We start from the raw sequence: 144179 nt of genomic DNA, 5'->3' as shown, positions 1-144179 counted from the left end.
ATATGTTTTTAGGTCCTTCAGGATATGTTCGATGAAATTGGGTGCATTGACATTGGGAGCATATAGGTTGATAATTGTTAACTCTTTTTGGTCTATTTCCCCTTTTATTAGTGTTGAATGTCCTTCTTTATTTTGTTTGATCAATGTAGGTTTGAAGTTTACTTTGGTTGAGATAAGTATTGCTACTCCTGCCTGTTTTCAGGGGCCATTGACTTAGCAAATCTTCTTCCAGCTTTTCATCCTAAGCCTATCCTTATTTCTGTGGGTGATATTGGTCTCCTGTAAGCAACAAATTGTTGGATCTTCCTTTTTAATCCAGTTTGTCAAATGGTGCCTTTTGATGGGGGAATTAAGTCCATTAATGTTAAGTGTTAGTATGATAGGTATGTGGTGATTCCTGTTATTTAGTTGTTTGAAGGTTTGATTGTGTGTAGCTAAATCGATGTTACTCTCTACTTTCTTGCTTTTTCTTTTCCTGTAATTTGGTACTGCCTGCCCTTGAAGAATCTTTTGTAGTGGTGGCTTTGTGGTCATATATTGCTTCAGTTTCTGCTTATCATGGAAGACTTTTATTGCTCTGTCTATTTTGAATGATAGTTTTGCTGGGTAGAGTATCCTAGGGTTGAAGTTATTTTTGTTCAGTGCCAGGAAGACCTCACCCCAAGGTCTTCTTGCTTTTAATGTTTCTGTTGAGAAGTCTGCTGTGATTTTGATGGGCTTACCTTTGTATGTTATTTGTTTTTTCTCTCTTATAGCCTTCAATATTCTTTCTCAAGTCTCTGTACTTGTTTTAATAATATGTGGTGGGGTCACTCTATTTAGGTCAGGTCTGTTTGGTGTTCTGGAGGCTTCCTATAACTGTATGGGCATAGTTTTCTCTAGATTTGGGAAATTATCTGTTATTATTTTATTGAATATATTATGAATTCCTTTTTCTTGTACCTCTTCTCCTTCTTCAATGCCCATGATTCTCAGGTTTGGTCTTTTGCTGGAGTCAGTAAGTTCTTGCATTTTCTTTTCACGGGTCTTGAGTTGTTTAACTAGTAGGCCTTCAGTTTTTCCTTCAATTATCATTTCATCTTCGAAGTCTGAGATTCTGTCTTTTGCTTGATCTAGTCTTCTGGAGTGGCCTTCCATTTGGTTTTGCATTTCTGTTTCTTTCTTTTTTCTGAGGTTTTGCATATTGAGTTTTTTCCTCTTTAATATTTTCTATATTCATCCTGAGTTCATTTGTCACTTTATTTATTTTGTTCTTTGTTTCACTTTGTTGCTTATACAGTGCTTCTATAGTTTCTTTTATTTGTTCTTGTGCTTTCTCAAATTCTCTATTTTTGTTGTCTTGGAATTTTTTGAGTGTCTCCTGTGCATTTTGGTTGATGATATCCAGTATCATCTCTATAAAATTCTCATTGATTACTTGTATGATTTCTTCTTTCTGATTGTTATTGTGGGCTTCATTGGGTTCTTTGGCATAGTTTATCTTTGTTTTGTTGGAGTCTGGATCTGGGCATCTGTTTTCTTCATTTCCCTCTGGTTCCTGTACTCATTTATTATTGGGGGGAAATGGTTTCCCTCTTTTTTCCATCTTCTCATCATTGCCCTTGCTACTGTTACTGTCCATGTACTGTGTGTAATTTGGTATTGTCTAGCTTGTAGTAGTAACAGTGGTGATCTCTAGAATGGAAGGGTGTGAGGAGAGGGAAAGCAAAGAAGGTAAAGAACAAGGGCAAAAAACAAAACAAAACAAAAAATCAGAGCCAAAGAAATAAACACAGAGAGATAGTGTACTAATCAACAGTGAGCTAAACAGGCATTAGAAAGACAAAGGGTAAGAAAGAAAAAAGAATTTCCCAAGTTCAAATGCAATAAAGTTTTAGTGTTAATAGTTTTGGTGTTAGTCCTTCAGCATCCAGTCCTGGTGTTGGTGTCTGAGTAGTAGTTCTGTCATTTTCTCATCAAAGGGGAAAAAAAAATATCCCAAGTTCAAATTTAATACCATTCAGTCTTAATTGTTTTGGTGTTTGTCCTTCAGCATCCAGTTCTGGTGTTGGTGTTTGAGTAGTAGTTCTGTCATTGTCTCATGAAAGGAAAAAGAAAAAAGAAAAAAAGAGTAGTCTGGAGACAGCTTTGTGAATGTCTATCTGAGGCTGTGGCTCACCTGCTACCTACTGTCAGCCAGCTGATGCTGCAGGCTTTATTTATTGCAGATCTCAGGTATGAACTTTACACTCACCTAGCCCCGCAGGCTTTTTCATTTAGAGTTCTTGTGGATGCTTGCCCCTTTTGTTTTCTCCAGCATACAACCCTACACACCTGTTGCAATTTCAGTCTTGTATTATTTAGAGTTTGCGTGGAGAGGTGCCCCTCCCCACTCTGCTGGGGAGCATGCCATACTGAGGAGGTAGCGCCACATCTGCCTTCTCTAGCCGACTTATTTACAGTTCGCATGAGGGAGTGCCCCTCCCCCACTCTCCAGAGCTCAGGGCACCCTGCCCTCTTTGCTATGTGCCTTTTTATTTTTCAGCTGCTTATTATTCAGTTTTTTTTCTTTTTACCCTGGGTGGGGGTCAGTCTGTCCACACGGCTATGCTGATTTGTCCCAGGGAGTACCATGTGCTGCTTCTTTGCTCACCTGGTTGTCTGTGTCTCCCAAGCACATTAGGAGCTGGTGTCTGGCAGTGCAGGAACACACCTGGTTTCTTCATTTAACGTGGCGTGGGGATGCTATGTGTGGGCTGGGGGTGTGGAGGTGTTGGAGTTTTGCCTCTTCTTGGTGGATTATCCTGCCAGGTGTATCTCCAGCGTCTCTCCAAGAGTTTACTTTAGGATGCATGCTTTCTGCTTCCTCCCACTAGTCACCATCTGGGAATCTCCCTGTTTTTTAATTCTTTGTGGAGCTCCCATACTTCCATAATGTCTCTGTACTATTTTACATTCCCAAGTGCAAGGGTTTCTTTTTCTCTATATTTTTACCAGGGCAGTACTGGTTATTTCTTTTCTTTTTCTTTTTCAAATAATTTTTTATTAGGAAATATTCATTATACAGGGGGGATTTGTGCTGACAATTCAAATTAGATTTATATTGTATGTGATTTACTTTGCCCCCATCATCTCTCCCCCTCAGCCTTCTCCCTGCCCACTTAAAACAATTGCAAGAGGTTATTTAGTTCTGTTTCATATAGGTATTTGCAGTATTGGGGATTGAACCCAGTCTTTCATCTTTTTGATAATAACCCTTCTGCCTAAAGTCTCATTATAGTTTTGATTTACAATTCTTTAATGATTAACAGTGTTGAGTATTTTTTCACATACCTGTTGCAAGTTCTAGTTTTTTGAAAAAGGTCTACCTAGATCTATTGCACATTTTTAATGGTATTATTTTGGCTTTTGTAAAATTCTTTGAGTTCCTTATATATTCTGCTGTTTTGATTATTATAGCTTTGTAGTATATTTTGAAGTCATGTAGTATAAAAATGCTTCCTGATATTTCGTTCAAGGCTCTTCAGGGTTTTCAGATTGCTACATATAAATTTTAGTATATATATTTTTTAGTTCTGTTAAGAATATCATTGGTATTTGGATATGGATTGCTTTGATCCATAGATCACTTCAGTGGTATGGAAATTTAACACTATCAATTCTTCTAATTCATAACCACAGAATTTGTGTGTGTGTTCTCTTCAACTTCTTTCATCAATACATTATATTTTTCACTGTAGAGATTTTTCACAACTTTGTATAAATTTATTTCTAGGGATTTTTTGTACCTATGGTAAATGGGATTGTTTTCTTGATTTATTTTTTAGGTAATTGCCTGTTGTGTACAGATTGTTGATTTTTTAAAATATTGATTCTGTATTCTACATCAGTACTAAATTCATTCATCAGTTCTACATTTTTGGTGGAGGCTGTGATTTTCTAATGTAAGTTCACGTTATCTGAAATAAGAGATAAGTTGACTTCTTCCTTTCCAACTTGGATTTTTTATTTCTTTCTGTTGCCCAATTGTGCTGACAAGAGCTTTCTGAACTATGCTGAATAAAAGTGGAAAGTGGGCATCCTTGTCTTGTTACAGATCTTAGAGAGAAAACTTTCAGCTTTTCCCTATCCAGTATTCTGTTAGCTCTGGACTTGTTATATATGGCCTTTATTATGTTTAGGTGCATATCTTCTATAACTAATTTATCTAGGAATTTTTTACATCATGAATGTATGTTGAATTTTATCAAATGCTTTTTCTATACCTATTGAAATGATTATGTGGATTTTTTCCTTTATTCTGTTCATATGGTGAATCATATTTGATGACTTACACATGTTGAACCATCCTGCATCTCTGGGATGAATCCTACTTAATCATGGTGAATAATGTTTTTAATGTGCTACTGGATTTAGGTTGTTAGTGTTTTGTTGAGGATACTGCATCTATGATCATCAGACGTATTGACCTACAGTTTGTTTTTTTTTTTTCTTCATGTGTCCTTGTCTGGTTTTGACATCAGGGAAATATTTACTACATAAAGAAAGGCTGGAAAAATTTACCTTGATTTTTTGGGAATAATTTCAGAAGAATTGTTATAAGTTTATTTTTTTAATCTTTGGTAAAATTTTTCAGTAAAACCACTTAGTCCTAGGCTTCTCTTTGTAGAGACTTTATTACTGATTTGGTCTATTGATGTTGTTGGTTATTACTTTCCTGCTGATGTTATTTCTTCATTATTCATTCTCAACAAGGTTTATTATTTCTCTCCTTGTACTAATTTTGGATTTAGTTTGTTCTTGTTTTTCTAGTTCCTGGAGGTGGAATGGTAAGTTTTTTTTATTGAGATCTATCTGCCTTTTTGTTGTAGGTATTATTATTTTAGTACAGATTTTTCTGGTTCTTATAGGTTTTCACATCTTGTGTTTGCATTATCATTTATTTATAAAAAAATTTTTAAACTTCCTTCTTAGTTTTTTTTAACTAATCTGTTAGTTATTTGGGAGTGTGCTGCTTAATGTCTATGTATTTGTACAGTTTCCAATGTTTTTCTTATTGTTGACATCTAATTTCATTTGATTGTGGTGAGAAAAGTACTTGCTATAGTTCCATTTCTTTTTTCAAATTTAGTGAAGTTTATTTAGCAGCCTAATGAATACGTCAGTGTGCCATAGTCACAGCAAAAATATTTAAGACAATTAACTTAGAAATGGTTTCATAGTTTTGAAGGTTCCACTTCATAATCAAGTGACTCCATTGTTTTGGGCCTCTGGTGGTGATGTGGATGGCAAAGGTGGGAAATTCATGGCAAAGCAAAACTGTTTACATTATCTGCCAGGAAGCAAAGAGAGAAAGAGAAAGAGCTGACACCACATCATCTTTTCCAAAGGTCATGCCCTCATTGACTTAATGTCTTCCCACTAGGTTTTACCTACTGAGTGTTCTACTACCTTCCAATAGAGTAATTCTTTTAACATACAGACTTTTAGGGGATATTTTTCCAAATCTCAGCACCAAAAGTGTAATTTATCATGAACAATATTCAATGTGTTGTTGAGAAGAATGTGTAGCCTGCAATTGGATGAAATTTTCTGGAAATGTCTGTTAGGTCTAGGGTGCAATCTTTTCTAATTTTCTGTCTGACCGTCTTATTGCTAAAAGACAGGTGTTAAATTCCCCTGCTGCTGGGTGTGATGGTGCATGCCTGTAATCCCAGCACTTGGGAGACAAAGGCATGGGGATGTCATCTTGAGTGCCATAGTGAGACCCTGTCTGCAAACAAAAACAAAAACAGGTCATCTACTATAAATATAATGGAGTCCATCTCTCCCTTTAGGCCTATTAATGTTTGCTTTATAAAATTAGCTGCTCTGATGCATTTATGGTAATTCCTTCCTCCCTCTGAATTGACTCTTTTATCATTATATAATGAGTTTTCTTTATTTATTTCTTTTGTTTTAAAGTCTATTTTATTTGATATAAGTATGGCTAATTTTGCTTTCTTTTGGATTCCATTTTTGTGGAATATTTTGTTCCATCTTTTAACTTTTGATCTATACATGTCCTGAGAGATAAAGTGAGTTTCTTGTAAATTGTATACAGTTGGGTCCTGTTTCTTTCATCCATTTTGTCATCTTACATCTCTTAATTGGATAATTTCATCTATCTAAACTTAAGGCAATTGTCAATAGGAAAGGTCATACTACCATTGTATTTTACTTATTTTTAATTATTTTTAATTCCTTTGTTTATCCCTCCCTACGGTTTTCATTTGTGGTTATTGGGTTTTTTTTCTAGCAGTATGTTTTGATTACTTGCTTATTATTTTGTTGTATGCTTTGTGATTACCATAGGGTTATGAAAATCTTTTGATTATAAGAAGCTATTTTGAAATGTTAGCAACTTAATGTTCACCATAATGACAACAAAAGAAACTGAAAAGACAGAAAATACTAATTAAAATCTCCACTCCTGCCCACATTATGAATTTTTGATGTTCCATTTTATGTACTTCTGTATTGCCTATCTCTTAACATATTAATGGAGTTATTATTAGTTTAATTATTTTGTTTTGTAGTCTTCATACTAAAGATATGAATGGTTTATGTACCATGTTTACAATATTAAAACATTCTGAATTAATTTGTGTACTTACTCTTATCATTGAGTTTTATATTTTCTGATGTTCACTTCTTATTCAATAGCATGCCTTTTTTTATTTTTAAAAACTCCATTTAGCATTTGTAGTTCTGGTGGTGATAAATTCCCTCCAGATTTTGTTTGAGAATGCCTTTGTCTCTCTTTCATTTTTAAAGGATATCTTTAGAGTACAATAACCTTGGTTGACTTTTTGGTTTTTAATTTCAGCACTGTCAAAATCTCATTCAAGTCCTTATTGACCTATAGCATTTCTGTTGAGAAGTTTTCTGTCAGGTGAATTGGAACAGCTTTATAAATTGCTTTTGTTGTTGTAGTTTGTTTCTCTTCCTACTTTTAGAATTCTCTTTTTGTCTTTAACCTTTTAGAACATCATTATAATATGTCTTGGGATAATAGACAAATCTGAATAGTGACCTTTGAGTTTCCTGTACGTGGATAATTGTATCCTTTTCCAGGATTGGGAAGTTTTCTATTACTATCTCTTCAAATAAGCTTTCTGCCCTTTGTGGCATTCCTAACTTCCTCTCAAACCTCAGTAACCAGAATATTTGCCTTTTAAATGTTATCTCAAGTTCTTGTATGCTGTCTTTGCTCTTTTTTATTATTATCTTTTCTCCTCTGTGTATTTTAAATAACCTATCTTCAAGCTCACCTTTTTTCTTCCATTTGCTCTATTCTACTAATTCATGCATTCTATTACATTTTTCACTTTATCTAGTATTTCTAACTTTTAAATTACTTCCATATCTCTAATAGAGTGCTGAGTTGTTTTTCTGTGTTTTTTGAGTTTCCTTAAAACAGCTATATTCAAATGTTTGAGTGTTCATATACATTAATTGCTTTTTGGTCAGTTTCTTGTGCCTTATTTTGACACTTAGGTAAAACTATGTTTTCTTGAAAATTCTTGCTGCTTGTTGGCATACAATGTTGCCTGTGTATTGAATGATTAGGCATTTATTCCAGTGTTCATAAGTTAGTTTTGTTTTTGATTGTCCTAGATTGTGATCAGGCTGCTTATTTTCTCTGAGTATAAGGTCACTGTCATTATTTCAGCACTAGATGGTGTGTCAAGTCCAGGTTTCTTAAAAATCTGTACTTGTGCTGTCTAGACGGATTGAGGGAGCATCTAAAAGGGTAACTTAGGGCTAAGGCAAGCCCAGGCATCTCATCCACAGACATCAGCATGTGATCAGACATCACAGGTTTCTGCATAGCTCTGGGTCTCGTCATGGATGAGGCACCTAAGCAACAACTTATACCTATCTCTTTCCTCTTCCTCAAATGAACAATGACTCTGTCTTGTGTGCTGTGAGGGATAAGTGGACAGTTCTGTGGCTACAAATGCCAGGGTGTAGAGCTGCACCTGAGTCATCATCCCATCAACACCACTGCAGCACTTGGCAGGACCAAGTCTACACTGCTATACTCTGTCTGCTGCTGGTCCAAGATGCTTTCCTGTTTTCCTTCCCAGCAGACAGTCTTTCCTTTGGTTGTGCTAATCAAAACTAAATTACTGGTGGTAGCCATTAGGTTAATTTGGGTCCAGTTGCTCTTCCCAGGTGAACTGGTGTGGGGGCAGAGTCTACAGAGCTTTGCTCAGTACTGGGATTTATTGTTGCAGGTCTAGTAGGGGATCTATGTCTAAGGCCTCAATTTATTTTCCTTGCTCTCACTTTCATTCTTGCCTTCTTAGTGCATCTTTTCTTTTTATTATGCTAATATCAGGTACTGTAATCTCTCCTGGACTTCTTAGCTCTTGTGAAGATAGTTTTGTGCATGAATGGCTGTTTCAATTGATGTTTCTCTTGGGGAGACAATCATTGGAGGGTCTTATTCCATCACCATCTTGCTCCATCTCTGGAATTGAGCCTAGAGATAAATCTTATGAATTACATCTAGAACCTTTTCCTTTCTGACTCATCAATACTAGGTATGAGATTTTGGGTTAAGGGGTCAAAAGAGGCCTTTGCCAGACTTGAGTCCTTTTGGTACGATATGAAAATTAGGAGTTAGGATATGACAGCAAAATTATAGTTAGGATATGCCAGCAAAAGCCTTCTTGGTGCAATGACCTATTTACTACTTAATTGGTTGTGACAATTTTGATATCAATTATACTTGGTTGTTAAGGGGAGTTAGGCCAGGCACCTGTGGCTCATGCCTGTAATCCTAGCTATTTGGGATCACAATCCTGGCTACCCTGGAGGATCACAATTCAAGGCCAGCCCACACGTTGAGACCCCATCTCCAAAATAATCAGAGCAAAATGGACTGGAGGTGTGGCTCAAATGGTAGAGCATCTGCTTTGCGAGTGTGATGTCCCAAGTTCAAACCCCAGTCCCATTAAAAAAGGGGGAGGAGTTAGGATAATTTCAGTGTCAGAAGAAGAATATTTATGGCTAGTAGGAGGTTTATATTTAAAAAATATTCTGGGGTTATTATTATTGTAGAAAATAAAGATATTATTGTGTTTACCATATCACTTACTGTCTGAACCATCCAGGTTATAAAACATTAAGTGCAAAATGATGGATTTTTAGGTCCTGGGAAAATGTATGCAAAGATGTATCTCAGGAATGCCTAGAAATTGGTTCTAGTTTTCCAATATGAGGATGGATAATATAGAATTTGGTCCTGGTTAAAAAAAAACCTGTAATCTATAAATAATATCTTAGATAAAAAGATCATATACAGAGATTATATGTGTGAACCCCTGTAAGAGGCACTGAAGACAAAAGTATATGTGCATAATGTGTGTGCATTTGTGTGTGTGTGTATGTGTGTGCAAGGTCTTCTACTGGCCCTCCTCACCTTGCTGAAAAGCTGTTTTCAAAAGCTGCCATCAACAATTTTAGTTGAATTTCTGATATTTAATGATTTCCTTTTTATTACTTTTGGTAATTGCAGTTATAGACAAAGAATATATAAAAGAGAGGAATAAGGATAGTAAAAACCTCCAACCCTGAATCTTAGCCAGTGATGGCCTTAGAATTTAAATTGTAGGCAAAATGGTGAATTAGTAAATAAATTGATGGGGAGGATGAGGGGAACAGGTGCATGGAACACCTAATGAATCATGGAGTTGAAAAGAAAAGATGAATGAAACCTGGTTACCTAGCATGAATATGAATTCTAAGGCAAAGAATGCATGATAGTTGATCTCAGAATGTCAGTTATATTCTGTTCTTTTTGAGTGTGTACTTGTACCAAGAAAAGACTTGCTTTAAGCTTAAATTTTTGAAGGCAATTATAAAATTATATATATATATATGTATATATATGCATCTATTAAATAGTTAAATAAAACTTACAGTCACTAAATTGAAAGATTGCTATACGCACACTAATGGAATGGTGCAGATCCTCATTTATGGAAGCACTTTGGAGTGCTGATCAATATAGGCTACTGTTCATTAAGCAGCACTATTTATGTGATGAGTAATTCAACTTATGATTTTAAAAACTTTGAACACACCCTGACTATTAGAAAACTGGAACTCTGGGAAGTAATGCAATGTATGATTAATTCTATGTGTTAGATTGTATGGGTTTGAATTCTAGGTCTTTCCATAACTGTGTATGTGGTATTAGGTGAGTTTTTCAATTTTTCTGTGTTTCAGTGTTCTTCTCTATACAATGAAGGTAATGATAGTCCCTAGCACAGGGCTCATATGAGGATGAAATCAGATAGCATATGTGAAATGATTATCAGGCTATGTGGCACATTACTTATTAGTATTGATATAAGTGTTTTTATTTGTCAGAAGAGAATAAGGAGGAATGTCATCTAAGGCCACAGTGGGACTGGCAGGGGTCTAATATTCTTCTATTACAGTCTCTGTCATTAACAACTGGTTGAAATGTATCCAAGTCTTCTTTTCTAGTGCTGTTGGTATAAAGTCCAAATCCTTTCATGACATGCTTATGTTTATATTCATTAACATGGCATAAACAATTCCTTCAGTCAGCTTTAACAATTTTGGTGTACTTGATAGTTCTCAAACAGTAACTTCACACCCTCCATCCTTCCATGTTGCCCATTTTCCCTCTTTGTTGGAGTGTCCTACTCTCTCCTCTATATATATCTGGGTAATTGTTATTTTTTCTTTAAGACATAGCTGTCTAAGTCAGAGATTGTTTGGATACAGTAAAAGAGATCACCTTAAGCTAGATTTAATGATAACTGTGAATTTAATGTCAGGACATACAAGGTCATCAAGCAAAACCTAAAGGCAAGAAATGTAGTCCTCAGAAGGACCTGGGTCAGATTGAAAAATAGCCTGGAACTGGAACTATTTTCCTCTCTCTCCTTCTCTCTTTTTCTCAAGCTAAATGTCCCTTTCTTCTCTTCCCTTCATTGTTTTCATTCATTCACATGTATTTCTGAAATTAGGCTTTGTTTTTCCTTGTATATGGAAGAAAATAGCTACCTCAGTTTACATATTCTTTTTATTTAATTAATAACAGTGTGATAAAGAATTTCTACTTCCAAGTTACAAATTTCTGAGAAAAAGGGTTCTATTATTTAGCTTGGGCCAATCTTTACTTTTTAAGATCAACATTAATCAGTAGAAACAAAAGTTTTTCTCAAACATATCTACAAGGCTACTCGTTAATGAAATAAAGGATGTGGGTATGGGATGAATGTGTGTATGGAAGAAAAATGATATTTATCTTTTCTATAAAGTATATTCAGATTTCTGCCAATAGGATTCAATGGTTCCTTGTGATGTCATGCAGCTTCTCATATGATAACATTGTTAATTACACACACATACATATCCTGGTTAAAGTGTGAACACCTGGAAGGCAGTGGGCTAATCTATATTTACATTTCCAGCACTTAATAGTAATATAGCTCCCATCAGCTTCTTTAAAAGGGGAAGGCAAAGAAAAATAATTTGAACACAAGGAAATATCTTATGAGAGAACTCAGCATCATAGATGTTTGAGAGAACTTGAAATCGTATTTATTGTGGATAACTGAGAAAACTTTGTGAAGGAGGTAGCATTTGATTACACCCTGCAAAATATGCAGATTTTGCTAGAGAGAGAAGTTGAGAGGAAGGCATTTCTCTCACAATGAGAAAAGTAAAGTGAAGCTGTGAATATAGGGAAACAGTAAGATATATGCACGGACATGTAAAGTATAATTGAATAAAATTTCGTGGTTGTTTGGAATCCATAGTATGATAAATAAGTTTAAAAGGCTTTTGCTTTTAAGATCTAAGTATTTAAACAACATTTTGTTATTTGGCTTTCACATTGTATTTTATAAGATGATATTTAAATAAAAATTCACATAAAATAAATGGTTGCTTGTTGGATAAGAGTGCAGAATGGGAATAAGAGGAAATAATAAATGTGTACTTAAGAGGTTAAAGTTTTATTTCTTTGTTTTCCATTTTCCCAGTACTTGATATATCTTACAACAGTTCTCTTTATTGGAGAAGCTTACTAATAAATGACATCCAATGGATTATTAGATGGATGGCTTATACTTTAGCCTTATCACTGTAGAAATAAAAAGGCTACCTAAATGAGAACAAGCAAAGAGCAATTTATTCCAAACTTGCTATAGTAATGGAGTCAGCTACCATTACTTGTGTTTTGCAAAGACTCAAATGCAGGAAAAATAGTAGGAAAGTTTTGTAGTAAAATAAAGAGAAGGATTCAGGTATGGGAGAGCTGTTGATAGGGAAATGCAAGTGGGACATTTGATGTGATTGGTTAGGAGAATGCACTTGAACTTCTCTGGTCTGGTTACTGTAGCCTATGGGCCAAATTCTATTTTTATACATTGATTGGCCATTCCATTTGCATATTAGATATCCCATCTATAAGGATTATATCAAATACTTGAAATTATAAATGGGATTTTAAAAAAACCTCTATTGGTCTATTATAAAAGACTACACTCAACTCTTATTAATTATAAATTCATTGAACAAATTAAGTATATAAATGGTTATAAATGAGAGATACAAGATAACATTATATCTTACCCCCAAATTTCTAGGCCTAAAAACTTATAGGCCTAACAATATCACATTAGCAATGACAATACTTGTATCTTGTCTTCCAACTTTTGTAAAATTTGTAGTCATTCTCCAGGTGTTTCAATATTAAATCAGTTTACCAAGGCTCCAGCTTGGTGTCAGTGTTTAGTGTCACCTCTCTTCCACATTCAAGGCATTTTTTATTGAGCCAAGCATTTCTTACCTAATTCATTCTTTCTAGTGAAAACTATATTGACTTATCAAAACCTTTATCTTTATTTAGTTGTCTATTCTCAGGTAAGTGGTATCCATGCTACATACAAGCAGAACCTGCAAGTCTTCTGTCATGCAAATATTTGCACATCTGTTCTGTACAACATTTGATGGCTTTAATGACTCTCTTTTTCTCAAAATACTTTAAGTTTGATTTCCAGAATAAGACATGCTGTGGCTGTCCTCTTATATATCTCTTTCATTTACTTGCCATGAAAGGATTTTCCATACTTTTGTCATCTATGGCTTCTGAGACCTATTTCAAAAGACTCAACTATTTTCAACTCACCCCCTCTAAGTGCCCTATTATTCAATTATGCAGCTTCAATGACCATTTACCAGTTCCCAATCACTTATCTCTTATAGGTACATACCTGTATCTCTAGCATCCCATTGGATATATTTCTTTGAAGTTGGAGTATCTAGGCAATTACCTTTTTTAAATTTCATCTTTAGTGGGGAAAATATAGAAAATAAGGCAGGCAATAGTAATTCAGCATGAATGAAATGAATTATTCTGCTAGGAGATAGAAATAAAATCTGGTTTTAGACTAAACTTTCTGATAATTTCTAGTTGGAGAATGTGGTAAGGCTCCCATTTCCTTTATTACTCTTCTGCTAATCTTACCCATTACATATACATACATAACACTTTTTGCCTTCTATTCTAATAGAAAACTATGGCTTTTCCCATATTCCACAAAACAGAAATCATATGAGAGAGAGAAAGAGATGAAAGTTACTAAATTCAATTTTTTTTACCCTACTGTTAATTTAACTTAATGGATGCTAAACCTTCCCCAACTTGGCAAACAGGTAATGAACAGATGGAGGGATGTTTGAGGGAAAAGAAGTGAGGGTACAAAAATAGAAGCCTGACACTTATCTTTCTTTCAGGAAAACATGAAGAAAAAAATTAGATTTCTACCAGAACTCTCCAGTTGAATATTCTACAGGGACTTCAAATTCAACAGAAAAATCTATAAACTTTCATTTTCCTGTCCATCCTCAATCTGCTTCTCCAGCTTGACTCATGTCTTAATGAGTACAGTCAACTTATTTAACTGGGCATAGAGAAAAGATGTAATTCTTATTTTCCTCCATGTTTCCAATAAGTATTAAAGTATTAACAATAGGGGAAAGTGTACATTCTTTTTGCAATAATATCTTGTTTATCAATTGATATTTCACTATTTCATGGTGCTAATTGAACTTTGTGGCTGACATCAATCATTTGAGAGTGGGGTAATCAAGAATTTGCATCATTATACCTAATGTCATTCTCTGTACCCTACAGTCTCATTTTTGGATATTTTTAAGAATTTCACTTTTCCTCCTGACCAATAATAACCTCTTCATATCAAATAGCTTACAATACACAGGATTTTTCAAAAGTGTGTTAAGTTCACACATTTCTTTGAACCTTGTGAAGTGGATGGTATATAGGTCTATATAAGAGAGGGAGGATTTATAAGCTTCAGTTATACTTTAAATACTAGGTTCTTAGTTGTAAATGAAATACAAAAATAATTATCCTCAAAGCTATTATGACTTCCTTACACATACAAAACCCATGTTCTTTAAGAAGTAAATTTCTTGGAATTGCAAAGAACTAAGCAAAATGTTTCACGGAAATGTGCTGGATTTTATCACTTACTTTCTTTTCATTTTAGATGAAAATGCATTTCAAAGTTTAAGCATTTTAAGTTATATGATCTCAATTTTGTATTCAGTTCAGAAGATGGCGGGCTTTTTCTGTGAAAACAATTTTTAACATTTCAAGATTAAATGTTATAAATTTAAAATTATGATATCTTCAATAAGTTGAACCCTTTCATAAGAATACTGCTAAAATCTCTATATTATAAAGTCGTTTAAAAGTACTAATGTGCATGATCCAGGAATAATGTCTTTTTCTTTTCACTGCTTTGTGCTGAATGTAAGGGATTGCTCCTCGTATCCAGTACTTAGATGTACCATCGTGGACCCAGCCTCTAGAACTGCCTAGCACCGGGTTTTTCCCACAGACTCAGCCTTCAGGCCAATAATCATGAACCTAGGCTCCAGGTCCACCTCATCACCAAGCCAGTCTGTGTAACCAGTCTCCAGCAGATCCAGAGTTCAGAACTACTCAGTAAACCTCAGTACTGGGATGGTTCCTCTATACCCAAGCTCTAAGCAGACACTCACAGTCCCAGGACTAATAGTTACTCATATAGACTCAGGATCCAGGTTCACCTCTTCACTGGCCAGGGATAAAGTTAGTCTGCCTCAGGACTCCAGCAGACCCAGCTAGATGACCCACCAGAGTCTGTGAATAGGCAAATAAGCTGAATGGTGAAAGGCTTTTCTGCAAAAGACAGTTTGTAAACACACAAAAAAGTGCCTACTTGCTTAAATGCACAGACACCAACCCAATGACCAGTGACACAATGATTAGTAAAGATCAGGGAATTGTAAAAACTTCAAAAGAACAAAAACAAAAACCCCACCAGTATCCAACCACCAGATCTATAAATTCCTCGATAAAGTATTAAAAATAATTGTACTAAAGAAGGTTATAATCTACTATAGAACAGAGACAATTAATTAAATAAGAATAACAATAGATGAATCAAATGAAAAGTTCAACAAAAAAGACAGAAATCATGCAAAAATAAATTAGAAATTCTGAAGGCAAAGAGCATAATGACTGCAAAGAATTAAAAACCCACAAAGAGCTTTATTGATAAGATATGACCAAGCAGAAGAAAGATTCATTGACTTTGCAGAGAAGTCATTTAAAATTACCAGGTCAGCAGACCAAAAAGGAAAAAGAAAGAACAAAGTCAAGAAATCTTGTGTTACCTATGGAACATCATCATCAAATGAACAATTGCACAAATCATGGGAATTTCTTAAGTGGCTGAGAAAAAAAAAGGGACCAGAAAGCTTATTTTAAAAAATGATCTCAGAAAACTTCTTAAATTCGGAGACAAAAAATGAACATACATTTCCATGAAACTCAAATTCCCCGAAATAAATTAAATATGAACAAATCTTTGCTGAGACTTATGAAAACGAAATCTCAAAAGTCAAAAAACAAAGCCAGAATTTTGAAAGCAGCTAGAGAAAAGCAACTCATCACATATAAGGGAACATTCATAAGACTGTCAGTGGATTTCGCAGAAGAAACTTGTAGACCAGGAAAGAATGAAATGATATTCAAAGTACTTAAAGAGAAAGACCAACCACCAAAAATTTTATCCCTGATAAGGTTGACAACAGAGAAATTTCCCTATAAAGTTATAGGAAATCATCGCCACTGGATCTCTGCTATTGTTTAACTATGGCTTGTCACCTATAAATCTATGCTGGAGTTTGACATTGTGTATCGGTAAGAGGCTGTAAACATAATCTAACTGTGGTATGTTCAGAGGTGGGGGATTTGGGAAGTGATTAGGTTTAGCTAGGGTTATCAGGATAGGGTTCATATAAATACTGGTGGCTATATAAAAAAAGAGAAGCACACTAGAGGGGTTTTCTCTCTCTCTCTCTCTCTCTCACACACACACACACACACACACACACACACACACATTCCTGCGTGTTTGTCTTTCACCAGAGCTTTGCCAGCAAGAAGACAATCAGCAGACATGGCATCTTGATTTTGGACCTTCAGAAACATGAGCCAAAATAATCTTCTTTTGTTAAACTTACCCATTGTGTAGTATTGTGTTATCAGCAATAGAGAACAGACTAATATGATCTATCTTATAAGAAAATGCTATGGGAATTCTTCAAGTTGAAAGAAAAAAGTTATAGTATGAAAGCATATCAGAATGCAAAATTTACTGTAAAGCAAAGAATATAGTCAAATTTAGAATACTTTAATATTGGTATATTTAGAGGTATGGCATATAAATGGTGATTTATAAATCACTTTTAATTGTAGAATAAAGTTAAAAGACAAAAATTTAAAAATAACTAAGGCTAAAATGTTAATATATAAATAATATATAAATATTTGATCTAAGACACTTAAAAAATACAGAGAGGAGAGAAGAGAAGCTAAAGTACAGAGTTTTTGCATATGGTTGAATTCAAGTTATTATTAGTTTAAAATAGACTGCTATAACTATGAGATTTTTATGTAAGCCTCATGATAACCACAAAGGAAAAAATCTCTCTGTAAGTACACAAAAGATAAAGAAAAAAGAATCACAGAGCAGATGGGAAACAATTGACAAAATATCAGTAGTAAGTCCTTATATATCAATAATAACTTTTTATATAAATATTTTAAATTATCTAAGCAAAAGAAATGACTGAATGGTTAAAAAACATGATCTTACTATATGCTTCCCATAGTAAGAGACTCAATCTACCCTTAGGGACACAAATAAGCTAAAGTGAAAAAAAGAGAAATAGATATTCCATATAAATAGTAACCAAAGATTATACCTATATTTGACCAAATGGTCTTTTAAGTTAAAATATATATAAAAGATGATCTGGGGGAATAGTTCAATGGTAAAGCACAGGCTTAGCAGGTACAAGGTCTTACATTCAATCTACAGCATCAAAACAACAACAGAAAACTGTAAAGGGACAAGGTCATCTAATAATGATAAAGGGATCAATTCATCAAATGATATAAAAATTATAAACATACATACCAAATATTAGATCATTTAAATATATAGGTGAAGTATTAACAGAATCAAAGTAAAAATAGATAGCAAAACATCAACAGAGAACTTCAATACCCCTCTTTCAACAAAGGATACATCATCTAGACAGAAAAATAAGTAAGGAAATAGCAGATTTAAATAACAACAATAAATCAGTGGACCTAACAAATATATAAAGAACATTTTACAATAAAAAACAGCATGATATTGGGACAGAAACAGACAGTAAGACCAATGGATTAGAATAAAAGACCCAAACATAAACCCACTCATCTACATCCAACTGATCTTCAACAAAGGAGCCCAAAACACATGATGGAGAAAAGACAGCTTCTTCAACAAGTGCTGCTGAGAAAACTGGATATTCACATGTAGAAGGCTATTTTTTAACCTATACCCAAATAAACTTGAAGACCTTAATATAAGGCCTGAAGCTTTAAAACAGCTCTAGGAAGTAGTAGGAAGTACACTGGAATAGATAGGTATAGGAATGACTTCCTAAATAGAACTCAGAAGGCTCAGCACCTAAGAGAAAGAATGAACAAATGAGACTGCATCAAACTAAAGAGATTCTGCACAGCAAAAGAAACAGTCACTAGACTCTTGAGACTGCCTACAGAATGGGAGAAAATCTTTGCCAGCTATTCATCCAAGAAGGAAATAACATCCAGAATCTATAGGGAACTAAAAAAACTCAACTACCAAACAATCAACATCACAATGAAGAAATGGGATAAGGAGTTAATGAGGAATTAAGTAGGAAATTCTTAGGCCAGTAAATATATGAAGAAGTGCTCAACTCCCCTGTTATAAAAGAGATGCAAATAAAAACTACACTCAGATTTCACTTTATCCCAGTTAGAATGGTCATATTCAAGGCCAGTAACAACAACAAATGCTGACGAGGATGCGGTGAAGCAGGAAATCTTATACACTGTTGGTGGAAATGTAAATTAGTACAACCACTATGGTTGTGTTAGTACAACCACTATTAGTTCAACCACTAATGCAAATTAGTACAACCACTAGCAGTATTGAGATTCTTCAAAAAAACAAAAGATAGAATTGCTATATGATCCGGTGACACCACTCCTGGGCATCTATCCTAAGGAAAGTAAATCAGGATATAATAGAGACACATGCACACCAAAGTTCATTGCAGCACTATTCATAATAGTCAAGCTATGGAAACAACCCAGATGACCTACAACTGATGAATGGACCAAGAAATTGTGGTATAGATACACAATAGAGTATTTCTCAGCCATAAGGAATAATAACATGTGGTTTGAAGGTAAAGGGATGAACTTGGAGGACATCATGTTAAGTGAAGCAAGCCAGGCTCAGAAAGACAAAGGCTGCATATTTTCTTTCATATGTGGAAGATAGATCCAAAAGATAAACATAGACACAAAAACAAACATGATCACATACAAACTCATATGTAGAACACATTTGTAGTAGTAGAACTACTCTATGAAATTCAAGAAAAAGGAAAGGAGAATGATAGAGCATCAGTAATATCCAAAACATAACATCTGTGAAGGTATTGAAAGCTGTTGAAAAAGTGGGGGGGTGGGAGGTAGTAAAGGAGTAAGGGAGAGTAGCAGGACCAAATTAAAGTATAATTTAATGGACCAACGTAAAGTACACCCACAGTGGGGATTCATAGACCATCAGCTTAAATATTAATAATGAGAGACAGGGCTGTAAAATAGGTACAGTGTGTGTCTTGGGGGTTACTAATGGGAGCAGGAAGGGTGAATGAAGAAGATTAGGATGAAGGTATATGGTTGATGGACTCCATATCTTAATATGAAATAAAACAAAGAAACTTCTTTATGTGGGGTCACGGCAGGGGGAGGGGTTTGAAGGGGAGAGAGGATGGGGGTGATCTAACCAATGTACAATATAAGCCTAATCGGAACTGTCACTTTGAATTCCTCCATGTATAATGAATATTTCCTAATAAAATTTTTTATAATTAAAAAGAACATTTCATCCAACAGCACCAAAATGCACGTTCTTCTCAAGAGCACACAGAACTTTGTCCAGGATAGAGCAATAGATTTCAAAACAAAATTGAATCATGAAGAAACAGAGAATTTGAATAGGCCAGTAACAAGTAAGGAGAATGAATTGTTAACCAATTGAACCAAAAGGCTCTCATCAGTGAAAACCCCAGGATCTGATCACTTCACTGAGGATTTCTATCAAACATTAAAAGACGAATTAATGACGATATGCCTCACATTATTCTAAAACATTGACAAGGAGGGAACATTTCCAAACTTACTTTACAAAACCAGCATTACCCTGATACTAAATCCAAACAAGGACGTGAGAAGAAAAGAAAATTACAGGCCATGAACATAGATGTAAAAGTCTTTAACAAAGTACTATCAAAGAATTAACAGTACATTAAAAGTAATGTATGTGGTGATAAGTGGGCTTTATGGCTGGGATGCAAGAATAGTTCTACATACACATATCAATGAGAGTGATAACCTCACCTTGACAGATCAAAAGATAATGATTATAATTATCTCAATTGGTAATAAGAGGAATTTGAAAAAACTCAATAGCCTTTCATGAGAAAAACTATCTACAAATTAGTTAAAGAAAGAATGTGCCTCAACATAATAAAGGCCATATATGAGAATTCCACAGCTAAACTCAAACCCAACAGTGGAAATTTCAAAGCTTTTCCTCTAAGATCAACACAAGAGCATCAGCTCTTGCCACTCTCATCCAAAGAATCTAGAAGTCCTAGTCAGACCAGAGAAAGAAATAAAACGTATCCAAAACAGAAAGGAAGAAGTAAAATTTACTGCATTTACAGACAACACATGATCTCACTTCTATGTGGACACTAAAGGAACTGAATGCATAAGAGCAGGGCATAGAGCAGGGCTGGGAGCTGCAGAATTGGGAGATGTTGGTCAAAGGGTACAAAGTGCCAGTCAGGTGAGACAAATAAGTTTGGGACAAGTGTCATACTGCATGCTGACTCTAGTTCACAAGACTGTGTAATACATGAAAGAGCCAAGGTCATGACTCAAAACAGCATGTTGATTATTATTGTCTGGCTGTACTCAGGCTTGAACTCAGGGCCTTTTGCTTGCTAAACCAGGGCTCTAATCCCTGAGCCTTCTCTCTCATTCTCCTTCCCTCTAAATTTCTTAGAACAATTTTAACAAGTTTTATTTGATTTTCACACACGAATACAAAATACATCCACCACATTTGCCTTCCTTCCCCAACAGGACTTGTTTTACTTTTCTCTTCTTCATTTTCGTAAGTTTCGCCTTGTTCAAGAGGGTTTCTCCTTGGTGTTTCACACATGTATATCATGCTTTAATCAGACCAAGCCCCACGATTGCTTTCTTCTTCTCTGTAGCCCTGCTTCCCTATTAGTCAAGAGTTTAAGGCATTACAGTATCCTGTCTTCTTACACAGAGGCATTGCGTGATTATTTCAAAGCAAAGGCATTAGTAAAACAGCAGATCGAGGAAATGCTTTCTTTCAATTTCCTAGAGAAATGCTCCTTCCTCATATCAGACAGAGGAGAACACCCTATCAAGTGAATCAGACTGAAATGATCTGTAAAACTGAACTTACTAAGATAACTTTACCTTCCATTAGTTTTACCCTTCCCTCATAAAGCTTGTCATGTTTTCTCCAGCCTAATCCCCTCTATTGTGCCATTTCTTTACAATTTTTTTGATGTTTTGTCTAAAGGGTATAGAAGCTTTCTGATTTTGTTGTTTCTTTGGGTCTCTTTCTCTTATAAAAAAGTCCCCCTGTACATGGAAAAATTAATAAAGCAGGTATTCTTTCTTAGTTTTAATGTCGTTATATCTATTTAATTCTTAGACCCAGCTGAAGATCCCAAGACAGGTAGAGGAAAAATCACTTTTCTCCTCAACATATGCTTGAAAATTGTTAATAGAGTATATTGTAATGTTCACAACACACAGACACGAGTACACACATGCACACACAACTCTGAGGTAATGGATATGTTAATAAGTTTAATTGTGATAATCATTTCACAATGTATGCATACATCAAAACATCATATAGTATAATGTAAATATATATGATTTTTATTCTTCAATTATACATCAATAAAGCTGGAAAAATAGAGTAAAAAGTAAAATGAGGCAAATAGCCTTAAAAACTAAATATTTATCATGTGACTTGTTAGAAAATATAATTTTCCTCATGATTTACTTAAATTAATTTTGAACACCCAAATCTTGTATTATATACTTATTGCAGTCATATTTAAAAGTTTTCAATCTGCTAGGATAATTTAGAACTGAAAGTCTGTTACTCATTTGCTGTTCTTTTGACTTTGTGGCATTTAGGTCTCTGGTTATATTTTCTTTCTTAAGGATACATGTGTGGTTATACTTTATAAGCTTCTACCCTCCACCCAGCACACTCTATCACCTTACTCCACTTACTTTTTCCTCAAAAATCACCATGTGACATTTATATGCAATTTACTTACTTATGTGTTCTCTGATTTTCTCAAACAGTACATGTGTTCTATGAGACAGAATCTTGGCTCACTACTATACTCCATGACACTTATCACAGTGCCTACCACTTGTCCATGTAGCATAAATATTTTGACTAAATTATGTATTGTATGTGAAGGTACATTTAATATCTTCATTGGGGAGTTGATCAAACTGTGATACAGCTAGATGGTCAAAGATAGAATATCATAGCAAGTCACTGAATATCCCACTGAAATTTGGTATATAGTCAAATTATAATCAACTCCAGTCTTCAATTTGGTATCATTTTAAATCATAGACATCAATGAAACTTCTAATTGTTGTTTTGAGGAAGTGATATATTTCTCTCTGACATGTTCTTAATCAATGAATAGAGTAGTGTTATTTTAAAAGTATTTTGTTATGCCTTTTAGTAAGCAAGATGCCCCCTGAAGGTCACTTTGTTTATTATGCTAAAAAACAAACCATTTACTTCATAATTGATTCTAGAAATTTACTGGGGGTTGCCACCAGAACTCTCATTTCCAGTAGGTATTTGTTCATTGGTTGGGAAATTGGAACATTTGCCAGTTACCAATCTGCAGTCCTACTAATAGGCTTGATTTCTTTGAATATAAGTATTCCTGAATATTTGGTATGCAAATGTTCTTTTTAATCAATTATAATATTAACCACGGCTGAGATACTTGAGCACATTTAAACTGCCTGGTCTTTATATTACACTTACCTGTAATAAACTAGTACTTTTTCCCCTTTGTTTTGCCCTTCCTGATTCTAAGCCTATTTGGATTGTTAGAAAAGACATATTTGTGCATTCTTTCTTCTCGCTCCACTTGCTTTTACATATTGATAATATTAATAGCTAAAATGTAAAAAGTTTTTACTTGTACTACATGTTTTTCATGCTTCTTATTAGATCCTCAAAATGGCCATAAGAGGGTGACATTCTGGTCACCCAGAATGAGGGAATATTTATCTTGGAGATATGTTTCAATTCATGTAGAGTATGGGACTCTGGAAATGGCTGCCAAAGAAGCAGGTAATAGAAGCAGGGGTCAGTTGAGTGGCCCCTAATTAGACAATTTGGGTTGTGATTTCTGGCCTTGTCAAAAACTCCATTGTTGCCTGCTCTGTATTCTAGTTTGGCAGTATACCTAATTTCACAAGATAAACTGTAACAAGTATATCAAGAGAGTGAAAATTTGCTCTGGTGGGAGAAAGACTCATTTGCTGTTAATTAGCTTCATTTTTAATCTAGTTAATAAAAATGTTGCAGGCCCTCTTTAGGAGGACTGGAAGACTTTGGAAAAAATAAAGTACGTCACTCCTAACATTGCCTTCTGTTGAGAAATAAAAGCTTGTCTTCTGAAGAAATCTGGTTTCATTTTTATTTACAAGGGTGAGCGTAAAAATGTCACTGCTTAAATGCAAAGTCACATTTGGTGGCATGATGAAGAAAGCTCATTAAATATGCTTTCTGTCTCAAAGTCCTTGGAGTCATTTAGCTTTTTTACTCCCATAATATGAAGCTTTCAAGGTGTATGCTTTTTTTTCCCTCTAGCCTTTCCATATCATTTGGAAGGACTGAACATTTGTTGAAAAAAAATCAGAAGAGCTTAGAAATATTTTTTATCCACTTCTTTACAATCACTTTTTAGGGATGGTAAAGTGGTTTATAGATTTTCTCATTATAAAAATGCCTGTTAACATATGCTTTCTCTAAAGTGAAAACCTGTTTCACAGAGTAGTGAGGCAAGAGTAAATATAACTGTGTTAATAATTTAGTTTCTTATTGTTAAGTAATCTTGTACCTTAAAAGGCAACACTGTAACACAAGACATAGTTCATTAGCAATTATAATTTAGCATGGACTTGTTGACCAGTTATTTCAGGGTATTTTGTCTTGTTTTGTTTTTTGCAGTACTGGGGTTTAAACTCAGGACCTGGCACTGGCTAGGCATGTGCTCTACCACTTGAGCTACACCTTCAGTCTTTTTTGCTTTTTTATTTTTCAGATAAATTCTTGCTTTTATTGACATGATCCTCCTACTTACACTTCCCATAGATCTGGGATGACAGGTATATAGCACCACACCCTGTCACTGATTGAAATGGGCTAGCTGTGGAGAGCACAATAGGAGAAGCCAATGAGGACATATGGTGAGATGCAGCTCAGGCTGCTTTTCCTAAGTTGTTTACATTCAAAGAAGAAGGAATGCAGGTTCCTCTTGTTACAATGTCACACCCCTCTGGAGAACTGCTGCTCTACCTCCTTGTTTACCACTGAGTATAAAAGACTCCTTGAATGAGGAAATAAGGCTTTTTTGGATGAAAGGAGGCTTTTGGATGAAGGGAGGCTTTTTGGATGAAGGGAGGCTTTTGGATGAAAGCAGGTTTTTTGATGGGGTTTTTGGCTGAAGGGAAATTGCTGGAGGGAGATTGCTGAAGGGGGAAAATGAATTGCTGGAGGGACATTGCTGAAGAGAAAAGAATTGCTGGAGGGTACTTGCTAAAGGGGACTTGCTAAATCTAAAGAAAGAACATGGGACAGTGCAAGTCTGAGGGCAAAGACTTTAAGAGAGATTATGCTAAAGAAAAGCTAAGCAAAAACATGGGGGACAGAGCAAGTCTAAGGAAAGAGACTTTAAAGAGCAAAAAAGAAGACTTTAGAAGTGAAGTTTTAAAGAATAGAAAGAAGACTTTTAGATGCAAGGTTTTAAAGAATTGTAAAGGAGTAAGGCCTTAAAGAAAAGAGAAAAGAAGCAGCGTAAATGAAGAGAATAAGAGATAAAAAGCAATGAAGCTGTTGTGTGTCTCCATCCAATGCCCAACATACCTGGCCCCAACTTTCTGTCTGTCTATCCTGTGTCCTTTCTGCGTCTCCCGTCACCCTCAGTTAGGTCCAGTTAGGTTCAGTAATAACCAGAAGCGAGAGAAAGCTTGCTCCTGCTGGCCTTGAACCAAGATCCTCCCCATCTTCATCTCCTGAGTAATTAGAATTACAGGGATGAATTCTTGTATCTACAGCCTCAGTTTTACAAAATACAGTATTTTAGATTAAAGGAGGACATGTTATCCAAAAAGGGTAGTTTTAAAAGGGCTGGAAATATCGAACTTCACATGGACATGCATTTCCTCACAGGGAAAAAAGTGTGCCATGCCAGTAACAAGGTGTTTATCTCACAAGGGCTCCACACTCAGGAATGAACTAATGCCCATTATAAAAGAACTGGAGCTATGAGTTCAATCACTGCCCTCTCTCATCTCTCACTATTGGGTGATGCAGCAAGAAGGTCTTCACCAGATGGCATCTTGATATTGGGCTTCCCAGCCCCAGAACTATGAGAAATAATTTTTTTCTTTATAAATTACTCAGTCTGAAGTATTTTGTCACAGCAACACAAAATGGACCAAGTCAAAGGGTGCTCAAAATTTTAAAGTTTTATTTTCTTCAACTGTCAGGTAACTTTCTCATATGACGGACTCCATGTTCTCTTGCACACATTATCAACACTCAGTAAATCAGCATTCAGTTTCTTTGCAAGTACTCTTCCATGGCCATTGGTTACTACTGACATTTAGTAAATAGAATAGAAAGTACAGGCTATTGGCTTTAGGAAAAACTTCCTAATATTTTAGGGTGGTATTTTTTTTCCTGGTTGGTAATCCACTCTGAAATGCCCCTTTAGATGTCTTAGTAGTAGTTTTTATGTTAGGCTTTAAGCCCAGCCTGGGTTAAGAGCGATTTAGTAGCATAGCATTCTGAAAGGAAAACTGCTTATCTCAATTGTCTTTTCTGAGTCTGTGTTAACTTACTTTTTGGCTGTTCTGAGGTTTGAACTCAGGCCTTCTGCTTGCTAGGCACTCTACCGCTTGAGCCAGTCTGCTAGCTTTTTTGAGTCTTGATTGCCAAATTTATTAGAGTTTATTTGATTTAGTTATCTAGCTCAAAGTAAACAAGATAAGGTTTTATAATTATGGACTTTAAAGAGACAGTAAAGGACAAATTTAGTGGGACTAAATCTACATTAATGTACAGTTAACTCGAGCATAATTATATACAACAAACTACATAATTGTTATGTGGGATCTGCTATTAATGACTAATTTCTCTTCATTTGAAATTGGTGAAACATCTTTGCCAAGGAGTGACTAAAGAAAGTATTCAACTCTGATGCACTTTTAATTTTTCTTCTACTTTTTATTTAGTATTTAAGTTCTGCCTTTTCACTTATATCTGATTTACCCTATCACCCCACTGGTAATATTAGAGATAGTTTTTTTTTTATATTATCAATCGAAATGTTATCCAGGTCTACATTGCAATTGCTCAAAACATTAAACATAATATTTTAAGCACAGAATTTCAAAAGCTGGATTTACTTTTATTTAGTATAAAAGTAACATATATCATTATAAAATGTAGCTACCTTCATAAGTTGAGTGCACTGTATATCTTTAGGTTTTTAATGCATCTCTCTCTATATATATATTCTAATATCACTCTATACCATGTGTTTACCTCTTGCTTTTCTTTTAATATGAGTCTCCCTTAATAAACATGCTCTTATAACATGTTGAGTGAGCATAAGAAAACTCATTAAATAACCGTTACTTTTAAACACTTAATTTACTTCCATTTTTTCCCATTGTAAATAATGCTGATATTTTATTTGGCAGCAAAATATTTGGGCACATACTTAATATTGCCATAGAAGTGGACTTGCTGAATTAAAAGGAATAGAAATGAATTTGCTGCATTAAAAAGAAAACATATTTTAAGGCTTTCACAAGAATTTCTCTATTGTAGACTGCCATTATTTTTTATCACTGCCTGTAGCTGCCTGTTTTTGGATATGTGAAAAATTGTAGTCAAAGCACTGTGACCACATCCATAGTGTTCTCTTGTACTATGAGGTAGTGTTAATGCTGATGGTGGGAAATGTTGGTCTTTCTGGTTGCCAAGAGTGAAATTTAGTTTTAAAATACTCTATATAGAGTATGAAGTCTGTATCACCAAATTCAATAATCCAGAGACTATGCTGTTAAAAGCTTTACAAAATCCATGTAGGAACAATTTGTAGAATTCAGAAATCAGCTCAAGATTTTTATTTCTGTAACTTTTTAAGGATATTTTTAAGTCCAAGAAGTTTATGTTCTCTTGATCATTTCTAAATCTAACTGTACCCTTTCCTAGGGCTCTCAATTTCACTCATGTTTTATTTCTAGGGTGTTCTGTTTTCTGTGTCCCATAAAAATCCAAATTTGGAATTCACCCAAATTCTTGTTAATCTCAAAAAGCCAATCACTTATGTAGTTATTCAGCAATTATTTACTGAGTAGCTAACATGTGGCCATATTTGTTCTTGGGGTCAAGAAACTCCTGCCAATTGGACTTTACTTTTTAGTTGGGAAAGATAGATAGTATAATAGAGCATCAATAAAGCATATAATGTATCAAGTATTAAGCCCTCACTGGGAAGACCGCATTCATGTAAAGACCTGAAGGGAAGAAAGAAAGCAAGTTACATAGATAAATATCTTTGCGTAAGTGTTTCTTAGGCACAAAGGCAAATACATGGAAGCTGAGTATTTCTGGAGTGATCAAAAGCAACGGGGCCTCTGTGATTGTGTCTTTTCCTAGATAGAAAATAATGATAATGACAACAATAATGACAGCAAATATGTATTTCCTCTTTTAATTTGTAATATAATTCACTCATAATACTAGTAAAAATCTATTCTGAAGATACATATTAGCATCTTCATTTGCATGTCCAAAAGAAAATCATAGACCATTTCTCTGTATTTCACCTTTTCTCTCCAACCACTATCTACAGAAAATGGAACAGTGGAAACTTTTTTTTGTTTTTGCTGATTTGAGTTATGATCTTAACCAACAAAAAATCGCTCTTAGTTTCTCCTTTACGTCTAAGTCTTCAAATACAGTCCAATTTTTGTCTGGACTTCTTTCTGCTTTCGTGTCAGCACGACTGAGTTTGTATTTTGGTTCCTCAGATGCCCTTAGTCCTAGCATTCTTAAGGATATGATTTTTTGATTCCACTTCTCTTCCAATTCCTTTGACTTATTTTGCCTACGAACCTGCATGACATCTGCCTCATCCATCACCAATATTCCTTCTTTTTCTTCCCTCTTCTTGTCCTTTCTGTTCACTTGAATCCCATTGTCACCTCATCTGTGCTTCTAGCTGCTCTCTTGGTTACAACCTTGACCTAGTCTTCTTTTAGTATGAATTTAGAAGAAAACCCTATTGTTTAGTTTGCTACCTGAAATCTCTTTAGACTCCTTCCCAAAGTCTAGAGTAGGAGACGCATACAAACAGTATGATATGACTAAGCATTGAGCACTCCACCAGCAGCTCTGACATCTTTGACTTTGGAATTCCAGAGAAGTCTTGGTTGTCCCTTTCCTATATCCCAAGTTCACTGTGACTGAGATTCAACCTCATTGCTCTGTGCTCCCACTAACAAGATTTTCTCCTATGTTATTAGTTTGCACTTCAAATGGCTTTATATTCATCTCTGCTTATCTCTGATGCCACCACTGCAGTCTCTGATAATAACTAGACAATCACCTAGAGTGATTTATGCTTATTATACATAGCCTTGATTTCTGGTCATCACCTGTCCTATTCCCATTTGACTAGATATCTTGATTTTCATATCAGTTCAGATCTCCTGCATTATTATTCCCTGGAGGCTTTTGTTCCAGATTTCTTCAGATCTTTCCCTAGGATAAGGAACAAAGCACTATCCTTGTTTGTAAGTGTAGAATGCTCTCTCTTTTCATTCTCTGACACATCTTATCAGCACTCAATCCACAATGCATCTTTTACAGCATCTATTTCAGTGCTGTGTTTAATCATCCAATTTCCTCAATATTCTTTTTTCAATATTCCTTCAGTATTTTTTCAGTAGTCCTTATTAAAATGATAGCCCCAAAGTCAATTCTTCTGACTACTAACAACCTATTTCTTTCAAAGTCATATTTTGTTTTTGTTTACTTTTGAGTAGTGAATCATGAATGTTCATACTTACTGACTAATCTAGCAAAACAATCCACTTTATTATTGTCACCAATTCTAACTGATTCTGCTGGGTAATGGTGTTTTTGACTTAAATGAATGAAATGTTATTCACTTCAAGAGCTTTTAGAAACATTTGTTTACTGTTACTTAAAAGACTGATTATAACTTTGGGCTATAAATATGCTTATTTTTCAGACATTTTTTTCTTTAGGATTGTTAATTCTGTTTTACCTCTAAATTTTCTTGGCACTGTAGTTAAATTGAAAATGGTATTCTGTAACATATGCTACATATAGATACATCTTGCATATATATATACGTATATATATGTAGTATATACATTCATGAGCTGAGATGATACCTCTCAATTCTAGCAAATACAATAAATTTTGAAAGCCACAATGTTATTTTAGTATATTTAGATTTATAGGAAAATAATTGTTGGACAAGCATATATGCACATTTTCCACATAACTTCAGTCTTTGTCAACTCACAAATGAGAAAATAGCAAAAAATACAGGACTTGATTTATCTATCTAGTTATCAAAATTCAATTAGGTTTAATAGTCTTTAATTGTAATATCATAAAAATTCCATATGAGGTATTTTATTTAGGTTTGGAAACATGTAACAGAGATCTAAACTGAAAGTGGCTCAGATGGGATAGAAATGTATATGTCTCTTACACAAAAGCCTAAATTTAGGTAATTCAAGGCTATTTTGGTAGTGTTTAGATTTTCTTCATGGTATGGCTTTAACCCTAAAGTTTCAAAGTAAAGTGAGCTTTAGGCATCCCTGTTGTAAGCAGGTAGGATAAAGAAAATTAAACCCACAAGGACACATCCTTTCCTTTCAAGCACAGAGTCCAGCCTTTTTAAACACCAATTCCATTTATAACTTAGCTATATGACCATGTCAATTTGTAAGGAAGGCTAGGAGATAAAATCTAGAATAAAGAATAAGAATAGTCATGTGCCAAAAGACAGCTATCAGCTTATGATAAAATTTAAATTTGCTTTTATTAATGCATTTTATATGAATTAGGAAAATCTTTGTAACAATTCTCTAAGAAAGTGATTCCCAAATCTTTCTTTTAACCAGTGTGAAACCCAACACATGAACTAGAGAAGGTGAGCTGTCTGAATAAAACAGTGGGTACAGGAATGTCATCTGTGTCATGTATATGCCCCAGTCCCCTATCAACCCATAATCACAAAAGAATTTGAGATTGTTAGGTATCCTGTAAACTCATGATTTCATTTGCAAACTACTGTATAGTTTTAAATGTGTTTTGTTATAAAACAAAGATCGTATTTCCACCATTGTTAAATCAATAGACATTGTCAAGAAGAATAAAATGATTTTATTGAGGGCAAAAAATACCTTTAGATAAGATTGCTTCAACTGTTTGTCTAATGATTTATTTTCCAAATGGTGTCTATGTTATGATGCTCAGGAGAGTCCAGCAATACTTTTTATAAACAAGTATTCACAATATACTTTCTAAATTATGAAGCAATTAATAATTCATATTCATCAAAATTCTAAGGATGCTTTACCTTATTTTATGCTTAAAACAAAAAGAATTTGCAATTAAAAAATAAGCTGATATTTTAAAAAGCTAAATTAGTGGCTTTTCTGTATCAGTTACTGTGTTTGACTTTGGAAGGTGTTTTCACATTTTATCTTTAAAACAAGCCTCAAGCATGACAGCTAAAATGAGCTATTGTTGAGTCTGACTTCAACCTTCAAACACAATAAAATAGCCTTGCTTTTATGATTTTCTGAGAGAAATTTTATTATAACAATGAATCTGATTCCATACTTTAGTCTAAATCAATAGATGATCATGAAATTTTAGAAACACAGTTGAAGAGAGATCTTAAGGATCAAGTTCATTCAATATTTAAATGTATTTGAATCCCTAGTATTAAGGGATCCAAGCCATTAATGAGCTGTCAGTGTGGGACAGGATTTAATTAATATATGCATTATCACTAACAAGATGATTTTTTTCAGTTTCTATGTTATATTTTTAGAAGAGCAAGATTATTTTCTTAAAAAACAGGTATAGAAATGAGTTGAAGACTCATTAAAACCTTATTATATTTGATTGTAAAAATAAGTAGTACTGCTTTATCAAATTAGTACTGCTTTATCAAATAGCCACAATCATGGTGGCTTGAAAAAACACATAGCTATTCTTTTACACTTCTAGATCAGAGCTCCAAAATCAGTGAACTAGGCTAAAGTCTAGTGTCAGCTTCACTGTACTCCCTTTGGAGTCTAGGAGAGAATTTGTTTTCAGGCATTTCCCCATTCCTTGCTTTGTAACCCCTTTTCTTCATCTTTGAAGTTAGTACCATCAGGGTATGTTCACCTCCTCCACATTACATTTACCTCCTCCTTCACCTCTGCTTTCATATATAAGGACTTCTATTTACATTGTGACCAGGTTGGATAATCTCCCTATTTTCAGGTTGTTTTATTAGCAAACTTAGTTCCATCAAAACCTTAATTCCTATTGTATTTTGGCATGTAATCTTGCATGCTAACAGGTTCTGGGGATTAGGATCAGGGAAGGCAATATTTTCAAAAACTTGCTCAAGAATATTACAAAACTATTAGTCATTGTTTTTTTTGGCAGTACTATGGTTTGAACGCAAGGCCTCACACTTACTAGATAGGCACTTTACCACTTAAGCCACTCTACCAGCTCTGTTTTGTGTTGGCCTTTTTTTTCCATATCTCTGCCTCCTGAGTAGCTAGGATTCAAGACATGAGCCACCATGCCCAGCTACAAAATTCTTAATCATATTCTATGAAGAGTTGAAACTTCGAGGAAGGAATACTATATTTTCTAATCAAAGTATTAAGGAAGACAAAGCATTAAGTTATATTCTTAATATTTCTACTTAGCCAACACCGAACACATTCTATTCACCCTTTTTCTGTACTCAATAAAAACAAAATCAACAACATGTAGCCATAAAGTCAGATTAAAATTTCATTCTGCTGGAGTTTTTCTAAAGAAATAGAAATAAAAACCTGGGTACCAGGTTTACTTGTTAGAATTTCTAAAAATACATGAACTCCCAGATTTAGTGGAAATGCTGTCAGCATCATTGAGGGCCTCAAGTCAGTTCAGAAATTTTAATTCCTCTCATTAGTAATGTTCTTGTTTCCCTGAAAAATGACGCTGTTTATGCCCTCACATTATTCATTAGCAGCTGCTTTCTATTATCCAGCCCCTAAGGGTAAGAAAATTTAGCTAAATTCTTTCTCCCTGTCTTGGAACTCATCAGTCACTGACAATGGAGGCTCTGTGCTATGCACAGTCATGCACTATGTTTTATGGCATGGAAACATTTATAAAAGAGTGACATCACATGTTTCTTACCTTGAGAAATCAGTCAAAGTGGTAGCATAATTTGGAGAAATTTAAGGGAATATATAATCCTTCACATCATCAAAATAAAATGACCTAATATCTATAAAGCAAAAGAACAAGGCTGTATATGAAATGTGGCAAAGAACAAGTATGATATAGAGTTAACTTTTTGTTTGCAAGAGTATTGTAGCATTTTCATTAAAATAGAAATTTAAGGTACAAATAACTTCAAATTCATTGATACATTTACTAACCTCTAATAGATCCCAGAAGCTAGAAGGAGAAAAGGACACAACTCATAAAACTTCAATCTGGTTTTCACCCATGTATGGACATTCAACATGCAGCCTGTCTGACAGTTTTTAGGTAAAACAAAAGTGTTTTTCTAATTAGTGGGTCCAAATCAATTTGAGTATAGCAGTGTGAATGTCACACCTTGATGGAGGGTTGTACCACTAACTCTCAAAGTTATGCTACCAGGTCTGGAATGCTCATTAGTTCTAAAGACAGCAGGCAATAAACAGTGATAACTTAGAATTGTTCAAGTTTAATGTTACTAATGTTTCATCACAGGCGAGAATCAGCATGGATAAATGGTCTGTCTTGGAGGTGGAGTCATGTAAAGCATGCACCTAACAAATAGATGCCATTTCTCCTTATAATAGACAAACTAATATGGGTGTACGTACATGCTAACACACCTCAGCACTTAATAAAGCCAACATCTCTTGTAGGGTAACACCATTAGCTAATTACAGCTGTAAGGAGAAACCAAAATAGACTCATATTTTCAAAGAAGTAATGACTTGTTTCCATGCCCTTGACTTCCATGCCCCATAAAATAATTTTTCCCCCAGAAATGATGCTTTTGATCCTGTCTGTTGGCATACTTGTTTGCCACTCATAGCAGACATGTAACAATTACATTTATAAACTTGACAAGAGGCTTTTTAGAAACTGGCTGAGAGTCTATAATTGGGAAATTTGCTTCATTTTTCTTGCTTCTCTTTCCTCTTCATAAAAAGATGTTTATTCCTTGTAAATAACTTCTTTAACTTGTTTACGCCTCAGGGAACCCATGCAATCACTCTGACCCAGCTGGCCTTGTGAGGGTGCTTGGCGTCAGGCAATATTCAAACCAGCCATGACCCCGTTGTCACCTTCTTTCACTGATGCTTGCCATGGCTGGACATAAAGGGCAGAAGTGATTACTTCTTGAAAGGTAGGCACTGGGAAGACTTTTTTTCCAGTGATACTGACAGGAAGTTAAATTAATAATGATACAACAATACAAAAACATAATGGAATTTGAAAGGCCAAGGAAAGTTTAATTGAAAAGAAATAATTCATTTACTCTCATTCTCTCTGTCTCTATCTCTGTCTCTCCCTCTCCCTCTGTCTCTCTTGCTCTCCCCACCCCACATCAGGATTTATCAGCTCTTTCTCTTTCTTTTATTTTCTTGAAGAACAAACCATATATCACTCCTTTTTATATAACGTCATACCTGCAACCAAAACCAACCACACTCAGTGAGAAATAAATGAGTGTAGGTGGACTTATGGCTACACACATAATTTCCTGTCATCTGGGGTACCATATCAAGTAGGGAACTCTATGTATATTTTGCTCTGCTATAACAGAGTGCCACAGACTAGAAACTGAGAACAAGGCCCATACTTCTGGAAGCTGGGAAATCCTGGATCCAGGGGCTGTCATTTGGTGAGGGCCTTCATGCTTGTGTCATCCCATAGCAGAAGGGCAAAGAGCAGATTTGAAAGAAAAATGAACAAAGGACTGCACTCATACTTGTATAAAGAACCCATTTTTTAGATCAATCGTGGTATTAATCCATTCATGAGAACAGAGTCTCCTTGCCTAACTACCTCTTAAAGGTACCACCTTTTACTAGTCTTACAATGGCAGTTGAATTTCAACATAAGTTTGGAGGGACAAACATTCAATCATGAACATAATCATAGGTAAGACACGCCTATGATGGAGGAAGCAACTTCCCCTAGGCCCAGGATGGCCTAGGCCAAAAGTTGTTCTACTGTGTCTAGAGATTACATCAGTTCCTGAGAATCCTGTGGAAAGCATAGGGGCTTCCTTATATGGGCTCAAGGAGCCTGGTCTCTTCCAGATCATCAGGTTGTTGAGCTCCTGGATGAAAAAATATATTGCTATGTTTTAGTCAGCTTGGGATGCCATATAAAACAAACAAATAAACATAGATTGGGAAGCTTAAACAGCAGAAATTTATTCCTATAGCTTTGGTGCTAGAAGCCCTGGCTCAAGATCTGGCATGACTGGTTTCTGGTAAGGGTTCTCTTCCTGGCTTACATATGGCTGCCTTCTTGTTGTGCTTACATCTTTCCTCAGTGTGTGCTGGTGAAGTGGTGAGCTCTCTGCTATCTCTTTTTATAAGGGTACTAATCCCATCATGTTTGAGCCTTGCTTTATAAACTAATTACTAAATGTTATCACAGTGTGGGTTAAGATGTCAATATATCAACTTGGTGAGGACACAAACATTCAGTGCATAAAATAATTTTTTCTCCAAATTATCTGCTCACAAGAAAAATTGGGAGCTTGTAAAAAGTACAGCCATAAACAAACTCCAGGATTACAAAATATTTTAAAAGTGTGTGAGAAAATTTATCTCTTAACCAAACTGACAAAATTTGGTAGCCTGATTCTTTTGCATTGAAAAGGCAAAGAATTATATTGTTTATTACCTGTAATTATAGTTAACAACATTCTCTAATGTTGCATTTTCCTCCAAAGTATTCGTAAGTACTCTGATAATATTTTCCAAATAAGGATTCCAGACAACAGTACTCTTCTGTTTGTAGAACTTTGAAAATCAGAATATAAATTAGAAAAAAAATTATAGACTTCAACAGTTCTGCAGCAAGGACACTTTATAGAAATAAATGCATTAATTTCATGTACATGGAAATGCATGTTAATTTCATAGGATGTTAAGTATTAAAATTATCTACATTTACATAGGTTTATTTTATACTTACATTTTCAATGCTTATGGTGTGTCAGGTTCGTTTCTGAGGGCTTTGGCATATGACAGGTGAAACGAAAATGTTATTAAATGTTCGTTTGATTAGTTAGAGGAGCAATTTTATATTTTCAGCTCAGGGTGCATTCAACCACCTGTGAATGGAGATTACTGCCAAGTAGCCTAGTCTTGTTTACAGACCTTGCCGATCTTTTTTTAGATCTTGTACTTCTACTGGTTTTCTTGGGATGAGCAGACACAAGTCTTTAAAAAAGCATTCTTAAGTCACACATCTTCTTGAATGCCTAGTCAACGTTATAGTTCTGTGTATATGTTGTACCTAGTTCTGTGCCCTGACCAGTGATGTTTTGTTAGTGCTGATGATACAAATGAAAAATCTGAGAGCATGTTGCCCAGTCAATACAGAATTAGTCTTCTTATACTACTGAGATACTATTGAACTATACTCTTTGTCTGTTTCTTCTTAAAGCCCACAAAATGCCTCACCACAAAGGAAATGCAAATAAAAATGACATCGAGATTTCATTTTACTCCAGTCAGAATGGATATTATTAAGAACCCAAGCAACAAATGCTGGTGAGGATGTGGAGAAAAAGGAACATTTATATGGTGTGGGTTAGAATGCAAGTTAGTGAACCATTATGGGAAGCAGTATGGAGCTTCCTCAAAAAACTAAAACTAGACTTATATATGATCCTTCAATTCCACTCCTAGGCATGTAACCAAAGATATGTAACCCAGGAAACAATAAAAGCACTTACATACCCATGTTTATTGTAGCACTATTTATAATTGCAAGGTTTTGGAAATAGCCCAGATGCCCTACAGTTGATGAATGGATTAAGAAAATATGGTGTATGTACACAATAAAATATTATTCAGCCACAAGGAAGAATGAAATCATGTTGTTTGCAGGTAAGTGAGTGGAACTAGCCATCATGATGTTAAGTGAAGTATGCCAGACTCAGAAGGACAAAGGTCACGTTTTCCCTCATTGTGGGAACTGTATCTAAAAGATAAATGCATACCTAAATACATATATGATCTTATAACACATACACACATATATACATACACATATACATACACAAACATATATATACATACATAAATATAGAGAGAGAGAGAAAGAGAAAGAGAGGAGAGAGAGCAAGGACATGATTGTAATAGTAGATTTGCTGAGGACTAGAAGGAGGCAGGAGAGGAAAAGAGAATGATGGAGAATGAATAACATTGAAATATTGCATCTGTGTATGAAGATGGTATAATGAAATGACTAAAAGCAATTGAATAATATGGGATCAGAGAGATAGAGTAAGTAATAGAGAGGATTAAACTGATTAAAGTATAATATATATATGTGTGAAATACCACAGCAAAAGACTTTGAACAATTAAAATACAGTTAAAAATGAAGGACAGGAAGGTAAAAACAGGTCCCGTCTTGAAGTGGATACTAGTGGGAGAGGGAAGGGTAAATAGAGAGGGTGAATATGGTTGATGTACTTTGTACATGTGTATGAAAACAGAACAATGAAACCCGCTTAAATTGTTTTAAGAGGGGAGGGAAAGGGACGAAGGAGAATGATGGTGGAGGTGAAACTAATCGAGTTAAATTGTAAGCACATATGAAAATGTCACAATGAATCCCCTTGTAAAACTAATATATGGTAATAAAATGTAAAAAATACTGTTTATAATAGAGGTGTTGTGGTAGGGTAGTCAGAGGAGAAACCAAGCGACACTCAGAGGAGTGGAGAACTCAGGTTTTAATTTTTTTTACACCAGCGGGCTCAGACGTGTACCTGTGTCTGAGCCCTGAACAAAGGATTCAAAAGATATTTAAAAGGTAGTGTAGGGCATCAGGTTACAAAGATGTGCTCAGGTCATGGTGGAATTGGGCTGGTAGTGAGCTAGGGACCTAGTGTTGTTTAGATAAGAACAGCAGGGGAGAGAGACCTGCTTTGGAAAGTTTATTTACAAGTGGAGACAAAGAAAGGCAGGAATGGGTGCTTATTTCTGCTTGGTGCCTCTTATTTCGGTCCTGAGCTTTTGCAGGGCTCTAATGGGCAATTCCTCACAGCTCTGTCCGAGGTTACAGCTTTTAATTGACAGTTTACCATGTTTTACAACCCTGTTCCAAGGCTATCTTCCTCTTCAGAGGTATATCCTAAGTTATAAGAGATGGTTAAGGCAGAAAGCATGGTATGCAAAGAAAGTTTGGAAATATTGGGTGAAGAACCCAGGGTTGTACAAAACAGAATGTCTGAGTTAGAAACAGAATGAAAAATACTGATGTCTGAACTTATGTAGCTACAAGGATATAGTAACCATGTGTTTGAAAATTCATTGATCGCTCATGATTTGGAGCTATATAGTTGTCCTAAAATGTACATTAATAAAAGTATAAACAAACAAAATTGAAGTGACATTTGCAGAGGTAGAAACTGAAAGCTCTTTCTGAATGTTTTTGTATAAAACATGCCATTATATACATGAATCACTTCTAATAAAACTTTCTCAATCCATATTTTTTAATTCAAAAGTTAATTTTCTTTTTGTTTCTAAGCACTTGCTCATTATGACTGTTGCTATTATCCAAAGACATTGTTGCTATTTAGCTACCTTGGATTTCACTAGGAAGTATCCTAGTTTGCGTCTGGGACTCTATGTGCTGTCTCCTGTCTTTTCTTGTGTGCCACTGTAAAGGAGGTGTGTCCCCACCATACAAATAATCATCAGAAATTGTTGTCAAAATACTTAATACATGCAAGTCACTTTGAGGAGCACTTTCATAAATCAACTCTTTTCTCCTGAACTATTGTGGTCCATCTTTTACAGATGAAGAAATGGAAATGGAACCTCAAAGAATTCAGATAAGTTACCCAATAACTGGTGTCTTAAAAAGTAATCACAATTTGAATTGAGGCTGTTCAAATTCCAGAACCTACCCTCCAGTGTTCCACCATTCTACTGATAAAGATCAAGGGTTCAAGCACTTACAAGCTCGAAATCAAGTGAGTGTTATTTTGTGCAACTCCTTTGAGTACATTCTCATGTAAAACAAAACAAAACAAAACAAAACTCCTTCTACCTATAAGGGAATCCATGCCATTTACACACAAGAAAAGCATTTGAGGGACAATTCAGCAGCTTAAATCTTTCTTTTGTAATTCAAATCTTGGAAACTTGAGCAAATTTTATTAGATCAAGGTTTATATTGGTGACATATGTAGGATAATGTTGATATGTAGCATTACTATTCTTAGAAGTAGCTCTGAAAGTAAATTATAATTCTCTGCTAATAAAGTGGGTAGATTGGAGGTAAAGAAATAATGGTTTAAGTTTGGAAAACAATAACATATATTTGAACTGTCCTGTCTATTTAAATGAGAGCGTGACCTCTGAATTATCCATTGCTTAATGGTCTCATCATTGAGGACATTTGGTACCTAGCTTTAAGACTGTGCCAAGCATCTCTTATATTCATCCCTAGTAGAGGTCCTCTTGGAATCAACAACACTATCAGAATAGGAACGCTTCAGAGTATGGGGAGAAGTATGAGTGGCTCTCTGCCTTCCAAGAGCGAGTGGACATTGAGAAAGGTGATACACATCTTACACTTATATGGGGACATATTATCATATTACAAATGGATGTCTAATTTTAGTTGAGTTGAAGGCTCAAAAACTTTCTGTGGTCATGTGATAGTAGTGACAACAGTGGGCAGGCTAATAATGATAGAGGTAAAATTATCACTCCAATTCTAGGCATTAAAAATAACTCATTCCTCAGAATGAGGAATGGCTAAGGAAATATAATTATTGTGGCTTAAAATGCATTTGAATCATTAAGATAGTTAATTATAATAAGATAACAATAAGTCATGGAGATCTTGGTGACCACAGTGACACCAAATTTAATAACATCAGGAACTCTGGGGCAGGTGATATCTGCATTTTTGGGGGTGGTACTGGAGATTGAATTCAAAGCTTCCTCTTTGCTAGGCAAATGCTCTACCACTTCACCTACACCTCTAGCCCTTTTGCTTTCAGTCTGCTTTTCAAACAAGATCTTGAGCCAACTTGGATAATTACCCTTTTGATGAATTCAAAGTCAACTGATTAATGTCTTTGATTGTTGCTGCAAAATCCTATTTGCCAAGTAACACAATCAAGGAAACAATATTTCATTGCATTCACTGGGATCCACTTATACTTAAGGGGAGAAAATATGATAAGAGTGAGGGCCATTAGGTAGAATTCTGTCTATCAAAAAGTATTTCCTAGGGCCATGCAATTTGCATACATTATTTAGTTTGATACAACAACCTATGAAGGGCTTTACCCTTGAAAATTATGTCTTGCTTTATGGAAAAGGGTTTAATAATTCAGATTAAGGAGTAAAAAACATTATGTAAGAATTATACCAAGAAGTAATAATACATGAAAGGAAGTAATATGTGGTAGAAATATTATGTTCTCATATATGAAGATGGAAAAAATGAGACCTGTTGAAATTATTCTAAGAATGGGGGGGTGAGTGGGGAATAAAGGAGAATGATGGAGTTAATTTAACTATGATATATTGTAAGCCCTTTTGTAAATGACACAATGTACCACCAGTATAAAAATAATATGATAATAAACAAAAGTAAACAGTGATGTGTATGAGAAATAATTTATTCCTGAAAATATTTCTTAATATAATTTTGATATAAGAGATTAAGAAAGCTTTAGGGAAGATGTTTCTTTCCACATAGGGGATCACTTGGTTTTACTGGACCTTTGTAAAAGTTTCAAAAGAACAATATAATTTTGTTATGTTTAAACAACATTTTCCTGAAACCTGACAAAAATATAGATTATTGTGGAGTACATCCCCTCTTTGTACCATTAAACCCGTTTCCTTGGGGTTCTCCGCTTTTCCATTCTGAGCTAGTAGTTGGTGCTCTTTGCTCTCCCTTAACCTGAAAATGGGCTTGACAGAAAGGATATGCTGCTCATCCCTATTAATGCAGACGTATAAATACATTATTAAGTTTAAACTGGCTATCCCTACAGGTAGTCATTGCATCAGAATCATTGGAACAAATAATTAATGTTAAACTGAAATTTAAAATATTGGCAAGCTGCTCAAAATCCCATTGATGAGTCAAAAAGCCTTTTTGAGACTTGAAATCTACCAACTATGACCTACTTGTAATTCTACTTTTATTTTGAGATATAAATTTATTAAATTCAAAATAATTTATCATGAAAAAAATTGACATGCAGAAGAAATTGGGGAACATCTGAAGAAATAAATGTTGATTTTTCAATGATAGCAACTTCCGTAAAAGTAATAATCAGGATTCAGTGTGGGCAAAAAGAGGCCTTGGATCTTTGCACCCTAACCATGAGCAGAACTTTTTTATAAGTAAAAACCTTATCCATTTTTTTTAAAAGAATTCACTTGCTACTTATTTTTTCTATAAAAAAAGTTCTTTAGCTGATGCCAGTCTTAGATTGCTCAACTCTAGGTCATAAATTTAATTTGTCCTTTACCTCAGTGGAGAACAACTGTATATGAATAAGTTTCTAATATAATGTAGAATAAGATGGTTGTATAACACATATATTGGTTATTAGTGTCATTGTTGACACATTTATAATTGGTATGATAGGATATGTAAATTTTTCCCATTAGTAACTGGAATGTTTGGCCTATTGTTGATCATTCTATTATCAATTATATCTAATTTAAAAGAATAGTACACAGCTCAAATTTCTGACAAGGAGACTCAAATATATGTTAGTGATACATTCTAATTTTAGGGAAGGGTTAAGACTCACCCTTCTCACACTCTTTGCTTTGGAAGACACTGGCCTTGTCAAGGCTGTACAGTCCTTATAAGGCAAGCCCTGTGGCAGGCCTCAGGAAGATGCATTTCCTTTCAGGTTTTTCTTGGACTTGCCATTCCTGACTCTTCTTGCCTTCCAAGAGCAGGGATGGTGTTTTATCAACCTTTGATGCATCAATGTTCTTGAATACTTATGACATAGCATGGGTCCATAAAACATTGGTTGGCCAAAAGAAGCTCATAACAAAGGGTAACTTCATCTGGAATTTCTTCTCTCTATATCACCCCTTAAGATACGTGATGTACTCTCTATATGAGACTGAATACAGAATTTTAATCCTATTGAAACCACAATAAGAAGATGAGAAATGGAGAAAGAAGAAAAACAGAAGAGATGAGCTAATTCAGACTATTTTATGTATATATATATATATATATATATATATGTAAATGTCACAAGGAAACTCCCTGTGTAGCTTTCTTAAACAAATGAAAATATCATATTTTTCTCTTTTACAAAATCAGATAACAAGAGGGTGCAACAGGTCCTTTTCTGGAAGGATTGGTACCAGTGGGAGTGGAAGGAGGTGGAGAAAGGGTGTGGGAGGATGAGTATAGTGCAAATACTGGGTACACATGTATGTAAATGGAAAAATGATACCTGTTGAAACTATTCCAGGAATTGGTGGGGGGAGTGTCATAAAGGAGAATGGGGGAGGGTCATAAAGGAGAATGGTGGAGAGGATATATTGTAAGAACTTATATAAGTGTCACAATGTACCCCCGTGAAAATGTGCATATGCTTTTTTTCTGATGGTAGGTTGTGGGTTCCTTGTAGGAAGGGGCCATAACTTTCTTAAGCTTTTCCCAAGAAGTTAGAGTAGTATTTATCCTTGATATATAGTAAGCAAGGATTTAATATTTGGTGGGTTAATGAATGAATGATCAACTCTCCAGTGCAAAGTCTCACTCTGTTTGTTTCCTTATCTTCTAGCACCGCAATGTCCAGGCTGAGCCCATCCTCCTCTGTCACTTCTGGAACTGACCAGAAAGGTGCCTGGGAACCTGAAAATGCCCTCTACACCTACATTGAATAGGTAGGGACAAGTGTGTGGAATTGTGATCAACCAAGCTTGAGAGGGACTGCATGTTTATTGTCATAAAAAGAAGTCTCAACAATTTTTTTTGTGGTTCTTGGCTCTTACTACAGAAGTACTTGATATAAAAATATAGTTCTCAGAAGGCAAAGACATTATTAGATGCCTAGAGATAAGGTCTATGAAGGAAGTTTTAAGGATTCTACTAGAAAAGGAAAGATACCATAAGAAAAATAGAGACATTTTCCATGAAAGATTTAATCTTAGAAATGAACTTAGGTGAAGTAAAACAGCCTGTTATACCTAAGTAGATTGTAAGTTATTTCTAAATTTTTTTTGGCACTACTGGGGTTTGAACTCAATGCTAAGCAGGCACTCTACCACTTGAGCCACTCCACCAGCCCTATTTTGTGTTGGGTATTTTTGAGATAGGGTCTCAAAAACTATTTGCCTGGGCTGGCTTTGAACTATGATCCTTCTGATCTCTGACTCTTGAATAGCTAGGATTACAGGCGCGAGCCACTGGTACATGGCTTAAAATTTCTAAAAACTTCATTTTATTGGAAATAAGTAAATGGGCAGACATCATAGGAAGTAGATAATTGCCTCAAAATAAAATAAATACTACTTGTAAATGTCAGAAACTACAATGTAAATGTTTTTTACATTGGGAGAAAAGACATTCCTTGTTACTCAGTGGAGAATTTTAGAGATAACCAGGAGGCATGCTTATGAAGGAATTTCAAAGGAAGTGCTAGATATCCTCTAGGGCTCTTTCCCAACTATAATTCTGTGAAATGAAAAATTCGCTGGTCAGGGTAGATACTGCGGTTGTAATTGTCTCTTGAACTCCTTTGTGTTTCTGAGTGTTGTAATATTATTTTTTGTTTCCTCTGTGAGTATTACAGAGGTACTTAAAGTAAAGGAAGAGTTAAATACTTAACAGACCGATCCCAGACCATGAGGCACAGCTCACAGGGACAGCTCTGTGGAGTTTTCCTATCAGTGAGAAGGAACATACTGCAAAGGATAGTATGAGACTCTATTCCTTCTCAAGGGATTCCTTCTCCTCAGAAATGCAAATTCCTCTATTATGCTGTTGATTATATATATTTTTATTAATTGCCTACATTAAATGTAAAAATAAGTGTATAAAATTAAGTTCTTTTCTACAACCATTTCACTAACCTAATGTAAACAAATGTTTGATTTTCATATGTTTATATGTATAACTTTATACATACATATGATTAAATGCCATTTGCCACCCAAACACTTTCTGTTGTGTCCATAAGGTAATGCTTCTTAGTCTAGAAATCAAGACCATTTATAAACTTACATCAACCTACCTTTCCAGTACACACCATATTTTTCTGCACATTTTTCTGTTCAAGCTAAACAGAAATACTTCGAACTTTCTAATTGTGACACTACTCTTTGATTGGTTTGTGATCTCAGCCTGACTTTCTCTTCCCTTTTTGACATATAAAATCTCTGTTCCTTAAAAGCCATAACAATTCCATCTTATTTATGTTCATCAGCGTCTCTCCCAAAGTGAAGATATTTTATAGAGAAAATGAGAATCACATAACAATTGGAAAATAGTACAAACAAACCTTTCTTGCTTGGCCTCCCACAACAATGCTTTCCCCCTCTAAATAGAGAAATTCTTTCTAGGACTGTAGAACATGAATTGTATATTATCTTTATCCCGCCATAGCTGGCCAATGTCTTGAATAAGTTAAGGAAAATGGTGCTTGGTTCTGTAGGAGGGTGAAATCTATGACTACACTGTAGCCTAATTATATGTCTCTTCTGTTTGGTTTCCTATTACTCATCTGTGCTTCTTTGACTTTCTCCCTTGACTGAACTTATGCTTTAATCACATTACACAATTAAGCACTTGATGCTACATTCTTTTACATTGTTTTGTGTGTATGTTTAATTTTCCTTAGTAAATTCTTTTATTTTAATGGAGACTGAAATATATTTCCACTGTGCTATAGTTTGAATGCTGAATATTCTCCAAAGACCTGTGTATTAAAGGTTTGGTTCCCAGGATCACACTCTTGGGAGATAGTGGAACTTTTAGGAAGTGGGGCCTAGTGGAAAGTCCTTAAGTAGTTGGAAGGGTATCTTTGAAGGTGATTGCGGGACCTTGGTCGCTTCATTTTGAGTTTTGCTCCCTGGCTCATGATGTAAGCAGGTTCATTCTGCCATTCACTATTGAAAAATGGCTGGCTGTGATTCTTTTGCTCTATCCAGATAGAAATTACGCACTGGCAAGGAGCAGCTCCCTGAGTGTTGATGGCCCTGAGTTTCAGAGACTCACAGCTGGGCTTCCAAACTCAGAGGCTGAAGTTTCTAATCCTTGAGAACTAGAGGCTTATGGCTGACTCTGTGATTTCAAAGCTAGAGGCAGATTGCTCTGAGCTTAGTGTGCCAATGCCCAGAGGCTAGAGTCATAGCTCCTGAGCTTTCTCATCTACTTAACCCTTAGTGGCTCTCTTGAACATTTCTAGTGACTGGGGCGTGTAGTCCTAGTAGTCTCAGCTCCTACCCTTGGCTCTTCACAGCCTCTTACTTACTTGATACTTCTGCTGTATTTCCTAATCTTGGTTTCTTGCAGTTTCTGCATTAGGTTGTTGTATGGAACTCTTCAGCATCTCCTACCATTATAGTTCAGCGCTTAAGGTATCAGGGCCCTTAGTGCTCAGTGGCTCTTTGAAACTTTTCAGTCATCTTCTTGCTGTTATTGCCATTGCCAGATCTGGGAGCCCTGAGGTCTTCTTTGCTCTTTGTGCAATCAACCCAGACTGATCTACCTGTGAAAAAGACCACAAGTGGGTGAAGAGACCATTTGGAAGAAGTCTTTATTTGGATCTAATGTTGCAACACTGGGAGGTAGTACACAGGAGAGAAGCCTTTAAGACTAGCCCAGTAAGACTGAAAAAAATAGCCTGCTAGAGAAGAGACATGGCATAATAACTCACTTAGTGAGAGTAGTGGTAAAGCAGTAGTTGCAATAACACCAGCAATGACACATTGGTATTATCTCTGCATGAAAAATCCAAATTAAAGGAGTTTCTTCAAGAAAGAGAAGAATCATAGACTGAAGCAACACTTTCTGTGATGTCAAGAATAATTATCATTGTAAATGAATTAAAAAGCTATTATCATCTTCAGATGTCCATAATGGGCAGAGAGCTTCTAGATTGTATAAATCCAATGAGTTTAACTTCTTAGAATTTTGATTGGTTTTAAATATTTTTTATAGTTAGCATATTTTGACTTTTCAATAAAGAACAAATGAAGGAAAAAGCCCATAAAATCTAACCAATAAATGATCAATCCATAAATTAATAAATTAGCTAGTTAATTTCTTTATATATCTCAGAGGAAGTGCAGCATTATAAAATGGAGAAAGTTTAGCTTTTTAGGGTGAGTCATTGCTATGGTTGGAAAGTTTTCCCTAAAACTCCATGGGTCAGAAAGTTAATTTTCAAATTCACAAATTTAATACTGTACTCTAAAGAAAGTGGAAATTTCATTCATTCCATATAATGCTCCTCTAAAAAATATTTTCAGGAAAAACTCATTAATCTCCTTTGCTTATTAATTTCCTATGCTTTGTATCAAAGCATAGGAAACTTTAATGATTTAATAATTTTCAAAAGTAGCAGTTAATTCTGTCCCTATGAATGATAAGGACTTGCTCTTAAGTTTTTATATTAAGATCCTTAGATTCTTCAAAAGTTTTACTAAAGGTTTTTGTTAAGGAGAATGCAGAGTGTTATCTCAGATATAAGTGGTAATATATGTAGTTTCAAGGATATAAGAGCAGTGTATGTAGACATCAGGGAATTCAGAAATGTGAAAAGATATTTCAGCTATCACAGACCTAATTTCAGACCTTTGCTCTTTTTCATCTTTGATAGTAGTAATCTGATCTGTAGAAGGACTTCTACATTCCCCAAACTCCAAATGTCAAGAAAATTCCTTGCAAGCTGTTCTAAGGGTGAAGAAGAACAGTTTGCTGGAGTGGGTTTCATCTTGGGTATTGGCAGTGATTTGGCTGAAGATATCTGTGCACCTTCCAGTTTCTGTGGTATCTATGGCTTCAACCCTGTTTTTATTGAGGCAAGTGACATAATATACCCTTTAGCAGATTGGGATTTACTCAGGGCTTAGAATAAATAGAGAATTACTTATTCTGTTTCTTTCCACATTCTCAACTCATCTGATAGATTAGCTACAAGGAGGCATATATGATCCAATGTATCTAGGCAAATAATTTAATCTTTTGCAAATAAGAACTGTGATACTTTGCCACCTGACACCAATCTCTTACTTCCATGAATGTTACTCTCTGCAGAACTACCATTAGAATCTTGTTAAGCAAAGAGTATTTTATTCTACACTACCACTAGCACTTTTTCCACAAGCTTTTTTTCCAGAGCAAGATGGATACAAATGTCCTTGCCTGAGGATTGCAGACACCTGCTTGCTTTATTGCAATTAACTTCAACAAGGACTGACGAATATTTTGTGAATTGTCAGTTCCTTTTGGTCTTCTGCAATACTCAAATCTCCTTGAAAATAAGTCTAATATTAGGGGAAGACACTTTAAAATTGACCCTGAGATAAAAATGAACAAATCTTTTAAATATTAATCAACATGATGGTTCAAATCTCATTTAAAAAAGGAATTTTTATGTTATACCTGAGTGGTAAAATTCTGGTGTTTTGTTTTTTATAAAAAATAATGATTGCACAAGAAGATATTTAAAAGACCAGTGTAGATGGACTATAAGAGGCATGAGCAGTAAGAAATGAAAAAGGAGATGTAACAAGAAGGCTAAATTGTATAGAACTTTGTTTTGAAAGTTAACTTAAAGAAATAAGCTTTTACTCTAAGCTGTTAGAAAAAGCTGTTAAGGGATTCTCATCACAGGAGTAAATTGTTTGGTTTATGTTTAAGAAAGATTACTCTGGCTGTAGAGTTCAGAACATGGTGGGGAGGGAAAAAAGCTTGAGTGGAGACTAATTATGGGTCTATTACAATAGTCTAGGCAAGAGATGGTAGGAGTAGTGAAAGTATTTGATTCCTTATTAATTTTTGACTATAGCCAAAAGATTGCCTGATGGATTATAAGTGAGGCATGATGTCAGGGATAAATCCAAGGTCCTTGGACCAAGCACCTGGCAGGGTATAAAGTCACCCTTCTGTATACACAAATTTTGCATCCACAAATCAACCAATCAGGTATCAAAAATATTTGAAGAAAAGATTGTGTACTGAACATGCATAAAATTTTTCACTGTCATTATTCCCTATCTAGAGATATTTTAAAGTATACAGAGAAGATGTGTAGTCTAATATAAATACTACACCATTCTGTATAAAGAACTTGAGTCTTTATGGAATTTGGTATCCACAGGAGATCCTAGAACAAATGCACCAAGGAGACCAAAGAATGGCCAATATTTGCAATTCGCTGAGATGGGAAAGACAGTGAAAAGAGAGGGATTGCAGAAGTACCAAGAGTTCAGTTTTGGAAATATAAATTTATGCTGCCTAATAAATATCCTAGTGAAAAAACTGGCAGGATTTTGGAAATTAGGAGAGATATTTAAGCTGGAGATATAAATTGAGGGCCATTGGTATATAGTTTTTAAAAGGTGTGAGAACTGTTATGTTTCTAAAGAACAAAGTATAGGTAAAGAAGTTCTGGCTGGAGGTGTGACTCAAGTTGTAGAGCTCCTTTGAGGCCCTGAGTTCAGCCCCCTTCCCTATACTACCCCTTCCACACCAAAAGAAGATCTGGTGTAGTGATTGGAGCAGTATCAGTATAGAGTAGTCAGGGGTTTGCCACATGTGATTACTAAAACTAAAATTTAAATTTTTTAAATAATATTAAAGTTTCAGTTCCTCAGTTGGAATTGCCATTTTTCAAGTGCCCAAGTTTGTCTAGTGACTACCATAGTGGAGAGTTCAATTACAGAATATTTTCCTCACAAAAAATTGTACTGGGTGGCTCTTATAGAGTTGAGAACACAACAAAGACAAATAAGCAGAAGTATGTTTGAGTACATGTCATTGAGGCAAAATGAAGGCAGGATGTGAAGAAAAATGGGGGAATAAACTGGTGAAAGCTCTTGTAGAGAAAAGCTGAAGATTTGTCATTGAATTGATTAATGCAGAGGTTACTGGAAACAAAGACCTAATTGGAGTGGGTTCAAGGAAGAATGGGGGGAAATGAAAAAAAGTGATTTTTTTTCAGGAATATTTGCAGAAAGTCAAGTAAAGAGGTTCTTAGCTGCAGGAGGACTATGGAGTTGCAAGATAATTTTTCTTAATATAGGAAAACTAAGCAAGTTAGTGTGCGGATTCTGATGAGTAACATCCAAAATGAAAGAAAAAAATCTGATGATACAGGAAAGGAAGAGGAAGAGGGAGGGAAGATTATAAATTTAGCAAAGTTTGTGAGGAGGTGAGAGGGGGTGGAGTATAGTACACTGTATTTGGTGAACTGGATAAAATATAAAGAAAAATCAGAGGACAGGGATGCAAATAAGAGGTGAATGGCAGCTGTCGGAGTTCTCTTCTTATTCTTTTGCCAAGAAAATAGGAAGCAGGATCATTAGTGAAGAACAAAGATGGGTGAGAAGAATTGGTGGTTTAAAGAGAAAGAAAAAGCCTGGAAAGAATGGAATGAGAAGGTGAATGGAGGGTGGTAATGGGATTGCTGGAGGGTGATGCTACAAATCTTCTTGTGCTTCTAGTTTCAAATACAAAGTGAGAACATGGAGCATGGATTCTACCCAAGACAAGCACAGCTCCATTTTGTAACAGTGAGTAAAAAAAGATGAATTTAACCTGCTTAAATGAGTAACACCAAACCAGGGAGTGACATTCCAAGTAAAAAGGACTGTTATAATATAGATTGTGAGTTGTAGGCTGTGTCACATGGCAACTGAGGATGTGAGGGTGGAAAGGGACAATACAGTGGCAAAGGAATCAATAGATGGTGTGAATTGGTTGGTGAGGTTGAAAAACAGCAGCAACTGGGGTAGTAATAGAAGGGAATGAGGTAAGGGATAAAGATGGAAGAACAGAATGCTATGGAAGGACTGATATGGAATGATATTCAAGAGTGTGACTGTAAAGGGCGTGCTAAGGTATTATGGAAATTGAGGTAATTGGAGAAAGGATGCCAAGGGACTAAGGAACCAGGATGCTGGAAATATTGTTTCTGTGGATGACTGAAATAATGCAAAATAAACAGATGTTGCAAAGAGAAATTGACTGATTTTGAGTCAGTGTTTAAAATCTAAAAGGCTTATTATGTGCTTTATTGAATAAGTGCTAATTGAGTGCTTTCATTAGAGTAATAGTCTAGATACTAGAGATAATATAAATATGATTTAGTCTCAAATGGAGTTTTCTAGCCCGAAGAGAGCAAGGTGATATTAAAACAAATGAAACATTAATTGTATTATTTTCAACACTGCTTGAAAGAAAGAATGGAATGGGCCCTGAATGAGTTCATTCATGTATGTGCAAACAATTTCCTTTATTCTGGCTAAATAATCACCCTTATCTGTTTAGTTTTGAATTTGTAGTACAGTAATCATAACAATTTAGGAATGGGCAGTTGACAGTGAATAATTCAAAAAATAAAAAACCCATAGAGGGCAACTCTCTATCAGACCCCTCCCACCCCATGAGAGCTCTGTTTCTTTTCTTCTCACTTGCTTTAATAAGTTCCATACTTTCACACTCACAAATAAACAAGTAAATGAATCACCATGGAAATATTTTCTTCAGTTACAACAAATATTTTTAGCATTAAAAGTAACTTGTGCCCTAATAAAGATCCACAGTGGCAGAAAAATAATTATTGGTCAAATAAATAAGAATAAAAAAACATAACTAAAAAATCATTTTAAACATATCATAATTGTGTAATCTTATTTCAGTGTATTTACTAATTACATTAAGAATCATTGTGCTTTAAGTGATGTGATTTCTCTCATACCAAACAATTTCTAGATGACTTTAAAAACATTTATCTAGTTTTGGTTTCTCATTTCTTTTAGGAATCTGAAGAAACATATTTAAAAAAATTCTAATTAACACATATTAGTTGTATGTATTAAAAGGATTCAATATGGTATTTCTACACATACACAAGGGACACACTGATCAAATCCAGCCTTTTTTTTTCTGCCTCCCCCCACCCTTCCAATCTCTAGTACTCACTATTCTATTTTCAGGTCTACTTTTGTTTTTACTTTCACATATGACAGAGAACACATCTGGCTTATTTCACTTGACATGATGCATTTTGCTAGTCCCAAGAGAACAAGGTTATATTAAAAGAAATTAAATTTTAATTGTATTATTTTCATCACTTTCATGCATTTTGCTACAAATGACAGGAGTTCATTCTTCTTTTTGGCTGAACAATATTCCAGTGTGTTTTACACCACATTTTCTTTATCCATTCATCTGTTGGTGGGTACCAAGGCTAATTGCATACCTTAGCTATTGTGAATAAACATGGGAATGGGGTATAACATTGGGTACTATGTTTTTAGTAAAAAAGGCTTCACACCTACACTGTCTCTAGTTAAACTTGGTACTTCTCCAAAGATGAAAATCTTATTCTGTACATAAAAATATGTTAGAGTTTTCTCACTTAAAAATACTTATTATTTCCCAATATTTGTTAGTGACAGAAACATTAATATGGTCAACATTTGAGTGCTAGGAACTACAGTTTTTAATCGCATCATAGACCTACTCTCCTCTTTAATTCTCTAGATGAATGTTATACATATATGGGATTTATTTGAATATTAGGTAGTGTTAGGGTCCGAGAATCCTATTCCTCTGAGAGACAGAGAGTCACGCGTGAATGCAATCAACAAAGCAGAGTTTATTGAGCTGGCAAGCCAGGGTCAAGCTCCCACACAGACACACAGGTCCGATTGGGCAGACAAGACCCCCAGTCTCTTTAGGGAAGATCTTACATAAGCCCCTACCCGCCGTTACAGCAAAAGCCCGCACAGTACATAGCCAATGAGTTTGTAACACCACATACATTTCCAGCCTATCCATTTAAGAGTACATTACTTCTTAGCCTACAGATTCAAGGGTCAGTATTTGCGCACATGGTTACATTTAGCAAGCAGGCAGGGCACATCTTGCACATACTTCTAATTGTCTTTCGCAATCTGCTCACATTCCTCACATTCCTCACATTCCACCTGCCCCCATCCTGTTTATCTTATCCTGCACGGGGCATCCAGTGCTGGCTTTACTGGTTTCTGCTATGGGGATCTGCTGGGGCAAAGGGCACATCCTTTCAGTAGGTTTTTACGACTGGAATAGGTGGTTGCTAGATACTTTGATTAAAACAAACTCTCAGAATCATTCATCGTTATCTGAAAGCTGGATAATAAGCTACCTTGGAACCTTCAAACTTTGTTTTGCTCAAGATTTGATAGCTCCACTACAATACCACGTGGATCTTACAGAATAGTTTAAAGTTAAACAAGCTATATTTAAAAATGAAGGCTGCAGGCATGGCTTAATTGGTAGAGCAGCTGCCTAGCAAGTATGAGGCCCTGATTTCAATCCCCAGTACCACCTATAAATAAATAGACATAAATAAATAAATTTAAAAAATGAAAAGCACATATACACACTGATATGTATGATTCACTAATTTTAAACTCTTGAATGTCCATTCATGCTAGATAAACTAATTTAAGATCCAATTAAAATTAAGTATTTTCATGTCAATTCACTTGGGTGGATTTCCTCACACTTGAAAATGAGCTTCAAATATTGCTATTAAAATTATTCACCTTTGTTCTATAGATTTTTCTTTACATTTTACAAACAAAATAGATGAATAATTTGGAGACTAAAAAAGAGGTAAGACTATAGCATTTTATTTCCACACATCCAAGTAGTATTAGAAATTTAATTTTTTATAAATGGAATATCACTCTTGTGGTCCACATTTGTAGTTCTTTAAATAGAGTAAAATAAATATATATTCTGGAGTTGCTGCAAACTGACAAAAATAGTTGTACTATTTGAATAATTTTCCTTTCAAGGCAGTTTTGGAATGTATCATCTCATTTATTTCTTTAGAAAATGAAAGATTTGTGCAGGCTTTTACATTTTAAATATTTTATGGAAAGACATTGGAATAGTAAACTAATTTATGCAACAAAATAAGACAAGCTAGACAATACTATAAAAAGGCAATGTTTGCTATCACTTACGTGCTTGCAAGAATCTTTTGGCAAACTGTCATTTGGCAAACTGTTCCTTTCCCAACCTTGTTAAGATATAATGGAGAAGTAAAAATTGTGTATATTTATGGTGTACAACAGGATGTTTTTATATATGTATGCATTGTGAAGTGATTAAATCTAACTAGTTAACATATAATCACTTAAAATATTTGTCCTTTTGCTATGACAAAATATAAGATCTTCCTTAGCAATATTTGAATATGCAATATATCATAGCTAACTATAGTCACCAAGTATACAACAGATCTACAAAACTTATTCATCTTTTATAACTTAAACTTTGTACCTTCGACCAATGTTTCCTCATTAGACCACCATCTCCACCCCTGCCCCAGCTCCTGGAATCCAATATTCAGCCCTGCTTTTATGAGTTCAACTGTTTTAGATTTCACATCTAGTTGAGATTTTGCATTACTTGTCTGTGCCTGGTTTGTTTTGCTCAGCATGGTGTCCTCCAGGTCCATCTGTGCTCTAGCAGGAAACAGGATTCCCTTTATTTTTGAGGTTGGATGATATTTCATTGTGTGTTGCATGCAACATTTTTTGTGTGCATTTGTCTGTTGATGTACATTTAGGTTGATTCTGTCTTTGCTACTCTGAAGGATGCTGCAATAAACAGGAGTGTAGATGTGTTTTGGGTGGAAATGTAAGACTCTTTTTCCCAGTTTATAGATGATAAAATGATAAAAGTTCAAGGACTACTTTGAATGATTACATCAGATAAGAGCAAATGGGTCTGAGAATTTGTTCTAATTAAAGCATCTAATCAGACTGGGGGTATGCCTCAAGTTGTAGAGTGCCCGCCTTGAATTCAAATCCTGATACCACAAAAAAAATGTGGCACAGGCCTGTTCTTGTCATAAATACCTGTATTAAATTCAAATAAATCCCCATTTGACTTTATAAGTCTTTCAACTAGATTACTAGGGAGATGAGTTTCTCATGCAGTTCTCTGAGACCATTTTTCTTCGCAGAGAAAGGGCTAGGATGAGATAGAAGCTCTGTTCTATCCGGATGTGGTCAAGAGGCCAATTTTTGCAGGTGTGAAGGCACATGCCTGAAATTTCAGTACTGCAGGAGGATTGCATGAATGAGGCCAGTGTGAGCTTCATAGTGATAACCTATTTCAAATAATAACAATAGCAACAACAATATCAATGATAACTTTTACAAGGCCAATTTTCCTAAAGTTCTTACTTTATCATGAAAAATGATTGATATTTGTTTGGGCAATCTTCTTAACCTGGGCCATTATCAAGTAAATTCTCTCTGTTCTTTAGAGAACTGTGGCAAGTAGAATATGGTTGGTATTCAGTATATACATTTCTACTCTACTTCACCTGCTCAAGTTAATTTAGGGCAAGTTACACCCAAATGTCACAGAAGCATAAATGTCTTTTGTTAGGTTGAAATAACCAAGCACACCTATGCAAAATACTGTCTCGGTGGTCCTTACCTTGATAATTTCAAGGTCTAAGGCAATGAGTTTCTTCCCTAAGCTGCTATTGACAAAGCTTTGGCAACAACCTGTTGCTTGCATTTAAATTTACATAGATGTGTAGCTTCATGTCTAAGGAAATACAAGTAATGATCAATAATTTATTGCTACCCTAGAGGTTTGGATATACTGTAGGGCAGACTTAAAAGAAGAAAGAGATCATTTTCAATCATCTAACCCCTCTTTTATCTTACAAACTAAGATAAAGGAAAACCCCACAAACCATCTACTTAGACCAAATGTTTTCTTCATATAATTTTGTGGTATTTTATATAAAATGCTTGGCTCTAAGTTTGTCTTTATCTAAACTAGTTGCACTATAGCTACAAAAGTAGCCTACTGACACTTTAGAAATGTGCAGTAAGGTTTCCCTTTATTGTGATCATCTCAGTGGAGTGAGAGTTTTCTTTGGAGTTCTACAAACCTACCAAAAGTCAACTGCAGATATGACCAGCATAGCCATAGTGAGCTGAGTGTGGTGATATTGCCATGCACAGTTCTTTCTACAGCTTACAACTTTTGCTTTCTTCCAGGGGAAAGCAAATGGAAAGAAAATTTATTCTATAATGTTGACTGTTAACATTTAAAAGTGTGGGCTGTAAACTAGAAACGTCACTTCCATCTTTGTAGAAAATGGAAAAAAATGGATCAGTGACTGACATTGCCATACATAAGAAATTTCTGTGTGGGTTTGAGGTAGATTTCTTTTTTTTTTTTTGGTAGTACTAGGATTTGAACTCAGAGCCTTGCCCTTGCCAGGCAGACACTCTAGTATTTGAAACATGTAGAGGTGCCTTTAACTTTAGTTATCTTTTGAACAGGATCTCAATTTACAGCCATGCTAGCCTGGACCACAATCCTTTTATTTATGCTTCCTGTTTAGCTTCCTAACAGGCACATGCCACCATACTCTTATTGGCTGAGATGGAGTCTCTTGAAATTTTTGCTGGGCCTGGCTTCAAACCTCAATCCTCCCAATCTCAGCTTCCCAAGTAGTTAGAATTGTGTGTGGGCCTTTGGTAAGGCTTCTTACATGTAACTGCTATGGATTTGAGTGAAGTTTATGGTTGTTTCTCAAAGCTTCACATGTAGAAATTTGTAACCCATTGTGAGCCATTAAGAGGGTGTAAACAATCCAAATATGGAGCTAGAGGTGGGATCTTTGGAAAGTGATTAGGATTAAATAAGGTCATTATGATAGAGCACCCATAATTGAATCCTGTTGGCTTTATAAGAAGAAGGAGAAGTGAAACACCTATGTGTGTCCTTACTTCTCTTGACATCACCTGGCATCACCTTACCAGGTGATATCTTTGCTCTCTTGGTACTCTGCCAGAAAGAAGGCTACCACAGAACTGCACCTCACCTGATACCTCCAGAACCATGAAGATGTCTGTAGCTTATCCAGTCTGTGGTATTCAATACGTATCAACAGAAGATGGGGTAATACAGGGAGAAGCACTTGATTTTTTTCCCCAGGTATAAAAGATTCCCACCTGAATATCAGTCTTTTGAACATGGGACATCATGTCCCACTGCCTTCGCCTCTCTGCTGAAGGGAAGCAAGTGCCACCCATCACTACTTCAATAACAACTATTTAACCACTTGTGCATTCCTGAATCCTGTTGATTTCTCATTTTTAAATTAATAGCCTTTATTTTTAGTGGGATTTTAAGTTTGTAACAAATTGAGTTAAGAGAGTAAAGAAAGTTCTCATAGACCCCTATCTTTGCATATACAAGTCCCTCTTCACTATAGAGATCTCACACCACAGTACTGCATTTGTTATAATTGGCAAATATAGGATCAAAATATGTAACTTATGTAACTATGGATATAGCATAAAGAAACCCAACAAGTATTGTTTTTAAAAGGGGAGTGGGAGAAGGGCTAAGGGAATGTAACAGAGAGGATGAACTTGCTCAAAATACACTGCATGTTTATATGGAATTTTCACAGGAGACTCCCTTATGCTATTAATGAATCCTAACTAAGAATTAAAAAATATATACTGACTCACCATTGCCACTATATTTTACATCAGAGAAAACTCTTAGTATTGTACATTCTATATATTTTGACAAATATATGCACAAATACATGTATCCACCATTGTAGTATCATACAAAAGATTTTCCCTAACTAAAAAAAAAAAATCCTCTGTCCTCAACCTATCCATCCCTCTATTCCTTCCAGTCCCTGGCAACTACTAAGCTTTTTGTATTGTTGCCATAGTTTAGCCTTTTCCAAAATGTCAGATAGGTAGAATCATATAATATTTGTAGTATGTAGACTTAAACCTTCTTTATGTCTAGTCATGGCTTCAGGTGGTGCCTTTCCTTTAGTGCTGAATAATATTCCATTAGCTACATGAACCTCAGGTGATTTATATGTATACCTAATGAAGCACATGTTAGTTATTTCCAAGTTTTGTTAATTATGATTAAAGATGCTATAAATATGTACATGCAGGTTTTCATATAGACATAAGTTCTCAAAACACTAAAAATAGTAATTTCTGTATCAAATGGTAAGAGTATATTTAGTTTTATATGAGCAACCAAACTATCTTCCAAAGTAGCTGTACCAGTTTGCATTCTGATCATCAATGTATGTGAGTTCATTGGCATTTGGCATTGTCAGTGTTGTGGATTTGGCCACTAAATGTTATGTAGTAGATTCTCAGTGTTGTTTTAATTTGCAAACTCCTAATGTTATATGATGCTGAACATCTTTTTATATAGCTATTTTCTATGTGTGTGTCTTTGATGAAATGTCTGCTTACATCTTTTGCTCATTTTTAAATTAAATTGTTTATCTTATATTCTTTCTTATATTTTTGCATTTTGTATTTATGGGAAGATCTGTTTTAAGTTAATTTCTGTGAAGCATCTAGTTTCATCATTTTTGCATGTAGATGTCTAGCTGTTTCAGGATCATTTATTGAAAAGTCTGTATTTACTCCATTGTATCTCCTTTATGTCTTTGTCCACGATCATTTGATTATATGTATATTGGCCTATTTCTGGTGTCTCAATTCTGTTCATTTTTAAACGTTTGGTAGGCTTTTATAGTGTACTCATCTGTGTCAGGCTCTTTAAATTTTGGGAGTTTAATTATTGATTCAATTTCTTTAATAGAGATCGGCCTCTTTAGATTTTCTTTTTTTTTTTGGATTAGCATTGGTGGGCTACGTCATTCAAAGAATTGGTGTATTTCATTTAGGTTATCAAATTTATGTATATCAAAATTATGTATATAGAGGATATGTGTATCCCTTAATTATTATGTAATGTTCATGGATCTATAGTGATCTCTTCTTTCATTTCTGGTATCATGTTTTCTCTTTTATTTTTCTTAGTCTGGCTAGAGATTTATTGATTTTTTTGGTATTGATGATTTTCTCTATTGATTTCCTGTTTCCAGATTCATTGATTTCTCCTCTAATTTTTATATCTCTTTTTTTCTATTTAGTTTGGGTTTAATTGGCTCTTCTTTTTCTAATTTCCAAGGACAGAAGCTTAAATTGTTGACCTGGTCATAGAGGAATCCCATGTTTTTTTGAGATTTTCCACAGCTCTTGCATGATCTGTTTTTTTCTACTGTTTCTTTCTTTTTTTTCCCCCAATGTTAGATGTTTCTATTGTTGCATCCTCAAGCTCAGAGTCTCCTTCCTTTGCAATGTCTAGTCTACTATAGACCCAGTCAAAGGCATTCTTCATTTCTGATAGACTGCTTTCCATCTGCAGTATTTGTTTTGATTCTTGCTTATAAATTCCATTTCTCTACTTACATTATCCATTATTGCATGCTATCTACTTTTCTAGTACAGTTTCTAACACATTAATTATAGTGTTTTAAAATATTTGGTCTGATAATTCCAACAGTGCTGTGTCTGACTCTAGTTCTCATGTGTGTTCAGGCTCTTCAAACTGTGTTTTGCTATAATATGCCTTATGATTGCTTTGTTAAAAGGTGGATATAATTACTAGACAAAAGGATCTGTAATAAATAGGCCTTCAGCAATGTGGTGGTCAGGTGTAGGGTAGAAGGGAAGCATTCTGTAATCCTATGATTGACCTTAGTCTCTGTTTCTGTACTATGAATTTTATCAGTGCTTCTTATTAACTCCAGTTAGAGGGGACAGGATAGCAATAGCCAACTAGAGTTGGGCTGTTCCCTTCTTCCAGGTAGTTTAGGCTGCTATTTAATCCCATTTAGTCAGTCTCTGATAGAACAGTTTCTCATAAGGGAAGAATTTTAAAAGTAGCACAGAATGCCCCACTCAGAGTAGTCATGCATCAGTATTAGGATACATTCTGAGAAATGTGTTATGGGTAATTTCATCATTGTATGAACATCTTAGAGTGGACTTACACAAACGTAGATAGGATAGGTCAATCACTTGATACAGTCATACAATCAAGAGAATAATAACACGTATTGCTGCTACAACTAGCATAACACAATTTACTGATTTACCTTAAGTCTTTTTAAAAAAATAAATAGAAGTATGCTCTAAAATAATAATAATAGTGATAAACACTTTAATGTGGTGACTGTATAAAGCAGTAGCATAGTCATTTATTATTGAGTATTGTATAGTGTGCAGAATTGTTAGGTTATACTTTTATACGACTGGTAGTGCAGTGAATTTGTTTATGCCACAAACACCAACAAAATGTGTTTCATTGTAATGAAAGGAGACCAAAACCTCAGTAGGTGATAGAAAAATTTCAGTTTCATTACAATCTAACAGAATGATTAACCCAAACCTCATTATGTAACATATCATTCATATTTCAATATGGTTTCTTTTCTCCTCCTTCTGTTGTAAGTATGAGGAAATGAGGATCTGGTCGAGATCCAGTAGGTAAAACTCAGAAAAATGTGGGGCACCTCTTTGACTGGGTCCCACTGGAGGTTTTAACTCCTAGAGTTGTACACACTGAGCCACCAATAATTCAACAATTAAACCTCAATTATTCCTTCATTCCCCTGGATGTTTCTGATCATGGTGTTTTTGCTCTAGTAATTCATGATTCTCTGTATCTGCCCATGTTTTTCTCCAATTTGAGGGCAGCAGGGTACCCTGTGACATCATTTCTGTAATGAACTTATGAAGTGTCAATTTTTCAGTTGGTCCTGCTTTTTAATTGTGAAGGCAGAGTGGTGATGTCTCAGTCCCTTATATGCTTGATTGGAAACTAGAAATATATTGATTCTTAAATCCAATTTATTTTGTATGGGAGAATAACAATATTTTCAGTCCCTCCACTGCTTAGCTTGTTCACATTGAAATGACATGTGTCAATTGGAAACATTATTCTCTTTTCTTGCTCTGGACAACTTTGTGGATAATCACTATTATAATTTGGAAAACCCTGTGCACATGATTCTGAAAGGGACTTTTGAGTGTGAAGATTGTTTCCTTATTAAAAAAAGAAGATGGCCTGAAAATTAACTCTCATTCACAAACCTGGTAGCAGTTAGGAATGGTGGTGGTTCACACCTATATCCCAACTACTTGGGAGGTAAAGATTAGAAGGATCACAATTCAAGGCCAGCCTAGGTAAAAAAAGTAATTGAGATCCCATTTCAACCAATACACTGATCATAATAGTGCATGTGGGAAGTATAGATAGGAGGATCTTGGTTAGAGGCCAATCCTGGGCAAAAGCATAAAACCTTATCTAAAAGAATAACTGAAGCAAAAAAGGCTGCAGGCATGGATTAAGTGGTAAAAGTGCCTGCTTTAACAACTGTGAGCACCTGAGTACAAACTCTAGCACTGCCAAAATAGCACTAAGTAAAATAAAATAAAATAACCTGGCAAGGCTAATCTAGTCAGCTCTAGTGATTCTTATGCTCTTTAATTGGTCAAGGCAATTTAAAAATTGACTCAAAATGATGTTAAAAATAGCTAAATTTCAGCAAATTCCTTATTTTACATTCTTAACAAATTTTCAGCCACTTTACTATTTCTGCTGAAAGTACTCTAGTATCATCAGTCAGTGAAGGCTACAATGTGCTTGAATTGCATTTATTCTGCTTCATCTTTTAGAACCCATAATATTTATATAATGTGAGATAAGAAAAAGTCTATACCAATTCTTTCTTGTTTTTCTTCTTTCATCTTTTCTCATATCTAAGGTTTAATGCTGAGGACATTTATGTTGGAATACAAGCTTATAATCATGCCTTTCTCTTTTGGGTAAAAATTTACTTTGAAGAATATGGCACTTAGTTTTCCAATAATCAATATGGAGAATATTCACTTTTGTGAAATTTGTAGAAATATAATTTTAATAAGTTTCCATAATGGCCTAGAATTAGTTCAGACTTTTTGACTTACCAAAGGAACAATTATTCTAAATAACCACGTGTATCTTTTGGAATCCAAGTACAGAGAGAAATGCAGCTGTAATTGAAGAAGGAACTAGAATAAGAAATTGAAAAGTCATTAGAACTATGCATTTCATCAGTGCTTATCTTTTGAAGTCTATGTTATCTCTCTTCCTGGAGGCTGCTTTTCTCTGCTTTTCCAGCTACCCTGCAGACTACCTGACAGTTGTTGCAGATGGAGGGTGATAATTAATCACATCCCTCTCCCCACCATGGAGAACCAATTTTAGAGATACAGGAATCAGACAGCTGAAGATAAAAATATCAGCTTTATTCCTGGCAAGAGTGGATTGGAGAATGTGGTTTGGAGTTAAGGCAAAATTGAATTTCTACTACTTTTCATCCTGAATTAAAGCCTCTCAGAAATACAGGTCTCATCCCTGCAGGGACAGTCATCCCAGGAAGCTTACATTATGAAGGAAGACACAAAGCAAGAGATCCTGGGGAGAGGAGCTACATGTGTGCAAGGTTTTAATTATGCTCAATAGAAAACAAAAGAACAATGAAATCAGAGTCTACTCTGGAACCTGTCAGATAAACAATTATGACTAATGCACAGAGAGAAAGAGACAGAGGAAGACTGAAAGTATTATACTATGACAAAAGTAAGATCAAAATGACATGTATTTCTTCTCAAAGCAACCATTTAGTTTTATTTTTTAAAGGTCCAGTGGAGGTGGGATGATAGGACAAATTCAACTCTCCCTATTGGGCAAGGGGACAGGACCCCAGAAAACTTACAAGATTGGTGTATACCTGTAAAATGTCTATTACAGGTTTTTACTAGCCATACATAATTAAAGCAGTTCTTTGATAAATTAATCTCATATAATTTCTAATGTACAGAAAAGCTGTAAAAACACTATGAGGAATTTCAGATTTGTCAGTGGTTTTATACATTGCCCCAGTTGTCTTATCACTCTGTCTATATGTATTTCTACCTTTCTGAATATTATTTTTGCCTGAACCTTTAGAGTAAACTGGAGTGATCATGCACTTTTTTCTCTATTTATGTCAAGGTATTTTTCCTGAGAAAAATGACATTCTCTAAAATAACCACAAAATAGTTATTATAAGTAGTAAATTATTGTTTAATCCAGAGTGTATTCAAATTTGTTTTAATTGTTCTACTAATGTCCTTAGTAGCAATTATTTTCTCCTGAACAAAACTCAAAATTATATATTGCATCCAGGTGTCAAATTTCTTGTCTCTTTTAATATGGAATAGTTCCTCAGCCTTTCTTTATCTTTCTTGATCTTGACATTTTTGTAGGAGATGGATAGTTATCTTATATAATGTTCCTTATGGAATGTTTTCCTTAAAATCATAGTACACATTTTTAGTCAGCAATATAACTGAAGTAAGGCTACATTCTTTGCTGTCTCCATGCTTACATAAAATACCACTATAGCATAAAATTTCAAATGAACTCAATATTTATTACCTACTTATTTTTGTGATACTCACATGTAGTAAAATGCATAGATCTTATGTATCCAATTTAATGGGGCTTGACAAATGAGTGTACCCTTGTAACCTATATCCTATCAAGACAGAGTATTTTCTTTAATACAAAATATTTTCTTATCCTTTTACTGACTTTTTTGCTATATGTTAACTTTGCCTATTCTAGAGCTTCATATAGAGGAATTTGTAGTCTATACTATTTGTATCTGGTTTCATTTTGTTCAAATGTCTACAAAATTTATCCATATGTTTGTGTATATCACTGCAGTACGTCATTTTTTTTAAGAGTACCATGTTTTCTTCACATTATATCCTCAAAATATATGTCAGTCATTAAAACAAAATAGGTGCTCGATAATTACAGTTATGAACTGTACACAATGTTTTCATTAACATACCACATCTATGACAGTGGACCAGAGACAGGATGGATAGATGAGGAGATGGGGAAATTTTATTATCGAGAAATATTTAAAGGACCAGACTCAGACATTGTAATGAAGGAGTAAAAACTGAGAAACCAGGGCAGCTAGCCAGTCCCCTCCTTTTGGATGTTACAAAAACAGGGAGATTTAAGAAGGCTACCTGCATCTGCCCTCCTCTTTGAGAGGTCAACAAGTTGCAAGGCTCCTTGGATGAGTAGAGGGACAGAAAGAATGAAGGGCATGTTTAGCAAAGGGTAGTGCTTATGCCTATTTCCTTGTGGGATTGGGCCTAGATAACCGTGTTTTACCATGCCACCCAGATACATTGTGTAATGATTAGGGTTGCTAGAGTCTGACTTCATGATGTGTATCCCCCAGCTCAGAAAGGAGGAGACTATAGGTATGAACACCATCTTTGTCTTTACTCCCATTTCCTGTGTGGGGAGCAAAAACTGTTTCTTCTCCCCTTCCACATTTCTCCCTACATCATTCTTCTATGCTAAAACAAATCCTTGCAAAAACTACCACCTTGTGAGACTCCTTGTTGTGAGAAACCTTGAAATGCTTTTCAAGGTCTAGTGTACTTATGGGAAGCTGTGGGAGCCCCCTCAACCTCTCCTCTAGGAACAGACCCTATTGCCTAGTAAATGCATAGCTGACAAAGAAGCAAAAGAAAACAAAAGTGCAGATGAAGGTAAAGAAGAAAAAACCTAAGAAAATTTATGATGAAGGGTTTAGCAAAAGCATTTTCAGACATCAAGAAACTTTTTGAAAAGTTTCAAAGTATGGGTGATTGCCAACACGAGAAGGTTTTCATTAATAGACAAGAATGTTCACTGTGAACTATCTGATTACAAAGCCTATCTACGGTGAAAAAATAATCTAAGCAAACCACCTTGACCATATTTCCGAAAAGAGTAACCCTTGCTCAAGAAGAGTCAGGCAGGTCTTTCAGGAAAGATCGAAAAGAAGGTGTTGTTAACATAGCCAATGTCAGCTCCATGTCTGTTATTATTTCTATCTTAGTTTTCAACAAAAATTTTTTAAGATAAAAAGGATAAAAGTTTAAAAATTAGAACAAGTTTATACAGTAAAGATATAAATATTTTTGTACAGCATTAAATGTGTTTTAAGCTAAGTAGTCTTACAAAAAAGAGCCAAGAAGTTAAAGAAAATTTTAGTTTACAGAGTAAAAATATTACAGTAAGCTCAGGTTATTATTAAAATATTTTAATAAAATTGCTGTGGTTTAGTGCATATTGTTTGGACAGTCTGTGCTAGTGAACCATAATGTCTAAGGATATCACACTGACTCACCACTTATTAACTAACTGCCCCAGAGTCACCTCAACTTTTTGCAAGCTTCATTCATGGTAAGTGCTCTGTAAAGGTGGGCCATTTTAAAAAATCTTTTATATTATTTATTTACCGTGTCTCTTGTATATTTAGTACACAAATTCTTTCCATTGTGTTTCAGTTGCCTACAGAATTCAGTGCAGTAATATGCTTTATAGGTTTATAGCTTGGGAGCAATAGGCTATACAATAGTTCTATATATGTGGTAGCCTTAGGTGTGTGGAAGGCTATAACATCTAGGTGTGATTACACACTATGATGTTCACACAACAATCAAATTGTCTAATGACACATTCCTTAGAACATATCCCTTTCATTAAGTGATGCATGAATATATCTGAAAATCAAATAATGTTCTATAAATGTCCTTTAAGGAATGAAAAACCTCTTAACATTTTAAGGTAATATTTGGGGTGGAGGTGTTTTATGAGGATGAGATGAGACATCTGAACCTTTATAGGTAATGTCAGTGAATGAGTCCATTTCTTCTCATTTCATGTTTTCTATAGTATAAAATATAAACAAAGCTACTTGTTTTTCAGAACTGTAGAAGGCAGAGGGTAGAATGTACCTGTTAACATTATAAGAATAGAAGAGCAGGAGAAATCTCCAGGTGGGGAATTGGAGTCTGTGTGCTGGATTCCCAGGTGTCAGGACCTAGAGTTAACCTGTGGGAACTGCTATGGAGGAGGATGCAGAGGGGCTGAAATGATGCTGAGCCTGTGACTTGATTCCTGGCACAAGGATTTCCAGAAGGTTGTCCAGTAGACAACAGTAGACATCATTATAAAAGTTACTGCAGGATTTCTCCACTGCATGATGAGGATGTTGTTACCTTTTCTTAGTTTCTAAGATACAGCAATTGACTGACCTTTTCTACCTCTGTATCATGACATTTGAAGCCACATGATCACAAATATTTGTCAGTGTTACAAGAGCATGTTATTTTCTTTTGTAATCAAATTAGAAACTTTCTTTAAAAATAACTTTTACTTCATTATTTATTGTACAAAGAATTGCATAACGTTATTTCTAGGATCTTTGTATTTCCATATTTCGACTTAAAAATGGTAAGAGTTTTATAACTCTCATCATTTACTAAGACCCTCCTTCATAAGTCTTTTCTTTCACACTTGCATTTGTCCTGATGTAATTTACCTTTTCATTGTATTTTCTGTAAGAATATAACTGATGAGCCTTTACAAAGTCATTGTTACGGTTATAAACACTCTACATCTGTCTCTACTTAGGTTCTATAAACCAATGTTTTGTTATTAATATTTAACCTATCTTTGCACTGTTCTTTGTTAAGAATATCTGGATGTATTTGTAGTGTTGCAATATGAATTTCTAAACCTTAAACAAGTTGAATAAATAAGCTAACTCTAGAAGTCATATAAAGTTAAATCTAACGTGCAAGGATCATCTGTAAGTAAAAACCCCATCTGTAAGTAAAAACCAAATAACAAAACAATTTTATACTGCTACCAAGTTCCTAGAATTCAGGGAGAATGACAATGAAACAATTAGTGATTCTTGCTTGGTAATCTGCCCCTCAGAAAATTATGTATTCTGCAAATACTTATCAACTTAGTGTTGAAAATGTTTGTTTTATGTAAATTTTACATAAGCATAAAAACAGGTAAATGGGGATGTAGACATGGATAGATATGGCAAATCCACAGTACATAACATATTCCATTATTTAAAAATTATCTTCTTTAAATATCTTTCCATTGAATTTTTTGAGAAAATTCAAATTTTCTACATTGGACTGATGTTTGGGATAGACTTAATTTTTTTTTTCCTGGAGTGAATTTGACTTTTGAATTGAACAGATTAAATACAAGAATGAATAAAAATTATATTATTAATCTCTACTTTCTGGTGCTGGTTTATGATATCATGCAGAGTAACCATATAAAATCTGTTTTGATATTCTGAAAGTTGACTTCAACTTTTTTTTTCAATTTCTCACTTTTAGTGATAATATAATGACTAAAGCAAGTAAGGTGCAGTATATTTAGGAAGTAAACAAGATGTTTAAAAGTAAAACAAACAGTTGTTTTTTTTTTTTTTTTTGATACTGGGGATTGAACTCAGTGCCTTCACCTTGAGCCACTCCACCAGCCGTATTTTTGTGAAGGGTTTTTTGAGATAGGGTCTTCAGAACTATTTTCCTGGGCTGGCTTTGAACTGCGATCCTCCTTATCTCTGCATCCCGAGTAGCTAGGATTACAAGTGTGAGCCACTGGTGCCTGGCACAGTTTTTTGTGATTTTTTTTGGCAATACTGGGGTTTGAACTCACAGCCTCATGCTTGATACAAAGGTGCACTACCACATGAGTCACTCCTTCAGCCCCCCACAAACAGTTTTTTGTGATAAGAATATACTGCTAGCTAATATAAATAGATGAATGAGTTAAAATGTATGGATATGATCAACTGTGTAAATTTGTTTAAAAAAATTTAGAAAACTTACTTGGAGAAAGTATGTACAAGGTATGTCACTTGACTAATCTAATAAATAAAATGATTAGAAAATGATATAGAAAGAGAAAAGGAGAAAGATTTGAAATATAAGCTAGAAATAAATGAGATGAAAGAAAGCCTATCGAAGATTTTTTTTAAAGGAAAAATATTATTTAATAAACATAAAATAGTAAAATAGCTTAAGAATTCAGCTTAGTATCATTTAAAAAAGTTAAAACAAACATAAAATGCCCAAAACATGAACTGTATGCTGGAATAAGTTGAAAAAGCCTAAGGTCAGATAAAGTTACTTCCCAATATCACAGAAAAATTACTGTAATTAGTGGCATCCATTCAGGTGCAAGGGTGAACAGTCTCTGGAGAAGCAATTATTTATTTAGTCTGAGACAGCTGAAGCAATTGTTCGGTGACTTAGAGTTCCATTCTATTAGTTGGATCTCACCGCAAATAAGTTCATGCTGTTGAGTCTGATGCCACTGATCCTTGGTGCAGCAATTCTGGGGCACAGTCATCTTCCTTCCTAAATCTTTGGTCACAAAGAAGACCAAACAACAAGTAATGACAACCTTTAGGATCCATCTGATCTCTAGATTCCTTTAAACAAATTTACACTGTTGATCATACCTATTTGTTTTAACTTATTCAGATGATATAGATGAGATTATTTCAAAATTTGCATAATCTTTTTGGAAATCTCTTGGGTGATTCCTTTCTTTGTCATAAAAAGAAAACAAGGTGAAGACATATCGTAATTGAAGGATTGCATGGTTTTCAAATTTTAGAACCATTAAAATCTCTATAAATTATTCTAAAACTCAGTTCATTCTGTATGAGTGAGGTAGAGTATTATGTATCCTAGAGAAATGGTTCAGAGCTCAGGCTAGGAGGCTGAGGGATTTTTCTCTTCCAAGTTATGGATGAAGGAGTGTGGTTTCTCATTGCTGTGCAAAATGTGACTTTATTTGGGCAGGATGAACCATGTCTGGGCTTGATGAAGGAGGTGGAGCAGAGACCCAAGAATTGAGAATATATCTGTAAAAGCCCAAGGCCCAATCTTCATAAAACTGAATTTGAGATACAGCCCATCCTGCCCTAACCCTCAGACACCATTAGTCTATTTTTGCCCCCATGTAGTCAGGTTATACATTTTAATTAGTTACATCATCTCTGCCAATGAATTATGTAACAGGTATGTATCCCTTACAATTCAAATCTGACTTTCAAGGAAAAGTCACTTGACTTTCAAGGTACTAGGGTAACTTCCTTAAGTTTTTGATTCTGTTTCTATGCAAAATAGAAGATAATAACATTTGTTAAATACTTATACTGGTTACTATTCAAAAAGTTTCATCAAGATTGTATGTTCTGATGCCCAAGACAATATTCAATATATTCATCCACATATTTATAGATAAATAAATATATCAAAGCTAGAAAGGTGAGGTAACTTATCCTGAATAAATGTCAGGGTTAAAAATTGCACTTAGATTATGTATATCTACCTAATAGAGTGACAATAAGAAAAGAGAAGTATATAAACTTCATACCACACTATGTGGTATGTATGGCACATATTACTTGTCGATAAAACATTGGTTCTTGCCATTTTTTTATGACTTTCTTCTATTGCAGTTGGAATTCTTATCTAATCTTTTGACGTTTATCTCTGCTTCAACTATCCAGATATCTTCTGAAAGATGTATCCATGGGAGAAGCAGGAAGTAAACCACATTACATATGTTTCAAATTAAAGAACCTGTTATCCAATGTTTTTTAATTGGAATCATCTCAGAGATGCAGAATTAACTTATGAAAATTTATATTAATTTGATAAATATGAATGTTTTCATGATTTCAAATATTTTCTTCACAGAGAAAAATTCAGAATGTACACAGTGAGCTGCCTAGCATTAAAATTTTACACCAACTCTCCTTAAACTGAAATAATGAGGAGAGGGGAATATCAGATGCAGGTACAAATCAGATACCTGTATGACAGTTAAAATATAATGCAAACTTAGTTATAATTATATCCAGTATTTAGAAAAATATTTATCATTCCACAGAATCTTTCAGAAATTAAAATTATAATATAATTATTTTGTAATATTTAACATCTCATAAGTTGTTGGGACAATTAAGTCAGAAATTTATCTTTTGAAATAGTTTATTTTGTGTCCAATCTATTATCCAAGCCCTCTTTTTGATGAGAAGAAATGAAGTAAATTTCTTGGATAGATAGAGCTCATTTCTTTTTTCTCTTCCCATTCTTGATCAACATCAACAATTCTGATTCTGTTCATTTAGAAACCATAATCACTTCCAACTCCCTTTTATTATGCCTTGTTTTAGAGTACTGCTAGTATGTTAGGGGAAGCTGAAGGAAAAGGCACAATGTTTGTTGGTACATCTGACATGGTATAATTGTATTTCAGAGAACATTCCTTTATTCATTCAGCAATTCATTGATGCACATATTCATTGTCTATAAATTTCACAGATAAGCCAAACAGATTTAAAAAAACCCTACATCGTGGTTCTGTTATGTATTTTTATTTGCATGTCATGTTTATATGTAGGCTATGTGTCTATTATTGCATGCATTTTTATACCTATATATCTTTGAATACATGTTATATGCATGCTATTCAGGATGTCACTTATAAGCCAGTCTTCTTACATTGTCATTTACACTAAAGCAATGTTAGGAATCCCTCTGTATAGCTATCCTTAACTCAGCTGGCAAAAAGGCTTTGCCTTCCTTATTATGCTTGTGTCTTTTTTTCAACAAAATTAGTGATAAGGGCAGAACAGCACCTGCCTGGAACTGAGCGGGGGAGGAATGACCCAAACAATGTATTCACATGTGAATAAATGAATTTAAAAAAAGATAGTTTCTTGTTCAAGTTATCATTGTCTCCATTCCATTTAGTGATTGAATCAAAGTTTGATGGACTAGACCTCAATGCTTTGCAAATCCTAATTCCAAATAATCATTTCAGTCTTTTTTTTTCTTACCTTTTGGCCAACACAATCTTTTTACTTCACTTACTTGCTCTATTTCTTACCTCTTGAATGCAACCTATAATCTTAGGGAGTCAATTTCTACTTTTAGTCAAAATCAAGTAATAGGAATCACATTAACCCTATAACCAAAGTAATAAATGTAAGAAATAATGGTTGTCCAACATTTCACATTCATACAGTGAACAACAATAATCACAAAAGAGAAGAAAAATCCTCACAATTACCCATGTCTTTCTTTTATGGAACTTTCTTCTTGAAACTATTTATAGCCATAGTACCAGTCAATAAAATCTAAAGAAAGCATGGCATTTCCTAAGTTGATGAGATAATACTGGGTGTACAGGAATGTCCTGATGACTAGTCACAGCAGGACAAGAGGCCATATTGGGGAGAGCTGAACAGGCTTCCTTTCCAGACCTCATCCGCAACTTCACTGGTCTGCACATGCCTGTGGAGTACTCACCATGGTGTGGTAAAGACACTACAAAGAGTAGGGCACACTCCTTAGGCTTACATGGAGGTGGGAGGTGGAACAGTTTTTCCCACTAGCAGGAATTGTTCATGGTACATGAAGTGTCAGGTAGAGGACTCAAGATTATTGCCTTTGTAGTGAGGTACAATTAGCCTGTCTAGAAGCTGCTGTTGTCTGTTTAAAATGTTTGAAATCAAGATTTAAATTGGTAAAATGGCTTCCAGGTAGCTTCATTGCATTCCAGTGCAATGTGTAAGAATGTTTCTAATATTTCGTACCCAATAAAAAAATTACCAGGCACACAAAGGAGCATTGCTACCTGTCACTTTTAGGGACTATGACCTGGCCAAAAAGTTAGGAAAAATTTGAGGTACAATTCAGGTAAGTTGATTCCAACACAGGAGATGAAGTAAGAGTATAGAAAGAAATATTTTACTCACATGTCTTTTGAATAGTGTAAATAATGATTATTAACTGAATTTTCATGGAGCATATTGATTTCTGCTTTTCATCCATTGGTTCTCAATACAATGGTAGGGATAACAAGAAGCAGGAATGTTGTTTAAGTAAATCTCCACATTAATGCTGCATCCACCCCAATTTCATCATCCCACTGCAAACCTCACCTTGCTTCCTTTCTCTCCACAGAGAACATCTGTGAATTAACACATCATTACCTACCTCTAGCTAAAGTAGCCTTCCCCTGTCTCTCCTGAGATCTATTCCATCTTCTGATTTAGAATTCTTTTTGCCTTTACCTCTGACTGACATATTGCACATTTGTTCTTTTATGGGTTTAATATCTATCATTACTATAAACTCCATGAAGCAAGGGACTTTCATGTTTACCTCTGAATCTTCCCAGTCCATATTAGTTGCTCAAATTTATTAAATGAATGAATGATTCTTAAAAACATACAATTATTTCCTTGATAATTTGATTTTTGCAATATTCTATAAGTCAGAACTTTTCACACTACTTTCCCCAAACAGGTGCTAAAATGAATCAACTCAATTCCTATATTTGATAATGGATTAAATGAAAAAAAGTAGAAAAGACAGCCAGTAACCTACCTTTACAATCCTTTAAATATATGTGTACTGCTAGGTGGGGTTCAGAGAAAACATATTACATTTATTAAATTAAATTACATCATTCAAATTAATCAAATATTAACCCAATGTTTATAAAGTGCCAAGTACCATGCTTATTTCTTAGGAATATAATAGTGCCTAAGATATTCTCCTGGTTCCTGCCTTTATAGCTTACAGACTAATAAGCTTAAGTTTCTAATAAGTATTACATTAACAAAATTGCATGTGACTAGAAGAGAAAAATATGAAATTCTAAGACAAATAACTCCATCTCTATGTGGTAGCTGACCTGGCTGCTTTAAAAATGAACAGTAAATATTGTGTAGGAAATGAAAAAAATACTAGCAAGACAGTCATAACACTAGGTTACTCTGTATTTTTCAAGTATGTATGTTTGGATTAAGAAATAAATCATGCCTTTTAAAATAATGCAATTTAAACATGTTGTGGAAGTAAAAAGAACTTGCTTCTTTGTGTGTTGAAATAGCTTCAGAAAGAAGACTTAGTTTGATTCTTATCTCTGCTACTAAAAAACTGTGTGACTGGGAACAAATTAATGGATTTATTCAGAGTCTGTTTCCTTTTTGAAATTATAATAATTACATTTCTGTTTTCAGAATCAAATGGGATTCTGTTTTGAAAACCACAAACATGATGGCTGTCATGAAGTTTTATAAATATTAAATGAACTACATTTATACATTGCTCAGCACATGGTCTTAAGCACTTGCAGGTGGCCAATAATCTAGTTATCAATAATCTAGTTTATTAGAGATAAAAAATAAAAAAATAAAAGTTTATGTAAAAGAGTTTGAAAGCAAATGATATTTCTAAGGAAACATCTTTTGAAACTGACCACTAGAGAGATTTTTCATTTCTTCCTGAATTTTGATGTAGATATAATTAGAATGCAATATCAGCAGTTCACATACCAGCGTGTGAAGGTAATACTCACCTCATGTTCCTGCTTCAGTTCTTTCTGCAGTGATGTTTAAAGTGAAAAGAAACCACAAGTGCAAGTCACTAAATTGAGTATGATGTTGAAATGTCTTTCGTCATACAACTTTTACTAATGTTGGTTTTTCTGATGACCATTGGGGCCATCCAAGAGTCTTTTAAGACTGCCCTTATAAATATTAAAGGCAGAATAAAAGATCTTAGATATTAATTGAATTTTGCAGGTAAATTTTCCTTTATACAAACTTCTGAATCAGAATGTAACATGAAAGTGTATATTAATTATATATGAATCCTTTCCAGAAATTATTTAGCAGAAAGAAAAAGCAAAATGTGGAACTTTGAGTAAGTTATGCACTTTGGGAATAACTTCTTTTGTAACTCAGCAGAAGTGGAACAGTTTTACTTGAGTTCAGCTCTGAACAATGATCTCTGTATTTTCCTTAAGAATTTCTCTCATTACCTAGGTAATGGGACCATCTGGAGCCACACCATAGTGTTGTTATCAGTAGTGAAAGGTATTTTGTTCTTATGAGTCAGTTTCACACTCATCATTTTTAAAAAGAGATGGTTTGCTAGTTAGTAATACGGACAAGGAAATATGACAAAATATACATTGTTTAATATAAAATAAATTCCTGAAGAGACTATATAGACCTGAAAATGAATGAAACCTTTGAGAGCTGTGAAGTGAGGTGTTCCATCTCCTCTCTGGGAGGGAGTATGGAAAGAGCTTACATCACAGAGGGACCTGGATTCCAAACTTAGATTGCTCTTGCTGCTCTGTTCTTCACTTTTTGCTACTGTGAAATACCGTATTTGTCACCAAAGTATAATAATGTGATAGCGTACTAATTATATATCAAATGCTTAGCATATATAGGTGCTAAATTAGTATTTTAATGCATTCAAAACAAAAATAATTGCATGCTATTTCATAAAGTAACTGCCAAAACTAACACTGGTTATATAGAAAAGTAAACTTAAATGAGAGCTAATTTACCATCTTGCTTTTAAGGCACTTACCTGTTGTGAGAATCTTCTAAGATAAGAAATGTTAAAGAGTGTCAATTTTTTTTGGCAGTACTGTTTGAACTCAGGGCTTTGCACTAGCTAGGCAGATACTGTACCACTTGAACCATGCCCTCAGCACTTTTTTTTTGCTTTTATTTTTTAGATAGGGTCTCACATTTTGCCTCTGCCTGGACTCTGACCCTGATCCTCCTGCCTCTGCCTCTCACATGAGACCATTTTGTTTGTTTGTTGTGATGGAATCTCATCTCGTTAGCTTTCTGCCCAAGCTAGCCTGGAGCTGTTATCTCTCCAATCTCTGCCTCCTGAGTAGGTGGAATTACAGTGTGTGCTACCATGTTTAGCAAGAATGTTAATATTTTTTAAGTACTCTGCAAAAGGGACACAAAATAACTTTTCTCTGGTGTATGACTAATTAGACTAATTATTTTCATTTGCTTTCATCTATCATTTTTTCCATTTATCCTCAGGCAAATTTACTGGTCAGATAAAATCAGACAGGAGGTGCAAAATGAAATCTAAAAACTTCACAGGAAAGCTCCAGAGACTACTGACAGTCCATTGGAAAATAAGCAGACCCAAGGCCTTAAAAACCCATTCTTTCCCCCCAGGAGTAGGATAGCTTTTGAGATAGCAGCTCATTGCAATCCTCATTTTGCCTGACAAAATTAATAAACCTTTACTTCCTTTTCTTAAAGCCTTGATCTTATTATTTGTGAATTGGCATTGAGTTCAAGTTTTGCATCAAACTTGAAAATCTAGATGGTACCTGGGGGAAGGTCCTCACCAGAACCCCTGGCCACCCAGGAACAGAGACACAGGACTCCTGCTACTTGAAGGACTTTGGGGAACAAGAAAAAGGATTTAAAAGTAGTAGTAACACCTTGGCCAAGCTTAGAAGATTGCATCAATCAGAATCAAACCCTGCAACATCATGAACCCCTAGCCTGTGGAAAGCTTCCCTCTGCCATGCACATGGAGAAAAGTGGCACCATTTCTGCCTGCCAGCGAGCTCCAAAGCTGCTTGTGTGAAACTGTAGAATGAACAGCAGGGCAGGTGGTGGATCCCAGAGCTAATCTCTGAGACAGAGGGCAGCATTCAAAACTGAATTGCCACACCTTGCTGCAGGAGGAGATGACCAAAAAGAGCTGTATCTGAAGAGCAACACAGCTGCCCACCTGGTGAAAACAACAGCCTTTGACCACCCAGCATGAGCTGGCAGTATTCCTCACCTCACAATTCCAACTAATTTTGTGGACAGAAGACTGACTCACAAGTCAGTCACCTGGTGAGACCATATCAGAGCTTTTTCTTGTACATCAATAACCAGGATTGGACACCTTAGGAATAACTCCAGAACTTTTACCAAAAGACTGAATTTTTTGTGGTTCCCAAACCTGGTGATTTTTACTGTATTTCTTTATTTCCCCTATATTATTAACATCACCATCACTATTCTCTTATCCCTATTCTTACTCTCTTCATTTTCCCTCATTCTCTTGTGTGACAATCCATTGTTCTCCCTCCCAACTACTCTTTCTGCCCTTTCTCATCCACTCTTTCCCCCATCTTCACCTCCCCCTCTTATCCTCCCCCAACTTGTCACCACACTACCCTTCCCTCCTACACACTCACCACCCACTGACTAGCCTACGGAGCCAACTGCACACAGCCCCAGCCCCCTGCAATCCCTGACACAAGCACTTTCTACTACAACAACAGAAATACACCCTAACACAAACAAGGGCCACAAACACCAGCATACCTTTCCTCCACCCACACCACCCCTTTTCCCATCTCCCCTTTTAGTTTCACCTTACAAATTCCCCCAAATCTATAACTAGCCTAGTAACCATTACCCCACCAACTCCCACTGTTTATAGATAAGATTATTAAGAGTTTTTTTATATAATATGTAAACAACTGGTCTGGTATTGAACCTGTGAATATGTTATTGCTAAATTATGCCTCCAGGCCAGGGACAGAAAGAGCACATCAACCTAGCTAACAACCAAGTCAGTCACAGCACAAAAATTAAATCAAGGTAAAGAAACAGGAAATCAAAACCACCAACTGCCCTATCAAGAACATAGGTGCACAGCACCAAGTGGAGCAATGGGAAGAAAAAGAAAGGATGGAAATCATGCTCCTCAAAAAAATAATTTAATACAAGATTCAGTGGGAAATGAAGAAAATGGATACCCAGTTCCTGATCCCAACAAAACAGTGATAAATGTCACTAAGGAGCTCAGTGACACCTACATAAAAACCCTCAAAAAAGAAATCCCAGAAGATATCACTGACAAATTCATGAAAAGTTATTAGATATGGTTAACCAGAATGTACAAGATGCACTTAAGAAATTTCAAGACACCAAAAATAAAAAACATAAGAAAACACAGAAACAAATAAATGAACTCAGAGAGGACTTTAACAAACACCAAAGTGAAGCAAAGGACATTAGAAAAAAAGATATATGAATTAAAGATGACAACACAAACTATATAAAAGAGGAGTTGAACAAAGACATGGAAAATCTCAGAAAAAGAATCAAACAGAAAACCTGGAAATAAAAAGTCCCATTAGTCAAACAGAAAACACAAAAAACCCAGAAGACTAGAACAAGTGGAAGACAGAATCTTAGAGCTTGAGATAGAATTGAAATTAAAGAAAAAACAGAAGAAATATTAGTCAAGCAACTCAAGATCTGTGAAAGGAATATGCAAGAACTCAGTGACTCTATTAAAAGACCAAATCTGAGAATCATGGACATTGAAGAAGGAGAAGAGGTGCAAACCAAATGTATATGTAATATATTCAATAAAATAATAACAGAAAATTTCACAAATCTAGAGAAAGTTTTGCCCATTCAGGTACAGGAAGCCTTCAGGACACCAAACAGGCTTGATGAAAATAGAACCTCCCCTTGGCACATTATCATTAAAATGACAAGCACAGAGAACAGAGAAAGAATATTGAAGGCTGTGAGAGAGAAAAAACAAATAATATAGAAAGGTAAACACATCAAAATAGGGCAGATTTCTCAACAGAAACATTAAAAGCAACAAGGGCATGGAGTCAGGTATTTTGGGCACTGAATGAAAATAACTTCAGCCTTAGGATACTCTACCCAACTAAATTATTATTCAAAATTGATGGAGCAATAAAAATCTTCCATGAAAAACAGAAACTAAAATGGTATATGACCACCAAGCCACCATTACAGATTCTACAAGGAATTCTCCACCCAGAAGATGAAAGCAAACTAAACCATGGGAGGATGGGAAGTATCAAATCACAGGAGAAGAAAAGACAAGGAGTCAGAGAGTAGCATTGATTCAGCTGCACACAATCAAACCCTCAAACAACTCAGACAACTAAATGACAGGAATCATGACATACATATCAATACTAAAGCTTAATGTTAATGGACTTAATTCCCCCATCAAAAGGCACCATTTCACAAACTGGATTAAAAAGGAAGATCCAACAATTTGTTGCTTTCAGGAGATCCATCTCATTGGTAGAAATAAGCATATGTTTAGGATGAAAGTCTGGAAGAAGATTTACCAAGCTAATGGCTCCTGAAAACAGTCAGAAGTAGCAATCCTTACCTCTGACAAAATAGATGTCAAACCTACATTGATCAAACGAGACAAAGAAGGACATTCCATACTAATAAAAGGGGAAATATACCAAAAGGAAATAACAATTATCAACCTATATGCACCCAATGTCAATGCACCCAATTTCATCAAACATACCCTGAAGGACCTAAAAGCATATATTAACTCCAACACAGTGGTCATGGGAGACTTTAACACCCCATTATCATCAATAGATAGGTCATCCAAACAAAAAAATCAATGAAGAAATCCTAGATCTAAAAAACATCATAGACCAAATGGACCTAGTTGATGTCTACAGTACATTTCATCCAACTTCTACACAATATACATTTTTCTCAGCAGCTCACAGAACTTTCTCCAAAATAGATCATTTCCTAGGGAACAAAGCAAGCCTCAGCAAATATAAGAAAATAGAAATTATACCATGCATTCTATCTGATCACAATGCATTAAAACTAGAACTCAACATCAAAAATAAAGACAAAAAACATGCAAAAAGCTGGAAACTGAACAACTCATTGCTTAATGAACAATAGGTCATTAATGAAATAAAAGAGGAAATTAAAAGGTTCCTGGAAGTCAATGAAAATGAAAACACAACCTACCAGAACCTATGGGACACAGCAAAAGCAGTACTGAGAGGAAAGTTTATAGCCATGAGTGTATATATTAAAAAGACTGATAGATCCCAAATCTCCTCCTAGTGTTTTTTGTAAAGTAGGTCTAATATTATAAACTCCCTCATCTTTTGTTTATCTGAGAAAATGTTTATCTCTCCTTCTTATTTGAAATATACTTTTGTTGAGGATAGTGTTCTTAGGTGGAAGTTTTTTGGTTTTAGTACTTTGAATATATCTTCCTTTTGCTCTGTAAGATTTCTGATGAAAAAAAAATCCATGGATAATCAGAGAATTTCCCTTGTATATACTAAGTCACTTTTCTTTTGCTACTCTCAAAACTCTTTTTTGCTTTAAGTGTTGACAAATTGATTATAATGCTTCTTAGTATGAATCTCTTTTGAGTCATCTTATTTGGTATCATTTGGGATTACTAACCCTTTTTTTCTCTAGGTTTGGGAAGTTTTTAGCTATTATTTATTTGCCCAATTGATATTGTCTCTTAATTCCCTTTGGCTGTCTTCAGTCTTTTTCATTCATTCCTTTTTTTGTTTCTGTGATTGGATGAATGCAATGTCTTATCATTGAGTTTACTGATCCCTTCTTTTGCTTGGTCTAGTCTGCAGTTGAAACTGTCTATTAAAAATTTCAGTTCAGTTATTATGGTCTTTGGTTTTATGATTTCTGTTTAGTTCTTTTAAATATTTTCTATCTCTGCTAAAATTCTCTTTTTGTTCATGCATTGTTTTCCTGACCTGCATGAACCTCTTTATGGCCATAATTGTGAATTCTTTCTACATAAATCATTAGGATCAGTTTCTGGATATTTATCTCATTCTATTGTTTAGAACATATTCCTTTGTTTTTTAATTTTCTTTGATTCTTTGTGCTATTTTGTGTGCACTAGGTAAGACACTCACCTCTTAGAATTATTAGAGTGTCCTTGTATAAGAGATGAACCTTACCAATCAGCAGCCAGGGATTCTAGGTACTTCTTAAATTTTTATGCTTGTTCAAACCACCATCTTTGAAACCAAACAAAAGCCAATCGAACAAAAACAAACCATCATCTTTGTACTTATTGATTCACAGGATATTAGGATTTGCCAAGATGTATTAGTACCCTGAGACATGAGAGATAAGAGCCAATCTCTCAAGAATTTGTCAGAAAATGGCAGGGTGAATGTTCCAGTTCTTTTTCTCTTCAAGGAGAATCTGAGATCTAGAGTTTATTTCCCACTAGTTTTACACTGAACCAGGGAAGCCATCCATGGCAAATGCCTGATTCTTCTTTAGACTGAATACTTCTTCAAACAATTGCTTTGTTCTTTGTCATCCCTGGGTACATATGAAATGCTAGGTCCCATCAGCTTTCAGAATAGGCATGTTAGCGAGAGGCTTGGTTGTTTCTGTCAAGTGAGCCAGGAAGAGGAGATATGTGAGAAGGGCTCCCATTATCCACACAGACAGAGAACTATGATTACCAAAGAATAGGAGTCTAGGGGATTTGGTTTGAAGGAAAGGAAGTAGTGGTCAAAGAGTGAGAAGTTCGGGCAGTGGTTTAGAATGTACTGAGAGACAGACAATGCAGTCTAGTTATTGAAAGTACAGATATGAAAGCCAGATTGTGTGGCTTAAAATCTCAACTCAGTCATTTTAAATCCTCCTCAAATTGATCATCTTTGTGTTTCTTTTTCTTCCTTGGTAAAACAAAGATAATGTTATGTAAGGGAGAGACACAATATGAATTGATGAGTCAATAGCTGGGTGTGCTGGTGTAAGCTTGTAATCCTAGCACTTGGGAGGCTGAGGCAAGAGGATTGAAGCCTGGGATACACAATGAGACCCTCTCTCAAAATGAAGAATAAATGAGTCAAAATATGTTAAATATCATAGGACACAGAATATTGTCACATAGTAGATACAACATAAATGTTAGATTCTGTTAAAATTATTGACAATAAGGCAAACTAAAAACAAGATGTTTGAACCATTGTGAAACAAAAATGTGTGGTTTTTAAGACAATATCAAAATTTTGCTATGTAGGATTTTATATGGCCCTCTCCTGATTTCCTTAAAAATTTAAATTCTAGACTATAAATTTAGAGTTTGATTTTTTAAAATAAGATTTCCCTTCATGAAAAATCTTTCACTCATCTTTTAAATAATCCTAACAGACTTAAATTTTATTAGGAGTTTCTCCTGTGAAGTTTTTATTTATTTATTTATTTATTTTCTTTTTTTATAGTTTTGCATTTACTTACATGTGTATACATTGTTTGAGCCACCTCCCTTTTCCCCCTTCCAGACAGAGCCAGTTTTGCCCTCTTGCTCTCCAATTTTGTTGAAGAGAAAACATAAGAGCTAATAAGAAAGACATACTGGTTTTGCTAGTTTGAGATAAAGATAGCTATACAGAGAGATTCCTAGCATTGTTTCTATACATTTGTATATTGCAACACACATTGGTTCATCTCTGCCAGACCTCTTTGTGACTTCCTGTACCCTTCCCATTGTGACCTCTGCCAGTTTAAGATTGCTATATTTCCTCCTCTACAGTGAGCACATCAACCACATTCAAGTTTTTGGTTTCCTTCCCTTTCCCTATTCCTCCCATGCTCCTCCCCTTCGTGTGTGACCCATGTCCCATAATATTACTACATTTGTTTTGGGTCTGTATCTGCATATGAGGAAGAACATGCAATTTCTGGCCTTCTGGGCCTGGCTAACTTTGCTTAAGATGATGTTCTTCAGTTCTATCCATTTACCTGCATATGAGAAAATTTCTTTCTTCTTATTGGCTGAGTAAAATTACATTGTATATAAATATCACGTTTTCTCAATCCATTCATCAGCAGTGGGGCATCTAGGCTGTTTCCATTAGCTAAGCTACTGTGAATAGTGCTGCAATAAGCAAAGTACAGATGCCTTTGTTGTAAGCAGACTCACAAACCTTTCAGTACAACCCTACAAGAGGTATTGCTGGATCATATGGCAGATCTATGTTTAGTTTTTTAAGAAGTCTTCATATTGTTTTCCAAAGTGTCTATACTAGCATAGATTACCACCAGTGTTTTTCCCCACAACCTCGCCAGCACCTGTTGGTGGTGTTTTTGATGGTAGCTATTTTAACAGGAGTAAGGTGGAATCTTAGTGAGGTTTTGATTTGCATTTCCTTTATGGCCAGGGATGTGAACATTTTTTCATGTGTTTTTTGGCCATTTCAATGTCTTCCATTGGAAAAGTTCTGTTTAGTTTAGTTGCCCACATCTTTATTGGTTCATTAATTTTTGGGGAGTTTAGTTTTTTGAGTTCCCTGTATATTCTGGTAATCAGTCTCTTGTCTGATGTATAGCTAGCAAATATTTTCTCCCACTCAGTGGGTGGTGTCTTCAATTTATTTATTTTTTAAATTTTCTTTCTTTTTCTTATTTATTTCTTTTTTCTTTTATTCATAAGTGCATACAATGTTTGGGTCAATTTTCCCCCTTTTCCCTCACCCCCTCCATCTCCCTTCCTTCCCTCTCACCCCAATCCCCTCACTACCAGGCAGAAACTATTTTGCCCTTACCTCTAATTTTGTTGAAGAGAGTGTATAAGCAATAATAGGAAGGACCAAGGGATTTTGCTTGTTGAGATAAGGACAGCTATACAGGGAGTTGACTTCATTGTTTTCCTGTACATGTGTATTACCTTCTAAATTAATTCTTCTCAAAATAATCTTTTCTCTAGTTCCTGGACCCCTTCTCCTATTGGCCTCTGTTGCTTTAAAGTATCTGCATTAGTTTCTCTGCATTGAGAGCAACAAAAGCTATCTAGGTTTTTGCGTGTCTTAACTATCTTCATCTCCCTTGTGTGCTCTCTCTTTATCATGTGGTCAAAATCCAATCCCCTTGTGTTTGCTCTTGATCTAATGTCCGCATGTGAGGGAGAACATGCAATTTTTGGTCTTTTGGGCCAGGCTAACCTCACTCAGAATGATGTTCTCCAGTTCTATCCGTTTATTTGCAAATGATAAGATTTCATTCTTCTTCATGGCTACATAAAATTACATTGTGTATAAATACCACATTTTCTTAATCCATTAGTCGGTACTGGGGCATCTTGCCTGTTTCCATAACTTGGCTATTGTGAATAGCGCTGCAATAAACATGGGTGTGCAGATGCCTCTGGAGTAACCTGTGTCACAGTATTTTGGGTATATCCCCAAGAGTGGTATTGCTGGATCATATGGTAGATCTATGTTTAGATTTTTAAGAAGCCTCCAAATTTTTTTCCAGAGTGGTTGAACTAGTTTACATTCCCACCAGCAGTGTATAAGGGTTCTTTTTTCCCACATCCTCACCAACACTGTTGTTGTTGGTGTTGCTAATGATGGCTATTCTAACAGGGGTGAGGTGGAATCTTAGTGTGGTTTTAATTTGCATTTCCTTTATTGCTAGAGATGGTGAGCATTTTTTCATGTGTTTTTTGGCCATTTGAATTTCTCTTTTTGAGAAAGTTCTGTTTAGTTTACTTGCCCATTTCTTTATTGGTTCATTAATTTTGGGAGAATTTAGTTTTTTGAGTTCCCCATATATTCTGGTTATCAGTCCTTTGTTTGATGTGTAGTTGGAAAATATTTTCTCCCACTCTGTGGGTGTTCTCTTCAGTTTAGAGACCATTTCTTTTGTTGAGCAGAAGCTTTTTAGTTTTATGAGGTTCCATTTATCTATGCTATCTCTTACTTGCTGAGCTACTAGGGTTCCATTGAGAAAGTCCTTGCCTATACCTATTAATTCCAGAGTATTTCCTACTCTTTCCTGTACAAACTTTAGAGTTTGTGGTCTGATATTAAGATCCTTCATCCATTTTAGGTTAATATTGGTATAGGGTGATAAACATGGATCTAGTTTCAGTTTCTTGCAGACTGCTAACCACTTTTCCCAACAGTTTTTGTTAAAGAGGCTTTCTTTTCTCCAGCATATATTTTTAGCCCCTTTGTCAAAAACAAGTTGGTTATAGTTGTGTGGCTTCATATCCAGTCCTCTATTCTGTTCAACTTTTCTTCATATCTGTTTTTGTGCCAGTACCATGCTGTTTTTATTGCTATTGCTTTGTAATATAGTTTGAAGTCAGGTATTGTGATACCTCCAGCATTGTTTTTTTTACTGAGTATTGCCTTGGCTATTCGTGCCCTCTTGTGTTTCCACATAAATTTAACAGTAGATTTTTCAATCTCTTTGATGAATGTCATAGAGGATTTTAATGGGGATTGCATTAAACATGTAGATTACTTTTGGGAGTATAGACATTTTTACTATGTTGATTCTACCAATCCATGAGCATAGGAGATCTCTCCACTTTCTATAGTCTTCCTCAATCTCTTTCTTCAGAAGTTTATAGTTTTCCTTGTAGAGGTAATTCACATCCTTTGTTAAGTTTACACCTAGGTATTTGATTTTTTTTGAGGCTATTGTAAAAGGGATTGTTTTCCTATATTCTTTCCTATATGCTACCTTGCTATAGCTGTTCATGGTGTCTAGGAGCTTTTAAGTAGAGTTTTTTAGGTCTTTAAGGTATAGGATCATATCATCTTCAAAAGGGGATATTTTGACAATTTCTTTACCTATTTGTATTCCTTTTATTCCTTCTTCTTGCCTAATTGCTCTGGCTAGGAATTCCAGTACTATGTTGAATAGGAGTGGAGATAGTGGGCATCCTTGTCTGGTTCCTGATTTTAGAGGGAATGGTTTCAGCTTTTCTCCGTTAAGTATAATGCTGGCTGTAGGTTTGTCATATATAGCTTTTATAATGTTGAGGAACTTTCCTTCTATTCCTAGTTTTCTTAGAGCTTTTATCATGAAATGATGTTGGATCTTATCAAAGGCTTTTTCTGCATCTAATGAGATGATCAAGTGGTTTTTGTCTTTGCCTCTGTTAATGTGGTTTATTACATTTATTGATTTTCGTATGTTGAACCACCCCTGCATTCCTGGGATCAAGCCTACGTGGTCGTGGTGAATGATCTTTTTGATGTATTATTGAATTCAGTTTGCCATTATTTTATTGAGGATTTTTGCATCAATATTCACTAAGGAGATTGGCCTATAGTTCTCCTTTTTGGAGGTGTCTTTGCCTGGTTTTGGGATAAGTGTAATACTGGCTTCAGAAAATGTGTTAGGCAGTTTTCCTTCCCTTTCTATTTCGGGGAACAGCTTAAGGAGGGTTGGTATCAGTTCGTTTTTAAGGGTCTGATAGAATTCAGCAGAGAATCCATCAGGTCCTGGACTTTTCTGTTTGGGGAGACTTTTGATTGCTGCTTCAATTTCATTTTGTGTTATAGATCTATTCAGGTGATTAATTTCCTCTTGGTTCAGTTTTGGATGATCATATGTATCTAGAAATCTGTCCATTTCTTTAAGATTTTCAAATTTATTTGAATATAGTTTCTCAAAGTAGTCTCTGATGATATCCTGGACTTCCATGGTGTTTGTTGTTATCTCCCCTTTTGCATACCTGATTCTACTAATTTGGGTTTTTTCTCTCTTCGTTTTAGTCAGGTTTGCCAGGGGTCTATTGATGTTGTTTATTTTTTCAAAGAACCAACTTTTTGTTTCATTAATTCTTTGTGTGGTTTTTTTGGTTTCTATTTTGTTGATTTCAGCTCTTATTTTTATTATTTCTCTCCTTCTATTTGATTTGGGATTTGCTTATTCTTGTTTTTCTAGGAGTTTGAGATGTATCATTAGGTCATTGATTTGGGATCTTTCAGTCTTTTTAATATATGCACTCATGGCTATAAACTTTCCTCTCAGGACTGCCTTTGCTGTGTCCCATAGGTTCTGGTAGGTTGTGTTTTCATTTTCATTGACTTCCAGGAACTTTTTAATTTCCTCTTTTATTTCATCAATGACCCATTGTTCATTAAGTAATGAGTTATTTAGTTTCCTGCTGTTTGCATGTTTTTTGTCTTTACCTTTGTTGTTGAGTTCCTGTTTTACTGCATTGTGATCAGATAGTATGCATGGTATAATTTCTATTTTCTTATATTTGCTGAGGCTTGCTTTGTGCCCTAGGATATGATCTATTTGGAGAACTTTCCATGGGCTGCTGAGAATGTATGTTGTGTAGAAGTTGGATGAAATGTTCTGTAGACATCAAGTAGATCCATTTGATCTATTGTATATTTTAGATCTAGGATTTCTTATTGATTTTTTGTTTGGATGACCTATCTATTGATGATAATGGGGTGTTAAAGTCTCCCACACCACTGTGTTGGAGTTAATATATGCTTTTAGGTCTTTCAGTGTATGTTTGATGAAATTGGGTGCATTGACATTGGGTGCATACAGGTTGATGATTATTATTTCCTTTTGGTCTATTTCCCCTTTTATTAGTATGGAATGTCCTTCTTTAGCTCATCTGATCAATGTAGGTTTGAAGTCTACTTTGTCAGAGATAAGTATTGCTACTCCTGCCTGTTTTGGGGGGCCATTGGCTTGGTAAATCTTCTTCCAGCCTTTCATCCTAAGCCTATGCTTATTTCTGTCGGTGAGATGGGTCTCTTGTAAGCAACAAAATGTTGGATCTTCCTTTTAAATCCATTTCGTCAAGCAGTGCCTTTTGATCGGTGAATTAAGTCCATTAACATTAAGTGTTAATACTTATAGGTATGTGGTGATTCCTTTCATTTAGTTGTATTAGTTTTTTGAAGGTTTGATTGTGTGTACCTAAGTTGAGGTTACTCTCTACTTTCTTGCTTTTTCTTTTCCTGTGGTTTGGTGCTGCCTGTCTTTTCATGGTTAAGTTGGGTTTCACTTTCTGTGTGCAGGATCCCTTGAAGAATCTTTTGTAGTGGTGGCTTTGTGGTCGCATATTGTTTTAGTGTCTGCTTATCCTGGAAGACTTTTATTGCTCCATCTATTTTGAATGATAGTTTTGCTGGGTAGAGTATCCTGGGGTTGAAGTTATTTTCATAAAATGCCCAGAGGATCTCACCCCAAGCTCTTCTTGCTTTTAATGTTTCTGTTGATAAGTAGTTGTGATTTTGATGGACTTACCTTTATATGTTATTTGTTTTTTCTCTCTTACAGACTTCAATATTCTTTCCCTCATTTCTGAACTTGTTGTTTTAATGATGATGTGTTGTGGAGTAGTCCTATTTTGATCTGGTCTGTTCGGTGTCCTGGAGGCCTCTTGCATCTGTATGGGAATATCTTTCCCTAGATTTGGGAAATTTTCTGCTATTATTTTGTTGAATATATTGCACATTCCCTTCGCTTGCATCTCTTCTCCTTCGTAGATTCCCATGATTCTCAAGTTTGGTCTTTTGATGGAGTTGGTGTGTTCTTGCATTTTCTTTTCATAGATTTTAGTTGTTTAATTAATAGTTCTTCAGTTTTCCTTTAATTACCATTTCATCTTCAAGTTCTGAAATTCTGTCTTTTGTTTGTTCTATTTTGCTGGATTGGCCTTCCGTTTTGTTTTGCAGTTCTGTTTCATTCTTTTTTCTGAGGTTTTCCATATCATGGGTGGTTTCCTCTTAATGTTGTCTATATTTGTCCTGAGTTCATTTATCTGTTTATTAATTGTGTTCTCCTTTTCACTTTTGTGTTTATATAGTGCTTCTATGGTTTCCTTTATTTCTTCTTTTGCTTTTTCAAATTCTCTATTTTTGTTGTCTTGGAATTTCTTGAGTGTCTCCTGTACATTTTGGTTGACCCTATCAAGTATCATCTCTATAAAATTCTCATTGAGTACCTGTAGTATATCTTCTTTTAAATTATATTTGTGGACTTCATTGGGTTCTTTGGCATTGCTTATCTTCATTTTGTTGGAGTCTGGATCTGATATCTGTTTTCTTCCTTTCCCTCTGGTTCCTGTACTAATTTTTTGCTGTGGGGAAACTGGTTTCCCTGTTTTTTCTGTCTTCCCATCATTGCCCTTGGTGTTGTTATTGTCCCTGTACTGTGTGCAATTAAGTATTTTCTAGCTTGTAAAAATAACAATGGTGATATTTAGAATGGAAGGGTGAGAGGAAATGGAAAGCAAAGAAGTTAAAGAAAGAGGGAAAAACAAATAAACAGACAAGTAGGAAAAAACTAAACAAAGAATCAAACAAAAAAGTTTCAAAGATATAAACAGGGAGCATTAGTGTATTAATCAACAGTAAGCTGAACAGGTATTAGAGAGACAGAGAGAGGATTGAAAATAAAAAATAAAAAGAATAAAGATAAGAATAAAAATAAAAAATAAGTAAATGAAAGAAAAAATATATATAATAATAAAATAAAACAAAATGAAAAATAGAAAAAAAAAACCTCCAAGTTCAAATGCAATGAATTTTCAGTCTTAATAATTTTGGTGTCTGTCTCAGCCTCCAGTCCTGGAGATGGTGCCTCAGTTGTTGTTCTGTAGTTGTCTCATCAAAGGGGATGCATAAAGTAGAACAAAATGGGACAAAACAAAAACAAAAAAAACCCACAAAGTGTTCCAAGTTCAAATGCAGTACAGTTTCAGTAAGTTTTTCAGTATGCAGGTGTAGTTTGGTTGTTTTCTCATCAAAGGTAGGGAGAGAGAAAAAAAGAGTCTGGAGACAGTTCTGTGAATGGTATCTGCAGCTGTGGCTTGCCTGCCCATTGCTGTCAGCCTGCTGTTGCTGGAGTTGTTATTTATGCAGATCTCAGGGGTGAGCTTAACACTCACCTGGCCCTGTAGGCTTTGTTTACTCAGAGTTCTCCTGTGCACGAGCCTCTGCTACAAGCTTTCCCCTTTCCAAGCACACTGGGGGAGGTGACACTGCACCAGCTTTCTCATGCATGCGTGTTTGTTTACAGCTCACGTGGAAGGTGGGTCTTCCCCCCTCTCCTGTGGAGTTTTCCTCCCTCTGCCACTCTCACAAGCTTTCCCTCTCCTGGTTGCTGGGCACAGTCCCCGCTCCTTCTAGAGCCTCTCTGGCCAGGCTCCGCTTGTTTATTTACTGTTCCAGGAAGGATTCCCCTCCCCTGCTCTTCAGAGCTGAGGGTGCCCCACCCTCTTTGCAATGTATCTTTATTGTTCTTATTGCTTATTACTCAGTTTCTGTTTTTTCCCCGAGTGGAGATTGGTCTGTAGGGGGCTATACTGATCTGCCTCAGGGCTGTCTGTGGAAAGCATACCGCTTAGCTCACCTTGTCTGTGTCTTCCCAAGCCATCTGGGCACGGGTGACTGGCAGTCTGGGGGACCTCCTGGTTTCTCTGCTTAACGTTAAGTGGAGATTCTCTGCGCAGGCTGGAGGTGTGGAGGGATCAAAGTTTTGCCTGTTCTCGGTGGTTTTGCCTGCAAGGTGTGTCTCCAGTGTCTCTCCAAGTTTTCACTCTAGGAGGCATGCTTTCTGCTTCCTCCCTCTAGATGACATGATCCTATACCTTAAAGACCCAAAAAAACTCTACTCAGAAGCTTCTAGACATCATCAATAGCTACAGCAAGGTAGCAGGATATAAAATCAACATAGAAAAATCATTAGCATTTCTATACACTAATAATGAGCAAACTGAAAAAGAATGTATGAATCCAATTCCATTTACAATAGCCTCAAAAAAAATCAAATACCTAGGTGTTAACCTAACAAAAGATGTGAATGACCTCTACAAGGAAAACTATAAACTTCTGAAGAAAGAGATTGAGGAAGACTATAGAAAGTTGAGAGATCTTCCATGCTCATGGATTGGTAGAATCAACATAGTAAAAATGTCTATACTCCAAAAAGTAATCTACATGTTTAATGCAATTCCCATCAAAATTCCAATGACATTCATTAAAGGGATTGAAAAATCTACTGTGAAATTTATATGGAAACACGAGGCCACGAATAGCCAAGGCAATTCTCAGTCAAAAGAACAATGCTGGAAGTATCAGGATACCTGACTTCTTCAAACTATATTATAAAGCAACAATGATAAAAACAGCATAATACTGGCACAGAAACAGACATGAAGACCAGTGGAACAGAATAGAGGATCCAGATATGAAGCCACACAACTATAACCAACTTGTCTTTGACAAAGGTGCTAAAAATATACGATGGAGAAAAAGCAGCCTCCTCAACAAAAACTGCTGGGAAAACTGGTTAGCAGCCTGCAAAAAACTGAAACTAGATCCATGTATATCACCCTATACCAATATTAACTCAAAATGGGTCAAGGATCTTAACAAACTCTAACATTGATACAGAAAAGAGTAAGAAATACTCTGGAGTTAGTAGGTATAGGTAAGAACTTTCTCAACGAAACCCCAGCAGCAAAGCAACTAAAAGGTAGCATAGATAAATGGGACCTCATAAAGCTAAAAAGCTTCCATTCATCAAAAGAAATGGTCTCTAAACTGAAGAGAACACCCACAGAGTGGGAGAAAATATTTGCCAACTATACATCAGACAAAGGACTGATAACCAGAATATACAGGGAAGTTAAAAAACTATATTCTCCCAAAACTAATGACCCAATAAAGAAATGGGCACGTGAACTAAACAGAACTTTCTCAAAAGAAGAAATTCAAATGGCCAAAAACACATGAAAAAATGCTCACCATCTCTAGCAATAAAGGAAATGTAAATTAAAAACATGCTAAGATTCTACCTCACCCCTGTTAGAATAGCCATCATTAGCAACACCACCAACAACAGGTGTTGGTGAGGATGCAGGGAAAAAGGAACCCTCTTACACTGTTGGTGGGAATGTAAACTAGTACAACCACTCTGGAAAAAAATTTGGAGACTACTTAAAAAGCTAGACATTGATCTACCATTTGATCCAGCAATACCACTCTTGGGGATGTATCCAAAAGACTGTGACACAGGTTACTCCAGAGGCACCTGCTCACCCATGTTTATTGCGGCACTATTCACAATAGCTAAGTTACGGAAATAGCCAAGATGCCCCACAACTGATGAATGGATTAAGAAAATGTGGTATCTATACACAGTGGAATTTTATGCAGCCATCAAGAAGAACGAAATGTTATCATTCGCTGATAAATGGATAGAATTGGAGAACATCATTCTGAGTGATGTTAGCCTGGCACAAAAGACCAAAAATCGTATGTTCTCCCTCATATGCAGATATTAGATCAAGGACAAACACAACAAGGGGATTGGACTTTGAGCACATGATAAAAGCGAGAGCACACAAGGGAGGGGTGAGGATAGGTAAGACACCTAAAAATTAGCTACCATTTGTTGCCCTTAATGCAGAGAAGCTAAAGCAGATACCTTAAAAGCAACTGAGGCCAATAGGAAAAAGGACCAGGAACTAAAGAAAAGATTAGATCAAAAAGAATTAACCTAGAAGGTAACACCCACGCACAGGAAATCAATGTGAGTCAACTCCCTGTATAGCTATCCTTATCTCAACCAGCAAAAACCCTTGTTCCTTCCTATTATTGCTTATACTCTCTCTACAACAAAATTAGAGATAAGGGCAAAATGGTTTCTGCTGGGTATTGAGGGGGTGTGGGGGAGAGGGAGGGGGTGGAGTGGGTGGTAAGGGAGGGGGTGGGGGCAGGGGGAGAAATGACCCAAGCTTGTATGCACATATGAATAATAAAACAATAAAAAAAAAGAATTAACCTAGAAGGTAACACACATGCACAGGAAATTAATGTGAGTCAACTCCTTGTATAGCTATCCTTATCTCAACTAGCAAAAACCCTTGGTCCTTCCTAGTACTGCTTCTACTCTCTCTTCAACAAAATTAGAGATATGGGCAAAATAGTTTCTGCTGGGTATTGGAGGGGGAGAGCGAGTAGGCAGAGTGGTTGGTAAGGGAGGGGGTGGGGGCAGGTTGGAGAAATGACCCAAGCATTGTATGCACATATGAGTAATAAAACAAACAAACAAACAAAAAAACCAAAAAACACTGGCAGGAATTCTTCAAGTTGAAATACAAGGTCATCACTAAAGGGCAACCAAAACCATACAAAAGCATATATTCATTGGTGCAGGTAAATATCTAGAAAAAAGAAGGTACTGTATTAATATAATGGTGGTAGAAAAATTGCATTTAATTTTACAATAAATGTTAAAAGAGAAAAATAAATTACATTAGTAGGCATATATTAATAGATACAAATTGTAACATCAATAGTACATAATGTGGGGGAAAAGAAGTAACAGCAGAGTTCTTGTACTCAAAGGAAGTTAAATTTTATCAACTTAAAAGAGCTTAAAACAGACTAAGTTCCTTGGTAACCACAAAGGAAATACCTTGAGGAGTTACACAAAAAGAAAAGAAAAAAAAATAAAACTGAACAGACAAAAAGAAAAAGAAATACAAAAGAACACAACAAGAGAAAAAGAGAAAAGAACTAGAAGACAAATAAAAAAAAACTTAACAAAATTAACTTTACATGCAAATGGACTAAATTTCCTCAATATAGAAACACAGAATAAATCTACACATGAAACAATCAAGATTCAACTGGCCTACCAACCAACCAAGCAAGCAGATGAACAAACACTGAGAGGATTCTCATAGGCTATAAGTAAAAGGATGAAAACAGGTATTCCATGCAATTGGTAACCAAGGAAAGCAAGTATGGCTATCTTTACATCAGACAAAGTAAACTTGAAGTGAAAAATTGTCCCTAGAAACAAAAGGGGTCTTAATATAATAATAAGGAGGGAGATATAAAAATTATAAAACAATCGTAATAGTTATACACCCAGCACCTACATACATAAAACAGGTGTTACTAGATATGAATGGAAAAACAGACAGCAGTAGAGTAATATTAGAAAATTTTAATGTTATAATTTCAATCTTTGATGAAACACTCAGAATCAATAAAGAAACAGTGGACTTGAAAAATGCTATAAACTAAATTGACCTTACAGAATTTTTGACCCAACAGAATACATATTCTTCTCAGATACACATGGAACATTCTTCAAGACAGGTTAGATCACAAAACACATCTTAACAAATTTAGGAACTTCAGAATTATATTGTGTATCTTTTCTGAACACAATGGAATCCACTTGGTCAAAGAAATTACCAAAAGGTAGTTGAAAAATAAGTAAAGACAAATGAATGTGAAAACACAACTTACCAAAATTAATGGGATACAGAAAAGGCAGTATTAACAGGGAAATTTAAAGCAATGAATGCTGGTGTGGAAAAAGAAACTCAAATTAACAACATAACTCCACACATAAACACAAAGTTAGCATGAGCTAGCAACAAAGGAAGAGCAGAAAATAAATAAATCAAAGGAAAAGTAAAACTGCAAAATAGTAATAAAGTTAAGAGTTTTTTTAACAAAAGTAAAATTGGCAGACTCTTAGCTCTACCAAGAAAAAAACAGGCAAGACTCAAATAAGTCAGATATTACGAAGAGATATTACAACAGATACCTCAGAAACAAATTGTCATAAGGAGTTATTAAGAGCAATTATATGTTAACAAATTAGATAGATATCTAGAGAGAAGAGATATAAATTGTCAAAAACTCACAAACTATCAAGATAAAATGAGGAACTAGAAAGCCTGCATAAAATAATAACAAATGAAGAGATTGAAGTCAGAATGAAAAACTTCCCACCAAAGAAAAGCACAGGACCATACAGCTTTATGGCTGAATTCTGTCAAACATTTTTAAAGGAATTAGTGCTAATCTTTCTTAAACTTTTCAAAAAAATATAGAAGAGATAATACTTCTAAACTCATTTTATGAGGCCAACATCATCCTGATAACAAAGCCTGACAAAGACACCAAAATAAAAGATAACTGTAGCCCACTGTGATGAACATGGATGAAAAAATTCTGACTAAAATATTAGCAAACCAAATCAACACATCCAAAAGATTATACATTGTAAAGTGGGATTTATCGCTGAGATGTGATAAATTGGTTTAACATATGAAAATCAAGCACTTTGATGCAACATTTTGATGGGATAAAAGATAAAAACACATGATTATTTCAACACTTGCAAAAAAAGCATTTTGATAAGCTTCAATGCTCATTTATGAAAAAAAGCTCCCAACACTTAGATACTTTCTGCATATATATCCAAAAGAAAAGAATCAGTACCTCAAAAATATAGCCATGCTCACATGGTCATTGCAGTATCATCCATAGTAGCCAAGCTAGACAACACCCTAAGTGACTCTTGATAGATGGTTGCATAAAATATGTGTAAAAAGCCTTAAAAGGGGGACTATGCCATTTGCAATAACATGGACAAACCTGGAGGACATGGTGCTAAATGAAATAAGCCAGGTACTGAAAGAAAAGCACTGATTCTACTGATATGTGAAATCTAAAAAAGTGGAGATTTAAGTTTGCTCACCTGTGCTGAGCTGTAAGGATAATGGAAGAGCTGTTACCTGAACATTGACAAAGGCAGTGGTCCAGTGGCTGGAGAATGTGTCTACTGATGTGATCAAGGCTACACCATCTGAAGGGATCCCTAGCAGGCTGTGCTCTACAGCATGAAGGAACCAAGAAAGAAAAGGCTACAGCATGAGAGTCAAGATGACACTCTGTGTGGATAAATGTAAGGGAAGGCTGTGTCTTAGCAGGAGGTTATATTTTTCACACCAAATTACATTCAGTACTCAAGAACAAATATCTCTCACAACAGAGCCTTGAGTTTAGACACAAGCAGCATAGGGGGACAATGATGATTAATTGATCAAAGGGTTGTATTTTTCCTCCCTTCAGCTCTCTTTTTTTTTCTCTCTCTCTCTCCCCCTCCGCAAGGCATTTGGTGTGATGAGATTTGGTATGAGGAAGAATAGAGGATGAGCCATCAAAATTTGGTAACTTGGTGAGTCAAAAAAACATTGGACAATTCAGGAGCCATTAGACCAGCTATGTATCTGGGTTCCTGTCAGTCTCCTTTCCCTGCAACAACACATACTTACACACCTAATTCTAAAGCAAGAATGTTTTTTTTTTTTAAGAATTAATGCTCTTTCAGGTTTGTGGTCATAAGCTTAATGAGAGGTATAAAAAAATCTTTGATAAAATAAAAATTATACTGTGCTTCAGTAAATAAATGTAAACCACATTTTGAAATTTCACTTCAGTGCTTCATTTTGTAGACATTCAGGTCTTTACAAGGTTGTTTTCTAATTCCAAATGTAAGTATTATCATAGCTCGCTTCTCTTCTTTTACCTACATGATATCCCTTTTACAGACAGCCCAGGCTTTATGACTAGAAAGATACTTGCACTTCCTAATGATAGTTTCTTACAGATTCTCATCATGACACATGAATTATCATAAATGGATAATTAACCATTTATGAATTAGTGGCTCTGACACGAGACCTGGGAATCTATTTTTAAAAGCCACTCAGAGGAATTTTTAAACCAAACTTATGTGACCTGGTTAAATGTTCATTTGAGCTATATGAAATATTAATTTGTAGGTAAAATATTGGAAAGTATTAGCAATTTTGTATGGTCCAAATTATGATGAATACAAGAAAATGCTAATCTTGGGCTCTCAAATTGGAGAAAAATGCTCAGAAATTCTGGTTCCATAGGGGCTGAATGGTGAAAGGCCTGGGTATTTAAAAACACTTTCTAAGTAGTCAGTGAGCCCTTTAATGCTAAAGACCACTGATTTGTGCTATGGATTTGGTCCCTGGTGGATTCCTTATTATTTACATGTAGATATTCATATTTAATGTGCTTATTAACAAATTTTGAAAACTAAATATTAAAATATAAAACTTTTCCAGAAACAACTATTACCACCTTTCTTACTTTACCTAATAAGAAGCTGTATTTCGCTACCCTTGCCCCTGTCAGCTATTCAGTGGAAAGCAAAGGTTCTGTTGTGACATTTCTCTTGGGAGAAGAGGCGAAGCAGCTGAAAACTGTAGCACAGAAAGCTAATATACTCTTCTTGCGTCAATGAAAGGGAGGAGAGAACCTGTCTGCAAACAATGAGAAACTCAAAATGAGTGCCCACACCTACCAGCCAGCGATCTATCTTAAGAGTAGCAGAGTTGTGCATGTAAGGCCATGTGCCAGTCTTTTCAGTAAGACTCATATGTGACTTTCTGGGACCGAAAACTGACAGTTTTGTGTGCACAGAATGATTGGTATACTGAATTACTCAGAGGAGAAGAGAGAGAAAAGATATATTTTCATCATGAATATTAATAAAACAATTTGTGTAAGAAGAAGAATATACAAAGGGAATAAAGGAGTCAAATTATTTAAAAACTTTTATCACCAAAGTGTAGGTTAACAAGGTCACATAGGACTTCACAGGGAAGGTGTGTTAGTCAATTTCTATCATTATGACAAAATATGGGAGCAAAACAATTTAAAGGAGGAAAGGATTTTTTGCTCACAATTTTTCAGGCTTCAGTTCATACTGCTTGGCTCTGTGTTTCTGGGTCAAAGCGTTGTAAAACATCAGCACAAAGGTATGATGGAGCAAAGTTGCCCACTTTGTGGTGACCATGAAGGAAGAGTGAGAAAGGGTCTTGGAATAAAATTAACCCTTTAAAGGCATACCGGCCATGATCTATTTCTTCCAACCAGGCCCTACCTACTAATAGCCTGTTCAGCTATGAACCCATCAATGGATTAACCCATTGATAAAGTTAGTACGCTCCTGACCCAATCATCTTTCAACAGTGCCACCAGCTGGGGACCAAGACTTCAAAACATGAACCTTTTGGGGGCCACTTTTTATCTAAACTCTAACAGAAGAGTAGATGAAAGTTATCATTATTTTTTGATGTTTAACTATTTTATTTTATTTTCCTACGTCTTTTTCTTTCTTTATTGTTGTGCCAGGTGGGGTACATTGTGGCATGTACTCAGGTTCTTACAATGTATCAAATATATCATACTTGAATTCACCATCTCAACTATTCTTCATCTCCCTCCCCTCCATTCCTGGAATAGTTTCAGCAGGTATCATTTTTGCATTTAATTACATGTGTACACATTTTATTGCACTGATTCACCCTTTCCCCAACACCTCCCCCTTCCCACTGGTGCCAGCCCTCCCCATCGGGAAGAACTTGTTTAGCCCTCCTCTTCTCCAATTTTTGTAGGAGAAAATATAGGATGAAGAAAGAAACATGACATTTTAGCTTGTTTGAGATAAAGGTAGCTACACAGAGAGTTTCCTTGTAATATTTCCATGTGTATATGTATTATAACCCCAGTTGGTTTATCTCCTCTAATTTTCTTCATTCTACCTTAGTCCCTTTCTTATGGTAGTTTCAGTCAGTTTAAGATTTCTGTATTCATTCATGTATAGTGAGTATATCAACTCTATTCAAGTGCTGAGTTTCCCTACCCCTCTTGTGTGTGACCTCCCCTTAGTGTGACCACTGTTTCATAATATTGTTATATTTGTGTTAGGTCTATATTCCACTCATGGGAGAGAGCATGTGGCTTTTGGCTGTCTGAGCCTGGTCAACTTCACTTAAGCTGATGTTCTACAATTCCATTGAAAGGTATCATTTCACAGATGCCTAGAATATCAGTTAATGATATTCTAGGTATGTTTAATTTTCCTTATAATTACTAATAATAATTATTATATTTTTATAATTCTTATTAATAATAAGACAATGAATGTATTATTCCTTTTCTGCACGTGAAGAATCTAAAACACGGAAGTATTGATAACACTTTCAAAATGCACAGTTTATAAATAACAGAACTGAACTGTGAAATGACAAGTGGCAAATTGGTCAACACTTGCTGGAATAACATCAATTTAAAAGCATGTAATCTCTGATTACCTGGGATATTGAAGAAACCTTGGTTTATATTATCTTTGTGATAAGCATAGTTAGAAACTTAGAATGAATGTTTAAGTTTCTTTATTATGGCTTCCTTCTAGCAAGATTATATCCTCAGTTAATTTTATCTGAATATAAGAATGCAATCGACAAACTGGATCATAAACTTGCCATTTCAGATCACAAGTAATAGTTAAATTTTCTCACAGGTTACATTTTTGTATCAGAAACTGTTAGTTTTCTACCAAACTCATTATCTTCTTTCATGGTTCACAGTTAGTCTACGCTTCCCAGCTACCCTTAGTAGTTATGTGTGGTCATGTGACTGAATTCTATTGTGGCACATTAGGAGATTTGGTGGTTCTTCACAGGCTAAGCCTTTAAAAACATCCTTAATGTTCTCTTTTACCTGTTGCCAGGAAATAGGATGATGAGAAGGTTCTAAAGAAAGATGGAACCACAAGATGAAAGGAATCTGAGTGTCTGATCCTGATTAGGAATGCTTGCTTTGAACTCTTGCATGGAGGAAAAACAACTTCTATTGCATTAGAGCCATTGGCAATGTTCACTAACAAAATATTAGATGACTTGTAATTTAAAAAAATACATTTGGGATTGGTGTGGCAATAGCAGGTAAATTGATTCTCTGTTTATTTCCTTTCTAAAAAATGGAAATAATAATTTTCACCTCACTGAAATCATTTTTAAAATAATTAAATAATAGATATGAAACCACTTTGTAATTCTAATCACTAAACAAATGTGTAATTAGAAGAATATAATTATTAAAAGTGTGCTTCATTCTCAGTCATCAGAAAAAAATGCTCCTTCCTTTTTCCTCATAGTTTTATTGAGACATAATTCATACATCATACATTTACACATCCAAGATTATAGTTTATTGAATTTTTGTAGTTAAAGAATTTTACAAATACCACCACACAATCTAATCTTAGAAATTTCAGATCACTCTAAAAAGAAATATCATACCTATATACAATCACCCTCATTCCAACTCCTAGTCTTAGACAACTACTAGTCTGTCATCTCTATATGTATTCTTGGCTTTTTGTGGTCATTTTATATAAATAGAACCATACAATTTGTTCTCTTTCCTGTCAAAAGTCTTTCACTAAACATAGTGTTTTTGAGGTTCATCTATGTTGTAGCATGTATCTGAACTTTGTTCTTATTTATTGCCAAATAGTGTTTAATTACACAGATATATCATATATTATTTATTCATTTACTAGTTGATGAGCATTGGGTGTTTGCATAAGTACCATGAGGCGTAGAACTAATAGTGAAACACAAACAGCTTATGCTGAATCCCAGTGTTCTTATGCATACAGATTTTTAGTTTCTGAGTCCAGAACAGAGGGAGAGATAAACTCTCAAGGCTATTGATAATGATTGTGCAGGGAAGGAATCTGGCTTGGAATAATTATGTGTGCATTCCCCAGCTGGTGAACTGAGAAAATGAGCAAGAGTTCTCACCAAGGTGCTAATCTTGTTTTTACAGTCTTGTTACTATGTGCAGTTGCTCGGCACATCCAAGGAATCTATTTTACCCTTACTTTCTCTCTCCATAAACCCATTTTTATATCTCTTAAACAGAATTCATTGGGATTAAAGAAAGTCTTTTCATATTTTGTGAAATAAGAGAGTTACAAAATTGAGAAATGATTAGATATTTAAGTTTATATTTCTGCCTTTTAAAAAATGACAGATACCTCTGTTGTTTGCATTATAATATTTAAGCACTCTCAAATGTAAAAGGTTTATTGGGGCTTTTGACAGGCATATATCTCCAACTCAGGGCAATTGAAACAAACAACTATTTCTAACCAGATCTGTTTGCCCCCAGCTGTTGGAAAGTATCTTTTTTTCTTTTTACTTTAACTCTTTGTATCTCTTGACAAAGGCAAATAAGCCTTTTATGCTTTGGAAATCATAAAAATTTGAAATTTCAAAGTAAAAAGATGAGAAAGAAGGGCTAATCCTGAGAGAATACCTCTCCTTTAAATGAGTATATGTCTGTGTGTAAAATGTATAATGGCAAGGAACCAGTTCTGGTTGAAGCATAACGCAACAATAATCTATGGAATGATTGCTGTAGAATTTATTAAAAGATCTGTGGCTATTTTGGGGGAAGTAAAGGTTAGTTGTGTTTCCTAACTTGCGTCTGGTTTTGATAGACACTGTACACTGTTTTCCTTGCATGTAGACAATGGTTAAGATGACTGAGTATCATTCATTTCTTTCAGAATCATAATATTCTGTGGTTTCTCCCTTTTGTTTATCTGTTCTGTAAGCTTCTCCCAAACCATTGTGATGAATAAAACCAAGTCAAACAAACATTTGATTTAGTGCTCAGATGAGTGGATCTACTCATGTTTCACTAAGATAAGAGAAGAACCATATTTTTCCAGAAATAAGATATCAGGACAACTTTTTTCAATGGTGCTGTGTTCATCACTATGCCTTGCAATTAAGAAATCCTTATTTTCAAGGGACTCAATGTGCTTCACAAACATTTCATTACTCTACCCAGGGTTTTGGTATTACATTATAAAAGTGTGCCATGAAAATGTTGAGTTATAAGAACAGCTGCTTCCTCCATGAATTCCATTACATTTTCATTTTCTTGGTTAGGAAGAGTGTTATCCACACTCCCAGTGGAGTTTCAGCCTCTGTGTTGAATCAGCCATCAAATGATCCACTAGTATGTAAATGCAAAGAGATGTATACTCCCCACATTGTTGCTTATGGTTGGTTGTTTTCTCCATCAAATTGTTAGATGCATGGGCAAAGGTATTATATGTAGGTGGCGGTGCAGGGAGGAACTGGGGACCTGAGAGATTAGAAAGTGCTATGTATACTAGGTGTAAACTTCTGTTTTATGGAACTTAAATTTTAAGCTTGCAAATTGACTAAATTTTAAAACATGATACATCTTCATTTATTATAATAATTACTAAATAAATAATCATGTCAGTAATAAGTGATTATTATTACATATAGTATTTTTCTGTATATGTAAGAGTATGCAAAAGGCCGTACATCAAAAAAAAAAAGGTTTAACATATCTACATGAAACCTAAAATAGGAATGACATAGTAATAACTGAGTAAATGGTATTCTAACAATTGAAATATTAATATCAAGTTATATAATTGTACATGTATATTAAAATATGGCAAGTATATAAATATATAATTGTATACTATATATGTGTATATATATATATATATATGACCTAAATGGTGTACAAGTGATATAGGATGATTTCTCTGTAAATATCTAGGTGACAGATGTGTGAACACAGTACAGTGTATTGTTGAATGCAGATACAGAAGAACTTCGGATAGTTGGTGTAAATGCACTGTGGTAACAAATAGAAAGTTTGCTTGGTACATCACACTCAACATTTCAGCATGGTTTTTGGTCTGTAGTGTTAAGAATGGTTCACACAGCTCATGAAGGTTAGCATGGTTGGAGGTAGGTTAGATACAGAGCAACATTCTAGGCAATTTTTGGTTATTATTAATATAAGGCAGTAAAAACTGAAGTCTCCATCCATTTTCTGTTGCTATAACAGAATATCTGAGACTGAATAATTTATAAAGAAAAGAGATTTCTTTTGGCTCATGATTATGGAGGTTGGAAAGCTCAAAATTATGGTACTGGCACCTGTTTGGCTTCTGACAAGGACATGCTAGTAGAAAGAAAGGCAAGCAAGCATGTAAAGAGGAGTACATGTACAAGAGTGTGAGAGTGGTGGCAGGCTCCCTTTATGACATCTCACTCTCAGGAAACTAGTTAATTCCTGAAAAAATAAATTCAGTTTGGACAAAACTAACCTAGTCCTTCTGCCTCCATGACTCAATCATCTCCCAAAGGACCCACTTCTCACCTCAATGTTGACAACTAGATTTCAACATAAGAGACAAACACATCCAAACCATAGAAAGTAGAAAGACTCCAGTAAAGACAAAGAAATGTCCTATTAAATGACAGCTACAGTAGCATACGCTGAAAATACTGATAAACAAAGGAAATTTCACTGAAAAAAATAAAAATAAAAGAGCTCTGTTCTTTTTTTCTTTCCCACCAGGGAACACAGAGAGTAGAAACACAAACTCAAAGAAAGACTTTCTATAAACTCTGAAAGGTGTGGGAGAAATGATGTGTTATTTTAATACATGCGAACAAGATTATTGTGCATAGGCACTGGCCTTGTCGTTGAGAATAAAAATTGCACGTTAAATAAAATTCCAGACCTTCATAATCTTGAGGAAGGAAGCACATATGAAAAGGAACATAGATCATAAAACAATTATCTTGAAAAATTATGTTGGGAATGGCCAGGTATAGTTAAAGACATCCACATTTGCATTGGTACTTACAGGATGAATGGTTCATCAGATAGAAATGCACTCAAGTATGGGGCAAACGAAGAGGGTGATAGTGGGTGGACTTTGACAATTTCTAGTATTTCTGTGAATTCCAGAATGTATTTCTGAAGTAATAGCTACTTCATACAATTATTGTACACACTTGTAGGCACTGAAACCAGAATTGGACTTGGTATTACAGAATATTTTCATACCAGTATTAGGTATAATTGACTTTAAATATTTCTTAGCCACTCACGTTTTTAAGCTGACATATAAAGTGAGATTCATATAGTGCACAGATCATATATATGTACACTGCTTGAGAGATTTTATGCACCACTGAAACAATTAAGATAGAGAATATTTGCCAGAATCTAGAAGGTTTCCTCACTCTCACATTGCTATCAGCATTTTTCCTATCCTACCACAAAGGTCTGTTGTCAAAATTTACCTTTAGCAGGGCACTGGTGGCTCACACCTGTAATCTTAGCTACTTGTAGGGTCATGGTTCCAGGCCAGCAGAGGAAAAAAGTTCATGAGACCCCCATCAAACCAACAGCTGGGTTTGGTGGCAAGCACCTGTCATCCCAGCTACATCATGAAACTTAAAATTGGAGGATTGTGATCCAGGCTGGCCTGGGCAAGATATGCGACCTTATCTCAAAAATAATCAGAGGAAAAAAGGGCTAGAGGCATGGCTCAAGAGTGCTTGCCTAGCAAGCATGAAGCCCTGAGTACAAACCCCAGTACTATGAATTAAAAAAAAAGTTGATTTAGGTAATTTTTGGATTTCACATAAATAGAACCAACTACTACTTAATTTCTTATATCTGGCTTGCTTCACTCAATGTAGTAGCTGTGAGTTTACCTACTTTTCCATGGCTCATGGGTATTTGTTGTGTTGTATTCCATTACATGGATGTGACATAACTTATTCACTCCTGTTGGACATTTAGAACATTTTTGAATAACATTGCTATAAACACTCATACATGTCTTCTGTGCCACTTACTTTGCAGCAAGGATGTTGTGATATTTTAAATGTGTGATTATTGTCAATCTAGTTACCTCTTATGCATTGTCAGTTGTTATAATCAGGGATTCACCTCCCAAAGGATTATCAAATCACCTGCCCTTTAATCAGAAAAACCCCATTTCAGAAGAAGCACCTACTGAAGTACACATAATTCATTATATCATCTCTCTTATTTCTGATCACATGTTTTACAATTTGATATTAGATACAGGGATTCATAGTGATGAAATTAGTGACTGGCTAATTAGCATAATGAATATTGGAAATGGGATCTCATTAGCAATAATAAGGATAAGTAGATCAGCTAAAGCATTTCAGACACACTCACTACTACTAAGTGAATACTTTATATGCATTTGCCAACCCCATAGCATGCACACTTGGGAGAAGTGGTTCAGCCTTGGTTTTGAAACCATTTCTTGGAAGTATCAGTTGGCTGGTGATAATTGTAAGTCATTTCTAAGGGTATAGAATCTGCATCTAGAATATTATCATATTATTCTATGATATTATCATATATAGAATATTATCATAAGACAGAGAGAAATAGGCATTTATTCAAGTAATAACAGAGATTATGCAAAATTTGTTCTTGCTTATTCTAAAGAATATTCATTCAATAATTGTTATAGATGTAAAAATTTGGTCCGAGGGCTGGGCATGGTGAGTCGTGTCTGTAATCCCAATTAGTTGGGAGGAGGAGATCAGAAGGATTGACATTTGAAACCAGTCCTGGCAAAAATGTGAGACCCTTTCTAAAAAATAAATAAAACAAAGAAGGGCAGGGTATGTGGTTCAAGTGGTAGAGCACCTGCTTAGCAAGCACAATGCTCTGAGTTCAAACTCTAGTACCACCAAAAAAAAAAAAAGGTCTGAGATTTGCTTTCATCTAACTTGCTAGTGCAAGTTAGCTAATGTCACCTTCATATAAGTATAAATTATATATACGAACCCTTATTCACCAAAAGCTCCTTTGAACTGCGCATACCCAATTTGGCATAGGTAGTGAGGTAGATTGAATTATTACCTGGAAGTCTCCACTCTTTTGTGTTCTCAGGGCTTTTGCTATGTAGTTTTATATTTTCACTGGTTCTATTTTACACCATTGGCTTTGGGCTTACCAAGTGTTTGTGTTAGTCAGTGAGTTGTTGGGAGAAGAAACAGCCTCAGGTAGCTCATTGGTTCCAAGACAATGAGCAATAGGAAGCAGTGTGATCTTGGTAGTGTCAACTGCAGGCAAAACTTCCCCACATGACCACAGAGTTACAAGAGCAAATAAAATGACTGAGTTTCCTGCTGATGCGTTAGTGGGTAAGGACTATGGAAGTGCAATATTGTTGCAGTAAATAAGTCATGCTTTCAAGGTACAGAGTTTTATTCAGTCACATAGATATTATCACAATCAAGATGCTGAACATTTCTATTACCATGAAAATTCCCTTGTGCATATTTGTAGGCAATTATGTTCTCTCACCACTGATTTTTTTTCTGTCTTTTAAATTTTTGACTTTCCCCACAGTCATATAAATGGAATTATAATACAAAACTTTTCTTTTTCTTTTCTTTCTTTTTTTTCTCTTTGGTGGTACTGGAGTTTGAATTCACCACTTGAGCCACACTTCTAGTACTTTTTGCTCTGGTTGTTTTATGGATAGGGTCTCATTTACTTGGGCCAGCCTTGATTGCAATCATATTTTATAATTCTCTCCATTGCTGGGACCACAGGTTGCTCCATTGCCCAGCCCAGCTACTGGCTGAGATGGGGGTCTCATCAACTTTTTGATTAGGTTGGCCTTGAGCTACAATCCTCCTAATCTCAGCCTCACCAGTAGCTAGGATGACAGGTGTGAGGCACTGGTGTCCAACTGATGCTTTTTGTGTGTGTGTAAGTTTGACTTCTTTTACTTAACATAATATGTTTGAAATCAATACATGTTGTTACATTTATCAATAGGTTGTTCCTTTTGATGGCTCAGTTTTCCATTGTATGCATTTAACACATTTTCCATTTGCCAGTTGATAAACACTTCCCATTTGAAAGATGTTGTGAATAAAACTGCTTATAAATATGGATGGACACAAAATCTTGTTTATTTGTGTTAATACCTAGCAATGAAATTACTGAGTTGCTTCTTAAGTGTATGTTTAATTTCCTAAGAACCCCCCCAGATGTTTTCCACAATCTCTCTGCCATTTTAAATTCTGCTATCAAATAGATGAGCACTTACGTTACTTCATACTTTCAGCAGCTCTTGGTAGTATCACATTATGGGGGATGGGTTGTTTGGTTTTTTTTTTTTGTTTTTTGTTCTTCTGTTTTGATTGATTTAATTATTGCTATATGTTTGAAGTAATATCTTGTTGAAGTTTTAATTTGAATTTCCCTAATGACTAATGTTGTTATGCTTCTTTTCACAAAATTATTTCACTTTCCTTATTTAGTTTTTAATTTGCTTTGGTGAAGTCTTTTTTTAAAAATCTTTTCCTTATTTAATTGGAGTATTTGCTTTCTTCTGTTTACTAGTTCTTTATCAAATAAATGTCTTTCCTTCTAATGGATGGCTTGCCTTTAAGTTTCTTGTAAAGAGCAGAGATTTTTTTTTTCAAATATTGATAAAGTCTTGTGCATCAATGATTTTCTTTTTGGCCATGTGTCCCATCTAAGAAATATTTTTAAATTTTTCAATATCATGATTCTTGTAGATGATTTATGGTATTAGATCATACTTTTAGTTCATTTTCATGTATGATGGAAGGTAAGGTCAAGGTTTTTTTTTCTTAAGTAGCAAAGGTAGTTTGTTGTATAACATTATTTTGGCAATATGTTTATAGCTATCTACATTATTGTGGCTCTTGATTTTTCCTACTCCCTTGTGTATATAATTTCTATGTAGGCAGAAAGAAGATACTTGACAAAAAAAGTTCCACAATAATGATAGCTTATTGTCATTCATATCTGAGAGTACACAAACATGAGCACCATCAACTGACTGTCCGCTTTGGACCAGCTGGGGACACTAGATCTGTGCATGATGGAAAGGCCCATATTTTATCCTTCTCTTGCCTTTTATTCAACTTTAAAATCCTTATCAGTGCAGAGTGCATGGCACACTTATCTGGTGGTGATCATAAAGTTCAGTTTTATATTCATGCTAAATGACATTTAGCAGCAGCTCTCTTGTCAGCTGTTGCTTCAAAGGGATGATTGCCTCCACCAGCATTTATTTTCTGTTGCTAAGCAACACTGCTTACATTTTAGCAGGTGCCTGTGATGGATATTGACCTGAACAGAAACACATCTCTTTGAACAACAAACATAAAAGAGAAGTCTTTGTTTTGGGTTTCTAATTTGTCTTCCAGACTAGCACATGGCTCTTCCTGGTAATGATATGAAGATACAAATTAATCATCTTGTTTCATTTTGATAAAATATTTTGTATGTATTGATGATGCTTATTTTGCTCAAGTACTACATGCTAACATGCAACTTTCATATGAAGAGTATTTCTGTGGTTTTCTTCGAAATGGATTTCATACAGGAAGAGATTCTATTATATATGTTGAAACAGCTTAACTTTACTAGAGAAATTCTCTTATTACAATAAAAATGCTTTATACTCTTATAAAATTATAAAATTGTGAGGGTTCAAAAATCTGAACAATTGAACATGCCAACAACTTAAATGATATTACGCGTTCCATAATATTTTGGAAAATTGTATTGCTATGCACTGTTTGTTGTATTCTCTGCAACTATTCTTCCCACTCCAGGATTGCTTCCTTTCTGGTTTATCTTCTATTAGAGAAGCTAAATATATTGTATAATCACCTTTCTCCCTTTCATTGCACCAGGACACAAGAATGTGACTCAGTCCTCGCCACAGAGATCTGAGAGAGAAGTTTGACTCAGTCTCTGAGAAAGAATTTCTTCAATAAAAACAAACGCAGGAGGAAAACTTTCTCTGCTCCTCACACGGTCACTCCACACTCTACCCATGAATGTGGAAACCTTCTTGAAGTGTTAAAATAAAGAAAAATTGTCAATGAACACCAAATGTGTAAGTGACTCAGATTGAGTCCAAAGACCATTCATCTGCTGAGCCTCAGGCGGGATCTGAAGGCTGGTAAGTCCCTGAGTCTAAGCGGGCTACAGCTTTACAGGAGGAGCAGAAGAGAAGGGTAAAGGTCTTGGTGGTTTGGGTCAGGTAGCCATTTTTGGTGAATTGGTTGTATATTATTCTGGTATTCTTTATTTTGTTTTCTGTTTGTTTTCCATGTCCCTTACTCATGACCATTGGTAAAATCATAGAACAGTGCTTTTGAGAGCTGTTTTTATGAATCTTGAAGTTTGTCTGATAGTTATATTTCAGAAGAGAGGGAGGAAACAGAAGGGAGGGAATGGAGACAAAGGAGGCAAGAGAAACTGAGTGGCTGTATCATGTGTTTTAATATATTCAAGGCTATAAATCATCACCAAAGGTGATGGGGCAGGAAGATGAGTTCTCATAACATCATCAAGCAGCCAGACTGAAACTGGACCCAGGAAGAGCATAGAAGGACTCACTGTAGGTCCACTGAAGGAACTCTCCTCATCTGAAAATTAACTGGTCTGGAACATTAAATAAACCTGCAAAATCACTTTCCAATAGCAACTAGATTGCTGTCTGACTGGATGACTGGGAAAAGATAAATGTGTGCCTGGGGGAGGAAGAATTGAGAAGCAATGGGAGGCTTGAGATTGCAAACCATGATGGGTCCCTGTAGTTTATTCTGTCAGTGCTGGAGAATGTAGCCCAATCGATCAACCCATCTAGTGATACCACCTCAAGCCCTTGTTCCTGGCTAAAATTGCAATCTGAAAGTTTGCTTGTCTTCTGCCAAAGCTTTCAAATAATACTAGAGAAAAATTCAATGTCAGCCAAGACTGGAAACATTCCAAATTAATTACTTCCCATGTTAGCTCATCTTTGCTATTCATATTGCTTGAGAGTACATGATGTGAATCCAGAAATTCTGTCATTACTTAGAAAAGATATTTCATGTGCTTATCATTTTCTCTAATCCCACCGTATTGTCTTTCCAACATGTCCAAAGCTAATACATAAATACATATTTATTATTCTACAGGTACAAACTATCCTTAAAATAATCTTTTGATGTTGGTTATGATGGATGGGTTGGAGGTACTTGGCTACCGTTAATTCTTGTTCTCTTAATTTTTAAGGAATTAAAAGGAAGGAACACTGGGAACACTGGGGTCAAAGTTTAAAGCAAAGTCTATATTGGTACAAAGTGAAAGTAATGGCTGCTTGGAGAGTCAAGCAGTGGGACCCGGAAACCTGTAGTCTGCTGAAATGTTTTGGTTTTCTCCTTTTATTGCTTTTTTAGCCTTTATTCCCCTCCCTTCAAAGTTCACTGGTCTCCAAAGTTCACATACTCTAAATGAGTATGCATTTACAGCTTCTACTTCTTGGTTGGTTTTGTCACCTCATTCTCAGCACATTCTTGCTGCAGGTAGGGACTTCTGAGAAAAACCACCAGCTTTTTCTTATTGCCAGCTTGTAGGCTGACACACTGTGGTTTCTTGCTGCAACTCTAGCTATACAGGATGTTCAGCTAACCAGGCTGTCAGCAGGGCTGTGAGCCCAACCTTGCAGCAAAGTCTTTACAGAGCTGATGGTATTCTTAACCCTGGGTTTGGGTCTGCAAAGCCAGCAGTACTGTTCCTTTCAGTTATTCTTCCTCTGCCACTAAGCTTCTTTAAAGAGGATTCTATTCTATCATCAGTTTTATATCTTTCATTCATTTTCAACAACTTGTAACTTGACTGCAAGTCTGGCTGCACTGGCTTGCGTGCATTTTCTGTCTGTTAGTTTGTTTGTTCTTTGTTTTGAGACAGGGTATTGCTATGTAGTCCAGACTGGCCTCAAACTCACAATCCTCTTATCTCAGACTCTCTAGTGCTGCTGGGATTATAGGTTGACCAAGGCTTTTTTTTTTTGGCACTATTGAGATTTAAACTCAGAGTCTCATTCACATTTGCTAGTCAAGTGTTCTATTACATTAAGCCATACCCCAGCCCTTTTTAGTTTAGTTTAGTTTTTAGATAGGGTCTTGGTGCTTTTGCCCAGCCAGCTTTGGACTATGATTCTCCTACCTCTACCTCCTGAGTAGCTAGGATTACAGCTGTATCCACCACTCCTAGCAGTCATGACTTTTTAATGGCAGCAGGTCCAGTCCCTGGAAGTAACTAATGGAAGCCCAGCATGTTAGAGCTGACTTCTTCTAACATGTGACCGATTAGCCACAGCTATGGCTGTTTCTCATTTGCCAGTTTTCAGCAATGACATAGTTTCTAGAAGTTTACCTTGAAACATGGTTCTTCAATCTCACTATTCCTATGGTGTAACCTTTAAATCAATCTCTTTTTGTTTAAGCAGACAGTCACCTTTTATATCTTAAAATTATCTGCCTTTAAAAATAATATTTTCTAAGAAATGTTCTGGGCACTTAGATGTTGTAATATTTTCTTTATAATTTCTCTTGACTCTGGAAAGATAATCTTTCTAAAACACAGATTTGACTATGTTACTTTCATTTGAGATCTCCTCTTTGCCTTCAAGATATAATCCAAATATCCTGGTTTTACAGGTAAAAGTCTCCAGACCCAGCTACCCAGTTCTCCTCTCTTGCTCTAAAATTCCTCTTTGTTCACTCATCTCCACCATTACTGAAGTTCGTGATTTGTGCCAGGACATATGCTTTTACCTCTGGGCTGTTGTACATTTAACTGCATAAATCTAGAATGACCACACTTCCTTACACCTCCTGAGTAACTCTTACTTCCAAACTTGGCCGTTTTTATACTTCTGAGTGATTCAAGACATCCTGTTCACTGTGCCCTACTTTGATCCCTTTCTTAAAAAAATATTTTAATCGTATGCTAGATTGTTTCCTTCAGCTCCACCTCCCCTAGCACTTATTTCTTATAAGACATTTCTGCCTTTCTGTGTGCCCTCACTAGATCCTCTTAAACTTCAGGAAATGTATGTCTTCAAATTTCTTTCCCCACCATTTATTTTTCCACCTTTCTCATGGCAGAAATTCAAGTGTTAACTGAATATATTACTCAATCCGTTTAAGATATCATGACCTAATGGTTAGGTGCTTACCTAAATCACATAAGGATTTCTCCAGACATTTTTCACCTACTGAATTTGACACCTTGAAATGGCAAAAAGGAGGAGTCCCATTAGGGGAGTTTGAGTTATTAAGCTGAGGGCTTGCCAATTTTATTTGTTTTTACATTTTACTTATAAAACTCCTCATTTGTCTTCAATTATCTTGGTGAAAATCATATTTTAGAATGAACACAGACACATTTTGACCAAAGTACTTGACTCAGTGGCTAGGCTTTCATGTCTGGATGCTTGGAATCACTTAGTGATCTTCGTACCTACAAAACAAAACTAAATTCTATTTGCTATGGTTTGTAAATGAGTGATTCCATAAACTGATTTTTTAAACTCTCTCAAAAACATCACTTTCTTTCAATTACTTTATTTGACAGATGTTTAGATTATCTGCCTTTCCCATAGATAGAACATGTAGAAGTAAATTTTATTAATGTATATTTAGGCTCAACAATTAATTATTTCCATTAGGTTCTATCATAAAAATAAACAAAAGCATCTAAATCACAAATATGCTCCAAATTGGAATTACATGTAGACTAATCTTCTTAAATTTGCATTTTATATTTAACATGCAGAATGCCTAATAAGGGGTAGCCTTAAGGAGGGGAAAAGAGGGTTAAGGAAGCAGAGGGAGAGGTTGAACTACAATACCAACCCAACAAAATACCTGACTAACCATGAAGAGTCCTTGTGCAAGAAAGTCCCTTTAGAGACCCTCAGAGTCACCACAAGTTGAGCTGAGATGACCAGACCTCCATCTTCTCCTCTACAGCAGTCACTGGATACCGCCTAATGTGGAAAGAGGCTTGCATCCCTGCAGGGCTGTCAAATGAAGGCTACATGCAGGCAGCTGGAGTACAATGTTTTCTATGAGGGGAATCTGGGTATTGTATATAATAATCTCAAACTTCTGACTTTGATCTCTGAGATACCACCTTTCTATAACTGTATCTCAATTTCATTGTAAACTAGACTGCAGTGTTGGGAGGAATTCAACTCTGTATGACCTCAACAGATTGAGAAGAGGGTATGTTTTCATACACAGTTGAAGGAGAACATTTGGGCATGTGGTATTTCTTTTATGCCAGAAAATATGCAGTTTCCATAAGGAAGTACCTTTTTGAATATAGATGGAGAGTTAGCTGTTGTTCCCCTCATGTGAGATTCCCCCAGAGAAGACTAACCTTTTTAGTTCTTTGGTATAGCAAAGAGTCCATCGGTTCTTGACTCCACTAAGCCATCTGTTTATCAGAGTAGCCCAATGATCTACCAGACCAGGAAGCTTGTAGTTAACAATGTGTCATTGTGCTAATTTGACTTCTTGTCACTATTTCTTATATGCTCCCCATGCAAAAGGCAAGCTAATTATCATATATCACTTTAATAACTACAATGCATATATATTCAGAATAAAAGATAACAAAATTTATTATCTTTCTTTGTTCAAGATCCAGTTCTGTAGCAAGAAAAAGAAAGTTATTTAAGAAAACTTAAACAAAATATTTTTCTTTTTATTGCACTCAGGTATATTTTAAAGGACTCAATTATTTAGTCAGACATCAGGGGAGCTGATTTCTAATTTTCTCCATTGCTTTTTTCCTTCCTTGGGGAGTACTTGTTACCTCATCTCCACTAAATGTCTGTCTCCATTTCTAAGAAACAGAATTAGATGCATAACAGCATGATTTCATTGAACCAAAGATACAAGAGCATAAATTGGCAATAGTCATAGTGTAAGAGCATAAAGAAAAAGATAAATATTTTTAAAATTAGAATTTCTATCCCAGTGGCAAGAAGAATAAGAATGAGGATGAAACAAATTCAAGCAATCTGCAAAGAGAAAGGACTTCCCCATCTAAAGATAAATATTTGCCATCAACTGAGGAATACAATGAGCCCAATTCTATATACCTGATACTTTTTAAAAAAATTAACAAAAATAGAAAAAGGAAGACATGGAGGTTTTATTTGAATTCTTTCTAAACTATTTCTTTAAATACTTTACTAAACTATTTCATAAAACATACTATGTTCAGAGACCTCTTTAGCATCCTCTAAGGTTCATGTATCTAATGGTTTTCCCTGCTCTTTTTTTTTTCTCAGAAGGACCGATCTTGCCTATACTTGCCATCTAGCTCCTGTTATCCTTAGCCAATTAATTTACCTTTGTCCCTTCTTTCGCTCATTTACCAATTCTATAAAACCCTCTAGCAAGTATAGCTGGTTCAGTGAATGCCCAAGTTTGGAATTCAAACGACCTATAAAACTGCAACATGACTGAGGAAGTCTCTTGTCTGGTGGGAATACTTTTATTGCTCTTTGACATTAGGCAGTCTTGTAGCGTAAGAACCTGGTTATTTCAGCATTCATTGGCCAACAGATATTACAACTATGCTGGAACAAATTAGAAAAGAAACTAGGAAAACTAGGCTCCAAAGGAACATGTTGGATAGCCAGAACACAGAGTTCAATGGGTATTGTAAGGATAAATCAAATCCCAATCAACATTAATATGAATGGGGATTAAAAGAGGGGATAAGAAATAAATTGTAAAATTCAGGGAGACCTGGAACCAGGCAATTGGTAATAATATAGTTTTTGAAGCTTTTCCTTCTTACACCAATTTCAACAAATCACTAAAAGTACATGGAACAAAATTTGGCTACCTTCATGTCTGCTAAGAACTTCGTAGATTATCAGAGCTCAGATCAAACAGATTGTCTATTTGGGTAAGTTCTTAGCTATTACAAATAAGGCTGTCATGAATATTGGCATGTAATTCTTTTTGGAGGTATATGTTTTAGTTTGTCTTTGATTAATACTTAAACTTGGAATTACTAGGTTGAAAGGTAGGTATTTAATTTTACAATATTTGAAGTGTTATTAAATATAATTTGTTTTTTTAATTTAAAATTTTCTTGTAGCTACAGAATATTCCTCCCTATGATTTTATTTTATGTCCTAGGATATGTTCTATTTTGATAATTCTGACATATATATATGTGTGTATGTATATATATATATATATATATATATATATTTATACATATATAATGTAAATCCTTACTACCAATTCTAAAGCAACAGCTCTGAAAATTAAGTCTTTTCAGTAGTTTTTCATCAAAACTCATTTGGAGACAAAGAGTGACCTAAATAGGTTTAAGCCATCAATGTGCTATCTTTCTTATTAACACAAACACTTCTGCTGGGTTTTCTTGTAGTTGTTTTAAAATGTGTGATTTTTAGTATAATTTGTCTATAAATATATTTTAAAAATTAAAACTGACACTCATGACTAGTTACAACTAGAAGAGAGGGAAACAATTGTTATACCTAGCATGAGATTATAGCTATTGAAAAAACTTCATTGTGTTGTGATATAGGCATCTTACCAAACAAAATGACAGGGACACTACACCCACCATATGTGATATAAAGAAGGACATTCATAGTGAGTGGAACTTTAAATAACTGTGACTTGTAAGAACCAATAGAAAAATTTAAAAATAAATAGTTCACTGGTCAAAAATGAAGATCTTGCTATGTACTAAATAAGTGGATTTAACAAAGAATCAGTTAACCTCATGAATGTTCATTAGTCATGAAACAAGCTAGAACGTACCTTGAAGAACTGAGTACTTAAGAGAAGAATAAATATTTCAAAGGTGGGCCATAAAGGTAGAGAGGGTTACATAATGAAAAATACTTGAAAATCTTTTGCTAGTCATAAAGTATCTCAAAGTTTTATTTCCTGATAAAATTGAATGAAAAATTTACAATACTGATGAAACAGCCCTATATTGGTGACACGTAGTCCTATAGAATAGCTCTATATGGGTGCTGCATTGTGGGGTTTAGATGGGGATGAACACTGGTGTGGGGAAGCTGTGAGTGTTCCGGACCAAATAGAAGTTGATCATTAGATGGACTGGCTATGTTGTCTGTGTTTCTGTTGATGCTGCAGTTGTTTGCAGTGCTGGAGATCTAACCCAGGACTTTCTGCATGCCATGCTGGTGCTCTGCCTTTCAGCTGCATCCTTGTTCAGGGCTATAGTGGGCTTTTGTTTGGTTTTTGTTTGTTTTGTTTTGCTATTTAAGCAATGAAGTTAATACTTATTGGACAAAGCTAATGTTTTAAAGACATGTAGTCTATGGATTTTATATCTTGCAAAAAACAAAGCACAGACAATTAGGCAAATTTTCACTGATTGATTCAGTAATCACCTAAATTCTAATATACCATTGTAGCAAGCTGTATTGGAAGAATATTGCAAAAATTTAATTTTTCTTAGACAATTCCTCTATTATTGTTCCTAAACTTCCTTTGAAAAGTGTGAGGTCAATTGCACAGCATTATCAACAAAGAATTTTATATTCTATAAAGAACAAGTATAAATGCTTCTTTAGAGAAAAACTCCATAGAAATAACAGAACTTGAGATTTTCTACATTAATTCTATGTAAAAATGCCACTTATCAGCTCCTAAAATTTGGGATTATTTTGGTAAACCAGCAATAGCAAATGCTACATAGGATTATTGATGTTTGACAATGAATTTTCTGATGAAGAGACGGAAGAATTTCATGTCATTACGATAATATCGTCTCCCCTATGCTAAAACTGTATCAACTCAAAGGTACAACATTAAAGAGGCCAAGTGGACAAATGTCAAACATTTATAATAATTCATTCAATATATTTTGCTTGGGTAACAAAGATGAAATGACTTACACTATGTTTAATGCAGACAAGCACAAGGACACTAATGATAATGTAACAGTATTGTGAAACCAGACAGAAAATTCTCATATAAAGAAAGGTTGTAGTCATTTAATTGTTGGGCTCAAACAAAGTTCATTTATTGTGAGCAAGATTTCTTAATATTGCTGTTTTCTCAAAATACATAACTTATGAGAAGCAAATGACACTGGAAGAAAGCTTTTAAACAAGCCATCATTCTTGTGCTGTGTTATCATCTGATGACCCTGTGGTTCTCAGAACCCAACTACTGAGGATAATGGTTATCACTCTGTATCCTCTTCTCCAAGGGTCTTAACTAGAAATGATGCACATTGTTACTTCTATTTATACAGTCAGATAACTTAAAACCACACACGTTTAAGTAATTTAAATGAATTATAACTCTTTTGTAATCATCACATTGAGTGTGAATGCTCATGTTTAATTATGAATAACTTCCTATTTAGCACTGAAAGTGTTATAGAATGTTTATGTGTATATTCCTTTTCAAATGAGACATTATAAATTTCAAAACACAACTCATTCCAAGTGTTTTGTTTACAGATATTTCAGACTCACAACTTTTCAGTGAATCGAATCTCTTATCATCATATAGTGACCTCTTTGATATTCCCCATTGTCGTACAACTAAATAGCCATGACAAGTTTCTGTGGTGTAACATTTACTATGTATAGCTTCCTCTGTTAGTTCATCTTTCCTCAAGTTTTTTATTTTTATTTATTTATTTTTTGGCCTCACTGGAGTTTTGAACTCAGAACTTCACATTGCTAGGCAGGAGCTCTACCACTGGAGCCACTCTGCCAACCCTTTTTTGTGATGGGTTTTTCGAGATAGATTCTCTTGAACTATTTGCCTGAGCTGGCTTCAAACCCTGACCCTCCTGATCTCTGCCTCCTGAGTAGCTAGGATTACAGGTGTGAGCCACTGGTGTCTGGCTTTTTTAAACTGAGTATTTTGTTTTTACAAACAGGGCAGGATTTCATTAAAAATAAAGAATCTGAAATTTTCTCTTTTAACTTTCTAAATACCTTTAAATAGCTAAATTGCTAATACATTTTAAATGATTTTACTGCTTTGTTTTAATTTGAGCTTATCTTGCTATTTATATACTTTTTAGCCTCCCATACATGTTTCCTTCTTTATTCATTTTTTGGGTATTTTTTCCCCAAAACCCATTTACTCTGAATTTAATTTTTGTTTTGTCTGTATAGGTAGGAGTTGGTCTTAGAGTTTACTTGAAATACTTAACAAAGACTATGGTTCAACAAAATCACAAACCTTATAGAAAAAAATTAGAATCCTAATCACTGCTATTGGTGTGTATCATTTTTTCCTATTTTTAAAATATACTTGTTTAGTGGTCAAGCTCCCTCAAACAAACAGGTGACATGTTAACAGAACTTTGGACAGACTTTAACAAGGAGGCTGTGTGGATAGGCTTGGGCTGGGTTAAGGGGACCAAAGAGGAATGTTCAGGAATTCAGGCTCCAATGTAGCTGGGCATCAGAAAGGACTGAGCAGGAAAAGCTGTTTCCATGTACCACTTGATATAGACAACTGAAACTTTTAGAAAAGCAGTAGAGAAAGTGTGGGTGTGGGTGTGGGGGAATGGTAGCTCCAAAGTCAGGCAAATGCAGGGCAAGTCCAGAGGGAAAAGCAACCCAACATCCCAGCATTTCTCCTGTCCTATGGGTTCCTTACCTGACAAAAATGGGATTCTTTCTGCAACATCAGATTTCTTCAAATCACAACTGACTTCAAGTATAACTTATTTCCCTAATTGTTAAGCCAAATTCCTTGGCAGGCTGCCTTATCAGCTGATCTCAACGTGTGATTTGAAAGGAGAGGGTAAACCATGCTCTTAAGCATGAAGAGAGATTTGGGAATGAGAATAGAAAAGGGAGTGAGGAAGAAAGAAGGAAGATAGATATTGAGCACTGAAAATGTTCTCTTACCAACTATTGGTTAAGGGGGGTTATGTCTGAATGTTTTAGATGCTTGTGGGAATAAAGGCTTACTACCAAAAGAAAAAAGATCTCTCTCCACAAAATACCTTCCAACTAGAGAAATGAGGGAGCTGCTGGTGTGTGTAACTGGGGGCAGATGGGGCAGGTTTTCCTGCAGGAGACATGGCAAACTCAAAGCCGTGATGCAGGTGTGTGCTTGGCCTGTGTGAGGAGCCACAAGTCCCCAGGAGCGCTGTGGCCGAGCATACAGTGTGGTCAATGTTAGAAGGCCGTCAGGGATCTGCGACAGGGTCAGACAGCATCGACTGCTAGCCTCTACTGCTAGTAAGGCACAAGCCATCGAGAAAAGAATTTTGAACAGAAAACTGACAGGTTATCCTTGACAGGGTCATTAAGGAAGCAGAAGAAAGGCAGGGCCCACAGACCAGTTAAGAGGCTTGAACCAGAGGGACAGAGGGGTGTTTGGTAATGGATAGAGTTTAGATACAGTGTGAAGATATAACAGATTATTTGTTAAAGGACCAAATGTGGGGTGTGAAAGAAAAAGGAGAGCAACATGAAAAACAGATTGGAAGTTTCATGTACAAAATTGTATGTGTCCTTTGAGTTTGGGATATACAGATATACATATCTATCTATGTATCATCTATCATCTATCTATCATCTTTCTATTTTTCATCTATCTATCAATCATCTATCATCTCTCTATCTATCTATCATCTATCTATCAAGGTATCTATCTATCATCTAACTATTTATCTATCTATCTGAGTCAGTATGGAGGAGGTAGAACAGCACCATGGTGATCCATTAGAGTGGGGATTGTGTGGACCATAAAGGACCAGAGGCGGCCATGAGAAGGCAAGTCCTTGGACCCACTGAAATCCCACAGAGGACATGGGACTTTCCAAGGGAGGTGAAATGGGTTATTTGTTTACTTATTTGTTTATATATTGTATCAAAGAAAAGTGTGACTTTAGTTGACATGTAAGGGAGACTAACAGCTTATGCAGAGAGTACTTTGTAGTCACAGCTTAGTAAATATGTGACTTAGATAATTTGAATGGCTTTGCCAAAATGTGGGTCAGTGTTTGTATGTTTTTTTCACTTCAAAAGAAAAAATAAGTAATAAATCCTGCAAATGAGTTACTCAATGTAAAATCCAAAAATCATATTCCTGCTTAGATTTTCATTTTAATACTTCTTCATCCTCTTTTTCTTTTGGTGGGGGTATTGGGTTTTGAACTCAGTGTCTTATACTTAAGCCATGCCTCCAGCCCTCTTTGCTATAGTTATTTTTTTAATAAGGTCTTAGGCTTTCTGTCCAGACTGCCTTTGAGCACAGTTCTCCTATGTCTTCTGTGTGGCTGGGATTATAGTTATGTACCACCACTCCCAGTTTATTTGCTAAGATGGGATCTCACTAACCTCAATACTGGCTTCATATCTCAATCCTACTGATCTTTACTTCTCAAGTAACTGGGATTACAGATATAAGTAACTGTACCCAGCCTGAACCCTTTCTTCTTAATGTAAGAATTATGTTTTATGGAAGAATTATGTTGTTTATTTTTTTTAAATGAAAATGTATCTAAAGCAAGAATAATTGCAAGCACAAACATATTTTCAAATACAAACATAATATTTGCATCTAGCAACAAATGCTGGCTAAAGTTTATTGTGTTCTTTAACTGAAAACACTACAATAAAAAATTAGTCTGATAATTTTTAAAGGAATACAAATTTATAAAATTTGCATAGACATTCTAAGTACTTTAAAATCAGGACATGAATTAAGAATCAGAAAAAGTGAGTCACTGTTCCCCCTGATTTGTTTTTATTAAACTGTTGGCACAAGTTTATTCTCAGACTCCTGAGGAACATTTTATGTCACCCAGAGTTTCTTTTCTTAATAGTCTGTTCTTCTAGTGAAGATCTCCCAAGGCCCCCTTGCTGGAATTTGACTGGAAAGTCATTTGTTGTCTCTGGAAATGCAAGGGTATCTCAAATCATAACATGGCAGACCTGGCTCCAACAATTCACCCAATTCACCTGCCATTTCTCCTCTTCAGTGCTAATATCCTGCTGTCTGGGACAGATTGGGAAGAGTAGCTTAACAATGACATCACCAGCCAAGTTGCGTTTTAAAAGTCTTAGTGTGAACTACTCAATAGCCTATCACTGCACCGAAAACACAAATTCCTCCCAATCTTTATCAGCTGTCTTATTCCTTACATCAAAGACACTTTTCCTTTCTATTATCTGTTTCTTCTTTACACGCATTTATCTACACTTATTCAATCCACTTACCTTGTCCCCAGACCCAAATTCTCTATTAAGCCTGAGAAAAGTCTTGACTTCTAAAAATGGAGTGTGTATTAAGTAACTAAAGTCTGGACAATCCTATCTACCATTCTCCTGCTGTGACTTATATATTTGTAGTATTATTTGACACAGTCTCTCTTCTCTTTTTTCTAAGCTCAACACAGTCAGAGACAATGGTTGTTCTCACTGGTGAGTCTTCTGTGCCCAGTGAAGATGCCTGGCTCCTGGAGGGCTTGTGAATAAGTATGTTCACCAAACATATCAGTGAACAGTAATGTGAACACAAGGCAAATACTACACTGTGGGAAAAAATCTTATTCTTTTCATGCTGTACCGATTGCTTCTTTTCTTTCCAAAATATTGAGATAAGCTAGAATTGCCTCCATCTTGGAGGGCAGTAAACAATTCTGAGAACTAGGGTGAAATCTAAGAGGTGTGAAATTAGGCAGAATTCATGGATGTAGCTCTTCTTTTGGCTACAAGAGATGTAAAAGGGAGTTTAGAGGACACTCCAAGGTCAGCATTTATCATCTGAGACGCTTGGATCTGTACCCTGGACTGATGTTTTAAGTAGGTGGGAGCAGTGGGCATTAAGCTAATCAGGTATTTCTGGGTGCACTGGGAAAGTGAAGCATGGTGATCACGAATCAGATAAAGCAAAAATCCATTATAGATAATGAAGATCTCATAGCTCAAAACCACCTCAACCTTTTGCAGTCAGGCACAAGGCATTCTTAATGGCTTTCTCAGCTAGCAACTTATGTTGTTGGTTTGCCAATTTAATTTCATTGAATTCCTTTAGGAATTCTAAAATTACAGCATTACCCCTAAATGAGGATCTATGTTTCAATTAATGCTTTCCTTCTGGCATCACGGTTTTATTCATAATTGGTAAAAGAAAAATAAATTACTAAAGAGAACAACAAGAAACTTGAAGTTTATCTGACTTTCTTGGGAGAAAAATGGATCTTTGTAGGTGTTGTATCACAAGAATAAAGCTTAACCATTTATACAATGACATTTGGAAATAAGAATAATTATTAAATATTTCATTTCATTGTTGATGTTGTTTGGTTTGGGGTCAAGTGACATCTTAGATGCTTGATATACAGTGCTGAATAAGAACTTGGGGGAGTGACTTTAGCAATATAAATTTAATCTAATCAAAATTATACATGTCCATGGATTAGAAATTCCAATGTTTCTTTCCTATGGCCCCCATTTACTCTTATGAAATGCTGATGTTTATACTTATATTTCTAAATAACATATTTATAACATGATTTCTTCTTTTTCTCTTTTATCTATTAACTTCTTGCTCTGGAATTAAGAATATGTATCTCTTTCACATTTTCCAAATAACACTCATTTCTCCTCACTATTCTTCCAAAATTTTCAAAGTTTGAATTTTTCTAAATTTCACAATCCAAAACTGTAAGTCTTTCTTTAAGATGCCCACATAGAGAAAACCTTCAATATGAAAGTCTTTGCCTACACACAAGGAAGGGGTGAGGATAGGTAAGACACCTAAAAAAACTAGCTAGCATTTGTTGCCCTCAACGCAGAGAAACTAAAGCAGATACCTTAAAGCAACTGAGGCCAATAGGAAAAGGGGAACAGGTACTAGAGAAAAGGTTAGATCAAAAAGAATTAACCTAGAAGGTAACACCCACGCACAGGAAATCAATGTGAGTCAATGCCCTGTATAGCTATCCTTATCTCAACCAGCAAAAACCCTTGTTCCTTCCTATTATTGCTTATACTCTCTCTACAACAAAATTAGAAATAAGGGCAAAATAGTTTCTGCTGGGTATTGGGGGGGGAGAGGGAGGGGGCAGAGTGGGTGGTAAGGGAGGGGGTGGGGGCAGGGGGGAGAAATGAACCAAGCCTTGTATGCACATATGAATAATAAAAGAAAAATGAAAAAAAAAATGAAAGTCTTTGCCTAAAGGCAAGGTAACATGTGTGTGTAAATTGTTGTCTTTCAATGAATTTTTCCCTCATTTAAATGCTCACTTAATTCATCGCCAAATAACACTGGCTAAGTAGAACACTTCATGTTGCATATGTTATCTGACTGGTGATCACAGTTTTTTGAGATAAAATCAATAAATATATGATTTATTTATCAAATTTTCTTTACTATCTTCTACCATGAGACAGAGATCATATTCCATAACAGTGAACAAAATAGGCACAAATACTTTTATGTAGTAATATCTAAACAAGACAATCAAAACCATATGACCTCATTTTTATTATTGTATAACAAACATCTCCAAAATATAGTAACAATTTCTTATGGATTCAAATTTGATGAATTAAAAGTTTGGATGTGCATAGTGGGGATATTTTATTTCTGCTGCACACTGTCTCAGATGTCATTTGGGATGCCATTAAGGGTGTTTTCACTCAGTGGTTTTGTTAAGAGTCATTTAGAGTCACCCACATCATATGTGTGTGACTGATGCTGACTTTGGCTGGATTTTCAGTGGTGGTATTTGGTTAGAAAGCTAACTGTGGGCTCACTACCTAAACTCTTCATGTAGGCTAGTTTCTCAGGGCATGGTAGCTAGCCATGTTCTCAAAGGACAGGAAAGAAAACTTGCTACTTTCTTCCAAGAAAGTGGCAAAGTGTCATTTCTGTTGAAAGCAATCCTTGAACATAGATTCAAGACAACAGTAACTAGACCCAACTATTGACAGGAGATGTAATACAAAGAATTTTGAGGCTGTGTTATAAAAACACCATACATTCAGAAAGAAAGGAAAAATAGTTATAGCTCATCAAGTATTTATTAATTTAAAAAATTGGAGGAGGGACTACTTGGTTAAGTTACCATAAGAAGTTCTCTATTAATAGTCATGTGATATAGAGAACATGTGAGTATGAATTGTCTTGTTAACTTGTCCAGATATTCAGTCAAAAATTATTCTGGATATTTGGGGAGAGGTATTTTTGGAAGTGATTTACAGTCAAATCAACAGACAAAATAAGACAGATAGCCCTGTATCAGGTATGTGTTCTTCTCCAATCAGTTGAGATCTAAGTAGAACAAAAGGCTAACCTTCCATTGGGTAAAAGAGGATTATCCTACCTGATGGCCTTCAACCTGACACATGGATTCTTCCTGGTCCTACAGTATTCTGTCCATCCTTGGACAGGAACTAACACAACATCTCTGGACTTGCCAGAGTTTTGGCAAAATTTTGGATTTGCCAACATGAGCCAATTCCTTACACTTTCTCCTTCTCCCATTCACAGTACAATACTGTATTTAGCACTTCCCTTGATTAATACAGATGAAATCTTCTTATTAAAAATAGTTACTTAATATTTATGTAATCAAGAGAGTGAAGTAATAGTCAAGCAGGAGGCTATTGTATTTGTCTAAAACTTTAAGTTAGAAAAAATTATTTCTAACTGATGAATGGAAACAAGGCCAGTGTGATTAAAATTTGGAAGATGAAAAAGAAAGTGAACCAAGTTCAGATAAGTCATATAGATAAAGGGCATGAGGAATAATTTTAATTTTTTGAGATTTGCACATGTGTTTTCCATTGAGAAACAACTGGTTGGTTGTGTGAAAAGTAACAAGATGAAGGGAAGGGGTATTAGAGAGAATTTTCAGCCAGTTAATAGAATATCATAGTATCATAATAAGTGAGCAAACAGCAAAGCAAATGAAATAGGAAAAAAGCAAAGAAGAATCAGAAAGTTTAATCTTGTTCCAGAGTATTAGGTAGAAAATATCCACTTTTGTTCTGTCACCTGGCATTGAAGTTGTTGCCCTTTTTACAGTTATCAATTCCTAAAGAGTTAAGAATCCTCACAGTGAGATTTCTTAAGGGAATAGCCCATTCATCAATGGAAAGTGATGTATTTCCTTTTATACAGAAAAAAATGTATCAGGGATTGACACCAGAATTTTATTGCAGTGTCTATTGTTAACCGTACCTGAGATCTTACTCCATCGAGGCTCAACGGTGATATTTATGACGTCTTTCTAGAAGATCAAATCCAGCTTCTGATCATGCAATGGCTGGTTATTTGAGCACTTTGGGAATATCAGCTTGTACCTGTTTGTATCTTATGTGTTCTAAAGTAATTGGTCTTAGCCACTTGAATAGAGAAGGGTTTAAAAGGGAAAGTAACATTTTCAAACACAGAGTTCAGTCTGCTACGAACACACATGGACATAATCTGTGGATCCCATGCAGCTAGGTCCTATTCTTATCGAGGATGTGGTTTGACTTCAGGCCATGGATGGTTGAGGGTTTCTAAAGCTTTCCTTTAGTTATGAATTTTCTTAGTCCTAATCCCCTGAGGTTTATGAATAAGCACAGTCTTTTTCTGAAAACAGGTAAAGATGTAGAGATTCTTTACTTATCTTTATTAGCATACATTACTAGTACAAGAGGGCTTTTTTGTGATAATCCCATAGATGCATGCAGTATACTTTGAACAAGTTCACCCCCTCTTTTAGATTCTCCTAACCTCTTCACCTTCTTAAAACAGTACTTGGTGGGTTTCATTTTACCCTCTTTACACATTTATATGTAACATATTTTGATCCTCTTTATCCCCAATAACTCTTCTTTTACCCTTACCCCTCTAGCTGATCCCCTACTGACAGCCCTCTTTTAAACTATTGTCCCATTATTTTAATTATTATTATTATCATCATTATCATTTTAGGTCTCGATTCTGCATATGAGTGAAAGTACATGGGATACGACTTTTTCAGCTTGTCTTAGCCATCTCATCATGATGATTCCAGTTCCATCCATTTTCCTGCAAAGCACATAGTCTCATCCTTCTGTATGACTGAATAATACTCTGTTGTGTATACATGCCACATTTTGCTTTCTTCATGCACTGATTATTTGGCACCTAGAATGATTCCACACCTTGGCTATTGTGAGTAGTATGGTGATAAACATGAGTGTGCAGGTGTCTCTCTTATATGTTGATTTACAATCCTTCAGAATCCTTTACTTCAAAGAGATATATAGCAGTCATATGGCAGGCCTACTCTTAACTTTTTGATAAATCTCCATGTTGATTTTCACAGTGGTTGCACCAACAGTGTCTGAGGGTTCTTTTAACCCCCTGCATCCTCACCAGCATTTGTTGTTATTTGTATTATTTATGATTGCCATTCTGACTGAGGCAAGATGAAATCTCAGTGTAGTTCTGAATTTCCTTTAAGACTAAGGATGTTGAACATATTTTCATGTATTTATTAGTCATTTGTACTTCTGAGAACTGTCTTTTCAATTCATTTGCTCAATTAGATTACCTTTCTTTTACTGTCCACTTTTCTCTATATATTCCATGCATTAATCCCTTGTCAGATGAATAGCTGGCAAATATTCTCTCCTGGTCTATGGGTTGTCTCTTCATTCTGGTAATTGTTTCCTTTGATGTGTAGAAGCTTTTTAATCATACAAGGTGAGAGATAGTGGTCTAGTTTCAATCTTTTGCACATAGGTAACCAGTTTTCCCAGCACTTTTGTCAAAGAAGTCTTTTCTTCAATGTGTGTTTTTGGTACATTCATAAAAAAGTCAGATGCCTTATTTTAGTCTATTAATTTTCTGAGTTTTTCTGTCAGTATCATGTTATTTTTGTTATTATGACTCTGTAGTACAATCTGAAGTCAGGTATTGTGATACCATCAGTGTTGCTCTTTTTACTCAGGATTGCTTTGGCTCTTCAAGGTCTTTCATGTTTCCATATGAATTTCAGGATTGAGTTTTCGATTTGTGCAAAGAATGATGTTAGGATTTTAATAGGAATTGTGTTGAGTCTAGATTTCTTTCAGTATTATAGCCATTTTTATAATATTAATTCTGCCAATCCATGAACATGGGAGGTATTTCAGTCTTCTGGTGTCTTCAAGGTTTTATAATTTTCACCTCTTTAGTTAAGTTTATTCCTAGGTATTTTTCATTGAGACTATTGTGAATGGAATTGTTTTCCTAATTTCTTCTCAGCCTGTTCATTGTTGATATGGAAAAAATCTACTTATATTTTGTATGTTGATTGCTGAAAGTGTTGAACAGATTTAGGAAGTTTTTTTGGTGGAATCTTTAGGGTCTTTTAAGTATAGGATAATATCATCTGCAAATAGGCAAAAATCTGACCTCTTCTTCCCAACTTGAACATCTTTTATTTTCTTGCTCTTTCCTTATTGCTCTGGATCGGAATTTTAGTACTATGTTGGATAAGAATGGAGAGAGTGGACACCCTTGCCTTGTTCCTGACTTTAGAGTAAATTATTTTAGTTTTTCCCCATTTAATATGATGTTGGCTATAGGTTTGTCATATACAACCTTTACTAAATTGAGGTACTTTGCTTCTGTTCCTAGTTTCTTCAGATCTTTTATTATGAAAAGATTTTGTCAAAGGCTTCTTCTGCATCATGATATTATGATGCGATGTTTTTCCCTGATTCTGCTTATGTGCTTTATTAAATTTCTTGATTTGTTATGTTGAACAACTATACTTCCCTGGAATAAAAACAATTTGATCGTGATATTTATTATTTATTTTTTTTATTGTTGTGCTGGGTGAGGGTACACTGTGGCATTTACAAAAGTTCTTGAAATATGTCAAATATATCATACTTGAATCACCTTGTCCACTGGTCTCCTTCATCACCCCCCACTCCTATTCCTGGAAAAGTTTAAACAGGTATCATTTTTCCATTTACATACACATGTACGCAGTATTTATACCACATTTACCCTACTAACCCCTTTCCTCACCTCCTCCCTCCCACTGGTACCACCACCCCACACCCCAGGCAGGACCTGTTCTGTGTATTTTTTAATGTGTTGTTGCATTTGGTTTTCAAATGTTTTGTTGAGAATTTTTGTGTCTGTATTCATCAAGAAAATTGCTCTATAGTTTTCTTTTTTGTTGTGTCCTTATCCAGTGTTTATAGCATGGTAACACTGGAATTCCTAGAATGAGTTTGGTAGCATACTATCCCTTTCTATTTTATGTTTGAGGAGCACTTGGGTTAGTTTTTTAAAGATCTTAAAGAATTCAGTAGTGAATCTACCTCATCCTGGGCATTTGTTTTTGGCAAACTCTATTAATGTTTCAATCTCATTGCTTTTTACTATTCTGTTTAAGTGGTTTATATCTTCCCGGTTCAATTTTTGTACATCAAATGCATTTACAAATACATCCATTTCTTCCAAATGTTTGAATATAGTCTTTAAAATATTCCCTCATGATCCTCTGGATTCTATTGTTATTTGATGTCCTCTTTTTCATCTCTACTTTTATTAATTTGGTTCTCTTCCTTCTTTTGGTCAGTTGGCTAATCTTTTATTTATCTTATTTATCTTTTTGAAGAATCAACTTTTTGTTTCATTGATTCTTTGCAATTTCTCAATTGTATTTCATTAATTTCTGCTCTAATATTTATTATTTTCTTCTGTTTGCTAATTTTGGTTTTGGTTTTGGTTTGTTCTTGTTTTTCTAAGTCCTTGACATCCATCTTAGGTTATTTATTTGACTTCTCTGTTTTTTTCTATATAGTCACTCAAGACTGTACACTCTCCTCTTAGTTCTGCCTTTGTAGTTTCTCAGCTGTTCTAGTAAGTTGTATTTTCATTGTCATTAGATTCCATGAATTTTTTATTTCCTCCCTTGTTTCTTCATCTACCCACTGGTCATTCAACATTGTATTTTTCAGTCTCCATGTTTTTCAATATTTTCTGAAGTTTTTTTGTTGCTGATTCCTAGTTTATTCCATTGTGGTCTGAAAGAATACAGGGGGCTATATAAATTGCCTTATATTTTTAATACTTGCTTTATAAAGTCCTCAATACCTATTTTGGGAAAATTTTCATGGGCCACTGAGATATGTGTATTGTGCAGCTGTTGAATGAAATAACCTATAGATGTCTATTAAGTACATTTGATCTATAATGTTGATTAATTTTAAAGTTTCTTTTTCAATTTTTTGTCTGAATGATCTATCTATTTGTGAGAGTGGTACATTGAAGTCTCCTAATATTATTGTGTTTGTCTATCTGTGCTTCAAAGTCCAGTGGTGCTTTTTTAATGAAATTAGGTGCACCAACTTTTGATGTGTATGTGTTAACAAGTGTTATGTACTCAGGATGGATTGTTCCCTTTATTAATATAAAGTGACCTTCTTTGTCTCTTGTGATTAGCTTTGGTTTAACATCTGCTTTATCATAATAAGTATACTATTTCTGTCTGTTTTGAAGTTTCATTTGCTTGGAAAATTTTTACCATACTTTTTTTTTTAATTTTTATTTTTTTATTATTCACATGTGCATACAATGCTTGGGTCATTTCTCCCCCCTACCCCCACCCCCTCCCTTACCACCCACTCTGCCCCCTCCCTCTCTCCCCCACCCCCTCAATACCCAGCAGAAACTATTTTGCCCTTATCTCTGATTTTGTTGAAGAGAGAGTGTAAGCAATAATAGGAAGGAACAAGGGTTTTTGCTGGTTGAGATAAGGATAGCTATACAGGGAGTTGATTCACATTAATTTCCTGTGCATGTGTGTTACCTTCTAGGTTAATTCTTTTTGATCTAACCTTTTCTTTAGTTCCTGGTCCCCTTCTCCTATTGGCCTCAGTTGCTTTTAAGGTATCTGCTTTAGTTTCTCTGCGTTGAGGGCAACAAATGCTAGCTAATTTTTTAGGTGTCTTACCTATCCTCATATCTCCCTTGTGTGTACTAGCTTTTATCTTGTGATCAAAGTTCAATCCCCTTGTTGTGTTTGCCCTTGCATATGAGGGAGAACATATGATTTTTGGTCTTTTGGGCCAGGCTAACCTTACTCAGAATGATGTTCTCCAATTCCATCCATTTATCAGCGAATGATAACATTTCGTTCTTCTTCATGGCTGCATAAAATTCTATTGTGTATAGACACCACATTTTCTTGATCCATTCATCAGTAGTGGGGCATCTTGGCTGTTTCCATATTTTACCATCCTTTCACCCTAAGCCAATGTTTGTCTTTGTTAGTGAGATGCATTTCTTGTAGGCAACAAATTGTTGGATCTTGCTTTTTAATCCCACCAACCATTCTAAGTCTTTTGTTTAGGGAATTGAGACCATTAACTCTGTGTTAATATTGACAAATCTGTAGTGTTTCCTGCTATTTAGTGGTTTTGTGACACTTGCTTCTTTCCTAATATTCTTTTGATAATCTACTCATCTAATGGAAATTTTTTCTGTTTTATATTTTCCTGGTTGCATTTATCTTTCTATTCTCTGTGTAGGATTCCTCTCAGTATCTTCTGCTATTCTGATTTAGTGGCCATGAATTCCTTTAGCTTTGTTTATCATGTAAAGTTTTTATGTCTGTTTCAATTATGAAGGATAGCTTTGCTGGATACATTAGTCTATTTTCTTTTAGGGCTTGGAATATATCATCTTATGCCCTCCTTACTTTTAGAGTTTCTATTGAAAAATCTACTTCTATTCTGATGTGTTTGTCTTTACATGGAACTTGTCACTTCTCTCTTGCAACTTTCAATAGTTTATCTTACCCATAATTTATCTAAGGGTGTTTCTTTTCTGATCTTCTTGTTTGGTGTTGTGAAAGGCTTTTCTACCTGGATGACCCTCTCTTTCTCAGGATTGGGGAATTCTATTATTATTGACATGTTTGACTATGTTAGATTGTGTCTCTTCTCCTTTTGCTTGCCCATGATTTGTATGTTTGGGCTTTAATGGTGTCTCTGAGGTCTTGCATGTTCCATTTGTATTTTGTTAGTATGTTTTCTTTGTCTTTGTCTGATCTAATTCTTCTACTTTATTTTTTATTCCTAATACTCTATTTTCAACTTGTTCCATTCTATTAAGTAAGGCTTTCAACTGAGATATTTTTATCTTGGTTATTGAGCTTTTCATTTCCAGAATTTCAATTTAATTTTTTCAGGATTTCTATAGTTTTATTGAATTCTTTCATATCCTGCATTGTCCTTGGTGCTTCATTGAGCTGTTGTTTGAATTCTCTTTGAGTTCACTCAGCTATTTATTTGTATCTTCCTTGAATGCATTCAGGTGTTTATATATGTCTTCTGTAGTTTTGTTGATCATTCTTATCATTATTCTTTTGAGTTCGTTGTTTGGTATTTCATATGCTTTACTATCATTCACATCTTCTATTGTGAAACTGTTGGTTTTTGGAGATCTGTTGCCTTGTGTTTTCATATTTCTTGTGTTTCCATGTTGGGATTTATGCAGCAGCAGCCAATTCACTGGTTAGAAGCTTTACTCACCTTTAATCTTTCAGTTGAAATAGTATCAATGTTCAGGCAGCGCAGGGCAGTGGCTGTGTTGAGCTGCTATTTCTCACCGTTGGATTAAGGAATATGGCTCAGTAACCAAGCATTCACCTACGTGCTCACCTGACCCACAGCACTACTCAGATCAAAGTAAATTAGCTAGAGTCTCCTGTAGAACAGCCAAAGTTGTGCACTTCTGGCTTTTCTTTCACTAAAGAAAGCTCCTTTTCTGTGACTGGGAGCTGTTGTTGGCTGCAGGGAATCATATAGTATGTGGGCTGAGCATGTTCATACTTGTTTCATGTAGCCCCTAGTTTGTGTCCCTAGAGGCAGCAAGACTCCTGAATATATCAAAATGGGGTAGCAAATAAAGCATTGAGTTCTGTGTTGATTGGGGGAGAACTGAGGGACCTAGTTACTCTGTCTGCTGGTCTCAAGGCTTAAAGACCCCATCCAGCAATTCAGTTCCCTGTGCAGAGGAGGTGACTGTGGGAGTTCTGTGATTCAAGGACCTGGACTCTAGGCATTCAGTCCTGACTGTCAACAAAAACAAGCCAGGATTCAGTTCACAGGGGTCTCACTCAGTGCTTTCAGGCCCTGCCTGGCAGTTCACATCCCTGATGGTGGGAGGAGGCTGTGGGTATCACATGATTTGGAAGATCTGGGTGTAGGGCTCTGATTAACATAGCAATCAGCATACACAACCAGGAGTCAGGCCAAATACTAAATTTGGTGGGAGGCCAAATACTAAGTCAGCACAGACTCCTGGCCAGAGAAGGTGGGGCTTCCTACTACTGTCAGCAAAGTCCCCCTGGCTTGACCTTCTCTGTAAGTCCATGTCAGACCCTCTCTCTCTCTCTTTGACTACCTCTCATGGCAGTCTTCCACCCAGATTCCACGGGAGATTCCTTTCAATAATAATTTAAGATTCCTCAAAAGTTAGAAATACAAAATCAAATCACTATTATCCACCATTATGACCATATTACTACAGCAAAGAAATAGCACATATCAGAGCCCGTTTGCCTATGTTTAAAGGAGCCACATGTTTTAGATCTTACTAAAGCCCTATCTTTAGTCTTACCAGGATTATTCTGCTGACAGATAAGATATGCATTAGACATATTTCAAAGTTATGCTCAAAATCACACCATTAATGCTAATTCAGAATAATGGCCAATGTAACTCATTATTCATAATAATTTCCCAATGTATGGGAAAAAAATGTACTCATCCTATTTTTAGTTATAGTTTAGGTCGTGAGTATTTTCCTGTCCTTCCCCCAGATGGAATGTGTATGTGTGTGTGAGGGTGTGTTCATGTATGTATGGTTATGTGTATGTGGGTGTATGTGTGTGTGAGTGTTGGCATATGTTTGTGTATGTATGTGTGCGTGCACGTGCGTGCATGTGTGCATGGTTCTGGGTATGTGTGTGAATTTGGTATGCAAGTGTTTGTGTATGTATGTATGTGGGAAGGCATGCATATGTGTGTGTTCATGTGAGTGAGGTGAGTGAGTGTGTATGGTTGTATGTGTGGGTGTGTGTGGATATGTGGGGTACGTGTGTGCATGTTGTGTGCTCTCTTCCCCACGAGCAATAGTTTTTTCACCAGTAGCCCAGGGCTGTTACTCCTGTATGCAAAGTCTTGTTTTGTAAGAGAAATAAGACAGATGTCCTAGGCTGAACTCCATGTTGTTTCTGCAACAACTGTTCCTTTCCTCTCCTAGGCCTTACTCAGGACTCTCACCACACTATATGAATTCCTAGTGGAGTCTATGTAGAAAAAGAGGCAAGTAAGTTCAAACTTTCCCCATTCCTGAACCCTCAAGGGACTCTGCATACTCTCACCAGCACACACTTAACCTTCAATTTGTTAATTATTTTAGAAGAAATTTTTATAAGCATGTATCTCAAGAAGGTACTTGTATTGCATTTCCCTCCAGATCTGTGTCTCTTTCGTACTTTGAATTAGTTGCATGTTTTTAGAAAAGTTTTAAAACTTTAAGCTTGTTTGTGTTGATCCTTATAAGTGCGAGAGTAGCACTCTTTCTGGGATGGTAAATCCCTGAAAAGAAATACAAAGCCCTTTCCTTCATTTTGAGGTATAGTTTAACTGAACAAATATTTCTATCTTGACAGTTTTTTTCTTTTACTACATTAAAGATGAAGTTTATTGTCTTCTGGATTGCATGAAGTCTTCAGCTTTCTTGTGTCTCTTTCAATGGTGTAACATGTCTTTTTCACTGACTGCTCTTCAGAATTTTTCTGTTTGATGGTTTTCAGAAATTTTGCTATTGTAATCTTCAGTGTGGTTGTCCATTGGTATTTTTCCTGCTTTGGACTTTCCTATGAGCTTAGAATTCTCTTCATATTTGAAAATATTTCAGTAATTTTTCTACAAATTACCACTCCTTTTTTTATGGGACTTTAATTCCTATATGTTAGCTATTTCCTCACAGGTCATTATTGCTCTTTTCTCTCCTATAAATAGATTCCATTGCTATGTCTTCAAATTAACTGATATGTCCTACAGTATCTAATCAGCTGTTGACCCCTTTTTAATTTCAGATGCTTCATTTTTTTAATTTCTACAACTTCATTTGGTTCTTATTTATATTTCCACTCTCCTCATTATACTTTTATTTTGAGTTTACATATCACATCTACTATAACTGTTTTGTTGAGCTCACCTGCTCATTTTTAATCATCCTTACTATTTGTATTTCTACTGATCAACACATCACTTGATTATTTGTCATAGTTCCCTCTTTCTTTATATGAACAATAATTTTTATTAAAACCTGTCTATTGTGAATTTTATGATACCAAGTTCTAAATTTTGTTGCTTTCTTTCAAGAGTGTTGTAGTTTTCCTATTAAGACAGTTGATTAATTTGTGAATCATTCAAATGCTACCAAGTATTGTTTAGAGGGAAGTTCTAGATCTCCCTAGTCTTAGAAATAATCTTGATTTGAATTATTTTTACTTCTAAAAGATGGCTTTTTGGATGATCCTCTCTAAGGCATATGTCTTCTTTTCAATAATTTCTCTTCACCCTGGTTGGAAGGAACTCTCCCTTTGTGAGCTATGGCAAAACTGGTCTTGTAGCTTCCTAAAATTGTTCTTTCATTAGAAGTTATTTTAGTTCAGCCTCATAAAGTTTTTCTATGTACATGCATAGATTTGTATCCAGATAAATAATCTAAGGGATGCTTATTAATATTGCTGTAATTATTTGACTATGTAGCTTATTATTTTCTGTCTCCACCAATTAAGCCGACATGTTATCTCCAAAGTTCATTCTTTGTCTCTTCAACACAGTGATGTTTCCATATTATGTTTCAGGGTCCTTTCAAAATCTGGAAATTACCTTGAGCAAGTTTCTATCCATGGTGTGGTTCATTTCATTTTAGTACTTTGTTTCAGAGTTCTCTGTCTTGTCTAGTATCTGAAGATAATTGTTTTCTAGGTTTCTAGATATCCATTTGAGAAGGTACTGTTAAACAATCATAATCACAAGCAGAAGATATAAATGTATTTTAAAACCTGAGAATGGGTGTAGGTAGAAAATAAAACTTAGGTCCAACAAGGTCTTGGCAAATATCAGAGATTGGGAAAGGAATATTTGTCCAGAAACTACAAGAAAAAACAAGGGTTGATGGTTGATGGCACAAGGCCCACATAAGGTGAATATTCTAGAATAAGTGTTTTCCTATTTCAGATGCAGCTGACTTGAAAATTTAACCAAGATGAGGACAGAAAACTGCATTCTTTTTCAGTCTTGTGAAAGTCAATTTTGGTGCATTGGCAATATCACAAGATAGACTGGACTATACTGAGAATTGAAGGATTGAGGAAAAATGGAGCTAAATGAGTAAGTTCTCTTGTATAAGTAAGCAGACAAATGAAAACAGAAACAGGAGAATAAGAAATTCAGTAGGATTTACCTATGTATCTGTAGGGCTTATTGAAATGGCCCCAAAACATGATGGTACTGGGGATGGAAATAGAAAAGCTAATGATAGAAATAATGGAGTCTCTCTGGAACTAAATAGCTTGGCACTGATAGAAGAAGAAACTCATAATCAGCTATTACAAGTAGAATGAGTTGTTTTAAAAAAGAAATTAAAACTTTCTGAAGATTTAATAAGAAACTGACAGGGTTTTTTGGTTCCTAGATTTTACCTCTCTTTTTTTTATTTAGTTAAATTTAAATTATTATTACAAGATAATTTTACAATACTCATGAGAAATTGCCTTTCTTGAAAAAGTTTTATTGACTGGATCTCAAATTTTAAGCCGGGACAAATTTTTCCTCCTAGTGGGAATTCTAATTTCATTCTGATTTATGATCCTGCTAAATAAACTGTTATTCTTTTCTCTGTATAGAAGCTTTTAGAATATTGTGTACATGCATAGGATTTTGAAATGTAATGATGATGTGGGCTTCTTTTTCATAGAAATACTTTTTATCACCATTAGACAGCCCTTCTATGTATTAGGAATATGTTCCTAAGTTCTATGAAGAAAAATTGAAATGTTTACTCAATTTTTTTCTTTCAATTTTGTTCACATTTTATGAAACTATAATTACAATAATATGTTTGATTTTTTTCTGTTAATCTGGAAGTTTATTTTTCCTTTCTCCTTATTTTTAAATCTTTTATTTTTAAAGATATTTACTCAACTTTACCTTCTAGTTTCTTTTACTTGTGTCATGATATTAGTTATACCTTTTCAATTTTTTTGTGTGTGACAGAGTCTAGATATATTTTCCCAGCTAACCTCCAACTCATGATCCTCCTCCCTTAACCTCCCAAGGACTGGAATTACAAGTGAGTGACACCAGACCCAGCTTAATTTTTTGTTATCATTCATGCATTCTCTTTATTTTTCTGCATTTGTTCTTTTTGTTACTTTCACGTCTGATATTTGTGATATCAGACTGCTTAAAGGCTTAATGATGCATCAGCCTTAAAGGCTGATGATGCATTGCCTCCCATGCAAATGTGAAGGGTTTGTGGGTAGGTATGTTGACTCACAGACTTTCTGTATGATGGAGACCATGTACATTGATGGACATACAAAGATTATATCTAGGATTCTTTTCTTACAGATGGTTCCCCAAGTTTTCTGCCTGGGGGTTAAATTTTAGTGGTATGTATTCTGGAGATGTAGGGAAAGGAATGAAGCTGGCAGTTCCACCATTTGATTTTTGACCTTCACCTAATCCCTCTTGTTTCAGAACAGTGCACTAATTTGTGTCTCGTGTGTCAACCTCATAATCATAGGAATTTCAATTTTCTATTACCTGCTGGGGTGAGGGAGAGGTGGCCATCTCTCATTGACGTGAATTTTGTGTATCTATATTCTTCTTTACTGTTTATCCAAATCCAATCAGTTCTGCTTTTTCCTTACACTAGTTTCCAAACTTCCAGATACTTCCTGCCTCAGGTTTATTAATGTTTCTTGATCTAAAAAAATGGTTTGCCACTTTGTGTCATTTTCCTCCAAAGTTTTACTGTAGCAGAGAACTTCCTCTATTGTAACAGTTCATTTCTCACTCATTCATCCACCATCTTCAAAACTGTGATTATTTCTAATATTCTCTTTACACCCATGTCATCACTTCAAAAATCATTTGTAATTATCATAATGATTTCAAAAAGAATCGGAGATAAATGAATGACTTTAATCTGTAGTTTTGGAGAGAAAATCTATCACTAAATTCAATGGCAAAAATAAAGGAATCTCAGTGGAGAGAAACAGAGTATGAAATCAGGTTTTGGAAGAAAAGAACATGAAGGAAATAGTTGTTTGTATTTGGAAAATTAGTGTTATTTTTGCACTATGATAGATACTTACACATTAAAATAATTTAGACAGAAGCCAGTTTCATGAGTTATGTAGTTTTTGTTCTTCTTTTCAGAAATATTTAGCTGTCCATATAAGGACAAGAGAAGGCAGGTTATTAAGTTGCTTCAGGATTAGAGTGAACTAATGTCTGTGGTAGAGACTAGCAAATGCGTGGGCTATGCTTTTAATAGGAAAGACTGTCTCACCAATGGATTATCCTAATGAGTGACCATGGAGTTAACCTAAAAATAATACAGTCAAAATGATGACTGCTGCATAGTGAGATCAATAAATTGACCACGATGAGATGGTGAAATATCAACTATTACACTAGTAATCTGGAAAGGTTGGAGACTGTAGTCAGAATAGTATACTCTAATTCGGGATTTCAGTGAAATCCTGGACTGAAAGAAAAGGCAGTGACATTAAAGATTTAGACAAACAGAAAGGTTCAAGGTTCAGACAACTGACCTAGACTACATGGATCCTATTTTTTCATTAATTATTTGATATGTAAACGTAAATTATTGACTATTAGAAAGTGTTCTTTTATAGATTGCCTTTTTCCATAATGTCAAATACAAATTGGGATGAAAAACCTTCAAAACAGAAATTTAATGAGATATGCATAATGGCACTATATTATTAACATGATAAACCAAATTATAAGATTAAAAGAATAATAAACATATCAACGTTTTCTGAAGGAAGATAACTAGAGTAGGTGTCAGCTACCTTTTAGCTAATTGAATCTCACACGTGAGTGTTAAAGAAAGCACTATAACTTGTTGGGAGACAACAAAAGGAGGCACATTTTTGGTACACTATGGACTGAAAAGCACCTGTATTTTGAATACATTCTAGTTTGAATCAGTATTTTTGAATTTCAGAGAGGTGAAAAATAAAGAAAATTCTCAAAGCCAGTCACTGTGAGTTTGTAAAGGTATAGAAATTACTCAGAAATCTTTGTTCCTTAAGTTTTTTTTTCATTATTGGCATACATTAACTATGCAAAGGGGCTCCATTATGATATTTCCATACAAGCATATAATGTACTTTGGTCTGTATTCATGTTCTGTAGTACTCTCTTATCCTCCCTTCCATCTCCTCCCTCTTTTTCTGCAGTTTTAATGAATCATTATGCTAGTTTTATGCATGTATATAATGTTCTTCAATAGTATTGACCCCCATCACTTTTTCTTTTGCTCTCTCCTCCCGTTGGTTCCCTTCCACAAATAGACCCCTTTTCACATTCATGTCATATTTATATATAAAGAATATATAAATACTATTATAAATTTTATATACATATAAAAATTTCAGGCATAGATTCTACATATGAGAGAAAACGTGATATTTTGTCTTTCTGAGTCTGACTTATCTTACTTAACATGATGATTTCCAGTTTCAGCTATTTTCCTGCAAAAACACTCCCCTAATTTCATTTCTCTTTAAGGTCAAATAGTACTCCATTGTGCATATATACCACATCCATTAGTGGCTGATGGACACCTAGTCTGTTTTCATTGCTTACCTGTTGTGAAGAGTATGCAATAAATATGGGTGTGTAAGTCTCTTTACTGTATGCTGATTTACATTCTTTTGGACATATGCCATGGACTGGTATAGCAGAATCATATTTTCATGATATTTTTAGTTTGGGTTTTTTTTTTTGGCAGTATTGGGGTTTGAACTCAGGACCTTACACTTGATAAGCAAGAGCCCTACCACTTGAGCCATGCCCCCAGCCATTTTTGCTTCTGATTATTTTTGAGATATGGTCTTGCTTTATACCTGTGCTAGTTTGGAGCACAATCCTATTTTTGTTTCCTGGATAACTGGGATAATAGAAGTGCACTACCACGCCCAACATTTCATTGCCTGAGGTGGAGTCTTATGAACATTTTCCCTGGGCTGGCTTCAATCTGCGATCCTTCTTAATTCTGCTTCCCCTGTAACTAAGAATACAGTTTTGAGCCTTATTTTTAGTTTTTTGAGGAGCCACCATACTGATTCTCATAGAGACTGCACTAATTTACATTCCCACCAACAGTTTATGAGGGTTCCTTTTCCCCAACTCCTCACCAGCATTTGTTGTTGTTTGTTTCCTTGATGACTGCCATTCTGACTGTAACTGTGAGGGCTTATTCCTGTCTTCCATTCTATTTGTTGGTCTATGAATTTGTTTTGTGCCAATACCATGCTCTTTTTGTTATTATAGCTCTGTAGTATAGTTCTTTGTGTGGCTGATACAAATTTGTATTCTGAAACTGTTGAAGTACTCTGTAGATGTATTTAAGTTCACTTGATTCATGGTTCAGTTTAACTCTGAGGTAGTTTGTTGATATTTTGTCTAGATGATCTAACTCTTGTGAGAGTTGGGCATTGAAGTCATACACTATTATGTATTTGAACATATATGTCCAGAGGTGTTTGTTTTATAAAATTAGGTATATGGATACTTGGTGCACATATATTTACAATTGTTATATCTTCTGGATAGATTGTTCACTTTATTAATATCAAGAGACTTTCTTATCTTTTCTGACTAATTTTGGCTTAAAGTCTGTATTGCTACTCCTGCTTGCTTTGAATTTCTACATTCTTGTTATGTAATTTTCTATCCTTTCATTCTTAGTCTGTGGGTGTCTTTGCCAGTGAGGAATGTTTCTTGGAGACAACAGAAAGTTAGATCTTGTTTTTTCTACTCAGCTGTTCTATATCTTTCTATTGAAGAACAAGACCATTTACATTTAGGGTTAGTATTGAGATGTACTTGTTGATTCCTGTGATTTTTTGTGGTTATTTTCCCAATCTATTTGAGTATTGTTTGTTCTTTTCTTTCACCCCAGTTCATCTTAAATTTTTCTGGTTTGGTGAGCTGAAGATATTTGATTCTTTCCTTATGTGTTCATCTTTTCCTTTCATGACGTTTGTTCTTTCCTTAGCTCTCATTTTTCTACCTGTCTTTCTTTCTCTTGTCTGTATAGTATTTCTTTAAATATAATCTGCAATGCTGGCTTAGGGTCATGAATTGCTTTAGCTTATGATTAGCTTGAAAGGTCTTTACTTCACCATTAATTTTGAATGGTAATTTTGCTGGATATAATAACCTTGGTTTACACTTGGTTTATATTCAGGGCTCAAAATATATCATTCCCTGCATTTCTGACTTTTAGTATTTCTGCTAGGATTTCTTAGATAATTCTGAAGTGTTTTTTATTTGCATCTTTCTCTTGCAGATTTCAACATTCTTTCTTTGTCCTCCAGTCTTTGCATTTTAAGTATACTGTGGTATTGGGGAGATTAATTTCTGCCTTTCTGCTTGGGGGTCTAAATGCCTCTTGTACTTAGATTTCTATATTTTTCCCAATATATAGAAAGTTTTCTGCTGCAATGACATTACATAGGTTTCCTATGCCTTTTATTTGTATCTCAGATCCTTCTACCACATGAATTCATAGGTTTGGTCTCTTTATTGTGAGCCAGAGTTCTTGAAGGTTGTGGTTATGTTTCTTTAACTTTTTTCTTTATAATTGTCTGACTGTAATATTTCTTTGTCCTCATCTTCAATCCCTTCTGCTTGATCTTGCTTATTGATTATGGTTTCTACTAGTTGTTTATTTTACTTTTTTAGAATTTCCTTCCTGCCATATCCATTTGGTTTTTTCTTTTTGAGAATCTCAATTTCTCACTTATGTTGCTAATATTTCTGTCTAGGTCATGAATTGATTTTCTTACTTGATTAATCTGTTTGCTTGAATCTTTTCTGAGTTCACTGATTATTTTTTAAAGTAAACTTTTTAATTCTTTGTTTGGCATTTCAGCCATTTCAATATCTTTGAATTCAGTTATTGAGCTGTTTTGAGCTTTTGGAGAGTGAAATTACCTTGGTTTTTCACATTATTAGTATTTCTGTGTTGTGATTTGCATATCTGTTAAGTTGGGCATCTGTTTTTACTACCACTCAGAAGAGAGGAAGCAGATGGCAATAAGAAAATCAAAAATTCAAAAGGAAACCAGATATGTAAATGTAAAAAACAATTATAAACATCAACTCCCCCCTTAAGGTTGTAAAGGGAAAGAATTAGAGTACTTATGAGATAATATAGGAGTTATTTTTCAAAGTAATAAAAAGAAGAGCAAAGGGGGAATAGATATGAAGAAATAAAATATTTATGAGGAGAAAAGTGTGTTATGAAAGTGATAGAAATAATTGCCAGAGAGATCACAGTAAAACATATATGGAGAAATATAAAACAGTTGAGAAATAATACAAAGGCACAATAACAATAATGACTGAAAGAAAAGAAACAGGCTATGGATGGTGGCTCAAGCCCTTGATCTTACCACTTAGGAAGCAGAGATAGGAGATTGGGAGGATGGTGGTAGAGACCACCTAGACATAAAGGAAGACCCTACCCTAAATGTAACTAATGCAAAAAGGGCTGGTAAAGTGGTTCAAGTGTTAGAGCACTTACCTAGCAAGCATGAGTCCCTGTTTTCAACCCAAAGTATTACACGCACACACACACACACAAGCAACAACAATAAAACAGTTAATATTTCTTTGTTAGTAGGGGGAATGGTGGCTTCATCTCCTTTGGAATAGTTTTGGTGTTTGTTTGTTTGTTTTTAATTTTGTTTTTGTTTTGAAATCTAAACAGGCTAGGAAAAGAGGGATTGTCTAGTTCCTAAACTAGACATAACAGAGCTAATTAACATATTCATCTCCTTAGGGAACTTCAATTGTGTATATGTGTGTGGGTGTATATTAAGAACACTTAAGATCTCTCTCAGCAAATTTCAAGTATATAGTACAATATCATTAACTATAGTCAAATTGTTGTACATTAGGGCTCCAAGACTTACTCAACTTGCATAAACTTTGTATTCCTTGAGCAACTTCTCCCCATACCTCTCTTCACCCTGCCCCTTCTACTCTATTTCATGAATTAAGATGTTTTTAGATTCCATATATGAATGAGATTATGCAGGAATTGTCTACACTAGGGTTATTTCACCAAGTATGGATCCTAAAATTACATCCATGTTGTCACAAATGGGAGTATTTCCTTCTTTTTTCAAGGACAAATAACATTCTGGTGTGTTTCATAGTTTCCGATGTCATGTTTACATTTTAATCTATTCTAAGTTGTGTTTTTTATAGGTATAAGTTCAATTTCATTCCTTTACACGTGGATATTAAATTTTCCAGTACCACTTATTGAAGAGACTGTCATTTCCCAACTGTGTGCTCTTGCCATGTTTATTGAAGATTGATTGACCATGAATGTTCTGATTTATTGTTGGCCTGTTCCATATTGTGTTACAATTATAGTATTGTATCGATCTTTGTATGTCTATTTATTTACCTTCAGCAAAGAGATTTGTTTTTCCATGAGCTTTCATATTTCTGTTTTCCATGCTTTCATTGTGCTTTGTAAACTACCTAAAGTACCTTTTGTAAGAAACCCAAGTGTCAAACTAGTTTGGGTGTTATTTGTCTGAGAAAGACTTTCTCTTTCTCTCCCTTTTTAAGAACTGGGGTTTGAACTCAGGGACTTCCACTTGCTAAACAGATGCTCTACCTTTTGAGCCATTCCCTCAGACATTTAGCTTTGGTTATTTTTAAGATAACCTGGGCTGGGCTGTGAACCTTCTCCTTATACCTCCTGTGTAGCATGGATGATAGGCACACACCACTACACACAGCTTTTTGGTTGAGATGGGGTTCTTGCTAACTTCTCGCCCAGGTTCCTCAAACCACAATCTTCCTGATCTCTCCCTCCAGAGGGGCTGGGATTACAAATATGAGCCACAGTGCCAGGCTCTCTTTTTGTTTTCAAAGGACAATTTTTCTAGATGTAGCATTATTGTATGGCAATTATACATTCACTGTTTTGAATATGTTTTCTGACTCTCTATGTATGAAAGGTTTCTATTGAGTAATCTACTGATAGTGTTGTTAGATTGCCTTATATTCCTTATGTGTGACTATTCATTTTTGCTACTTTCTACTTGACTTCATAAAATTTAATTATAAAGCACCTTGATTAAAATATCTTGATACTCATTCTATTTGGAGTTCTCTGGACATCATGGATCTGGATGTTCATTTCCTTCCTCAGGTTAGAATTTTTTTTGTAATTATTTCTTTATTTTATTATTGTTGTACTGGGGGTAAATTGTAACATTTACAAAAGTTCTTACAGTGTAACATAATGAATTCACCCTGTCCATCATTCTCCTTTATCCCACCTCCCCCTACTCCTAGAGTAGTTTCAACAGGCCTCATTTTTCCATTTACAAACATATGTACACAATACTGTTACCATATTCACCCTCCTATACCCTCTCCCCAAATCTTCTGCCCTCCCACTGGTACTGACCCCCAGGCAGGAGCTGTTCTGCCCTCCTTTTCTCCAGTTTTGCAAAAAACTAAATGACATATTTTTGAAGATAGCTACACAGAGAGTTTCCTTATGACATTTCCTGTATGTATGTATTATAAACTGAATTGGTTCACCTCCTCTCTACCTTAGTCTTCTTCTAATGGTGATTTTAACAGGTTTAAAAATTCTATATTCATTCTTGTATAGGAAACATATTCACCTTCTTAACTTCCTTCTGTTGCCGACCCCCTCTCATTTCTTTATATAAGGTTTTGCTCCTTTTTATTAGTCTTTTCTGGGACTACCATATGCATAGGTTGCAGAGGGTAGGAGGGAAAGTGTGGAGGTCCAGACCTGCAAGCATCTTATTCTGGCTGAGGTTGTCAGTTAAGATTTCTAGGGTCCTCTGCAAGGCAAGTCATTGGGGATAATGGTTGTACCTGCTGCATGTCTGATACTATTTCTGGCTGTCGATTTCCCCAGCAATCTGTTTGGGAAAAAACCCAAAGCAGGGAACTTGTTGATTCACTGTGGTCTCTTTTTCCCTTCAAGTGGAACTCATGGCCCAGGGGACTTCACCTTAGTCTTGAGCTCTGCTGAATGGGAGATGAATGATGCAGGCAAAATGAAAGTGCTCCTCCTACCCTTGCTGTGGGTTGGTCGCTATTTTTTTGCTTCCCTTGTTGGTGCAGCTTTTTACTCTACTCCTTACCTCTCCTGCAGCTGTTTTCACTGATGTATTTCTGTCTTATTATTACTTTTGTGTTGGGACAAGTCCTGGCATCTCATACTCTGCCATCTTGTTGGCGTCATTCCTCAATCTTGCCCTTTTATATTTAAAACTATCTCTGGCATGTGCACTTAAGAAGGCTTTGCAGAAGCTTCAATTTCAAAATAAAATATTTTGCAAGCATAGCCTAGGCTCTATAAATATGTTCTATGCATTAATTTAATTAACATCTCAATCAGTGCTCTGGCTTCATAGACTTGCAGTGACTTATAGAGTCATGGTCATATCGTCAACTTGAAGGAAAACACTAGCTTTGTAGGCATATGTCCCATGCTCTTTATCTGTCTGTTTCTCTTACACACTTTCCAACATTGTAACCAGAGTAGTTAGGACAAACCTTGACTGATACCCCCAAGGTTGGGCTCTTTTCAAGGAAAAGACCAGAAGCTTTCACTTGAGGTCAGTCCCCATGTGGTTGCTTTTAAAGTTCATCTGAATTAACATTCAGTGATATTTTTGTCAGCTGTGACTGCCAGCAACATCATTACAGTGCAGTAGTAATGCGAATAACTCTGCATAGCTCCATTAAATGCCACATTGTACTATAATGGAAGTGACATTTCATTATTTCTCAAACATCAAATGCATTGTGGCACTTATTGCCAGTTATACTTTAAGCACATTAATATTTGTGGCAGATGTAATAACTCCAGGAAGAATAAAAAGAATAAAGATGACTGATAGGGGCATAGTAGTTACCAGATATGCTTATGAGGTCCAATAAAAATGACCCACAAATAGAGTGAATAATTATCAGTGACCTTATCTACCCTACTGATAAAGCCTGGGAACCCATCATTCTGGCACTCAGAATCACACATCCTATTTCCCTTAATTACCTAAAAAAATTTGCAAGTGAGTTGTCTTTTATGTGGTGCTTTGGGCTTCCTTTAGTACTTTGAAGCAATCTATTCCACAACACAACCACAGTGACAAAATCTACTGCATTTTAACATAGAATTTTTAATCCAGAATATTTGAAGCTACAGAAAAAGTTTAAATGTCATTATAAACTCCTGGAAATTAGGTATAAAAATGACATCATTAAGTAAAAGAAAGATTTAAGGATACTGTCATCCAATTGGGTGAACAAGACACAAATGGTTTCACTATTACATTAAAAAAAAACAAGTTCAATTTGATCATCTCCAATTCTGATAATCAGTGAGATAACTATCATACAAATAGAGGAAAGTTTAAGAAGTAACTTTTCCTAGACCCATAGGAATAGTAAACAAACATAGTCAACATGGACATTTACTGAGGGGAAGACCAGAGAACATAAATTTGGTTTGGGTACAAAAATTATATGAACCAATGAAATTGATCCTTCAATTCCACACAATTGAAAAAAATCCTAGCATTCTGCCACTGAAAACCAACTTAAAAATTTTTTTTGACTAATGGTCATTTTGTAGTTTAATTTTGGGAAAAAGTGAAAGTTTAAACTATTTTTTTATTGCACTGCATGAAAGGATGGCCTATATGGGAAAAATAATTCAGTTGAAAGACTAGGTGAAAAGTTCTCAGGAAGTGAAGAGATCGCATGCCTACTGTGTAATTCAAAATTAGAAGGATGGGAGGCAGAGAAGAATTTGTAAAAGACAGTCTCTTCACTGGGGCTGCACAGCTAGGAAGGAGGTTCTCTCAACAAGGATGGAATGTATCTCTTAGAGAAGGAAGACTTGACCATGCTTTCCTTAATTATAGCAAGAATTCAGGGATGTTTACAGGTTCACAAAATTTTAATAAGAAATATGAAAATGAAAACATTAACTTACCAATTGTTTAGTTAAATTGAAGATATATTTATTGTTGACTTAACATTTAATTGCTAGAACTACTGTATACTTCAACAATCCTACATCTGAGTTATATATCCAACCAAATTGAAAACAGGATCTTGAAAAGATATCTATATACCATAAATACTGCAGCTTTATTCACAATAATGAAGAGGTTGAAGCAAACTAAATAACAATATACAGATAAATGAATAAACAAATGTGATTTATATACAAAATAGATTAGTATTGTTTCCTTTTTTAAAAAGGAACATGGTGCTGACACAAAAACAGATATGAATAACAGAAGACCCAGATATGAATACATGCAACAATCTTGGAAGGAGAATGCCTTGGGAATGCCTTGGTTCACATCACAAATCCCTTGGCGCATAGTGGGTCTTATTCAAGATAGCATGAATCCATTAATTGTAAGATGTATCAGGAGTGAAGAAAGGGCTTCCAGGAAGCAGAGATTGTTACTACCAGGAGCACAGAGTAGTATAGCTGTGAAGGACCTATGATTTTATCCTATTTGCCAGCTGATCTGTTAGCTTGCCAAAGTTTCATAGTTGCCAGAAATAAATACAAGAACTCTAGGTCAGAGACAAAGGACTTATAACTCACAGCACAGCAGGCAGCTTGAGCTTTTAGGTTTGCATCTGTTCCCTTGTTCCCAATTCCCAAGAAGGCATTGTGGGTAGAGAGTCCAGTAGGTTCACTGCACTCTATGGGTTATATCACAGCTGAGAAATCCCAAGCTTGGAGTATGCGGATATTCTGCAATCAGCTGTAAATAAACTTTCCTTTTTCTAAGATGAAGACATCACTTTTATTATGCTGGGAAATAAAACTGTACCTTCCTCCTATAGGAGACACATCTCTGTCTTCCAAGTATGTTGGATACATAAGTATTCTAGAAAAAATGGTTATAACAAAAACTTCATTGCCTCTGCTAGCAGCCTCTGACCCTGCACAAAGAGGGAGGACCAGTGAAGAATCATTTAGAACAAACCACTCCGAGGAAAATAGCAAGTCAGGAAAGAGTGGAACAGGTTTAGAAGGAACATTTAGTTTGGAATTCAAGGATCTAATTATAGCAGATTGCTAAAGTTCAAACCAAGAATCAAGGAAAAAGTGCAGTTCAGTAAGGTGGTCACATAAGGTAAAGCTAGACATCTGTATCAAGGAGCTTACACAGAGACTCAGGTGTAGGTCCTGCCCTTGCTAGAGGTCAAAGTTTTGTAAATTACTTCCAGGTCTCCCCAGTAATGCCA

The 144179-nt window shown here is 35.2% G+C and overlaps 1 long non-coding RNA gene across 1 annotated transcript; it reads left to right on the top strand.

Annotated features, from left to right (window-relative positions):
* The first annotated feature begins 34711 nt into the window (after positions 1–34711).
* Positions 34712–105698, top strand: LOC141425494 (uncharacterized). The gene is made up of 4 exons (XR_012450498.1): positions 34712–34875; positions 38434–38609; positions 42429–42531; positions 105382–105698. It is a non-coding gene; the product is annotated as an uncharacterized lncRNA (long non-coding RNA).
* Positions 105699–144179: the final 38481 nt, after the last annotated feature.

Source organism: Castor canadensis, chromosome 8 (assembly GCF_047511655.1).
Source record: "Castor canadensis chromosome 8, mCasCan1.hap1v2, whole genome shotgun sequence".
Classification (NCBI taxonomy): Eukaryota; Metazoa; Chordata; class Mammalia; order Rodentia; family Castoridae; genus Castor; species Castor canadensis.
The sequence above is the reverse complement of the archived record's forward strand: the minus strand, read 5'-3'. Positions and strand labels throughout refer to the sequence as shown.